Source organism: Podarcis bocagei, assembly GCF_964188305.1.
Source record: "Podarcis bocagei genome assembly, chromosome: 6".
NCBI lineage: Eukaryota > Metazoa > Chordata > Lepidosauria > Squamata > Lacertidae > Podarcis > Podarcis bocagei.
Window position 1 is genome coordinate 58,139,711 of NC_138130.1, and position 144,179 is coordinate 58,283,889.

A 144,179-nucleotide genomic window follows, 5' to 3' on the forward strand; every position below is an offset into this window, starting at 1 on the left:
ATTTAAATTTTTGTCTTCTCTTTGCTATAATCCCTGAAATTTTGAACAAGTTATAACTGGCTACCATTCCACACTTTTTAACTATTTCCTCACCTGATATCAGCTTACATTGTGTCACATTTTTGGATTTGTCCTGATGAGTGAAAGAAAGGCAGTCACATTAATCCCATTCTAATTCCACTTTTATTGGATTTCAACTGTTTCTTTTTTTCTTGCAGACTTGGGCCTTTGACAATACTGTGTGGTGAAGAGGAATGAAGAATTCACCATTGTTCCCCATCCATTTCTTATAACCTTTTATTTCTGATCATGAGAACTGGAAACATTATGATATGAAATGTAAAAATTGCATTTGAATAGTTTTCCAGGCTAAATAGCAGGAGCTTTAGATGTCCTGCAGATACATTCATTTCTGCTTAATGGAGATATTTTCCCCAAGCTAAATACCCAGCTTTAGCAACCTACCCAAAAATAGTGCCCTCCAGATGTTTAGGAATTGAACTTCCATAAGCATCATCTGGGTCAAAGTTCAGGGAAGATGAGAAATATAATCCGAAACAACAGGAGGGCACCAGGTTGATAAGGCAAAAAAATGACACAGCATCATGCCATGTATTCAGAATGTAGGGTTTTATTTATTTATTTAGAAAGAGAATAAGCACATGCCACCTTCCATAATTTTGTTTCAAATACTGTCTACAAGTGTAAATTTCCCCTTATTCTCCTAGAGTCAGATATTGCTGATTTTTTTTTAATGAGTTGACCATTTCTGTGCCAGTTTTGTCACAATATTCATTCTCCTACTTGTACATCAAACCTTAAGAGAGCTTAAGACATCGTGAATTATGATCATGATCATTAAGTTCATTTGAGCTTACTCCCAGGTAAGTGTGTAGGATTACATCCTCAATAAATATTTCAATTTAAATATTTCAGCTTGACTTAAATATCAGCTTGACTTCCACACCCATTTTTCAGGGGGATTAGATGAGTTGTAAAACACAATTCAGTGTGATATATCCTGTAAAGAAGACTGAGAGATCAGGATGAAAGTAGTTGTGTTTCTTGGAGCTCTTGGAAATCCATATCTAAATGCCTGTTTAACAATTGATTTTTGCCCCCCCAACACACTTAGAGAATAGATTTTCCTTCCTCCCTTGCCCTGACCTCTGCATCTCATCCACACCTTTGTTCAGCATTTGAGGCCTTGCTAGGACTGCAGTTATTTTTTTTTATAATAGTATAGTGATTATTTATTGTAATTGTTAAGAGTGAATTTCTGTTTAATTATTATTTGCTATGTTTTGAGAGTTAATTTTATTGTATACTATTATACAGTGGTTCCTCGGGTTACATACACTTCAGGTTAAAGACTCCACTAACCCAGAAATAGTGCTTCAGGTTAAGAACTTTGCTTCAGGGTGAGAACAGAAATTGTGCTCTGGCGGCGCGGCGGCAGCAGGAGGCCCCATTAGCTAAAGTGGTGCTTCATGTTAAGAACAGACCTCCGGAACGAATTAAATACTTAACCCGAGGTACCACTGTGTTCTAATAGATTATTGAATAGTACATTATTTGATATAAATTGTTCCAATTTAAAGTTAGGTTTTATTATGACTATATGTATTGAATCAGATTATTATAAGGTGTGTGTTCTTTGTTGTACATTTTGTTGCTGTAAGATGCCTTGTGTATAGTAATATAGAAAGGTGGTATGCAAATTAAAAGTGAAATGAATGTTTTAATGTTGTAACCCGCTATGGGAATAGGGTGAAGGACAGAAGTGTCATCATCACCATCTCTTATCCTATCTTGTTCTATTGAAACCAATTGTGTGTGTGTGTGTGTTCAAATTAATGTTATAAGAGACATTCAACAGATACCATGCTAAGCCTTTCTAACAATTTGCCCATATCAGCCTCCATTCTTGCATAGGAGGTTGACCCAGTCCTAATTCCATACTACAGAAAGAAACAGTAAGGATTCATCAGAGTACCCAGTACTCTTTATCACCACAAGCAGCTCCATGAACAGACATAACATAGAGATCCCACAGACCATCTCCCATGAACTGAGAAACGCAAGAAACTGCCCTTTAGTGACTCACACCATTGACTCATTTGGTTCAGTTTTGTCTACATTAGCTAGGAGGGGCTTTTCTGGGTTTTAGGCAAGAGTCTTTTCCAGGCCTACTTAGAGATGCCAGGACTTGAATCTGAGACCCTCTGCATACAAAACATATATTCTACCAGTGAACCACTGCTTGTCACCAATAGCACAATGATTTGCACAGTGTCTGTCATGTCCCTCAATCACCAGTCACATTGTCTATGCAGAAACTTACACAGTATTACACACCATTCCTTTTTCTGCATCCCCTTCTATACAAAAGTCAAGTGTAGTAATATGATAAAGAAGGCTATACAACACCAACAAATTTTTGCATGTATTCTTAGTCATCTGTGGCCATACTGTCCACTTCATGTGGCAGCTCAGCCTGAGCACAGCTCCTAATTTCCAAGATCTGCAGAAGCTACACATAAAAATGGTGCTGAAAGGGAAGCTGTCAAGTTGGATTTAGAATTCAGAAATTATGTGTATTTTCAAATCCCTATTCCATATAGCAGCCAGTACAGATTTTAATTTTCTTTTGAAAAGCATGAGGCATCATGGCAGATAAACATTCCAATATGTGTGTAAATATCAGTCTGCTCATAATCATAACTATGGCATATGGGACCACTCTTTCTGATCAAATATTTAGTGATTTGCCAAAACAGAAGTTAAGGAAATAAAGCTTTCTGAGCTAAAGCAAACTCCCAGTGTCCGTGCACAATGTGCCTGAAGTATGACCTACAGAGTCAGGCCAGCAGTTGCCAAAGGTGAGCACAAGAATGTCATTCTGGAACTTCCAGGTTTGACGAGAAGAGAAACCAAGGCTGCAATACTAACTCCGCTCAACCAAGAGTAAGTCTCAATGAATTAAATGGGATTTACTTCTGAGTAGACATGCTTAGGGCTGAAGTCTAAGTCTCTGAGCCACAATATATGTTGATTGTCCCAGCCCTTTAAGCCTTTTCAGTGGCATTTGTGCTTAAACATTGTTCTGAATATTTTAGCCCAAATCTCTGTGAGATTTGTGAGACTTTCTGTGACTATGGCCTTTCAGTACTTTATGATAGCTTCACTTTTTAATTGTAGAATTCATACATAGACCCTTGAAGTGGGACAGGTGTAATTTTTGTAAATTATATATTGTAATTTTTGCTTTATTTGTAATATGATTTTGTATATTTGTTTGTTGTGTTGCGACCTGCAGGGGAAACATTTTTATGATGAAGGGTGGGGTATACATTCACTAAATAAATAGGCAGGGTTTAATCAAGCCCAATACCATTTCTTTAGAGTCTGGTGATTTGGGAGGGCTTAATCAGAACTGCAATGGAAACTATTTTCAGATATTAATTTCCCTACAACTCAGATAGCACAATTTCATATTTGGAGGCAGTAAATCAGCACATTTTAAATCTGCCACAAAATGTCATTCATAAATAACCAACAATATTAGACAAGTCACATAGATAGATGGAACAGAAGTTTCAGTCTTAGGTACAAATTCTGTACCTATTGGTACACCAAACATATAATGATAGGTAGCTTATGTATTAAATATTTATGTATTAAATAGTGGGTGGCACTGCGGTCTAAACCACAGAGCCTAGGGCTTGCTGGTTAGAAGGTCGGCAGTTTGAATCCCCGTGGCAGGGTGAGCTCCCATTGCTCGGTCCCTGCTCCTGCCAACCTAGCAGTTCGAAAGCACATCAAAGTGCAAGTAGATAAATAGGTAAGGTAAATGGCGGGAAGGTAAACGACATTTCTGTGCACTGCTCTGGTTCGCCAGAACCAGTTTAGTCATGCTGGCCACATGACCCAGAAAATGTACACCAGCTCCCTTGGCCAATAAAGCGAGATGAGCGCCGCAACCCCAGAGTCGGTCACGATTGGACCTAATGGTCAGGGGTCCCTTTACCCTTTACCTTAGAGTCACTTTGGGTTGCCTTGGGCAAGATAAAACAACTAACACTTAATAAATAGTTGTAGTCATATTAATAATAACAACAACAATTGAAGTGTGTCAATATTAGAATCTTTGAATGCCATTGATTCTTGTCCACTGCCCTGCATTCTGAAGAAACTCCCCCAACCCTGAACATATCTTTTGGTATGACTCTTCCCCTGCATCAAGTCCCTAAAAGAGATGTAATAAAGTGTTTATAAATAATTGCACAGCAAAATAGAATATAAGCTATTCAATTTCCAACCGCAAACACTGCTAATCAAAGTAGGGGGAAATTATGAGCATGGCAAAACAATGTAGCTATTAAACCACGTACAGACCACAGTGATTGAGATGGTGGATGAATAGACTTTGTGCATGTGGCAAAACACAAGTATTGACCTCTGTATACATCCTGGAACTCTGTGGCTTTTGAAAGCCACCATTAAAGTTTGCCACCCAGACCTTCTTTCAAAGGTGTGAAAGACTAATGATATAATAAGCAATTCATTCACATTTTAGAGAGGTTGCAGAGCAATTAAGCCTCTACGCTGTAGCCCAAATTTGCGTAAATAAATGCATGGCTACATAAAAAGGGGGAAATCTCACATTGTGAACTCCTGTATCGTGAAGTCATTATGTACAAATTTTCCTTCAGAGAAAAGGAAATTGGGAATCTGGAAAGGGGACTAGCAACATTTCACTCAAAATCTCTTAATTTCTTTATGAGAAAAAGCAGAAGACAGACAAATTTGATTCGAACAGCCATGCTGTGCTGTGGTTTTTACAGAACTATTAGCAATGTAAGTAAACATTCCAGTTGAATTAGATTGCTGTGAGAACTGTGGTAGACCCAAATTTGGGGTCTATTTTTCCCTATTTCTGTAACACACCAAGCCTGTGTTATCTGGACATACAGTTGCATATGTATGCATTTGCTGTAAAGGTGTAACTCCATTGAGTAGATCAGAATCCTGCCACAGCATAGCCATGCTAGCAATTTAACTGTGCCCTGTGCTGTTCTACCAGTCATCTGAATGGTAGATTCCTCCTCCTTACACAGCCAGTCAGACTGATTACAGCTGAATTGGGAACATGGTAAGCATTAACAGAAGTTTCCCCTAAATGATCTCCTCTTCATTTGTCTCACTCTCCTAAGGCACACGGAGCTAATCATGTAGAAAGTGTACTTTCTTGTTTCTTATGTGATCTTTGGCCATGGCTTGGCGTAATTCTCTTCTCTAATAGGCAATGAAAAGGAGTTATAGTGCTGTTGGCAAAGAAACTAATGTTAGAATGTCACAAGCTAAATGGATCTGTCGTGGAACTTAAAAGGGATGGTGAACATCATTTTAACTAGAGAGGAGTTATTGCTAATCAGAATAGCTAGAAATAGCCCTGTATTGCAAATTACCGGTTCTGAAAAGAATCCATTGAGAGAATCCAAGCTCACATCAGGCTCTTTGAGAGGACAAACTGTTATTACAGAAACAACTCTAAATTTTAGAGCCTACAATACTATCGGTGAAATCCAACACAGAGTTAGGCACTGGAAATTTTAGATCCCAGATTACTATCAGCAAAGTTACATACACTTAAGACAATTGATTTCAGTGGCCTTAAGCACACCTAACAGTGTTGGGCCTATATAATGTATTTTGCCAGGTCTCTTCCCCTTCAAGTCTAGTCATTCAGAGCCTACAAATTAAACATACATTATGTATACATTGATTACCTGGCTTCCTCTTTAGCAGCGCGCAGCCTCTCCGGCCGGGAGAGGCTGTGCGTGGCTATGGCAGAAGCCAAGGCAGCCAGCGGGATGGATCCCGCTGGCTGTCTTGGCTTCTTTGCTCTTTGGGGCGGGGGGGGACCCGGGCTTCCCCCGGCAGCCCCGAGAAGCTCTGGGAGAAGTGGATGGGCTGTGCGTAGCCTGTCCGCTGCTCTTTGGGGCTGGGGGGGATAATATTTTTTTCTTGATTTCCCCCTCTAAAAACTAGTTGCGCCTTATGGTCAGGTGTGCCTTATGTAGCGAAAAATATGGTAAGTACCATGATAATTCCTTCTTTTGTAACATATCTATAAGTATCAGTGATCATAGCATAGCATAGCATAGCATTATGTTGTCAGACATACAGTATAGGAGTCCACATTTGTAATGTAGATAATATTCAGTTTATGAAAAAGAAAAATATTACAGGAGCAATTATTAAGGAAGGTACAGAAGGAAAGAACACGAAAGTAGCTGCTAAATGTATCAAGATGGAACAATGTTCAGTCTAGTGCTATGTATGCTGATTGACAACAGTGGTATTAGTAATCAATTTCCAGCCAAGCTGCTTAAGATCCCTTTACTTGAAAAAAACAAGTAACCTAGAACCATTCTCAGTAAGAAGTATCACTGGTGGATATGTCTTTGACCGGGGTGTAGGTTAAACACGGAATGACCAATATAACCTGCACTGGTTCAGCAAAACAGTGCTTTGAGTTCCATTGGGATATGAATCCAGTTTTTTCTCAAACTGAGCTTTAGCTCGGGCCTTTGTACCAGAGTCCACTCTGCCACCCAGAAGCTGATGCTAAACATTTGGTGACCCTCTGGAATGGCATTTTATGTGGCACAATCTGTCAGGAAACCAGCAACATTACACCTTGAACTTTCCTGGAAACACTTTGGATCCTGGGCATAATGCGATGTGACCAGACTTTGTGTTGGTAATTCCCCAGATATTTTGGCCATGTGTCACTCAATTAGTCTACTCCTTAGTACAATTTCAGGATGGTAAACAACCTAGCAAATGTTATTCCAATTTTTTAAAATTACCAGGCAGAACTAGAAATATTTCTTTTAAAGAGTCACCACAGTGACAACTGTACTAAACAAAACCCTTTTTGTGCTAGAAGGTAGTAATTAGAAAAAAATAGATCTAAGAATAAGCTTTATTTTATTTAATAAAAATTAACACATCTAGACAGCATGAAATATTTGCTGATTTGGGGCAGGTGGCAAAAATTATAGATTATGTGGAGAAAGTCACACATGCACAGAAAAACAACTGTTTTGATTGAAAAGAATCTGAGTTCCATGTTTATGTTAGATAATTCCTTGTCATTAAATTATAGGTTGCATTATATTCATTACGGGCAGTGAGAGGGCATTGAAGCATAGCTAATCAATGTGTTTCCAGAAATCAATGTGAACTAGACACCCTATAATTTAATTATAATTATTCTCTGAATCAAAGCATTGTTATTAACTATAGAAAATTGTCATATGCTTATAAATATTGATATTTACATTATTATTACTGTTGTACAATTATGATTATTGTAAGACAAAATCAGAGTAGAACTGTGTAAAATGGAAAAAAGAACCCTTTTAGTCCACATTAAATATAAAAAAGCAATAGAAATAAAAACGATGGAATCAGAAATAAAAAGATCTGGATTTGAAGAAGGAAATTAACTGAACATATGAATGAAGGGGATATATAGGGATGGCAATAGACATAGGTGGTCTTCAGCTTCAGTTGAGATTGGGAGTGGCATTGACAACCACACGTGGAACATGTTCAGAAAAGTTCTTTTCCAGGAATTCCCAATGTGCTTGTAATTGCAACTTTTTTACTCCCGCTAAGATTAACATCAGAGCTATAGAAGAAATGTAGAAGACCACAAAGCTTGTATCATTTTGAAAATGAGCAAATCTTTTCCTATACCTGACTCATTAAAAGTAAGTATAGCAGACACATTAATTGAGCAATAATTCTGAAGCAGACACATATGATCTGACCTTCAGGGATCAGTCCACAGATGCACTCTAGAATCAGCATACTGCTCGATCTCCACAGCCTTATGGATTTTGTCTGTGTCATTTTACATCATCAAGACTTCTCACTCCCAGGATGTCTTGCTGCATTGATTTCATTACATGTGATGCAAAGGTTCACACTAGTTAGCCACTGTTATGATGCTGAAATTATTTTTTAAAAAGAAAAACAAGAAAAGAAGGCAGGCAAACCTGAGACCACCCTCATATGCACTCACAACCCAGACCATCTAGTGTTTTTAAATGCACATTTAAAATGGGATGCACAGAAATGGAATGGTATGGACTTCAGTTCCATTCCCATGACAAACAAGCCTGGCCCATATATTTTCATTCGGACCATTTCTATGTACTTCTCTGTGCAACTGAGATGGTGCTGGCCATCTATCTGGTGTCCCCAGTATGCAAACATCATGTTTAGATAGGGGTCTATGCATGTAGAGCTGGATGTGCATGGACACATTGTCCACACTACTGCTGTTTACAGCACCCAACTCAACCTGATCTGGAGCCCTAGCACAGCCTTACATTTTATTATTATTTAAAACCCTAATGAAGCATGTGGTCTTTCCAACCACATGTTTAACCAGAGTTTAAAACCTTAGTTCACTGTGAGGTTAACAGCATGGTTTGTGTGTGTGTATGCGTGAGTGAGAGAAAGAGAGAGGGAATAAAATAACAGCTCACACAGGTAAATTGTACACTAAATCTGGATCTGGGCTACTGTTATTTCACCCCTAAAAATAAATTCCTGGGGGGCCTTTTTGTATCATCTGGAAATGCCATGAAAACATCCCTTTACCCATTCAGAGGATTCATGCCTCAGTGCTAAGGTACCGTGGGGGAAAAATAATAATTGGAAACTGTTCCATCCGTTAGGAAGCAATAAGGGTCCAAATGTGTAATTTTGATGGAGCATCCTGCTGTGTGTTACATCTGCTTAAAGTTGCAGGCTTAACAGCCCTGATTTTGTGAAATTTGACAATATTGAGGTCAGATCAATGATATCGTAACATATGGCCTTAAGGAATCTGTCTGAAAGAAAGGAAAAATTGCTGCACTTGTTTATACAAAAGCAGCTTCAGCCATTGTCAGCTCTTTAGCAGTTAATGATGCCAGAGATGCTTACACAGCACCATAGGCCAAAGAAACAGGGATGGAGGCTTTAAAAATGTAACTAGAACTACGCTAAAAATAACAGTATGACAACAATAACACTGTGTAAAATACAGCTGCGCTGGTCAAATACTAGCCATTTACTCACCCAAGGGAAGAAGGGGCGGGGGATGGGGAAGGAAGCATTTTCTTCTCTGCCTTGGCAACATGTTGGTCTGTAAGGAAAATTCAATACAGTGAGGGCTTGTTCCAAGCCAGTAAAGAAGAACAGGAATCAGAGCAGGAGGTAGGGAAGGAAAATAATCAAATGACAGCTCACACTGAAACTGCCTGCCTCTGCCAATTGCTGAAGGAAAGAAAGTCCAGCTGATAGGAAAACAGGCTGCTACTCCTGAGATTTTAGCAGACATGGTGGGGTGGGAAAGGGGGGGAAGAGAAAAATAACTCAAAGTTGTGTCATACACCTACAAAATATTGGCTAAAGAGGATAATAGTTACACCCATAGAAATGGCAAGGAAATGGTTAAAAACAAGGCACAAGTCGTCTTCACCTTTCCCTACCTATTTGTATTATGCCCTAATATTTCTCTGAAGAGCTTGCAATGGAAAATATGACTTCAGAAGATGCTTTCTGGGTGGGGCAGAGGTGGGATACTAGCTGCCTGGTAGTGAGTTGCCTACTAGGAAGAGAGAGGATGTTCCAGGGAGACTGGCATTGTCACTTGGGGGCGTGGCATGTGTCCTGGGGGCGTGATGCCCGGCATGGTGGGGGGGTGCACGGCATGTGTCCAGGGGGCGGCGGCCATGATGGAACCCCACTCCCCAATGGTGCCGGGGGTGGTGCACTCCCCCCCATTTCTCCACCAGTGTCCCCACCTCCTGCATTCCCCCAAAAACTATGTGGGTCAGGAGAACAGTGGGGGGGGGGCAGGAGAGGGGAGATAACTCCATCCAGCAAGCAGAAATGATTGCACTGGTGGAAACATTGCCTTAGTGTGATGTTACATTCCACCCACAGTATTCTCCAGAACTGTTATGCAAAGAAGGGGATTAGGGGGAGCTAATTAGTTTCTGTTTTTGCTTTTTCTTCTTCTTCCAAAGACTGGAAGAAATCTACAAAATCTTGAAGGATTGAAGCGTTGTTGAGTTTCCCACTATTTTCCAGTGATAAATACAGACATTCCAAAGGGATGATCCCATTTCCATTACAAACCTTTGTCTTGTATTAAATAAAAATATATCAAAATTTAGTATTAGGTGCTTTATGGCTTCAACCTTTTCAGTATTCCATACTTTGATTGCCCTGCCCTTCCACTCTACTTGCAGTTTACAACCTTACAGAAGAGCAGATACAGCACAATTGTCCAGCCAAAAACCTCCAAAATATAAAAGATCAAGCAGAAAAGGTCAAAAGTTTGCATGTCTATTTTCTTGCTAGGTATAATTAAACAGGCATCAAAATTTATAGACCTCATTTACTTTGATGAAGCATGTAAGGTGAGAAAGGGATAACCTAATTCCAATGGTCTTTATGAGTATGAGGAATTATACTAGAAGCCTACAAAATGGCCAATGGCCAGGGATGATGTGACTTGTAGCCCCACCCCTGTGAAGGAATGAGTTAATTCTCCATAAGTCAGTTGGAATGATTTATTTCTAAGGTACAGAGTGCACATGATGTCCTGATCTCTGTTGTAGTGCAGCCTTGGTAAGAAGCTCATGTTACAGCTTTCTGTGTAGGACCGATTGTGGAGACAGAACTGGAAACAAATTGAAAAAACTGAAGACCATAGACTCATAGAAATGTGGACTTTGTAGGACTCTGGCAACTTTGTACTACACACTTGCTGAGAACTTTGTTGAATGAAGGACTCTGAAAGCTCTCTCTGGGCTCAGAAAGACTTTCTGAAGCAACTGTGTATACTGTAGTTTGTATATAGTTTGTGTTTACTGAGTAAAACAAACTCTGCTACACTCACATTTGCTTTGGTAAGCTTATTTGCCTTGACTGAACTTCTGACTGCACACAAACACACCATCCCCGCCATGAAAACTTACAAAGTCAACTGTATCTTAACATTTTAATTCAAAACATAAGAATACCTAGAATGTAAATCATGTGAGGACCATCATTTGATCTTTTCTCATTCTGCCTTGAAGACATAATGCTGCCTGATCTCAAAACATTGACTAGAAAATCAGGAATACACTGTGATCTCTCATTCTTTCCTCTCATGTGCTCCTTTCCACCTTTTTTCATTTGTTTGATGCTAATTATGGCAAATGCTATTTCTGCACTATATGTCAATGTCTGTTCTTTTCATTTTCTCCTTTTACTCATCTTAAATTCATATCACTAAATTTCCATATTTGTATTTTTTTTTTTTTAAAAAACCCTCTTAATGACTATAAACTGATCTGTAGCAATGTTCTCAGTAGAATAAGAATTTTGGCATTCTCATTTTTGACCATTGGGGGGGGGGGAATAAAAGTTCAGAAAATTGGGGTTTTAAAACACACTGGGTTCCTCCATGGCTTCCAGAGCCTCAAAACTTCAGTTCCTTGACCTCCAACAAATGGAGCATCGTGAAAATGATAGTAATGGGAAGGTCAGAGCCTACACACTTGTCTCCACAGCCTACTCTTGAGTGTTTAGTTAGCACATCTACAGACTGTCTAAAGAAGACTAGAAATATTTTTATCATTTTGCTGGTTTGGGACATTTACCAACTTCAATATGGGATGTGTCCTTTATTGTTAAATTATGGAAATTATTATTGGTTATGTAACAAATGGTCATGAAATTTATGAGTAGATAGATCTTTCTGATATATTGACCTATGGACTTTTATAATATGGATGACAAATCTGTGGCCCTCCAGGTGTTTTAGGACTTTCATTGTCCCTGATCAATACCAATTCAGGTTGGAGTTGATGGGAGTTGGAGCTCAATGACATCTAGCGGACCACTGGTTCCTCATCCCTGTCTTATAATTGCTGATAACAGTCTACACTTAGGCCAGAACTACATGTGATGTGTACTAGGGGAGTGGTGCTAAAAGCAACATTCTTAGTGTTACTTTCCCTGCCCCACTTCACCTCACTGGTTGCTTCTGGCAAGGAAGAGATAGGTCAACATGGGGAGTGCCATTTAGGAAGCAGTTTACAGCAGTCCAGTCTTACTGAATGTCTGCCATTAACATAGAACAACTGGCAAAGAATATTAATTGGATTCACTATAATATCTCCTTTATGCTGAAATCTGGCAATTTTCTTTGAGATGTTTTGCAGTCTGAATGGAGTCACGAATACAGATATGATGGTCTGGCAGAATAGCAAATGCATAACAGCTGGATGTTCTGGAGCAGCTGCAGGTCTGCTGCAAATATTCATCTGCCGCCCCACCCCCGCTGGCCACCCTGCAAAATACTTGACCATAAGAAAATGAGAGAAATGATTAGTTCATCCTCGGTTAGAAGCAGTGCTTGACAAAACAAGGAGTATCTTAATGAAGCAATGCTTAATTTGAAGTGACATTTATGCACTTCGGTGTTTACCAAGTTCTCAGCTACTTTCTCATGTAATTACCTGTCTTAGCAGTGCAGCTTGACAAACTCTGTTATAAAGGAAGAAGCAAATGAGACTATAACAAGTGATTTGCCCTTTTTTGGGGGGGGGGTTAAATGGTTCCATCTTTAAAATCAGGCTAGATTCACATCCAGAAGAAGTGTTGTGCCAAACTCTGATCCCTGCCCCCCCCTCCAATCTATTCACTCTCTGGGAAAGACATTCACTCTGGATAATGTGCGTGGATTTTAAAGGGGTTGGGGTGTGCTTACCTAATGATTGCAATGAGGTGGCCAAGGGATTCCTTTCCACCACCACACCCACCCACAAAATAGGCTTTTAACACCCTGTTAGCACTTGTGCTTAGAGCCCCAAAACCCATCCTGAATGGAAATAAAGACACAGTGGAGACAGAATTTAGTTTAAATGTTAATGGGCAAATTTTGGCCACAACTTTATTAAAATACACAAATGTGACTGGTATTGGCTTAGGCATTGGTATCAAACTATATCTGGCTCCTGCCCCACCCTGTAGGAAGCCGGTAAGGGTAAACAACCAGCAGAGGGATCTCCGTCAGTGTATAGTTACTGGTGCTCACCCCTGGAGTTCCCAGGGGTCCTGGCATGGCCCTAGCCCCTCTTCGGGCTTCGGACGAGATCCAGACCCCCAGATTCCTTTAACAGAATACCCTATTCATTGGAGGGGCTGGTGATGGCCGCACCTCCCCTCCCCACATTTCCCTAAACCAATGCCTGACCACCAAACCTTACAAAGTTGTGATGATTGCTAAGAGGTAGGCAAAAACCAAGTGGCCACAGCCAATCTGCCACATTGGGAAAAATTCCTACCTGGCCCCCATTCCAAAAGAGGCGACCAACCGAAGTCCAAAGGAAGGCCAAACATGACCTAATTAACAGGTGGGTGGGTGGGTGTTTGGCAGTGCGAAGCAAAAGGAGGTCCCTATGTCGCGCTGCCAAATAGATACCCCCAACCCCCAATCTTGCCACGCTGCTGATTGGCTAAAGTCCATTGGCATAACTGTGCACCACCGGCTTGGAGCGGGGCAAGCCCCACCCACAAGCTGGTTAGGGAAGAGTTTCAGGGCCGAGCACAACATGGACCCTCTGTTAGGAGGATCCAACTTGTAGCAGCAGAGGGCTCTTTAAAGAAAGTATTTAGCTTGGCAGGCATTACATGGCATCATATCCAGAAGTGCTGCAAAGCTGGAAGCTTGTCTTCAAAGATCCGTATGCTGTTGTGAGCATGCAAATGGGAGTTTTAAAACCTGTTTTAAAGTGTCCGGGCGTAAAAATGTATACTTTTTAAAAAATGAGACTTTATACACCCCACAATCCTTTTGAAGCTTCTTCATTTCAACACAACCCTACTCCAATGTAACTTACTAGTGAAACACTTAAGTTGTAATTCTAGCTTTTAAGACCATCCTATTCCCCCTTTTAAAATGATAGCTTTTCATTTCAGTTTTTAGCCTCTATGGCTGCCTTTTGTAATGGATAATTTGTGGTGGGGTGGTGGTGATAATATGTGACTGTGTGGAATGTGTAGTTTGGTTCTTCTAACTGTGGGGCTTTGATATTTGTTTTCCTTACATAAAACTATGGCTTCATCAGATAGACCTGTTGACTTAAGAAGTTGAGTTTCGCAGAATGCTGTACAAAATGAAATTCTAAATATGGTTCTAGCTGACCTCTCTTGTGCTCCATACCTTCTGGAAATATTTTGTTATACTTACATGGCGAGAAACAAAAATGTGTAACATTCTATCTTGCAACACATTTTTCAGAAATTACCCAAATAGTAAAAGAAACAAAAGGCTTCATAAATATTGTTGAGCTGTGGAAGCAATTGTAGAACAAATTATACAAGAATGATATCAGTGTGGATGATTGCACCTTAGAACAAAAGAGAATGCCCAGTTTTGTCCTGATAATTCTTACAAACTATTGTAAACATTCCATTGTTATATAATGAAAGCAAGCACACACACTCATATTGACTTAATCTAAGAACAAGTAGGCATTAATTATTGGTCATTCAAGCACTGCAAAGCATGTATAGTGTTAAGTTGTGGGTGAACATATCAGACGACACAGCGATGCTTCAAACAGCTCTTGTTTATTCACAGGCCAGAACAGAACTGAACTGAAGGGTTCAGCCAGCCTGCTTATATAGAATTCCAGTACAATGCAACTGTAACAACGTTCTGTAACTATCCGATCACTGAACGTCACTTTCAATCCCTTATTTGCATATCTGGACCTGAGTGAAAACTATCAACAGTATCCCCTCCTAGCCCAGGGTGAGAACTTCAGTGCATAACATATAGGTTCCTTGGTCAATTTTCTCTCGTATAGTTAAGGTACATGATTTTTTGACATCAGAGTTTAGTTGCTTGTGTGTAAAACTCTAAAACCCACCATAAAAGGGTGAATCACTAATACTGATAACTATGCATGCCACTTTGCCATTTTGTAAGAACACATTTATGACTATATATAAAAATGGAAAGTGCTCCACTACATATCCATGTATAATATGCTTTAGGGTGTTAAAAACTCATCCAGATGTCATTTTTAAGAGTACTGAAAATGGCCTGAAAATAGCACAGAATCTAAATACACTTTAACTCTATATTGATTTTGTCACTCTCCTCTAGGATTTTTCCCATTGAGTTGCACTAATAATATACTACCAAAAATCAGGCAGGAGAAAGGCCAAAAACAACCTCCCTGGTTTGCATTCTTTTTGTAAAATAGGTTGCTTTTTAAAAAGTGTATTCGTATGACATGTGAGAGACAGATATTGAGATAACCAACTCATAGAGAGGGAACAGGGTTGTACTCAGTAGCCCATATCCAACCTTCATATGCTGAGTGAGTCTTCTGTACAGAGCTGGTGTCAGCCTTCTCAAACCTGGTGGCATCTAGATGTTCTGGACTACCTTTCTAGACTATCATTCCTTACCTTACCATTACCCATCTAGCTGGAGCTTATTAGAGTTGTAGTCCAAAACATCTGCAGAGCTACCCTATGGACTAACAAAATTTTATTGTATATGTCCCTTTGTAAGTAATCTGTACTTTGCCAAAAAGTTAAGTGCGGAAGCCTTGATCAACTCACAGAGACTGGTAAAACCCTCTTCATTTCCGTCATCTGCACAACACTGCCATGGTGCCAGGTTTTATATATAATTTCAGAAAACTCATCCAAAGACAGATTTGACAAATATTTATTAGCAAATTAATACATTAAGGAAGCTTTTTAATGACAGTTAACTACCCATTTCTATCAACCAGTCCTCACAATTATACTTACGCTACACATTGTAATTATAGTGCAAGAAAAAGGTCCCATACGCACAACTAACCACTTAGTAAATGATAGGCTACGTTGATAATTGCAAACAAGGTCGAGCTAACAGAATGAAAATACCTTTCTAGGTTCTATAATAATCTTCCCTGTGGGCTGCTCTCCTATTGTATATGCCTCAATTGCTTTAGAATTCAAAAGACAGATTAAAGTAATATTTGCTTGAATTGTTCCTGCTGCCAGCCGCAAACCCTATTTTGCACATTTTGAACTAATTATAACCTGTTTATCCCACTTTCAAAGAGAATGTGCTTATTTATTCTATACTATACTATATACGCTGAGCATTTCCATTACCTGCAGTTATAAACACTTACTTGAGAGTATGCCCCATTGAAGAACTCAATCAGGTTTAGAAGTACACAAGTATAGGATTGTACTGTTGGTTGTTGTTTAATCAGTTTGTTAGTTATTTGCTGTATAAGGTCTCTTGAAGCGACTTACAAAATTTTAAGAGCATAAAGATTGACATAAAATCAAAAGGAAGAAAATATGTTATATTAAAAGTGCTACAGTAACTCTTGGTACACTCTATGTTAACCTAAATAATATGTTCAGGTCCTAAATATGGAAATGGCTGAGCTGATATTGGGGGCAAAATGCTTCAGATTTCAGCAAATGTCTGTCACAACCACTTGCACCATACTTTGTCTTTTAAAAAATAACAACGTGTAAGTGAGCATAGAATTCCCACCCTTGAGGTGATAATTATGATAGATTTTGGGGAACTTTTTAAGGGTCTGGAGAACGAAATTTCATCTATAAAAGGAAATAAGTAAACAGCCCACCCATCTTATTTAGTCTGTTTGACCTGATTCACCATTCCATGGAGAATCTTAGGCACAATCCCCCCCTGCTTTATTTCCCTGTTCCTTTGAAACCATTTTACATGAGTTAATTAAAAGAAAATGGATGCTACAAAATGGGCCCCACTTATTTCCAGGAATCCATTTTGGGTGCCAAGCAATGCCAGCTGTTCCGTCTTTCATTTTGGAGTGAGTGAGTCATACTTTTGCCAAATAAGCAAATACATAACCAGTCATTAGCATTTGGTGAAATGAGATTAAAATCCTCTTTAAAAAGTAATTCCTTTGCACTTAGTATATTTCATTTATTTTACAATACTTCTTCCGGTTTGCCTTACACTTTGTTCCCAGCCATGCTTTCCGTGTTCAGACCTTTAAACCTCCCCCTTAAAAAAAATTCAGACAAGACCCAAATTTAGGTTTGGTTTTTGGCAGAATTTAGGCCACAACTTTATTGATTACAGCAAGTGAGTGGTTGCATAGGCTCTGGTTCGACTAGCTCCCTGCTATGCAGGTAGCGCTGACCCAGGGCACCAGCATAGGTCAGCCTAGGGTGAACACCTGGATAAGCGGAAAGCTGGAACAGGCTATCTCTGCCACCCAAATGTCCCCCTGGACTCAGGCACGGGCACAACCCCCTCTCAGGGGTTGACCAAACCATTGAGTCCCTGGGTTCCTTTAATGGAATACCCTTCACATAGGGATGGCGAGAGCGTTCTCCCATTCCTATCACCCGAACCAGAGCCTATCTGCAACCTTACAAGTTGTGATGATTTGCTACGCGGCAGGCGAAACCCAAACGGCAACAGCCAATCAGCCAAGTGGGAAAAATTCCTGCTGTGCCCCTGTCCCAATGACAGACGACACACAACGGCATAGCAAGGTCAAGTGCACAGCCCTAAACATAGGGAGAGGTGGGCGGGTGTTCCAATGCATGCACCGAAAGAGGAAGCTCTGTGTCACGTGCATAGATACATATTAGTCCCTTAATCCATTTAGCCTGCGTCCCATTGGCCTGATTAAATCCAGCATCAAGGGACCTACCAATCGGGTGTTGTGGCTAATCAATCAACCCACCCACAACACAGGGTTTGGTTGCCAGGTCTCACCGCAACACATGCCCTCTTTAAGGGAGGACCCGATTTCTCAGAAGGAAGCTCCTGTGAGTTCTGTAGTATTCAGCCTGAGGGACTCAGGTGGTGCTGTGGTCTAAACCACCAAGCCTCTTGGGTTTGCTGGTCGTAAGGTTGGCAGTTTTGAATCAATGTGATGGGGTAAGCTCCTGTTGCTTTGTTCCAGCTTCTGCCAACCTCACAGTTCATACCAGCATGAGTAGATGAATAGGTACCGCTGTGGCAGGGAGTTAAGGGGGGTTCCATGCACCAGAAGTAGTTTAGTCATGCTGGCCATATGACCCGAAAAGCTGTCCGTGGACAAACTCCAGCTGTCTTGGTCTGAAAGCAGAGATGAACACCACCATAGTCAAATTTAAATGTCCTTTACCTTTTAGCTTACCGTATTTTTCACTCTATAAGACGCACCAGACCACAAGACGCACCTAGTTTTTGGAGGAGGAAAACAAGAAAAAAAATATTCTGAATCCCAGAAGCCAGAACAGCAAGAGGGATCACCACGCAGTGAAATCAGCGGTCCCTCTTGCTGTTCTGGCTTCTGAGATAGCTGCGCAGCCTGCATTTGCTCCATAAGACGCACACACATTTCCCCTTACTTTTTAGGAGGGAAAAAGTCTTATAGAGCAAAAAGTATGGTACATTGGTGCAGAGTTGCAGCAATCTTCCCTTAGAATATGAAAGAAATCCAAGGAAAAAAGCCCAGTCTACTGGCACTGTCTGAGCTAATGCTAAAGGATGAACAGATGCTGCTTATCACACTGCTTTTAAAATAATATTATTTTTTTACGAATATTAAGATATATACGGAATGGTAACTTTAATAGAATACAAGAATAATAAAAATCTACAAATCAGACTGGACACCTTGCAAGGGATGTGTAGCATAGATGAAAACTAAGTGAAGTAATGCTAAGTTTCTAGATACCCTAAATGTCTAAGGCAGGCATAGACAAACTCGGCCCTCTAGATGTTTTTAGGACTACAACTCCCATCATCCCTAGCTAACAGGACCAATGGTCAGGGATGATGGGAATTGTAGTCCCCAAACATCTGGAGGGCCGAGTTTGCCTATGCCTGGACTAGCCTATGAGGGAATGTAGTAACAGGGCTGAAAAATATCTGAGATGGGCTTCCATTGCCCAGTAAGAAAAGTTGAAAGAAACACAACCCCTCTTGATTTATTTTTGGGTCAAGATATATCTATGTTGTAAGAATCATTACTTCAAGTGCTGTACTCCATCCTCTGTTTAAAGTGCCCCTTTCTGTGTTCAAAAGGGCACTTTTGCTTGGGAGTATGCATCAAAGAACTCAGCGAGGCTGACTTCCAAATAAACATACATATGATTGAACTGTAAATAAATGTATTAACTGTCTTTTGAACTCAATTGACCCAAATCAACTATTAATATTAGTATCCTTCTCGATGAATGATTTGTGATGACTTTCTTTTAAACAGAAAGGTACATGATACAGACAAGTGAAATATGAACACGTAATTTCTAATGAAGAAATTGATATCTATAATACAATGCATGTCTATAATGCATTATTCATGCTGGAATAATGGGCACTGTCATCAATGGCTATTCAACCAATACGTTACAGCAAAATACTATTATTATCATTTTTTATAGGAAAAGAAGGTCTGACCTCAAAAATGGAAAACTTTGTGAAATCACACACATCAAGTAACTTCTAATTTTGCTACACCATATACAAAAATATCCTCGTGTAGTACTAAATGTAGTAACCATATTTACCATGTAATCCTAAATCCTGTAATCTTCCTAGAACAAAACCCCATTGAGTTCAAATAGATTGACTCCCAGGAAGCATGTCTGGGGGGATCCCTAACATGCCACTCATGGTCACCATTATTTTCTTTGGTGCCTGCCAAGTCCTGCTCCTGCCCCCCTTTTCTTTGTAAAAAATAAATCGAATGTTGGGAGGGTTGTTCAGCTGGTTGTGTTTTGTGGTTCCCTTCCCCATACAGGGGAAGAGGAGACCCAGAAGGAGTGATTCTGGAGCATGTCCAGTTTTCTTTCTCTTTTTGGGGTACTTTAAGGTGCTCATTACAATTTGTAATGTCCCCCCCAGGCCCAGAATATTTTAGAGCAGTGATTACTAAAGTATGCATGATGGGTATGCATCAGCCATGGAAAGTGGAAAAAATATAGAATTTAAAGTTTGATAGTAATTATCATTTTCTACCCATACTCCATATATTATGAATGGTAACATGGCTCAGGTTAAGCGTTCTAGCCTAGTACTTCTGAAGTAGCTACTATAGCAGAAAGTGCAGGATACCATTTCATATGCTTCTGAGGCATCCTTTACCCTTTGTTGGACAAATGAAATGTGTTCTGCGTCTATCACGCTTTTGCTGCTGCAGCACAATCACAACTTACATTTTGGCCAACACAGGAAATTCTGCTGGTCCCTTTCTTCTTAGCTTCCCCTGTTTTTTTATTTACTTGTACTTTTTCAGTCAATGAAATGGAAGCATTAGTGCACATAAAAATGTTTTTCTTTCCTTTTTAAGAAATGTTCATTCCCTTAATTTCAACAGAAATAACATGTTGTTTTTAAAGTCCTTCTAATTTCATTAAATGGCACCACACAGTTCCTACAACATGAATTACTTGTGCGGAATAGCAATTTAAAAAGAGCATTTCAAAGAAATCTCTTTCCAAAAAGCTCTTAATAGAATATTTGTTCAGCTACTGCTACATGTCAAAAGTGCGCAGTCTTTAAAAATCGGAACACATTTGTAACGACTCCAGAACACTGAAGACATGTAGCACAGAACAAAACTCCAGAGAATTCATAATAGCTTTTCTGAGTGCAAAATGGGTCTATAGATAACAATTTAATGTCTTCCTTTCCATCCTATCTTGGATAAATTATTCATTTACCTCTTGTTAGTTAAATATGCATATCTGATGGTGCTTTAAAGAATTAGTAGTAATTTTTTGCAATCAGAAGTGTTTCATTCAGGATCTGAGGATTTCGTGAAATTATTATCTCACCCAACCCCAGAGTTCTGCAAAGTATATGCAGGCACATCTACTGTACATGAAGCTTTTGCTGTAGCTCAGATGTCTGATTTGGTAGCCTGGTTCAGAAGTAGCATTCAACTTATGGTTTAGTGTCATGTGAGCAAGTCTTGCTCTCATTAACCCGCCCCCCCCTCCACTCTCTTCTTTGGGTGCAGTCATAAGGTGGAGACTGGAATGTTTTGCTTCCAATTTTAGCTAGCTACAGTTGCTACATTGGTTTTCATGTGGATAAACAGTGGTTAATTTTAACTATAGTTGGAGGAACAAGTCAATGCTGTGGCAAATTTGCAAGGCACTTTGAGAGCAAAAATGCTTATCTCCATAATGAGCACTCACACTTTACACTGTGGGTGCCCTTTGCCAAATCGTGCAGGGAACTTACTGGTTGTATGGTCTGGCCTGCCTCTCAGTGTTATTCTTTGGAGGTTCATGCCCAGCCTCAGTTAGTCAATTTACACTGCTGGGAGGTGAGGCCAGTTGCATAAATAGGGGGTGGAACCTGCAGCAGCCAGGCAGTCTGCTCAGGAGCTTCACCCACCCCTCCTTTTGTGTAATGTTTCTTGTTTGCAGGTTAACCCTTTCCTTCCTGTTTAGTGGGCACTGCTACGATCTTTTGACTGGTTGCTATTGAAAAACCAGGAAGATCCTGCATTGGCAGGTTTTGTCCTCCCCATAGCAACTTGTCACAACTTTAGCGGTTTAAGGCCTTGGGTGGAATCCTTTATTCTTTTCTTCCCTATAATGTGTGTGTGTGTGTGTGTGTGAAATGCTGACTCACCCCCCACTGCGGCAGCGATTCCAGGTTGCCTCTTAAAGGGGCTGTAACATGGGTATCACTGGCCATACACTGAAAGATTGTCAGTGAACTACCCTGCGTGCGGGAATATAGGGTGGGCTGCCTGCGTACATGTGTGTCTTGCAGTGCACCCCCATATTCCATTAACCCTGAGGAGCCCCAGTTCCCCTGGCTGGGGGGCTGGGAGGGATACACGCCCAATGCCTAAGCCAAGGTCTTCCTACATTTGAAAGTTTAATAGAGTTGTGGCCAAATTTTAATTCCATAGCACATTATCACGAGTCATTATTCCTTTCTGGTGGCCCCTGGGGGCTGGGGTGGTTGCCGCCTGGTCACACAATGCATTGAGAAGCATTGTTATGACAGCGGCTGGAAAAGTGTCTGTCCTGATTCTCTGAAGGCTCTGTGCGTAAGGTGTCCCTGCAGGGGTTCAGGGGAGGAGATGTGTTATTGGTTTCAGAACTCACAGGGTTAAGGAGTTCTGTGGTGACGTCTCTTACCTGAGGCGTGGTTAGAATCTCTTTGGGAGTGGTTTGACTCCGAGAGTGTCAGTCTGGTTTCGCTTTTGCGGAGGGAGGACGCAAGATGGGTGAGCTTTCACCAGGTCCTGTTTTATGCTGTTAAACTTCATGATTAAAGGCAAGAGAAGATAAGAAAGCCTTTGTGTCTGGATTTATTACCCACATGCTGCAATTGCTTCACCGCTGTGTTTATCTCTGCTACCGGCAAGAGGCAGAGGCCGGAAGGATCTTTGGATCAGCACGGACAGGCTGCAAATGCGCAGGGAAGTGTGCTGGACTCCATGTTTGTTTTTCTTGGAACTCATGGCAACTCTGACCTCTCCGTTGCCATAGGTTATGGGCAGTTTGCCAAAGCTTTGAAGCATTGCAGGAACGTCCCACATGTGGGGGATGCCAGCAGGGAAGTTGCTGGGTCCAGCCGGAGCTGTCTTTGAGGCTGGAAGGAGCTTGCTGGGAGGAGAGCCGATCTGCCGGAGGCCGGAGGAAGCTGATGCCAGTCGTGAGTAAGCTTAACCCGGGGGAGGAGGAGATGGCTCAGTCCCAGGAACATGGCTTTGAGCTTAAGCTGCCATGTGAGAAGTTAACAATCCAAACGTGGCTGGAGTGGAGTTATTTAGCAGAGCTGTCCCTAGTTGGAGCCAATCTCTGGGAATTGGTCACACCGATGTCTACGTCAGCTGGGGCTGTTGCAAGCCAACGTGAAGCTGAGGAGCGTGTGATGGCGTTTTTGGCTGACAATGTAAGTGCTGATATAAGGCCTATAGTTCTGGATGCAAGGAAACCTGCGGTCGCTTGGCTAGCTCTACAGGAAGTGTGCAACGCTGGGGGCGGAAGCAAGGGCCGGGAGATGGCTGCATCAGAACAGGGGAGGCCAGAGGGCACTGACCACCTTCGTGGAAGCCGGTGCACAGCTGGGAAAGGCTGTGGGACCCCAGAGGGGGGCAAAGGGACTTTTGCTACTGCTGCTGTTGCTGCCAGTTTTGCAAGGTCTGAAAGCTGCGCAGGTGATGCAACGTGTCTGCGTGAGGAGCTTGGAGAGAGTCAAGCTGCTGGGAGCCCTTTACCGACCACTGGGGGTGCAGGAAAGCGTCCTGGGAGCCCTGGAAGCAGTGGGGGGGGGCGGTGAGCTGTAAAAGCACAGAGAAGCCTCTTTTTCCAAAGGCTGCCAAGAGTTGTTTGCGTCGTAAGTCGAAGCCTGGGAAACAGGACACTGCTAGATGCGTCAAGGTCAGCCATCTGCTGCAGAGGGAGATAACGGCTGCAGAGTTGTCTGGGAACTCTGAGATAAGTCCAGTCTTCAGAGCAACGCAGGATGTTGCGGTTTCGGACGCTGCCAAGGACAGAGGGGGCAGCGGGACGTTTGTTGGCATGGCAACGCTACAAAATAATGCCAGCAGGGACACAGCTGTGAAGTGGCTGTTGGATTCGGGAGCGAGTCATCACCTGATAACGCCATCTGCTGGGGAGCTGCGGAATTGCAGGGCTGTTTCAAGTGGAATGACTGTTACATTAGCTGATGGGACACAAAAATCAGTGTGTAATGTTGGAAATGTATATGTTTCTGTTTTGCAGGCGGAGCTGGAGTGTTTCATTGTACCAGGGATGAAGTGTTGCCTGTTATCGATACCTGCTTTGGCGAAGCAGGGGTACAAAATTTGTTTTGAAAATAACACCTGTTCTATTTCCAGAGGGGGGAAGCTGCTTGTCGACGTGGAGGGCAAGGACAATCTCTTTGTTCTGGAGACACCTCTGGAGGGTGGTGGGAATGCAGGAAAAGCAAATGCGAAGTGTGCTAGTGTTCCCAGCCATGATTCATGCAGCAAGGTTCAAAGGGGCAGGTTTCCCGGGGTAAAGAGGGTAGCCACAAAACCTTTTGAGTTGGTTCACACAGACCTTACAGGGCCAATGAAGTGTAAGAGTCTGGGTGGGGCCAGGTATCTGCTAACGATGGCAGATGATTTTTCTCAGAATTTATGGTGTTTTTCTCTCAGGTCGCAGAGAGAGGCGGCGCAACTGATCCAGGATTGGGTTGCGGAGGTGGAACTAAAGTTCTCCACCAAGGTGCAAGAGTTCAGGAGCGACCGTGGGTCACAGTTCACTGGGTCTGCTCTGAAGGAGTTCTTCAAGGAAAAGGGAATTCGTCACCAGGTGACGGGTGCAAAGTCTCCTCAAGAGAGAGGCTTGGCAGAGCACAGGAGTGAAGCACTGGCTGGAGTTGTCAGGGTTTTGCTGTGTGACTCTGGGCTGCCTCAGAGCTTTTGGAGTGAGGCTTGGAAATTTGCCAGCTTTGTTTTTAACAGGTCCTACAATCACGATGTAGGGGACACACCGTTTTTTCTGTTGCACAAGAGAAAGCCACAGGTGCATTTCTTCCGTTCTTTTGGTTCCAGGGCTTCAGTGCCAATACCAACAGCGCAACGGAAGGAGGGTGGTCCAAGGTGTCAGGACATGATCTTCTGTGGGTATGATCCTGCAACAAATGGGTGGAAGTTTGCATACCCAGAGGGTGATCAGACCAAGCTGCTGGTCAGCAAGCATGCTGAGTTCTTTGAGCAGGGTGGTTGGTCACAGCCTAGGTATGGTTCTGATTTTCTCTCAAAATGCTTGTCCGATTCTGAGGAGGAGGAAAGGGAGGAAGAAAGGGAGGAAGGAGAGTCAGAGGCGGAGCCTGTTGCTGAAGACCAGGTTGCTGATGATGGTCAGGCACAGGGGTGGGTTTCTCCACAGGTTAAGAGGGAACCCAAGAGCGAGCCTTCATCTCCTGTTAGCCAAGTGCAGGAGGTCCGAAGACGCAGCAAGTCAGAGGGGGAGTCCTCTGTGCTGGGAGACACACTTGCTGACCCCAGTGGGTCAGGAGGAGCGCCCGAGGTTGTGCTCCGGCGGTCAACTCGGACCACAAAGGGGGTTCCACCGGAAAGGTTTCAGGTCACCAGTGCGTGGGTTGGTTTCGCACAGTGTGATTCTGGGAGTGTGGAAGGGATTCAACAATTGCCTGGGATAAATGCCAGTGGGAGGCAAAAGGCAATGGGAGGTGAGTTGAACTCAAAGTGGTCTGTAAATAGGGGTTCACAGTTTCCCTCAGGGTTCGAGACGAGAGGGGGTGTTATTGGTTTCAGAACTCACAGGGTTAAGGAGTTCTGTGGTGACGTCTCTTACCTGAGGCGTGGTTAGAATCTCTTTGGGAGTGGTTTGACTCCGAGAGTGTCAGTCTGGTTTCACTTTTGCGGAGGGAGGACGCAAGAGGGGTGAGCTTTCACCAGGTCCTGTTTTATGCTGTTAAACTTCATGATTAAAGGCAAGAGAAGATAAGAAAGCCTTTGTGTCTGGATTTATTACCCACATGCTGCAATTGCTTCACCGCTGTGTTTATCTCTGCTACCGGCAAGAGGCAGAGGCCGGAAGGATCTTTGGATCAGCACGGACAGGCTGCAAATGCGCAGGGAAGTGTGCTGGACTCCATGTTTGTTTTTCTTGGAACTCATGGCAACTCTGACCTCTCCGTTGCCATAAGATGTGGGCCCTCCTGCCTGAAGTTCCACATGTGATGGACCAAGGAGTGGATTCATCCCCTCAAGACAGTCATCAGTAGAAGACAATCTCTCCAAGGGTTCCTGGTTTGGACCCAGGACACCCAAAGATCTAGAATGATTTTCCTTTTGCTGCAAAGGAAATGTTTATGGATACAAATCCAACTCCCAGATTGCACATGTAAAGGTGAATGACATTTTCTTCTAAAATGCAAAGAAAAAGCACCAGAATATATCTAAGAAGTAGGACACTAGAAGCTCCCATACTCCACCAATCAACATAAGAAATGCAGGAAAAATGGGTGGTTATAAACAATACCCCAAAGCTAAAAATTCCTCATTTTACACAGGCACTTATAAATACCAGATCGAAGCCAGCTGCACAATGGTGAAAATCTCTTCCCTCCCGCTTAATGATCCTAAAAGCAATTTTCAAAATATTTATTTTAGAAAATCATGCCCCACCTTTCTTGCTGCAGAAATTTGGTATCCTTGCAAAGGTTTATGTGCTGAGACACATATAAATCTTTTGCAAAGAAAAAAAGAGCGGGTGGTTGAGGAATAGTATAGTAACATGCGCTGACACCATCCCAACTGTGGTGTTGTAAATGGCTATCCTTTAACATTCTATTTTGCTCTTCATTTATTTAGAAAAATAGACTTGCTGCACTGGGTTTGGGGACTGTTGAAGCGTCTGGTTGCAGCTGGTCAGTGCACCCTCTCATCTCCATGTCATCACCTCCCAGTGCTCCAAGTCCTCTGCCATTTCTGACACACTCACACAAACTTTGCACTCTGTTGCTTCCATCACTGTTGGGAAAGCTCAGTTTCTAGAGCACGAGACTTGGAATCTTAGGGTTGTGTGTTTGACCCAAAGATTCCTGCATTACAGGCAGTTGGATTAGATGACCCTTGTGGTCCTTCTATGATTTTATTCTCATACTTGTAGTGAGGAGGCTACTGCTGGATAGCGCAAGCTCTACACACCTGGCCGCAAGGAGAGTAAGGAATTCTGTTAGGATGCATTGCACAGCAGTAGCCATACATTGAGCCAGATTGACTGGGGGCATCTCTCAGAAACTTCCTATTAACAGCCAGAAGCAATGTCATGATGGGCTCATGGGAAGCATCTGTCCATAGCCAAACTGATCATTCCTACCTGCTGGCTTGCTCATATACTCCCTCTCATATACTCTGTAGCCAACATATAGAAGATTAGGGGAAGGTCTGGGAGAAGACAGGAGTGTGCAGGAAGTTTGAGCAAGCGCAACTTCTGACTTGTACTTGGTTGGTAGAGAGGTTGGCAGAGAGAGCTTAAGCACAGTCTCACTTTGCCCTAATGAAAAGCTTCTTCTGGGTGAGATTTTTAAAGCAAGGCTCACTCCTTAAGAATCCTTAGAAAGCTTTTTAAATGTGAATTTCGCTTATTACAATTCCCACCGTGGTGCTTTTTGCTTTCCCCCCCTCCCCCCGCTATATATTCCACGCTTTCATACTGTATCTTGTCAAGTCGTAAATGCTGTTTGATTTCTTTTTTAAAGGAAACCAAGTTTTTATAAAGACCTTCTGCTCAAGCAGTTTGATTCAGATTTAATGTCCATGCAAGACCTGTCAGGACTCACAAAAAATTGCAGGCATATGTTCTTTATGGATAATCTCTCACAGTGTGGTTAGCACAAGCAACTCACAGTTTGTGTGAGAATTTATCTCTAAGAAGCATGCCTCAAACTTTTGTTTGTCAAGCAATAAATTGGAAAGTAGTTTTAAGAGTGTAAAGGATGGTCAGAATGTGGAGACTGTCTATATTTTATGGCTCCAGAGAGGCGAACAAAGATGACACACTGGCAGATTTCTTAAAGGCACTGCGTTGTATGCCCTCAAACAACCCGTTGGAACATCAAGAACATTTACTAGGTGACCCAAGAGGCCTTCTGCAGACTTATTACCTGCAGGGTTTCTCCCCCCCCCCAGCTTGACATGATTGCTGTTATTCAGACAGGAAAGTTACCTTTTTGTCCTGTAAACCTCATTTGTAATAGAACACTCTTACAGACACTTCAGTTCTAAAATGACATGGCAAGTGTGATAAGGAAAACAATGAGCAAATAAAACATTGGCGACTGAGAGCAAATATCTTTCAAACAAAAGGACAAATTGCTGCAGTAACCTGGCCTGACATTGAACAATACACTTTCTTTGTATTAGCGTGGGATATAATAGTTCAAACCCCACCCACTGCATCCATAATTAATCTATAATGGGTTGGCGTGGGATTTTTTCCACACAGGATTTGCTCCTTGTCCAGTTGAAATTTCTGGCCATTATTCTATTGGCACATATAGCTGGAAGCAAATAGATGTAAAGTATTCTCAAATAACTTATATTAACATTCCATATCCCTGTCACTTTAGTCTTTAAAAGATTAGCGTTTGATCTCCCTACATTTAGTATTTGATGTAAAGAAGCAGCTAAGTGTTCTTACTGTCAACATACGTGTTGTAGAGTTTAATCATATAACACCTAGATTTTCACACTTTCTAAAGTGAAAAATATGTAAGCAGGAGACATTTCTACAGACTTTGCTGCTGATGCTTGATTGCAAGGTTATTTGGCATCTTATGGTCTTAATATTAGCCCCCAAAACTGTTAAAGGATGCCATTGACAGATATAAATTCCACTCTTATACCTGAGGAATGTGTGCATACATTCATAGGAGCACTTCTAGAATACTATTGGATCATGAAAACTACAATCCTGAATCTGCTTATTGGGAACTGGGAGGGAGATATGAATCTGTCAATTTCAGTTTCTCATTTTTACAATCATCAGTCCTATTTCCCCTCATTTCTACATCAGATCGCATTTTTTAAAAAACAAAAAATCCTCATGAAAATTCACCATAAAAATCAACATATTTTAAATACAAATATAATGCCTTTCTCTGTGTTTTCTATAACATATGCACACTTATATACACTCCCCTATAACATTCATTCTTTTATTGGGGAACTGCACCACAAAATCCAGAGATGTGCAAATTTTGAAGGTAGTTGCATTTCACTGAACCTATTGTTTCAGGAGGTGCAAATTAGTAGATTCACATCAAAATGCAAACTCAGCTGAATTTACTCCAATCCCTACTTGTCAGTAGGGATTCAGTCAGTAGGCCCCACTGAACTCAGTGCAACTTACTTTTGAATAGATGTGTATATGATTGTGCTGTTAAGATGTCTTCCTCATCTAATGACCTGATTAATTTAGGAAGATTTTCACGTGGGTAGCTATCTGAGGACTCATTCTAATAACAAGGGTATTAAAATGGTAAGCACAAAACCTGCTTACCATATGAAACTTACTGACCAAGTTAAAGATGCTTCTGAATCATTCTCCTTCCAAAAAAAAAAAAAACCAACAAAAAACTTGCTGCAAATCTAAAGCACGTGGTCCCAATATTGAATCTGCACTGATGTTTGACTTTTGCACTATTCTTTTAGTTTGCATTGCCAGAATATTGAAGATCTCTGTCCACTCTTTCCCTTAGTATATAGCCATGTTGTTGCTGCATGTCCCTGTTCTCTGATTAGTAGCTGATCAGGAATGACACTTCGAATTATTCTCAGATATGGTGCTATTCCTCCTGTCCTTGATGTTTCATCCTTCTATGTTTGAATATCTTGATGTTTTGATTTATTTTATCATTTTATGGTTTGCTTTCAGCTACCTTGGAAAGATTTGTATTATTAAAGGTAGAAAAAACAATCCATCAATAAATATCATATAAGTTTTCAGTTCAACACTTCCATGATTTCTCAGTTCTGTGTAATACTGTCTACAGAAGTGCAGCTTCTCATATGGCCTTGATTTTTTTAAAGACCAGACCGATTTAAACAGGTGTGAATTCTAACTTGAACCTACATAGTCCTTTATTATTTGTGCAAGTTTTAGATCTTTCTTCATCGTAGAAAGTCTGAACGGCTAAAAAACCACAGCAGACTTATCATTCCTCAGTAGCTTCACAAAAGGGATTGGAAATGTTCCACATTTCCTTTATTCTCTCCAAGCCAAAATCTTTTGTAGAAATCATAAGAAAAAGAAATTATTCATCTATCGAGAGGCTTGATTAATAAAATGACTCTGTGGGATTAAGCAAGGAGACTGCAGCTTGCAAGAGAGTGTTTATCTAATGGAAAACATCCCTTTAGAAGGAATGGAGCAAAATTTGAAAGCAGTTCATGCAGGTATGCCTGGAGGGAAAAAATACTTTACAACCACTTATTTGATCAGTTAAATAACATGTTGGCTGATATTATTCTATTTTCTGTAACAGGATTAGTCAGGTGTTTGCATTCTCTAAGTAATGATAGAGAATGTGGTTACCACCCTATGTTCAGTTCATACAGTTGAATATATATAATGTGTCATGCTGCTCAAATTTCCTTATTCCTGTTGACATCTCCCCCTTTTATCCTATTTCTCAAGTTTAGTAAAAAAACACACCCCACAATGGATGTGAGTTACTATTATTCAATTGATTTCTATCTGCCCACATCTATTGGAAATCTTCAGGAGTTCACAGTCGCTGCGTTTCCAATAGCAATGCTCCCAAATGCACTGCTGCTTTTGAAATGGCATTGAAATTGTTTCTAATATCTTTTAACCAGATTGTTTGCAGAGATCTCTAATTATATATCTGTTTCATGCTTCTTTACCCTCTCAGAACCATTTGCATGGTAAATTTCATTTCTTCTATCTCTATGTTGTTCTTCTATTCTGCATTCATACTGGATAGAGAATGTTCACAGCAGAAATTTTTGTCCTCTGAATACAGGCAACAGAGGTTTCCATATCATGTTCATGCCAAATCTTTGAATCAGAACTATTGAGCAAATTCACAGCTGTCAGATTATTAAACTCTGATCATTTGAGCACTGGACTGGAAAAGCTCTAAAGTGAGAAAGAACTGAACATCATCACCATCATTATTATTAACATCACTATCATTATCAGATAATATATGTACCTATTTGCATAATAGTGTTTGTCTTTCAGGAGGGCATTATCCCACAGAACTTGTGGCAGTTCTCACAAGTTCAGTATTTCTTGGTGCTTTCCAAAGTGTTCTTCCATTTGATGACTTTGGCTGTGGTTTTCTGTACGGTTGTATTCAAAATTGTAGTGGTGAATTAAAGCCTGTTGAAATGTGGCCTGTGACTGAACTGCTAAAAAGTAGGGATGGGGGAAAACTTGCGTTTGGTTCACATTTTGATGTGAACATAGCAAATTTGCACTTTTTGTTAAATAACCCCCTGCAATCCAGTGTACATAGATTCAGGCAGAGGTTTTCAACGAGTGTGCTGTGGTACCCTGGGGTGCTTTGAATGATAGTGAGAGGTGCCACAGGCAATACTGGCCTCTGTCCCTCTTTCCTTCCTCTGATGCCCACTTGCATCTCTGACTCCCAAACGCTTGCACAGCTGTTTATTGCAGCAGCCCTGGTTATAAGCTCCCCAGGCGAATGGTGCCTCTGGGGCTGGCCAGGGGGTGCTTCCCAGGCCCCTGTGGGTCAGTGTGAGGAGACACCTCTCTTTGGAGCAGGGGACAGCTCAGAAACCAGGGGTGGCAGTGCAGCTGCCCAGAGGACTCCCAAGGAGAGGGGGAAAGAGAGGAGGCTAAGGAAACACTCCACAAGAGAGGGTGGCAGAAAAGGGGTTGCCAGCTCTGCATGCAAGGGGTGACATAACTGGGCTCCTGAACCCCACAGGGGTGCCGCAGAAAGATTGTAGTTGGTCAAGGGAGCCAACATAGGGAATATGTACTACTTAGTTCAGTGGGATTTACTTTTAAATAAGGAAGGTGTTAGTGAAGAAATGAAATTGTCCTAATTAAAATATTAAGAACAAAGGAACACAAGTGGGTAAAGGTGTAACAAAAGTTTATCATCTAAGAGCCTAGCAACCCTGTCTGCTATATCTGTGTATGTTGTATTCTATGTCTTAGGCTACAATCCTATACACATAGCTGGACATAAGCTCCAATGGAATGTACAAAAATATGTATCAATCTTCACACAGACATAGAAATGTCCTTAGATGTTAGGAACATTTCAGAAGCTTGATCATGGTGCCACAGTCCACTTTCCCCAATTTTTATATTCATATTGATTGTATAATCATCACATGTGTATGGGGAGACACATCAATGAGTTCTCCTAGCTTCCATACCGGATCTGCTTATATCTGAGTGATAGTCACACAAATAGCACTTCTGCTTTCCCAGATTTCTAATTTTCCAAATGTTCAGGCTGTCACTTAAAGCCTGCCTTTGGGTGTTACATCAACATGCAGTGAAATGACTTGTGCTTTTGCATTTCATCTGCCTTTCCTTGTTCATTTGCTTATGATTATTAAAATGCTGAAGGGGAAGCTTCTCCACAAAAAGATACATGGGTTTCAGAGGCATGTAGATGAGCTCCAGAAGGTTTCTTTTCAAGGTAGAGATTGGGAAACTGTGGCTCTCCACCTGTCTCCCATCAGCCCCTGCTCCCACCCAGCAAGGCCAACAGCCAGGGATGATGGGCATTGTAGTACAGCTTCTCCGTTCCTGGTTAAAGATGTTAAAGCGAGTTAAAGCAAGAACTCATTTTCAGCAAGATACCACTTACTCCCCTCGCCTGAAGAAAAGTGACATCAACAATAGGTCTGCTAGAGTGTGCTGTAGTTGAGTTTCAGTGACAAAATAGATTAAGGGAATTACTTCTTCAGGAAGGGGATATGGGCCTATTGTCAAGACAGTCCTGGAGGAAAACATATTTAGAAAATGGATTTACAGTATCTCTTTCAGCTGCATGTGCAGTAAATGAGCTTGCTGCAGGTTATTTTTCTTGAGGCCAATAATAAACTCATTTCCTATCAGTCAAACAATAATTTATCAGTTCTGGGAACAAGCTAAGAATCATATGCCGGGCTTCCCCCTCAATAGTGCTATTCATTACTGTCATCAGACAGACACTCCAGGGCAGTCTGCAGTGGAAAGCTAGACTCTTGCAGATGGTGAATTGTCCTTGAATTGGGACTTGAGGGAGGTTCACAAGGACCAGCTTCTTGCTGTTTAAAACCAGCACACATAGAGCAATTGGCTTGACCCCGGAAATTTTGTCACCATCTTTTCAAACGCGAACTTAGCAACTTTATTTTTGGAGACACTTCACAACAATTTTTAGCCTACTTTCCTGGTGATCTATCATATTCTAAAGTGAAGAGTGAAGGGTTATGCAGAGAGGGGCTGTCTTGATTTTCAGTCCCCTTTGCTGAATCCTGTAGGGCAGGGCTCTGCCTAATGAACAAGACTGGTAAGAGTGAGATGAGGGAAAGTAACTCTCCAATCTTCTTCCACTCTAAAACTTTCTGCAAGAGAATGAGGCACCTGTGGTGCCTTCACCTAATTCCATCTGTTTCCTTTATTCCTCCTACAGGACAGTGTCCTCTTTCCCCACCCCCATGGTCCCAGCCACCCTCCTATGGGAATCGAGGAGGAGGAGAGATTGGCAGGCATCAAAAAGGGGTTGGGATGTGTCTTCTTGAAGTGAAAGCAGGTGTCTTGTGTCATTCACACTTTCCCTCTCATTCATTCCCATAGGTGAATGGATGGCAGATGACTATGGGATGAGAGAGGAGATGACTGCCCTGAGGAAGAAAATTCTTTTGTTAAACACATACTAAATAATGATGAACTCACTGAAGTGTGGCATCACTGCAGCAACTGTAAATAACAGTGCAGTGCTCGTCATGTCTACTCTGAGGTAATCCCACTGAGTTGAATGGGGCTCACTCCCAGATAAGTATGTCTCCCAAGCACAGTTTTGGCAGTAAGCCCTGTTGAATATAGTGGGACTTACTTTTAAATAAGCCTAAGTAGGATCAGGCTCTTACAATCAAACACAGACATATTATATTTTTGTGATCCAAAAAGAGCAGGTGGGCACTTATCCATCAAGAAAAAAATCCATAGCTATTTACATATTTCATACATCTGCATTTTATTTGAGCTAAATGCAAGACATATTCCAAATTATTTGCATATAAATGAAAAGCAGCAAGATGTATTTTTGACAGCTCTGCTTATAAATAGAGTTTTCAAACTCCTTATTTTGGGGGGATCCTGCTGCTGTTCTGTGACTGGTGCTTAATCACACACACAAAAACCACTTTCAACTCAATTGCACCGAGGACTGAAATTCACTTCAGCTATGACTACTATGGCAAAAGTAGATGTATTAACTAAACTCCCATTTTTGTATGGCTTTGAAAAGTTGCACAGATAACAAGGTGAAATGTAGACACATCAATGGTTGGACAGTGTTCTCAAAGCTACAAACATGAGTCTGACCAAACTGCGGGAGGCAGTGGAAGACAGGAGTGCCTGGCATGCTCTGGTCCATGGGGTCACGAAGAGTCGGACACGACTAAACGACTAAACAACAACAAGACACATCAAAGAATCATTTCAGTTTAAAGTATTGTAAATTTAAACAGGGAAAACAGGTAGAGAAAAATGGGACTCCATGTCACCATCTGGTGGCACATACACCACCAGATAGCTCATCCTGAAGCAAAGTTCTTAACCCAAGGTACTACTTCCGGGTTAGTGGAGTCTGTAACCTGAAGCATCTGTAACCTGAAGCGTCTGTAACCCGAGGTACCGCTGTACAATTAAGTAAAAGCATTAGAACAAAACACTTTGTAGATATTAGAAAGTAATTATTCAACATTGTGTGTTGAAATAATATCTTTGTTCAACACAGTCGACACTAAGATTTGAAAAAAAATATCATTAAGTCTTTCTCAAGATACAAATTTATCTTCCATTACCAGATTTCAGGCTAGCTATTTGACATTTTAAGAGAAAAAGGTGAATAATATTACTGTAATAGTCTGTAATTTTCTGGATTAAAAAGCAGAACCTATATGCTCAGCAGGCTATGAATTTAAATCATCTTAAAGGGAAAAGGGCGTCATTAATTTTAAAAGGGAGAGGGAAAGGACATGAAATTTTAAAATCAAACCTTGATCTATAAATATAGGCATGTTCTGCTGCATCAAAACTATCAGGTCCAAAGGAACCATGCACAGGAAGGAGATTGCAAATAAAGTGCAGAAGCTCTCTTGTGCCTCCATTCATTTTCATGCTGAGTCTTGGGTTGTGCACTGGATCCGGCCCATTCCTGAGCTCAAACAGATATATTCAGAGGGACTCGGGTGTCAGGTGAGTTGGCTACAAAGAGCCACGTATCGCTACAGGTCAAGATGGCCCAGAGCTATCTGTTGTTGTCAGAGTGTGGGGCATAAGGCAGAGAGGCATCAGGTGGGTGGCTTTAATTTCCAAGAATTAGGTCTCTGGATAGGTGTACCTGGAACAGCATGTTTGTTCTGATCATGAGGTATGAACTAGAAGCCACTGCTTTAAATCTCAGCTCATGTCATAAACTTATTGGATGGTGTTGTGCAGCATAAAGTCCTTTAGCCTTAGCCCACCATGTATAATATAGATAATAAGACTGATCTACTTATAGGGTGCTTGTGAAATTACTAAGTAAGGGCCAATCTAAACGCTAGAAAAACACCCATGTGTGATTTAGCTTTCTTTGGGTTTACTACTTTAAATGCAAGTGGGTATTGCATGACTCTGCTTTACAAGTCAACAGAGAAATTGCTTTAAATATGGAAAATACAGGCATTTGTATAGAATCAGTCGTGCTGTTTGCTTTTTCTTGTTTACTCCATAAATTGTCCTTTTCTATTTTATGGCCCTGGGGAGAAGATCTACCACACTCATCTCCTCGGTGTTATCTATACTATGCATATGATGGATTAGGCCCATTCCTTCGTTGTGCTTATCAAAGTTGTTGTTCTTCTAATATGTTTTGACTTGGCATCCTTCAATGACATAGCATTTATCATAACGAACAGCCTTTCTATTGAGCATGATCTCTTTGATCCTAGGTTTTCATTCCTCTGTGAAGTCCTCATATAAAGCTCCTTTGAAATTTCTAAATTCAGCTACTCACGCTGTTCCTATTGCACCAAACTTCACTCTTGAGCAAGCATAGGGCAAGGCCAGCATAAAGCAAAGCTAGCATTGACTGTGTGCATAATGGAGCCTTTGCTTGGTGGCCAGGACTTCATTTTCCATGATTTACCCAGAATACAACAATGGGGTTAGAATATCCATGTGCGCGCACACACACATACTTCTGTGGTGTGGAAGCACACCACAGGGAAGCATCTGCCTCATCACCATGCATGTGTGTATATTAACGGAGTCTCGGCTGCTGGGATGTCCAATGGTAATCTTGCATGATATCACACACAGATAAACTTAAGCTTTTAAAAAAACCATTTATTTTTATTCAAAGGAACTTCACTGTTAAAACAAAGAAGGTACCATAGTGGATTGGAGATCCCAACTCACTGGGAAATATGCAGACCATATTAAAGTTGCAAAACATATATATTTAATAAGGCTTAAGGCTATAGCCTGCCAGATTTCATGGCATAATTGTCATTTTTTTCCTGAAAATGCCCACAGCAACTTTGTTTCAGCAGAGTTTCAAAAGGTCACCTTCTGTCAATTAATACACAGGAATAAAATGTTAATAATGTGGGAGAGAAAGACCTTTTTTTGTCCTTTTAGTATTTTTTCTCTAGCTATGCCCACTTTCCCATAAGTATTCCTTTGACCAGGCTCCAAGTCTCTGAGACCCCCCCCCCCAAAATTGAATGCTCATATGAGGAGCCCTTACACTGGGACTTGATGTCAGCATCTGGCATGGCTAGGCTAATGCCAAAGCCTGCACACCTTTGACAGAGCCACCAAGACACTTAACCTGCTGAGCCCTGAAACCACTTGGTGCCACCACCATCTGCTCCCTTCTTCATTGTCTAGAAGAGGCCCAAGCAGCAACCTTTTCCAGCTAGAGATAGGCAGTTGCCATTTTTATGCCTCACAATACAATGTTACTTCATTGGCATATGAGCTCCTTTAGATACACTGCTTTTTGTTAGAGAAGTAAAAGGCAGTCACTTTCCTTCCTCATCTCTTATGGGGGAAGAAACGAGGTGGTTTGTCTCCTGTTCTTTCTTACCTTACAGTGATTAAGTGGTGGTCAAGTGGTGTGTATTCCAACATAGAATTTTTAAAATGTTGTTCATATTGGGTTTTCTGTTGCTTGCTTGTGTCCTCCAATAGCCCTTACAGTCCTTTGATATGTCTTAAACATGATACTCTCCAGAACACTGCCTTATGGGTTCTGAAGAGCTCTGGGTTGGTTGGTTGGTTGGTTGGTTAAATAAGAGCAGTGTAGGGTTGTTGTTTTTAAATGGTGTTACAGTGGTACCTCGGGTTAGAACTTAATTCGTTCTGGAGGTCCGTTCTTAGCCTGGAACTGTTCTTAACCTGAGGTACCACTTTAGCTAATGGGGCCTCCTGCTGCCACCGTGCCGCTACTGCGCAATTTCTGTTTTCATCCTGAAGCAAAGTTCTTAACCTGAGGTATTATTTGTGAGTCTGTAAGCTGAAGCGTTTGTAACCTGAAGCATCTGCAACCCGAGGTACCACTGTACATTTAACACACACACAAAATCCAATCCTGAGCTCCTCAGTGCTGCACACACAACATATTGCAAAGCCCATGGAGCTAGAAAAAAACAAAGCTATAAAAAATTGAACTATAAAGGCAGAAAATGAGAAGCAAGAGAGTTACTGTGCAACATGAAGCTTTGTGGGGGCTCTAACGCAATCCGAGGGGGGTTTATTGACATTGCACTTTGACTTGGAAGGGAAAGACCCTGAAAAGACCTGGAGTTGCCTCATTATTTTGCTCCCGCACAGAACCAATGCATACCTCTAACCTGGGGGGGGGGGGAAGAGAGAATACTAGGGAATGAAGAGGAAATGGGGAACATTAGAACAGAAATCAGGGAGAAAGACCTTTTCTTTTATTTTTAGTACTTTTTCTCTAGCTATGCCCACTTTTCTATTAGTATTTGGTGAGCTCTATGATGCAGAAAGAGAGAGAAAATAAATTGTGCTATAGGGCACAGACAAAAAGTGGGAATTAACAGTAGACTGTTGAAAAACAAAATGTTTGATTAAAATGATAATTAAGATGCTTCTTATGGTGAATGTAGTGATGCACTGCATGTTCATAAAAATGGGGATGTGTTTCTCAGAGGGATTTACATTGTAAATTCTAGTACATTCAGACTCTTAGTAGTTGTACATCAGATCTTGCCAGTTTCTGTCTTTAGGAGGCATTTCTTGTAATCGATGCATTCAGCAAACCAGAACAATAAATAATAGTCTACAGAAAGACTCTCCATGGCTAAAAACATAAAATCAAACTTGAGGCAGCTTTATGCTGTGCTAGCAGCTGTTAGTTAGCCTTGGAAAACGGAAAGTGGCCTAGGTCAAACGTCTTAAGTTATTGTTTTTTATGTTTAAGGTATTCTGCTCTTTGGTATTCCTCTCACTTTTCAGCTTGCAAATTTCATCTGGCAGCCACAACAGTGTCATTATTTCCAAGGAACGCTTTCTGTATTCCTTAGCAAAGAAACCTAAGGTTTCCAGTTGGAATGCGGCAAGACCTTGCATTTGCAGTCATCGTTGAGCAGTGATTAGACTAATCAAAATTCTTTGATTAAAAAATGTTTCCCAAGTGTCTGTCCCTGATAATTACTATGCAGCCACAGTATTCTAGGATAACATAATTGAAGGTACTGATGCAAATCTCAGACTTTACACAGCAGTTTCCCAAACTATTTTCTAGCCATTAGTACAGACCCATATGTTTTATAGGAAGTGGTGCATGACTTACAAATGAACTACACATTCAGCAAATTCAAATGTCAAGTCATAGCTAAATTATAGCTAAATTATAAATCAGGCGAGGCATCATACTGTCAGATGTTCCCTCAAATAAGCAAAGTGTGCTCCAAACCACATGTACAATACTATCATATACGTAGTGGTAGCCAGTGAGGTGGATTGCTGGCATGTCCTGCCATTCAGGGTGATTGTGAAAGGAGAAGGAAAGTCTTCAATGGCTACAGCAACTTCCAAATTGGGAAGAGAGTTTTCCTTTGAGGCGGGTGAGTTTTCTTTCCTTCCACATTCTCTATGTACAGTTATATGCAAATATCAAAGATTTCCAGCAGAAGAAAAAGGTAATTAACACCCCAATCGTTAAGGCATGTGTGTGGAGACAGGTTTTTAGATTAAGTGGAATCTACCTCAAAGTTCTGGTATTTACAGTAAGAGCTTTTTGCTATCATCTTCTTTTGACTACTTTTCTGTAAATGTGGCCAAGCTCAGTCTTATTCAGCTGTTTGCTTGAGGAGCAGGTGGAGACTCACCCACAAGTTCCACTCTCAATGTCCCTTCACAGGTGGGTTCCTCCTCACAACTTCACTGTGGAATGCACTAAGAAGCCTCACCATTAGCAACATTCCCATTCACGTGGAGACGTATACAAGTGTTCATCTGAATGCGACAAGCTGCATACATGGTGATGGGGTAACACTTGTGGGAACTTTAAACAATGTTCAGGTGACTACCTGAATAGGGCTACGCATTTATGTTCCTTTGCTGGTGCTTACTTTAGATATCTGATCTATTTAATTCAGTTGTAGGGAACCTTTGCCCCTCCAGATGTTGCTGATCTAGAATCCACAACATCCCTGGCTATGCTTGCTTCATTATTTTTCCAGTCTTTCATTCAGTTCTCCGCATTTCTCTATCAGTTTCTTTTTATTTTTTTAAAAAATAGTTCTCATGAAGATTCCATAGGATTTTAGTTTGGCTTTATCCAAATACACACATTTTTGTATCCATTTTTCTGGAACATACATGTTATTGCAAACAATTGTCCATAATACAGTATTGCATATTATGGTATGTTTACTGATTTATCCATTTTTTGTACACTTACCATAGTATATGCACCTTTGCCTGCATTACTGGGCTAGAGGACTGCATTGCAAAATCTAGAGAGGTGTGAATTTAAAAGGATCGCTGTGTTTCATTTCACATATTGTTTTGGGAAGTGTGAAAGCTGGCTTGTTTTTCAGTTTGAACTGAATTGATTTTCTCCCCCATCCCTGTGGAATACACGGACAGCCTGCTATTACTACTCTTTCTAAATCAGTCCTTTGGTGTAGGAGTAGTGGTACTGGTTCCAGTAAGTCTATATTTGGAGTGCATTTCTGCACCACAGAAGCAGAAACAGGGAATATGGCCCTGAGATAAGATTTCGAATTAGAGTAACAATATTCTGTCAGTCATAAAAACAAAAGCAACACAAACATGTGGAAGAACAGCTTTCAAGTTCATGTCTCTGAAACAATGTTTGTCCGATAACAGGAATGTTGTTATGAAAGCCTTGGGCAATGCTTTAGTGCAGTCTTTTGACAGCTGTATTATTTGTACATTTCTCCTTCAGACCCACCCGTGCAGTTAAAGTGTATACACGATGCTATAAAATATGTCAGTAGGTACTAATTGCTTCCTGAAAAGGTTTTGGTGTAAGCTCAATGAAAGGTACAATTTAGCAAACAGATTTAGCAAGCAGCAGATAAAACAATTAGAGTAAAGATATTTTGGCGGGGGAGTGGCTGGCTGTGCACCCATTGTGACTTTGTAATTTAGCAAACAAATTTAGCAAGTGGCAGATACAACAATTAGCTGAAAACTCTTGTGAGAGTAATAGCGTGCTAGCTATGCGAAAGGCAGACCTATTTGAATAAAAACAATTAGCTTATATTTCAGATAAAGCCATTCTTTCCACATGCACAATCTATTTTGCTTTATATAAGTCTGTTGGGAACAAGTCCATGGCATATATTGCATTTACTGTAGGAAGGAAATTTGTGAAAAATGAATAGTGATGCATGAGCTATTCCTGGCACATGATAGGCTGGCATGAAAATTGTTCAAACCAACCTAAACTAACCCCTTTGAACTCCCAAGATCCCCTCTCTTATGTCCACCCTGTCCCTAAATGATCCTCCCAAGACTGTTTCTGCCTTCTTTCCCAAACTACATAGTCGGTTGAAGAGACTTTTTATCTCTGGCTACAGAAGAATACGAGGATCATATTTTTTGCCACATCCTTGAGATGAATATTATGCTATGTGTACATCTGAGTCTGCAAGTAAACATTCAGTGATATAACCTACTGGTGCTGACCCAACCATATGATTTCTGTGACAACATGAGCTTCTGTATACATATGAGCTTCTAGGGTAAAGGAAAGTACAATGATGGAAAAGGAAGACAAGATCCATGTCTATCAAAACTCAGATTCTACTACTTCTTCCACTGATCTTCCCTGAAGGTAAGGACTCATTTGGCAGCTGAGACACTGCTCTATATATGTCAGTGATATTATATTTCTAAGTATTCCAAACTTGGTCATGTGTGGAAAATTCTCCATCTATCATCTATTGGAACATCTGATGCAGACATATCAAATAAGTGGCATTAAAAGGCTGTCCTAAAAATAAAAATAAAAAACAGCCAAAATGATTGGGTGTAGTTAAAATATTTAATGTTGGCAGAGCTCTGGTAGAGAAATAGCCTTATCTACCATGACCAGGATTTGAACTCCTGCCTTTTAGCTCCTCCTAAATAGCTCCTACATAGTGAGCTTCAGCAGCAAAGCTGAAAAATAGAAAATACACAGAAGACAGCAATGTAGCTGTAATGTAAAGAATAATGTGAGTTCACAGGAGCTGCTGAGTGATAGTTCATCCTTTGAACGAGAGGCCTAGCTGGCAGACTAAGAAACTAGTTCTAGAAAAGAGGCCTCAAATCATAACATATCTCTGGGTGTGAGGCTATAAAACACACTGCAAAGCTTGCTATTACCGTGCTTCTGCCAGAAAGGGAACAAGTTGTATTGAAGTTCAAATCTAATGGTTTAAACACTTGTTTTTGTGGCTTCCTTGTGCTGTGCTTTGAAGTCCCAAGGCAGGACACCAATATTGATTTGAGTGAAGCCTCCAAGTTAGAAAGAGTCACTTCTCTTTTATTTGTTCTTGCAAGATCATTTAAGTTCACCAGATAAAGATATTTTTAATAGTTTTATTTGAACAAAAGCATTAAATCTTTGATGCTGCCCACTTTTTTTTTAAAAAAAGCAACTGCTGGACTAGATCAACATTTGGATTGATCCAGCAGGCTCTTGTCTTCTTAATCACTTGCACAGTTAAGCTGATTTTGATAATGCTACACAAGCTCTTGTATCCCATTTTCCTTTATTTAAATGGTCAGCATGAATGCAAGAAATATGTACAGCCTGAATTATCCAGCCGTGTGTGGATCTGTTGAAGCAATGCAACAATGTTGTCTATGATTAAACTTTTGTGCCATTTGGCTCAGTTTGTAATAACATTCTGTGAATGACTGGTTTGAATGTGCAATCCTAGTTGTGCCTATTCAACCGTCAGTCCTACTGAATTCAGTGAAAGTAAGTGGGGTCAGGATTGCTACTGGGCAGAATAATCTGAGGGGCTGCATGAGTCTCACTGCCCAGTTCTCCCGACTAAGACATCTTGCCACTGACTGCTGTTGATAGGGCAGTTCATCAGTGTGGCATTTCCCGATCCACACACCATTGGATGATCTAAATCTGATCTCTGTCCCTGTTTTGTGTGTGTCTCCAGGCACAGTCTTGAGCTACTCATTAAGCTGAACGTATGAAAGTAAAGTCTCAGGGGGAGGCCAATGACACATGGTTGTAGCTTCCAAATCACAATTCCCCTTTGCCTTTTTTAGAAAGTAACTTTGTGTTGACAAATGTAAGATACCATCCCTAATGCTCCTGCTTAACTGCTATGACTTGCAAAAGGCGGGAGTCAGTAATGTGCTAAGTAGCAGTAACTCTTCATGGCCTTATGGAATCTGCTGAGTTTAGCAGCAGAGGCAATTTGAAGGTTGAGGGGATATTGTAAATATGGCCATTAGCCCCACACAGCAGCTGTGTGTCTGGGGGAGAATTAGATATCAAACACTGTGCATGCCTCATCACCAAGCAGATAAGTTTCTAGGTCATCTCTAATTGATGAGCCTGTGAGGTGTGAAACAGCAAAAAAGAAAAGAAAAGAAAACTGCTTACTCTTCTGTGTTTATCCTTATTTAGAAGGACAAATATTTTTCCCCCATGGGATTAGTTTTCATACACAATATAAATAATTAAAATATGGAAATTATCAACATATGATTGCAGAAATATAGCCACCAGCTCAGATGGCTTAAATAAATAAATAAACAAATAAACAAACAACAATTAGTGGAGTTCCCATTAGCGCCTTGTTGATCACTGAGAGAACAGAGTTCAGGACTAGATCCAGTGCTATTTTTCTAGAAAAAGAGGTGCCATAACTCACAATGAACACCTCCCTTAATATCTTAGAATGGCAATGGTAGTCACTTGAGAGGTTCTGGAACTGAGTTCTGTCAAGTTCCTGCTGAAAAAAGCCCTGTTTTCATTTTATGCACTGTAATACCCCAATCACCCCATTAAGATTTGCCCTAGATACAGCTCCATCATGAACATCATTTCAGATAGAATCAAACATCTGCTCCTAGAAAGATTAAAGATCTTTTAAAAGTGCTTTTAGAAGCATTCTGCTGTGCTTTTTCATGTTTAAAAAAATCTCATAGTACTATATTAGCACAAATCACCCTATGGTTGTGGGGTTTGTGTTATCATTTTGAAGCAAAAGGGTTTCTGTTTTCGCCACACAGAGTTAACATACTTCCTATTCTAAGAATCACTCCCTGCATGGAGCTTGTGAGTTGATCCAAGATATAGGTGCTCTTGAATAATTCCCATGTGGTCTGAACCATGTGGAGGTAACTGCCCTCCCTTCCTAAATGGCACCCATGAGTTTCATTCAACCACCAGCAGAGAAAATTGAAATAAACACAAAATATATCACTATAAGGTGAATTCAGGCAATTTCTTTCTGTGTTATACATGTTCTGGGAATAAAGAAATCATTCTGCCCCCGCCCGCCCTCTGAACAACTACATATTTACCTCTATCTAATAAGCTGCAATAAATATGTAGGTGTAAGTAGTATACGTTCTCTACTCTTCAAACCTGGGGGGGGGGAGGAATCAGCATTTTGGCATAGAGCCATCTACCATTTAAATGGATACGCTACACACTTTAGCTTTCTTTTAAGTTAGTCTAAAATACGTTACAAATTCCCATGTGGATACCGTGCCTCAGAAAATATGAAAAATCTTCTGAATGTCTTTCCAAGCTGCAAAAAGGTTCACATTGTACTTTTAATAAAAAGTCATAAGATGGAAATGCCATGCTGAAAAGGAATGTGTGTTCCTGCAACTATTAAAGGAGTTCCACCCCGCCTTTACACTAATTAGAATGTCCAAGTAGGGATGTTCAAGGAATTCATTTCATTCTTATGCCAGCATGAATTCAGTTGATTGACACCTCCTGGACTCATGTACTGATCAGACATAGTTTTTTCTCTGGATACTGAACTTCTTTGCAACAAAAGTTCCCCTTGAAAACTTCTAGTTACAATATGGTCAAAGGCCTTAAGTGTGTACACCCTTTCTTTGTCTCCAGAGGGTGGCAAGAAATGCAGAAGGGTTTCACCAAATGATTTCAATGAAAGGTTATTTCCATGTGGATGGAGATTTCCTAGTTATCCTGGTATTAAGCTGCTTACAGAGCAATCCAAAAGATGGGAATAGGACCAAAGGAAGATAGCCACCTTTTATCAATGATCAACTGGGCTCATACTGGCAGCACAAATGGTGTGATGAGTTTTTCCCCAAATTAAATTGGAGGGAAATAAACTATGGCAACTCCAAAGCTGGTGCAGTTTGTGCTCCATTAGGGATCCAGCGTGTGTGCCAAAGATATCTTTTGTAGGAACATGTACATTCTATGTGGATAACGTGTACAAAATGTATACAATATGTATATATTTTAGGGGAAGTGCATACAATTGAAATACAAGTTTTTATACATTAGACTTTTTATATCTTGAACTTACATTTGACCATAAGAGAAACATACATAGAACTGAGAGAGTGAGGTTGCTGGCAATTCTGTAACTCCCCTTACCAAACTATAGCCCCCTTATGGTGAGGTAATGACTATCAATACATTTTAAGCTCATAATGTGGATTTGCTGACATTACTCAAGCAGTGCAGATATTAGTTTTCTTTTCAAAACTGACAAATTTGTTTGGCATTCATTTAGCTTGATTTAAGTAATAATGGTGTGGGGCTAGGATGTGTGTGTGTGTGTGTGTGTGTGTGTGTGTGTGTGTGTGTGTGTAGGGGGGGTGGATAGACACAAACAAACACCCTTATAAAAACACACTGATAAGAATTTTAAAAGGCTTTACTTAACAGTGAACATGGCTGACAGCTGGAAAAGTAATGATTTTAAATGAGGGTTGTAATACTGTGACATGTATGCACCTGAAGGTGTCTGTATAAAGATAATTGTACAGCCCAATCTTATTGTCTCTAATTCGCATCACATTACTGAACAAATGAGGGGTCAGCCTCCAAACTCAAACCAAAGCTTTCAAAACTAGCACAGATAGAACTTTTTGACCATACCCTGAAATTAAAACAGTCATTCTCCATAGTTGACAAGTGTTTGTTTCCTTCTGTAACTTAACTTTTTATAAGAAATGTCCTGGAGCTTAACAGCTGTACCAGGATGCTCTTTATCAGCCCCCAGCCAATAAAGGTAAAGGTAAAGGTACCCCTGCCCATCAGGGCCAGTCGTAACCGACTCTAGGGTTGTGCGCTCATCTCGCTCAAGAGGCCGGGAGCCGGCGCTGTCCAAAGACACTTCCGGGTCACGTGGCCAGTGTGACTAAGCTGCATCTGGTGAGCCAGCACCAGCGCCGCACACGGAAACGCCGTTCCCCAGCCAATACAGTGCTCATATTTGGGAAGGGTTAGGGCTCAGAGGTAGAGCACATGGTTTGCATGCAAATTTCCCATTTTTAATCCCCAGCATTTCCAATTAGGGCTGAGAGGGATCCCATCTGAAACTCTTCAGAGCTGCTGCCAGTCAGCATATCAAGCTAGCTATACTGGTGGTCTGTCTCATTATTTTTTTTATAATATATTTATTAAGATTTTTTCATACTCTGGTGGTCTGTCTCAGTATACGGCAGCATTCTGTCATGCCATGTACCTTTTTTCTCATTCCATTCAATTTAGCAGGATGTCTTACATCCCTCCACATTCCCCTTTCCAATATCTTGGATCACACTATGTGAATCTCATGGAATCAATCACAGTTAAAGGGAACTCTGAGCCCACAGTGGAGCAGTACACAGCAGAAGGTGGCAATTTAGTCTCCCGCCCACTCAGACAAAACCATTGGTAAGCCACAGTGACTGGCAAATGCCAGGTCCAATTGTGTAGGGACCCAGTGTATGAAATACATGTCAAATTTCCAATTGGTCCTTTCTTACGTCCCCTCAAAGAGCCCTTCCAGTAAAATAGCTCTCCACTGCCTAACAGCAGCAGAGAGATCTGTTGTACAAGTAAATGGTTACGTATAAGGTTAAGTTACTGCACCAAGGTTAATAGTAAATTACCATCTTATCTTCTGTTAATATTTCATATAATAGAAGAGTTTGGAAATACTTCTCATTGTGGTGACCTGTTGGCATAGTAACTAGTTCCTTGCTGCAGATTAAATACCTTTCTATTATGCGAAGGCTACTTTTTGCACATCATCCTTGGATGTTTTTGAAAACAGAAAAGTCTACTGTAGGTCTTCATTTCAGATGACAATGCAGTAAAACACCCTACTTCAACATAAGCTACGTGGAAACCTGAACCAGAGAGGTATGTTTTTATGCTTGCTAATAAAAACAAAATTACATTTGCTGCATGTGTAATGTGCTTTAAAAATTGACTTGTGCTGCCATCAGAGGCAGTACAGAAGATCTCTACATTTTGGTAATGTATTTCGAATGAAATTTCATAATGAAAATAAAAAGCAAATGTACCCCCAGTCCTGAAATTAGACATTGCTGCAATAGCACACAGAGTGGCTTCTGTCACCTTAAGCACCCAATAAGAAGCAAGATGGCTAATCAGTAGCATGGCAACCAATTATAACTGTACATCAGCTAGATGTCATTAAACCAGCAAAGAAGTTTCCATGGCCACATACATTCTTTTAGGAATGCAAATCTTTTAGGAAGGGCGTCATCATCATCATCTTTTACCTATGGTATAGTCATCTAGCGATTATGGGGTTCATGTCCCATATCCTCCCAGTAATATGCCAAGATTTTGGTGCACTGCTTTATGACAGCGGTACCTACTGTTGTCACAGCAGTGCCAAACCATTATATTGTCTCAGCATGAAAGCCAAGCTCAGTTCCCTAAGCTAGCACAACAAAACAGAATCATGGTGGTATGCTGACAATATTTGCTTTAGGACAACACCAACCCAATATTTTAAGAAAACAGAGCTGACTACCCCTGCCCACCCTATTTCCCCCTATCTTTGGTGACTATTATGGAAGTAGTCAGTTACTATCAGAGCTTTTGAACCAAGAAATGAAGTATATTAACCCTACAGGAACTCCTGCTGTAGTAAGGAGCAATCTACATGAAGAGAGGCTCTGGGGTTGATCGCTTCTTTTTACTAGGCTTGGAATGTGTTATTAAAGTAATCAAGGATGAATGGGAAGTTTTAAAGACATGAAATAAACATCAGATATCCAACAGAGATGATAGCTTGAACTGAGAAGGGAAATCCTAAACTAAACGGATGGTTTTTCTAAGGGAAAAAAATAGCACTGGTTGCTTTTCCTTTGCTTGACAGAGAACAGGAGGTTTCAGGACAGGGTTTCCTTTTGACATCCCAGTGTTTTCCTGCAGAATTAGGGCATCTCAGACTCTGAACGAAAACCACTCTGGTTTGTGGTTCTGATGCCCCACTCTTGGGCTCCAAAAGAGTGTATACGTAGCATAAGGTATGCAGATGGCATGCATACAGTATATATAGTTGTAGCTCTTTGTATACAAACAGTATTTACTGGAAAAGACATGAAGCTTCTTCCCCCCACTCAGTATTTCCATTCATATATTTCACACATTTTAAACTGCCCACTAGAAATGGAAGAACAACCCACAGGTTTTCCTTTTAAAGTTACAGCCCTTCAAGATAACAAATTATGATTCATTTGGAGAAATCACTCTGGTTTGGGGATAAAATGAAAGATATGTTCTGAGATAGCATGGGTGACATCACACGGTTTACAAAACCTCATCCAAACGTGAACTCCAATTCAGTCACTTTTTTCATGTTTTATTTCGGGCTATAGAGCAGCTGCATCTTCATTGCTTCAGTTCAATTTTAATTGAAAGTGCAGCTTGGAATATGTTAAAATGATCCAAATGATATTAAAAAGAGAGAGAATGATATACACAGACAGATGAAGATCCAGCATGATTTAAAACAGAATTTTTTTAAAAATCATAATTTACAATGTAAACAGTATGTGACATTGCAGGCCGTCTCCAGTGCTCGAGGACCAGAGGTGTGAATTTATTTGAACAAATGTGTCATGGTCTTAAATAAAATAGATCTTGAATGAAGTGACTGCAGACTATAGAGGTGATAAGATGTGCCAAAAATGTGTAAAGATGTAGTAATTCTGGGTTTTATTGTTCTCTCTGAATCTACAGTAATTCAGTCTGCTGCACAGATCAGAGAGGGCCTAAGTATTCAAATAGGAGGCCTTGTGCTTAGCCCTGACCTGGTGCCAGACATTGAGTTCTCAGAAGATAAACCAGACACTCCATGAGTCAAGGAGGGTTTCCTGGAACCAGTGTTAAAGATACTATTGAGGGTCGTTCTGGTGGAAGACCATGTGACCCTCACCTGCTCTCATCTTGCCCCAGCTGAGGAATCACATGCCTCTTTCCCCACCTAGTCAGCTAACGAACTGGGCTGCAAGCACTGACCTGTTTCTGCATCCTGGAGTGCATAGCCCACTGTTCCTTATGTCTCAGGACCCACCATGTTCATGGGCACGGGGGCCTCTCTGGCTCTGGCAAGGGGTCCCTCTGCTCAGCTTCCTGTGCGCTGTCCCCTCGTCATCCTCTGTCACCGTGTGAGTACTACCTATACCAACCTCTCCTTCCCTACCCCTAGCTTGCCCCCATGTGACTCAGTCCCAGCTGCACCTCTTGCTGGGATCCTCTTCCTCCTCCTCAAAGTCCTGCCAGTTCATGACACAAAATAGTGTAGTTTTTAAAGATTCAGCCTGCCATCTTGATCCAAAATTGTATCCAAATGGATCCAAACAAAAAATGCTGCTCTTTGATCTTGGAAATCATCATGCAAAATCTGGTATATTAAGAAGTATCCAAATGCGTAGAGAATAGACAGACAAACAACTATCTGAAGAAGTGTGCATGCACACGAAAGCTCATACCAATTAAAAACTTAGTTGGTCTCTAAGGTGCTACTGGAAGGAATTTTTTAATTTTGTTTCTACTTTCTGGAGTATATGAATGGAACAGACTAAAACAGATTTGTTAGTGAACATAGACTGGATACTAAGAGAGACTAAGAGATTTTATCTATTGATCTACAGGGAAGTTCGCCTGGCACCTTCATTATACACCTTTAGGCGTCAGGCAAAAACATTCCTTTTTAACAAGACCTTTGGTTGATCTTATTGACATTCAACATCCTTCTAGAATGTGGCTTTTGGGGGGGTATTGGGTTACTGCGTTTGGTTTGATTTTATATGTTGTGGTCTTGTTGTGAACCGCCCTGAGACCTCTGGGTATAGGGCAGTGTATATGTCTAATAATAATAATAATAATAATAATAATTTAATATAGATGTTTCAAAAGCAAAATTTATATAAAAATCTTACTACTGACTGAATAAAAGATATATTAAGGGAATCATTTATTTTGAAAGCGTAACTTAAAATAAACCACTCATTATTTTCTTTACATTTTGCTTGATGTAGAAGCTATGGTAGATGTTCCCTAATCAGGTAATTTGCTGTTTCCGCAGTAGCTTTATCACAATTATATTCTGCTTTCTTCAGTGAGCTCAAGGCAGTTTACATGATGCATTCTCACCACAACCCTGTGAGATAGGACAGACTGAGAGATAGTGATCGGGATTTTTTGTATTCACTTACTGTACTTACAATATTTATGTATTTCTTTTCCAACAGAAGGTTCTAAAAGAGTTATAACTAGATAACAATTAAAGTTATCATGTTGAACAACAATTATTCAGTGAACTCAATGGGGCTGTGCTGTGAGAACTCAACAGAGCCAAGGTGGCAGTTGTGGGGGGAAAATCTCTCAAAATAAACAAATGAAATGATGGAATGCATTCCTCTTTAATATGTGGTTAGCACCAGCCCTAATAAGTCTTAGAGAACAGATGAAGACCCGTCTTTACATTCAGGCATCAGCTGATCACTAGCACATGTGTCTCTTTGTTATTACTTTTAGTTTTCCACTCGTGGAGGAATATGGTATATTTATTTATGATGCTTTATTGCATATTCTGTATTAAAATTTTTAATGCAACTTGCTCTGGAATTGTTATTGCAATGAAGAGCAGGCAATAAATATTTCAATAAATAAATAATACAAATGAATATAGCCCCTATTTTTAAGAGCATCAGATACACAACTGCATGGTTGTGCCTATAATTAAGATTTTGTTATATTATTGATTGCCCGTAATATGTTGTTTATTATAATTCACTCAGTTATTTTCCCCCAGGGCCTGCATTATATAAACAGCAGAAGGAATGTATGTGCAGAGCTGACAATACAATGCATGAGATTTATAAAATGGAAGACGAAAAGGGAAGAATTCTCAGGTGTAGTTGGATGAGGTTGCAAAACAGGGCATACACTAGGGCACTAGATCAATACAGTCATTGATGCCAAACTCAAAAGGCAAATGTTTTCCTATGCTAGTCTTAAATTTAACATCAATATGAAAAGAAACGTTACAATACATTTATTTCCAGACTCTCAAATTGCTTTATTTCACTGAAAATGGTTGGTAACACCATTTCCCAAGTGTTTAGTTTTGATGGAAAAGTGTCAGATTAAAAAAAGGGTTCTTTCTCTCTCTCTAAAATGTTCTTATATCTGTCTACCTTTTCTCTCCATGGAAACAAAATGAGTACCGGGTATTTCCCTATTTCTATTAGTACAAGTATAAATATTGCCCTCAAAACATGATGAAGGGAGTATTCATAATCTGCATAGCCTGGCAAGTCCTGCATCCAGTCTACACATTTTTATACTTAACAAGTAGCATTTAGGGTTGTTGTTGTTGTTGTTACATATTTATCAGGTTCTCTCACCATTCGGAGGCAACAGGAAAGGAACATATAGAAATAAAATGCATTCACACAGATCATATATGCAGAAAATCCTCTGCAGAGTTTATGACACTACAAACAACTGTTGACTGAGGAAGCAGAACTGACTTGTCACCTCATTTGCAATGTAAAACTGCAAAATGGAAAGTGATGACTTGGACACTTAGATGTGTTAACTTCTGAGGCATCATACTCAGGACAAGTCACTGTTTCACATATAAAACAGGTAAGCTTTGAACAAGAGGAAGCACAAGTCAGTAACTCTTCTGCTGTGCTTGAGTATAATGTTCAAAATCACCATCAGAATCTACTGTTGTGAGTTTGTTATAGGTTGCATCCAATGGTGATTACTTTGCATTACATGAATCACACCTATATGATTGCTGTGAAGGAGCCTGGACTTTCAATAGAAGAGAATGAAAGGCACCAGACCTGTTGCTAAGTGTGTGTAAATCACATATTTTGTTAGGAAAATTACAGGAAAATAGCTCATGAAGACTGGGAAATAGATAATAATAATAATAATAATAATAATAATAATAATAATAATAATAATAATAATAATAATATTTATATCCCGCCCTCCCCAGCCAAAGCCGGGCTCAGGGTGGCTAACAACAATAAAATAATACAACATTCTAAAATCATTTCATTATAAAATTAATTCAAATCAAATTGATGGCAACCATTGGGCTAGAGTTCTGTGAAGATTGCCAAAGGAGGGAGTCAGGCTGTGCCCTGGCCAAAGGCTTGGTGGAACAGCTCTGTCTTGCAGGGCCCTAGTCTCTTGTGGCAGAGCGTTCTACCAGATCGGAGCCACAGCTGAAAAAGCCCTGGCTTTGGTTGAGGCCAACCTAACCTCTCTGTGGCCTGGGACCTCCAAGATGTTTTTGTTTGAAGATCATAAGTTCCTCTGTGGGACATATCAGGAGAGGCGGTCCCATAGGTACAAGGGTCCTAGGTCGTGTAGGGCTTTAAAGGTTAAAACCAGCACCTTAAACCTGATCCTGTACTCCTCCGGGAGCCAGTGCAGCTGGTATAGCACCGGGTGAATGTGACCTCGCAGCAAGGACCCCGTAAGGAGTCTCGCTGCAGCATTCTGCACCCGCTGGAATTTCTGGGTCAGTCTCAAGGGCAGCCCCACGTAGAGCTAGTAACAATAATCCAGTCTGGAGGTGACTGTCGCGTGAATCATAGTGGCTAGGTCAGGGCGAGAGAGGTAAGGAGCCAACCTCTTAGCTTGGTGGAGATGAAAAAATGCCGCCTTTGTTATAGCTGCAATCTGCACCTCCATGGAAAGGGAGGTGTCGAAGATTACACCCAAACTCTTAATGGATGGTGCTGGCACTAATTGCACCCTGCAAGAGATGGGAGTTGCCCCCCCCCCACAATCCCATATTGTCCTGACCCAGCCAAAGGACCACTGTCTTCAAAGGATTTAGCTTCAACCGGCTCCCACATAACCATCCAGCCACAGCTTCCAAACATCTGATCAGTGTGTCTGGGGCTGAGTCAGGATGGCCATCCATCAACAGATAGAGTTGGGTGTCATCGGCATACTGATGGCAGCCCAACCCAAAACTCTGGACAAGCTGGGTGAGGGGGCGCATAAAGATGTTGAACAGCATAGGGGAGAGTATCGCACCCTGAGGCACTCCACACACCAGGGAGTGGCGCGATAACAGTCCCCCCCCCAAGCGCCACCCTCTGTCCCCGACCAGAGAGAAACGAGCGCAGCCATTGAAGGACTGTGCCCGGGATGCCCACGTCGGCAAGGCGGTGGTGCAGGAGTTCATGATGAGGAAGGTGACCTAAGGAGGAGAAGGAGAAGGAGAAGGAGAAGCAGAAGGAGGAGGAGGAGGAGGAGGAGGAGGAGGAGGAGGAGGAGGAGAAGAAGAAGAAGAAGAAGAAGAAGAAGAAGAAGAAGAAGAAGAAGAAGAAGAAGAAGAAGAAGAAGAAGTTGTAGTAGTTGGGGAGAGAAGTGGGGGTAGTAGTATAGTTCCTTTCTTTTTTCCTTACAAGCTGTTTTTGGATTTTTTCTGCCACTGCAAGTAGCAACAATGGCAACTGCATTGGAAGCCTGGCCACCATTTTGTATTCTCTACAATACCGTGGCCTTGTGGAGAGAAGATGGTGGTCACCACAAACAAAATGTTGGGGGGTATTCAGAAATAATTCTGTAAAGTGGTATTTTTATAGAGGGCAATGAGAAAAAAAGGAAGAAATCAGAAATTTTCTCCAAATAAAATACTTCTGGAAAATTTCAACTTGGCCCTATGTCTAAAAAAGCAAGGTATGACTCCGCTATGTCACTAGAACACCCTTTCTCCAGTGGTCTGGAGAGTTTCAGAGACTCTAAGTGCTATCAGGGAAATCAGGACATCTGTATATAAGGGAGGGATGGGACATATGGTGGTGATGATTCATACAATTGGTGTCTCCACATAAGCCAAGCTGCACTGCCAGCTCAATGGCATCCCTGTGTGCTCACATGGGGACTGCCATATGTCTAAAATAATCCAAGTATAGTAAAATCTGCCTCAACTGTCAATATTTAAAATAGATGCAGTGTGCTAAACAAAATGAATACGCTGCAATTTAGATTTAAAGTGAGTGGATACAATGATTGTGTGTGGGGTATATATATATGTTTTAGTAAGTGGAGAATGTTTTCCATTTATTGGAAGAAGGTTTGCTTGAAGGATAGGCAATCTTTCAAGCCAAGATTTGATATAAAGTTATGTGAAGTATCATGAGTAAAGCAAATCAAAGCAGTAATGGATATGGAAGAATAGGACTTAATAACTTTTGAGCCTAAGGTTACTAGCTAAAAGTGGAGGTCTCCAAATAATTGTATAAAGAAGGGAGATTATACATTATATATGCAAGAAGGATAATATTACAACCTTGTACTGTGCTAAGCATAACAAGTTGCATTTTAAGATTATAAAATGAAGGCATATATTAAAAGGACCAGATTTTTAAGGGGAAATAATGCCCCCTCCCACAGCTTCTTTGTTTTCATTGACAGTGTGTGTATTTACATTTCTGGAGGTTTGTTTGCTTTTCACTTCAAGGGAGGTGGCCAAAAATAGCAGCCACAGGAGCATTAAAAAAACCACACACACAATAGTTATATGTTATGCCATAGAGATGTGCAGTGTACCTTCATATGGAATCTAATGAGCCAGCTCCACTGAATCATAAAATTATGAATTATTTCTATGGGGAGGAAATTGAACTCTGTTCTTTTTCATGAGAGGAATTAATTGAGAGGAATTAATTTAGTTGCCATGCTAAAGAGACAGGGCAATATTTTCTAGGTCAGTTAAAAAGGTTAGTTGTTTAAGTTTTGTTTTTGCTTTAACCCAAGCTGGTCTGATAATAAGTAAATACAATAGGGAAGACTCCCTTCACATAATTCTTCCATTTTAAAAGGTGTCACTTAACGTTGCATAAACTTCATGGCTCTGACTGTATACAACCTGATCCTGGCTGGCAGCAGCTGTTCAAGATTTCAGATAAATCCAATATGATTGTAATAATTACAAAAACAGTCACCATCACTGTGGGAAAACATCAAAGAAAAGCTCATCCCATTCTGCAAGGTGCATGTATGTATATGAAAGACCAGGGGGGTCCTCAATTTTGACTAAAAGAGATATAATAGATGTTGTATAGGTTTTCAAATGGCATAAAAACAGACCAGAAGATGGGTTTGATACCCTGCATCTCACCAAAAGGACAGATACATTTCACACATCATAGAACACCCTCAAAATCCACTTTATGTGAGTCATAGCTTCCTCGTTTCACCAAAATTGCAGTCACATATCATAAAATAAAAAAGCAGAAGGTTCCAGCGTTCTCTGCAAATGCTGTATTTTATTCAAGATAAAAAAAATATAGCTGTTAAATAGTCTAAGGTAAACATGCAAATGTCTGTGAATAACCACTGCATGTACACAAAATTGCACTAGGCTTCCATGAGAAGTAACAGCTCATTCACACATGCAAACACCTCACTGGAGTTTCTGTAATTGTGACAGCATTTTGAAGCCTGTGGGCTGTTTCCATGGACCATTTAGTTTAGACAAGTGTTTCATTGTATGATCCTAAAGGTCAAGGACAGGGAACTTGTGGCCTTCCAGGTATTATCGGTCATGCTGCCATAGTAGGGGAAGGTAAGAGCTGGAATCCAGCAATAATCACTTGTAATCTAAAATTGACATGGAGAAGCAACAAAGGAAGTTGCCATTTAGTTCAGTGCCGTGAACACCAACTGACAGTGGCTCACCAGGATTTCAGGCAGAGGACAATTTCTATTCCTACATGGAGAAGCCAGGAATTGAACATGGGACCTTCTAGATGTAAGGCGGATGGTCTTCCAATGGGTTCTTTCTCATCCCAATATTGTGTCCAGACAATTACAAATAGTTTGCAAGATGCTGTTTTGTAAGGGGTGGGTGTGTTTGAATAACACACAGGACACTGGAATTACAGCTATGTTGTTCAAATGGGTATATTCTGTTTATCTTCACAAAGTTAATACATTGATCTCTTCTGAAACCCTCAACAAGAAGTTGAACTCTATGAAACCAGGTAGCTTAACTACCTGACAACTGCACTAAGTCCTATAAGGATTTGGAAAGATCTATTATTCTTAGAATGGCAATGGTATGTTACCTTGACAACCAGATATGATGTATGACTACATTGCGCACCATACTCTGATGACATTCAGCTCCTCTCTGAGACTTTGATAGATTTTGTTTATTGAAACAGCACCTCAAACCATCAACTTCCAGGGGTTGGAATGAATATTAGTTCTCAGCCTATTTCTTGATGATGGTGCTGATCCAAAGCCATCCACTTAAGACAAAAATAAAAGGGTTCTTCCTGTTTCCATAGTGCACTGCACACATGAAGTCACTAAAGACTGGTTAAACCTTAACTTTGCCAACTTTCCATGTTTGGCGGGACAAAATCCAATCATTGCCTTGAACACCTTAGTTACTCACATGATCTTCTGGGTTTGCTAGACCCTTTTGTCCCCTTTTTGGATGTATCAGTTTCTCAGAGATTGCAGTAAATATGTCAGCTGACCATTGTTATGCTGGAAGGATGTGGCCAGCATACCAATGGGCAGCTGACATATTTACTGCAATCTCTGAGAAACCGACACATCCAAGAAGGGGACAAAAGGGTCTAGCAAACCCAGAAGATTTTGCTGAGGTCTGGTGGAATTTTTGTTATGCATATGGACAAACAGCCAAAATGTCTATACCAATTAAATATGACTTCATTTAGAAAAATTATAAGAGTGACCCCACCACTACCACCTGAAAACCACATGCATCTAGCAGGCTCCAAGGGTCGATGAGGACTCCCCAAGTTATCACCCTCTGGGAGCGACCATCCAAGTAGGACCAGAACCACTACAAAGCAGTGCCACCCACCCATAACTCAGCTGCAGCAGATGACCTATGGTATCAAAAGCCTCTGAGAACTCAAAGAGAATTAAGAAGGATACCTTTCCCCTCCAAGAGTGTCTGGATCTAGTAAGTGTGTTTAGAATAGCACCCTGGGTGTTATCCCCCCACCCTGTGATTTTGCAGTGTTTTCCCACAGGCAACCGCACACACTCTGAAATTTCTCTCTGAATGATTGCAACCAATCAGGATCAGGTACAAATGCTGCTTACATTACAGTGCTACATAGCAAATAATTTTAGGCTATGTGTTGATACCACTAAGGGCAGCTTAAGGGCATTTATAGTGAAAACATTGCTGGTCAGCAATCATGAACCACTGAGAATAAAGCATGTCTACAATCATGATACAGTGATCTTCCTTTTTGACACAAAGCTCCTTTTCAGATTAGCCCCAGTATTTAGGACCATTTTAATTATTTGGTCTTCAGACTCTGAGAGCAATGTTTAAAAACCAGGGATATTTCTGAAAAATGTTTGTAGTACAGTAATGAAGATAGCAGCTTTGAATGTATAGAATCTGCTTCTCTGGTGTAAGAATGGTTGAATCAGGAGTTAAAAAGCTGTTTGTTAATATCACTTCATAGCTGAAGTTACCAGGTCAATTGTGGTAGACCCAGAGGTGATGGTGTGTTTGTCTATTAAGTTATAAATGGGCCTGCCAGCAATGCTTATGTATGGCAAATCTTGTACAGCTTTCATTACCCATGTGCCATCTTGAAGTTGGTTAGGAAATGCCCTTGGCAAGGTCAATGTTGTATCAGTTTCAGAATTACATAATTCCCCTTGCAAAAGGAGCATTCTTATTATTTAATTATTTACTAAAATATTCCCATTCCATCATTCTGCTTTATTTCTAAAGTGCCCAAAGTGGCTTACATCATGCAAAATACAAAAAACAGTCATAAATAAAGTTTTTAAAAGTCAGGACAATAAAAGCATAGAGAACGCCTCAGCAAAAAGCAAACAAATAAGCCAAAGGGATAAAGCAGCATCAATCACCTAAGCCATATGCACCTGGAAACAGAATAATAAAATTGTAGAGTTTGAAGGGACCCCAAAGGTCATCTACTCCAACGCCTTGCAATATAGTAGTCAAAGCCAAAGAATCTCTGACAGACATTCTAGCTTGTCAATACCCTTCTCAAACTGTGGTATCCAGAGCTGGACACAGTACTCCAGACAGGATCTAACCAAGGAAAAATAGAGTGATACTATTGATCTAGAGTGATACATTGATTCTAGACACTATATGTCTATTGATGCAGCCTAGAATTGCATTAGCTGTTTTGCCACTGCACCACCCTGTTGAATCATGATAACCTTGTGGTCTGCTAAGACCCCTAGATCCTTTTCATGTGTATTGCTGCCAAGCCATGTGTCACCCATCCTATATGTCTGCATTTGATTATTCCTGCCTAAACGTGTGTGCATATTCATATTCTTCAGCTATACCGTGAGGCTCATTTTACTACTGAACAGAAAAACCTTCGTACAGGCCAGTCTAAAGCAATCCACCATGTGCCTCCCTGCCTTCCCATTCACTCTTTCTCTTCCTAGTCCTCTTCCTACCTTAACATCCTTCACCAGCCGGAGAAGATTAAGTTCCCTCCAGCTGGGAGCCTCAGACAAAAGTGGTGCAGCTTCTAACATTTGGACAATCAGCTGTTTGGGCACTATTTTGGGCATCATCGCCTGGGAAGAGGTGGTAGTAGCAAGCAAGATGCACATGGCTGATGGTTTGAGACAGTGTTCAGTTAGTTGTTGAGTCTATATATTTTGTCCATATATTCCCAGAACAGGGAAAGACCTGCAGTGAGCTCTTTCTTTTCCATCTGCCTTCACCCTGAGTTCCATGAAGGCTTCTAAATAACTAGCTTACGAAGCAGTATGTTCAGATAGCTATTAACACACTACATAAAAAATGTATGAACACATTCTACTTTATTGAAATGCAGTAGAACAAATGAATCAAATCAAAACTATTAAAAGACTGCAGTACAGTTCATAAAATGTAGAAGCAGCTTGGGGGGAAATAACCCACAAATCTTTGTTCAAGTGGAACAATGTCAGATGTCAACTCCCTGAGAAAAGTATGCCATTGGCTTTTCATTTTACATTAATAACTGTTTGTAAAAACAACTACACATACATAAACCCCCAAAAACTCCTCTGCTTCAGATTAAGGTGTTGAAGATCTCTCTCTGTGAACACACCCAAAGACGCAATGACTCTTTAATGCTGAGGAAGGAAGTCAAATTGTGTTTGGCTAATGATAAAAGTGTGAAGATGGAATACTCAGCAAATCAGAATCTACTGTTGGGGAGAGTCATTCATAAATCATATATTGTTGGCCAGTTGGTCAGCTGGCATAATATCCAAGTGATCTTTTAACAAATCACAATACAAGCATGGTCAAATTTAATCCCCTACAAAAGTTGTAAGGGAATCTTAACATCAGCAGGTGTTCAGATTTTAAATGAAGAATTGTAACTTTTCATTGCAAGTTTCACTGTGATCTCTCAATCTATACAGCAAACGTGTACAGCAAACTCTCAATCTATACAGCAAACGTGTGGTTTCTAGGTGATCATCCATCAAGGCACTGACCAGGCACTGCTTAGCTTCAGAGGTGGTGGGTTCATGTGACTTCTGCCCATGCACTGGGAACATAGGGAATGCACAGTGAGAAATTTTCTGTGAACATGGTGGAAACTCTCCTTTGCTCAGTCTTTCTAAGCTTTATCAGATAAGTTGCAGGGGGAGGGAATCAATTCTATGGGAAAGTTGATACTGTATATGATTGGCTGAGTCTGACAGGGGCACATTCATTGTAAAAAGAGTCCCCGAGATTGGATTGAACCAGACTTACCATTCCCATGTCGCAAACCATTTATGGAATGAAGACAGCCCCCTTCAGACCCAGCGGAGCATGAATCAGCTTGGTAACATTGCTGGCATGTGCGGCACCACTGAGGATACAGACCCCTTTGCAAGTACTGCAGTAAATAGGGATGCCAGACAATTCTGGTGCAAACTGAAAAGGAAGAATATATTGCTGCAGTTCACATGTTCATCTATGGTCAGGAACAGAACTCAGCCAAGCAAATACAATCATTGTTGTGGTTTTTGATTCCACAAATAATTGTTTCAACATTTCATTTACACTGAAATGAGTTAAACAAATAGCTATGTAAGTTATGCTAAATAGTGAACAAGATGAATAATGTAGTATTTGGTGAAAAGCGAGTTTCAGTGGAACAAAAACAGCACTGATTTTTATTTGAATGGATCTCCCAGCCTCGTTACATCCCTTGCAAACAATGCCTGAAAGGGGTTAACATGCACTGAATTTCTTTCTAATATGTCAGTGTTCAAGAGCATAATTACAGTGCAAACAAACCTGCAAAGAATTTGAGTGCCAATCAAAAGCCTCACTAAGTTTGGAGAACAATTTCTTAAAATGCTCAAAAGGAAGCAAGGTGGTGGGGGAGACATACATTAATCATACCATTTCTTGTTTTATCTGTAAAAACAGAAGTGAGGCCTCTGTTAGATCTCCCAGTTGCTATTATTGCAGCACTATTCACTCAACATTGTGCTGCTGTACGTCACTGGGACTCAGAGCAAATCCTGTGCAGTCAAGGAAAGCAAGTTGATAAGGCCCTTTGCGGTCACAATACTTGTAAAGAGCAGCACAGCAATCAGCAGTGACAAAGTGCTAATGAGGACTGGCATTGCAATTAGTGGCACAGAAGATTTCCTCCCACCCTGTCCCGGTTTGGCATTTGACTTTTCATAGGTCTGATCTGAATCAAGCTGGTGCTAGATTATTCCACAGAAGTAAGCATCTTTTGAACTTCTCTCTTCAAAGTCATTAGTACTGAAATCAACATAAATAGAATATGCTGCTTCAGACTTGACTACCAAGTGCTTCAAACCTGGACTGCCAAGCATGACTACCCAAAGGAGCCACACACTAGTACATGGCGTAAAATTAATCAGCAAGGTTTCCTGCTGCCTCTTCAATTCAGAGCGAGTAGCACCTCACCTAACCTGTGAAACATATGATGCCAATTCTAGTGATGTGATGCTACTGTTTCTGCCTTTGCCGCTAACAGATTTATTAAAGACTGAGCCGTAGAAATGGTTATTAGAATCAGTTATTTTTGTGATGTGCTTGTTAGGATTTTTCTTGCAGCTGACAAATCTTTTAACAGAAAGGCTCACAACTGAAAACAGGATTTATTTATGTATTTTTAAAAATACCATTTGCAACAGTATTTAGTTTTTTAAAAAAGCAAACAACATGTTTGGCCCTCAATCCGTTCCAGCAGTCCAAACACATTCTTAAAAGCCATGCACGTGTAGACAGAATTCTGAGGTGCTTTAATTCCATCCTCCTCGTGAAACTTTCCCGATAAAGCTAGGCACAGATAAAACTGAACCAAGCAGAGCTCACTGGTAGTACTCTGGTATCCTCTTCCCCCAAAAAATATCATTCCAAAGAAGGCTTCCAGAAACCTTGGGAAATTGAACTACCCCCCACCCTAGGAAAGGAAGACATGGGGCCAGATCTGGGGTAAAGAATCACAACTCTGTTAACTACTGAACTACTGTGATGAAGGACTGAAGAAAATGGGACTGATTAATTCCATCTAAGTGAGCAGCCTAGCTGGAGGAGGCTGATGGGAGCTTTTCTCCAGATTCTCCTGGGAGTGACACCACCCTGGCTCTGAGCACTGGAGCTTTAAGTTAACTGGTTCATTCCCTTCTTCTCCTGCTCAAACAGAGAACATCTGTTTGCTCCAACCCTCCCCTGCTGTCTGGAAGGAAGATGTATCCAGGGTCAAAAGGTTCAACCCCTTTAAACTGGCTGGCAACGTGAGGTAGGTTTGGCAGTGTTCCTTCACCATGTAGGTGCCTCAGGGGGCTCATCTGGACAGTCTCTTCACTCCTCTGCCCACACCACCTACTACAGAAGAAGCCAGCTCAAGCTCAGTAAACCTCAGTCCTTCTGCAGATCATTAGGTTGAACAGGTCTTCCCAGAGTTCCTTAATTAAAGTGCCCCACTCCTCCATGGAGAGATGCACATCATCGTCTCTATAAAGGTGCATGTCGCTACAGCCACAGCAGGTGCTGTAACCTTCCAACAGTTTGACTTCACCACCCAAAAGCACATTCCTCCATTGTCTACCGAGACAGAGGGATGCCAACAACAACAACATTATATATAATGGTGGCATGTGAGATATAATCACCTCCAATTTTCAGAAGCCTCTACTTAACATCCCTCCTAATTCTCTTTGTAGTTCTCTCAATCCTATTGAAATGGTGGTCCCCTACCACACCCTCTTCTCCAGCATCTCAAATCACATGGTAAGCAACTCAGGAGACCATGCTAAGGCATTAACTAAGTCCTCCCATACCTATACTCCCATACCTCCCATACTAAGTGACAACTAAGTCATCTGCACTGAATCGTCTTCTCCAAGTTGCAGCACCAAAATCTGAGGAACTAGTTCCAGGGATGCCTGATGAAATAACATGGGGAGGAGTTTCTATAATAACCATGGAAATATTATGACTGCAATCCTGTGGTCTCTGTGGCCATGTTCCACAGCTCAAATAACATTTAGATTTATCTTTCTGGATGGATGGAGAAAGTAAGATGTTCAGCCTCAGGGAGAAGTTGTGACATCATCAAGCACCTCCCAGCCACTGCACAAACCTCCACAGGCCTTACTTTACTGATGCCAGAGTTCTGACATCAGTAGAAACAAAAATGAGGTGTATGGGAGGCATTAAAGAAAGGGGGAGTGGATAAATTGTTCTTCCCTCCCCTCCACCCTACTGCCACTTGTCCAGCAGAGCTTCAGACATCTTCAAACCTCTGACAACATGGCATCTCTAATCCACCAGTAGCATTCAAATCTATCACTGAATTTCATTCCGGCCTCAATTTACAGAAGCAGCTACTATGGACAGCTGATGTTAAACTATTATTATTATTTACAGCAGGCTCTAATATAAAAATAAATCTCGCGCTTCTTTTCACTTATTTCATTTTTTTTCTTTATAAGAATCACGATGGACATTTATTATATTGACATATATGACACTGAATAATGGTTGTTTTTCATTTAGGGCTTGAACACCAATATCTTATCTATATTAGTTTATTTGCTGAGGAAATATTGGATAAACACACACTGTGTAGCCCGGTCTACAGCTGGAATTTATGGAGTGAGTAATCCACTACCACAGAAACTGCTAATGGTATTGCCTACTAATTATTTATACATAAATAGCTCACACCCTATTTCAAAATACTATTTTAAACAATGATGCCAGTGTTTATTGATTGATGCTATTCTGTTATTTTTCTGCTAATGTGCTATTCCTAAAAGCCCTCTTCCAGCATACCAATTCCATGTTAAGTAAACATGTGAGACCGTGGTAAGGAGTATGACAGTTCTTTCCCTCTTTCACTGCTCCAGATGGCCTCCATGAGTTAGCTGTTAGAGGATGAGCTTACTGAAAGTTGAGCCTCTTGTACTCATGGAGATTCCATGTACATGTTAGAAGCCCTGGAAAATCAGGGTTCTAAAATGCATAGGAAGCTCCACAAGTTCCCGCCTTTAGACATTTATCCTCATGACTGATGACAGGAACAACAATGGAGGGTGGAGCTAGCATACGTCTATTCACTTACCTGTTTACTTAACACCAAACAAGACTTCCTGAAAGAGCTATAGATTTGTATTACTGCAGCTAGAGTGTCTATTAATTACAGAGCATTTCAAACTCCCTTCAACTAGCACTCCATCCATTCCGCGAGCTAAACATGCCTCCCACCAGTTAACCCCTGCCTCAGCTACCACTAGAATGGAGCTTTCTCTTCCAGCCACTGAACATGCAGAGGGCATTCTGGAGGTAGGGAGGGATTGAGTAACCCTAAGGCCCATTGGCTCTTGAACCAGTCCCACTGGCATTGTATGGTGACATTGGGTCCAATGTGGACCAGACTGCAGCACCAACAGTCTGGATTGATGCAGCAATCAACCTGCCCCCATCTTCTATCCTGCCCACCATGTACAGCAGGGCTGTGGATGTGGCATTAACCCCACCAGTCTGTACAGCCCCGCCAGTTGGCAGTGGGAGGGGGGGCATGCTCTCCAGATCTTTTGGATGCAATTCCCATCAGCTCCAGGTGGCATAGCAAACAATGAAGGATTATGGGAGTTACAAGCCAAAATATTTGGGGTGTAAAAGGCTGGGGAAGGCTGCTATAATCACTTACCTAGAAGTATTATTCATTGAGATTTATGTGAGTAGATATGTATCGGATTTTGCTGTTATTTTAAAAGCATATTATTTTAATAGCTTCTTTCCATCGTCTTTGTTTGTAGAAACATCCACACTCTGTACTTTCTGAATCACATCATATGTCTCTATGACTGGGTACACACAACTTATTTAAAACACATACAAAACGCATTCTTTTCCTCAAAGAGTTCTGGGCACTGTAGTTTATCCCTCATAAGGCTGCAGTTCCCAGCAACCCTTAACCAACCACAGTGCCCAAAATTTATTGAGGGTAAGAATGTGCTTCTACTTTTGTGGAATTGAATAGGGTATAGTATAAAGTTTCCAGATCAAGGGAAGTAATAGTACCACTCTGTTCTGCCATGATCAGAGCATACCTGGAGTACTGTGTCCAGTTCTGGATACCACAATTTAAGAAGAATATTGACAAACAGGAACACATGCAGAGGAGGGCAACCAAGATGATCAAGGGTCTGGAAACTAAGCCTTATGCGGAACGATTGAGGGAGCTGGGTATGTTTAGCCTGGAAAAGAGGAGATTGAGAAGAGATATGATAGCCATCTTCAAATACCTCAAGGGTTGTCACATGGAAGATGGAGCAAGCTTGTTTTCTTCTGCTCCAGAGGGTAGGAACCAATACAGCAGATTCTGACTAGACATCAGGAAGAGCTTTCTGATGGTTTGAACTGTTCACCAGTGAAATGAACTCCCAGGAAGGGCGATGGACTCTCCTTCCTTGAAGGTTTTTAATAATAAGTTGGCTGTCCATCTGTCCTGGATGCTTTAGCTGAGATTTCTTCATTGCAGGAGGTTGGACTAGTTGAGTCATTGAGTTCCTTCCAACTCTCAATTCTATGGTTCTATTAATGTGCTTTAAAGGTATAATGCAGGCTTCCTCAACCTCGGCCCTCCAGATGTTTTGAGACTACAATTCCCATCATCCCTGACCACTGATCCTTCTAGCTAGGGATCATGGGAGTTGTAGGCCAAAAACATCTGGAGGGCCGAGGTTGAGGAAGCCCGGTATAGTGTGTATGTTGATACATTACTTTAATTTTTACACACATACGTTACTGAATTTGAATAAATCTGATAGCAAATTTACTCTGAAATAACATTTCTTGCACAGCATTTAAACTGTAAGTCCCACAGTGCTGTGCAACTGTGCATGCCCCCAGTTTTTGAAATTTATATGCAAGCTTTATAGGAAATATAGACAGTACATTGTGGCATGGATCCAGATGTGCCAATGGAAATCTAGTTATTCATTCCACTAAGAAAACAGAAGCATCAACAGAAAAGACTTAAAACGGATTTTGAGCTATTCCTATTATTACAGCATGACGTTTCCAGTTAAATTAATATGATTTCTTCTGTTGTTCAGCCAAGTGCTATGACAACAGAGAAGGCCAATAACTCTGAAACTGAATTCATTATTAATTGTTTCTAAAATGCAGGTCAGATGCACAAAGAAATAAATTACAATGAATTTTACTTGTTACTGTGTGCCTCTACCTGTACATTTGCATTTCCTTTTCCTTGAACTCTGGAATTTTTCTGAAGCAATCAGTTATCTCTTAATTGACTACTTTCAACTGGTGAATCCCTCATACTAGTACACTTTTCTATGGCTACTCCTTCTGAATATAGATGAACAAAGTTAGGCTGTGTGTTGTTATTTATGTTCTGTTGGTTTTTCCATTTAAATTTTTGAAGTACAATATCATTCTTGATGCCAAAATAACACTTTAAGAGTTAAGACAACCTCCCCTTGTGTTCAAGGAATGCATGGTGGTAGTGATGGAGGGTCATGCAAGTTGCACTTGCCCTTTCCCATTCCTATCCCTGGGGACCATGTCCCTCAAACCACACATTCAGTGCACTGGTCTATGCATGTAGGGATCATTGTAAGCCTATAAGGATCCCTATCATGGAAGAGCTCTATGTATATACCAGCATACCTACCCCTTCCCATATGCTGTGAACAGTGAAACATGTGAAGAGAAGAGGGACATGGCCGCTGAGTGCATTGGAAATGGGAGCAGGGGTAGACCAGAGAACCACAACTCCCATCACACTTTCCTTGGAAGGGTGACAAGATCATGTGAACTCTTTACTGCTTCTTCTTCTAACCTAACATTGTATCTATTATACATATATCAATGTAACTTCTAACATTTTCATAACCAAACGAGAACCTCTGCCCTTTATCCATGTCCAGCACTATCCTATTTATGTTCACTTGGACATGTCCTTACATTTGAAGTGGTTGACTGTAACAATAATTTTAGCCTTATAGTCCAATCCTATGTTTGCTAACTCAGAAGGAAGTCCCACTGAACTCAACATGGCTTACTCCCTAGTTAGTCATGTGTTTAGGATTTCAGCCTTATGTCTAGAAGAATAGGAGAAACTGTTCCTTTTAAATTCAGTCCACAAGCTGTCTGTCTGACAATCCTAGGTGAGCATTTCATGTTTGCTATATTGGCAAAGTACTTCTCTATCTATCATGAAGTGACTAGCGATGAAGCATTGGTGACAGGGAGCTGATCTCTATGGATTAGGTACTCTTGGTTGATTTATATTACCTAATGGGCAGGACATCCCTATTGGTTTTCTTGAAGATCAAGAAGAGGTGCATGGATGAGGAGAAAAAGTACAGGTAAGAGTATATCTGTCCTTACTTGGTATTCAATAATGGCTCTTAGAGCTTCTTTACAGAATCATTTATCTTGGAATAAAATTCCCTTGACAAGTGTAAAATCCTTGACTTATTTCCAAGAATATGAAGCCAGCGTGAGCTGTAACTTAAGAGAAGACTCGTTGCACAATAGCAGAACACATGCTTTGCATGTAAAAATTCCCAGATTCAATCCCTCTGTCATCTCCAGGTAGGACTATGAAAGACCCCTGTCTGAAACCCTAGAAGTTCCTGCTAGTGGACAATCCTGAGCTACATAGACCAATGATCTGCCTTGGTGTAACGTGGCTACTTGTGTGGGCTCCAAGCAGGGATGCAACAAATATCTACAATTTTCATTTTCTGGAGAAAAAATGCTTATCTGTAGTTGATAAATTTCCCATCATATAACAAAAGACTTCTGAATAGATATTGTAAATCCACAATAATCAAAGAAGTGACTTGCTGTGCAAGACTCCATTCCATTACACCAATGTCACAGAATGGGGAGGGATTAACAAAAGCCCACCAGCATGAACAACAGCAAGACAGCCACCTATTTAAATGGAAAACAATAATGAGAAATAGGTTGGCATTTTGCAAAATAAAAATCCATTTCTCAGTTCTTTTTGGAAGTCTAGAGCTATAAGTAATAGCAAGCTGATTGGCTGTTTGAACAGAGAGCTCTACTGCAATTGCAAACTGCTCAGCTTATTATTCACTGAACAAGTCACACAAAGACTGAAAGTGTTTCCCAGCACATCTGAATGGTAATAGCGCACATGGGCTAATGGGAGGGGACATAAATTATAGTTTTAGTTCAAATGTATTACAGATTTTAATTTAACTTTGTCCAGTTCACAGATTACCCAGTTCCTTTGCTCCCAAGGTTAGGGAACTGTTCACAGAGTTTAAGAAAATTATTCATAGAGTTTAAGAAAACTCAGTCGTCTAATCCTAATGCAGTAAATAATGCAGTAAATCCATTACTGCAAGATCACTGGTATGTGGCAACCCAGCCCCTGCTTAAAAACCTTTAACAAAGGAGTCTACCACATTCAAAATCATTATGTTCCACATTGAACTGCTCATACAGTATTGTCAGGAAGTTCTTCCTAATGTTTAACATGCTTTGAATCTTCCTTTAAACATCTCTCAGTGTGAGGAAGCCTGAAGTAGAACTGGTGCATGCAAAGATGTTGGGGCTTGCTTCCATATTCCCCCACTTCAGTTTTCAAGCTAACAAGTGTTTGTTTTGAATGCTTGAAGGTGGCTTAAGTCTTTATGATAATTTGTTATTTAGTTTGCCACCTGTAATTACATACTTGAGTGATTTGTATTCTGGTTGTATTCTGGGAACCTGTCTTAAAAAATGTTTGTATCCCCTCTCCATGTTTCTATAACTTGCTTTTTTTCTGGTAGTGCCTACCTCCATGAAAGAAGGGATGCTCTAGGAAGTAATTCTTGGTGCTATGTGCATCTCATCTCTGAGAATCTTACCTTCACTGGCACACACACCACTATGGTCACACTAGGACATTGAATTCCACATTGTGATGTAGTGACCCCTCCTCAAGGAGTGAGCAGTAGCCTGTGAGGTAGAACAAACTGGACAAGACAGCATTCTGGGTTTAAAAATTGTCCACAGCTTTATTGATATCAGGTGTAGGAAGGTTTCAGCTTATGCATTGGGTATCTATTCCTCTCAGCCCCCAGGCCTGATACATGACAGGGTTGAGCCTAGGATTAATGGGTCCTCCACAAGATGCAGGTCTACATGGATGGCCTTCCAAAACCACTGAAGAAGGCTCTATGGCCCATCTGCCACATGCCTTAGATTTGGGACAGATACTTTGAATGAGAGGGAAGGGTTTAGCAAAAAAGAGTGGAAATTGGAAGTATCAGAGACTGTGACCAGTATCAGAGACTGTGACTAGAAACAGAAATTAAAATCAGGCTTTGCAAGTGGCATGGAAAGAGAGAAAGCAGGCTAAATGGGACTTCCAACATCTGAAAATCTGGAGAAAGGGGGCAAGGAATCATAGAATCATAGAACTGGAAGGTTCATCCAGTCCAACCCCCTGAAATGTTTAGAAACTATTCAATTATTTTAAATTTATGTTGGTATTTTGAATCTTTTTATCTTCAGATCTTTATTTCTTTCTTGTCACATATTACATTTGAAGAAAGAAGGGCTGCTAGGGATGGCAGAGGTTGATTGATTAGCCCAAAGAAACATCACCGCTCTCTCCATGTCATTAGTGGGGATGAGTAAACCATGTGAGAAAATGCCTCAGTCTTTGCACGGAGCAGTCTATGTGATTTGAACCACCTGTGGCTCGCATACTCTACCAGCCAGCATGTCAGAAACTCATCTACAGCCATCAACTAAATTAGATCCTTCCATGCTGGGCTGCTGTACTCTTGGATTATTATTTTTTTATAAACAGAACCTGTTTCAAGGAAAACAAGATACATGATCTATTCTGAGCCCTTCTTTCCCTTTGTCTCTTGTATATAGTAGTTTCTGCTCCCAACACAGCCATTTTCTATAAAGTCACAGATTTTTGTTAGTATATCTGTATACCAGCAAGCTGTACATTGTGGACATTTGCTTGTCTTGCACTTTGCTCTGCATATACAAAAGAATTACAAAGAAATGTGAGTTCATATACCTATTTTTGCTTAACAGTGCGTGTATATGTGCTTTTTTTATTGCTGAGTTGCTCTGTACTGTGTCTGTTTCTGTCTCTGATTAAGGTTCTGATCAATTTTGTGTAAAATGAAGCTCTGAGTCCTCCATTCACCCTTACGCAAAATAAAAGTGGCTATGACTTTCTTTCCTTTTGGCAGAAGCAGGTGAAATTCGTAGGCACAGAGGCCCCTCCAGAGTGGATTAAGCCTGTCAAAATATAGACAAACAGGTATGGCTTTTGAGGATAAAGTAATAAGAAGTCACTTTTCTCCACAATCCATATCAGACAATACTGTACCTTTATTAGTTTAATTAAATCTCCAAAATCCATATTAATTATATTGGGGGGGGGCTTGTCTTTTGCTCTTTCTTACCTTAGAAGAATTAAGAACTGAATGAGAGACCCCAGACTGAAGATGAATCCTGCTAGGACAGTGACATTGTGGCTGAGTTGTTCCCAGAATCAACAAGTTTGGATTTGGATTCCCTTTTGAAGCAGCAGGTATGCAGTTTAGGAGTGCAATTTGCACCATCTTTGTCCATAGAGGCCCAGGTGACCTCTATGGCAAACAGCCCTTATCACCTACTTAAGCTAATACATCAACTGTGCCCTCACCTGGAGAAGGATTGATTTGCCACTGGGTCACATGTGCTGGTAACCTCATGTTTACACTACCATAAAGTTCTCCATGTTGAGCATCTCTTATGGACAATGCAGAATGCTGCAGGCCAGTGGTGAGTTTGGAGTGGTGCCAACACACTGGCAGAACTGACCCAGCACTCCTGCTGGCATGTATCCACGATACTGTTCCTTGACCCTCCATCTTTCTATTCCATTATGCAGTAGTGACATGGATAACTGGAAATTAGGTGTTTGCTGACACCCCACCTTCCCTGGCCATCTGCTACTGATTGGAGGTCTTGTGTATTTTTCTAGAGTGGACCAAGGAACCCTAGGGAAAATGTATTTAAACCCAAGTTGGAGAAGAACTGTAGAGTTGTATATCTGAGATATTTCTCATGGAATCCAAAGTGTTGTATTTCAAAAGTAATGGTTTCTAGCTAGATTAGATGCATGTAAATATATAGTTTAACATTATTGTAAGGGTATCAGGAGGTTGCAACTTTCTCTCGGTTGCTAGCAAACTACCCTTCTTGTAATTCCAACGCGTATTGTATCTCTGTCCGGAACGCGTTGTAATCTTGGGGCTTTCCTCCAAACTTATTCACTAGCCCTGGGACCTTCCTTCTGATCGGGGTGGCTCTGACCTGACCATCCTGTGCTCGCCTCTCCTTCACCTGGGCTGACAGCATAGCAACGTGTGCCTCGAGGTCTCGGTTCCTCTCAATTAGCCCTCGCACCATAGCTTCCTGCTCCGTCTCCACAGCTGGTCCGGTCAGGCTCATCGTGCTGCCTTCAGACGGCTACCCTCGAGCAAAGTCAGGGACTCTCAGATTGCTGTAAGGGTATCCGGGGGTTGCTCGAGAACAATCAGGCAAATGCCTCCCTGGTCTGTTGTAAAGCCTTGTTATTGGTGCCAAAAAAACCTTCATCATGCAGAGCGCCACTGTTCCGTGGCTTGCTCATTCACTGGCAGAATCTGAAAGTGGGCAGTCCTTAAACCTTCCCCAGCAGAGTAGTTTCTTAACACCCAGTCTGCGCTTCCCCTCTCTGCGCGGAAGCCTACTGCGCAAGGAGGGCGTGGGTAACGGAGGACCTCTCTCCTTCCCTCTTTGCTCAGGCAAGGTGTCCTGGCATTGCCTCGCTTCCTGCGAGCCCTGAAGTTCCTCTCCACTAGAGGTGTGGCTACTCTCCTCCACTGAGGAGGGGCTGCTTCCCATGATCTTTGGGGGCTCTCTGTAATCCATCCAGCTTTTCCCCTCTCGCCCCTGAGCCAATGGCAGTTCCCTGACAATTATTATAATTTCTGCTGTTTCCTGGACATTATTCAAGATATTGGTGGTGTCTGTAAGTCTGCACTTATTATTTAGAAGACCTGCTTAAGTAGGAAAAAATGTGACAGTTAATGCTGGGTAGTGAATAGTGCTTATCAACTTTCTGCCTCAAACTTTTGTTTTATAATTGGCCCACTGCAATTACGCCATGAGTGAAACACTATTGGTTGATTTATTATCATTGGTTTGAGGCAGATGGTGGTAAGTGTTGAACTGCACTCTGTATGGCATGGTACTAATGACAATTGCACCACAAATGGCATAGTGTGTAGTTTGATCAAGATAAGTTAATACTTTATCTTTCTGTAAATATAGAAGGCTTTGAAGGAAACAGGGCAATAACTTAGTTTTTTGAAATGTCTTATGTTTCCTTTCCTTAACTACTCACACTCCCTTTATAGATATTATTGGATAAGTAGATTACTAAAGCTGTCTTATCAGCTGATCTAACAGAAAGGGTCTGACCCCCTACTTCATAAAACAGTCTGACAGAAATCATCTTGCCACAGATGTCAGTTATTTTCCTCTGAGCTGTTGGGATCATAATACGTGTGATGTGGCACTGATATAAAGAGAATAACTAAGTTGTTTTATTTCACAGGGCTCAGTGAAAAGAAATTTGCTCAAAACCTTCATGTTTAACAGGTAAGTTTAGGTTTTGTGCTGCATTCCATTCATTTATCTTTCACTGAGCCAAATGAATGGGAGATATATAGATAGATAGATATTCTGCATGAGTTTGTGCCTTCCAGCCACTGGAGACAAAAAAATTGGATATTACCGGTGGCTTATGAGCTTGCAGATTCATACCTAAAGAACCGCCTGTCAAGAAACCAAGCAAACTACTAAAGTCATTCTATTCTGGTATCAATTAGCAACTTGTGATGCCTTCTCTGCTCATGCAGCAAACAAATCTTCATCTCCATTACTGCTTATATTACCATAATATTTTTGTTACAATGGTAATAATTTTTGTGTCACTGTGCTCGCTCACATATCTATCTCAGAAAATGGCATAAATAGAGATGGGTGGTAGATATTTGTATGAAAATAGATACTGTGAATCAAATACCACTGGTGCTTTGCTTATGGAAATACCCACTTGGGGCCCTTTCCCACAAAGATATATTAGTCTACAGGTTTTGCTATGAGAGTGAATGATACCTCTTTTGAGAGGAACCGTTATAATTTCTGGAATGGTGCCCTGGCTTCAATCTGCTGCTATTACTGTGGAATATGAATGTTGGCACTTTGAGGCATCATGTCCTATAAAATCCTTTCTTGCCCTAAGAAGAGCCAGTCATATCTATTTAATTTTGGCTAGCTAGCCATTTATTACAAAGAATCCCTTAGACAAAATACAGCCATTTTACAGCTTCTGCCTTTATAAATTCTTCCAGCTAGTTACATCACCACTAATTGAAAACAATAACAGCATTTTTCTGAGCACTAGAGTAATTAGCAATATGATTTTAATTATGGAGACTTGCACTTTTTTAAATAAAAAAATCATCCCAGTTTCACTCCACTATAAATGATATCTTAATCTTACCTGCACTGCAAAATGTTTTTTTTAAAAAGAAAAAAGAAAAAGAAGCAGCAGCAGGAATGTCCTGTTAAATTAGAGGAAAATATATTTTATTTACACATAAAATGAGAAGACATGAATAATTTTTTAAATCATGCATGCTATTCTTCATGTTTAATACACATTTGCAGCATTAACCATGGGTGCCCATTAAATTAAACTGGGAGTTCAAAGCAGGAATTTCAAACATTTGAGCAGGTACAGTGGGATTCTATACATGTCTACTCAGAAGTAAGTTCCAGTGGCTCCAGTTGGACTTATCTTAAAGTAAGATAGGTGTATACAGGATTGCAGCCACAGGGTTGTAGCCAAGTTCTACTTAGAGTAGGCCCATTTAAATTAATGAACCAAAGTATGACTAATGTTAGACATAACTCCTAATCATTCTTTATTTAATAATGTTTTCAAACTATGAGAATACTAGCCAATTGCATATCTGTTTACTTAACTTATTGCTTGGCAGCCATCTCCTTTCTTGTAAATTGAAGCTATTGCTATGAGACCTACCCTCCAGAGCAGGAGAACTCAAGCTTGCTCCATCTTCCCTTGAGATATGTGAAGATGGCTATCAAATCTCCTCTCAAACTCCTCTCAAACTTTAAGGCTAAACATACCCAGCTCCTTCAACCATTTTTCATAAGACCTGGCTTCTAGACCCTTGATCATCTTAGTTACCCTCCTCTGCACACATTCCAGCTTGTCAACAACCTTCCTAAATTGTGGTGCTCAGAACCAGACACAGTAGTCCAGGTGTGGTCTAACCAAGGCAGAATATAGTCCACAAAGTTCAGGTATTCTGGCAATGTTGATTTGACCACACTTTCTTGTTTGTGGTATTGGTCCTTTTGGCAGGAGATGGACCTTGCTTGCCAACAGGGAGTGATTTGCGTCACAGTCAGCATTGTGATAGCCATGTGACACAAACATAGTTCAGTGTCAATTGCATGGTGACAATCAAGCTCCTCTGGTGCCAGTGACCTGACTTTGGATGTCTCCAGGACACTTGCTGTTTCAACCTAGTAGAGAAAAACAGGTTCATGATGCAGCAGCTGTGATATGGACACATCTCAAGCAGCCTTTGTCCATTCTCATTCATGCTGCCAATACTCAAGTGCCCAATGCAGTTGTCCCATGCATTGTGATCACTCCCAACTCTGGCATTGAAATCTCTCATTAGAAGTAGGCTGGGAACATCTTGCTTAACCAAGCTTACTTAGTCAAGGTTGCCAAAATGTAGTCATCTTGGACATTAACATTATGCCAATCTGCTGTTTGACAGGAAAGGGAAAGCAGGGAATAAATCCTGTCTTCATGTCTTCTTGAAAAAGTAATTAAACCCACCTAAGGTTCGAATCCCTGCGGCGGAGTGAGCTCCCATTGCTCGGTCCCAGCTCCTGCCCACCTATCAGTTCGAAAGCACATCAAAGTGCAAGTAGATAAATAGGTACCGCTCCGGTGGGAAGGTAAACGGCATTCTGTGTGCTGCTCTGGTTTCGCCAGAAGCGTCTTAGTCATGCTGGCCACATGACCCAGAAACTGTATGCCAACTCCGTCGGCCAGTAAAGTGAGATGAGCGCTGTAACCCCAGAGTCGTCTGTGACTGGACCTAATGGTCAGGGGTCCCTTTACCTTTAAGAGTGTGTATCACTAGGTAAAGCTAGGAGCTCCAGCACACAATGAAATCAATGTAGCAAGTACTGTTAGGAGCAACAGGTTTTAAAGTGTGCCATTTTCTCTCAGGGGGAGTTCTGTGTATTGTTCATATTTTATGTACAGTCTGCATGCTTTATGTATTTTACCTATATATTTTTACATATGTTATGTTCAATCACCCCTAAGATGCTAAGAGGGAATTGAATGCAAACTGCATAAAATTCCCTGTGAGAGCAACAGCATGCTATCAAGAGTTGTTGCTCCCGGCAGGACTTTCTACATTGTTTTCAATGTACACAGTGGCAGAAGCCCTGCATTCCAAGTTGTCATTTTTAGGAGGGTGAAATTACTCTTTAGAAACTTAAAGCCTTTGCAGATGATCTTGTTATGACACTACAGGAGCCGATACCTAGTACTAAGAGGGCCTTAGAAGTAATCCAGGAATTTGGTCAAGTGGCAGGCTTTAAATTGAACAAATTGAAAACCAAGGTTTTGGAGAAAAACTTAACACAAATAGAAAGAGAGGGGTTTCAGAATGAGACAGATCTAACAATAGTAAAGAAGGTAAAATACTTGGGGGTGAACATGACATCTAAGAATGTAAATCTTTTTAAAGATAATTATGAAAAATGCTGGTCAGAGGTGAAAAAAGATTTGGAAATTTGGACGAACTTGAAGCTTTCCTTGCTGGGTCGAATCGCTGTTATTAAGATGAATGTATTGCCTAGAATGTTATTTTTATTCCAATCATTGCAAATCATTGATAAGATGGACTGTTTCAAGAAGTGGCAAAGAGATATATCTAGATTTGTCTGGCAGGGCAAAAAGCCCAGAATAAAATTTAAAATTCTTACTGATGCTAAAGACAGAGGGGGGGTTGCCCTGCCAGACTTAAAACTTTATTATGAGGCCGCAGCTTTCTGCTGGCTGAAAGAATGGCTACTTCCGGAAAATACAGATGTTTTGGATCTTGAAGGAAGTGATAATGTATTTGGGTGGCATGCATATCTTTGGTATGGCAAGGTTAAAGCTCATAAGGAATTTAGAAACCATATTGTCAGGAAATCACTGTTCAATGTCTGGATAAGGTACAAAGACTTTTTGGAGACCAAAACTCCAAGGTGGCTATCACCTATGGAGGCGAAAGCTTTGAAAAAAACTCAACATGGAAGACAAATGGCCAAAATATTGGGAAATTTTAGAACAGGAGGGTGACAAACTGAAATTGCAGAGTTATGACAAGCTTAAGGAGAAGGTGCGGGACTGGCTACATTATTTTCAGATAAGAGAGGTTTATAACTTGGATAAAAAAATTGGTTTCCAGGTGCAAAAATCAAAGTTGGAAACAGAACTGCTAGAACCCAATGTAAAGATACTTTCGAGAATGTATAACCTGCTGTTGAAATGGAATACTGAGGAAGAAACAGTAAATCGGCAATGATAAAATGGGCACAAGACATAGGTCATAACATCATGTTTGCTGACTGGGAGAAGTTGTGGACCACCGGGATTAAGTTTACGGCATGTAATGCCTTAAGAGAAAATATAATGAAAATGATGTATAGGTGGTACATGACCCCAGTCAAGCTTGCAAAAATATATCATTTGCCCGATAACAAATGTTGGAAATGTAAAGAGATTGAAGGTACATTCTTTCACCTTTGGTGGACGTGCCCAAGGATCAAGGCCTTCTGGGAAATGATATATAATGAACTGAAAAAGGTATTTAAATATACTTTCCCGAAGAAACCAGAGGCCTTCCTCCTGGGCATAGTGGACCAATCGGTGTTAAAGAAGGATAGAACTTTTTTTATGTATGCTACAGCAGCAGCAAGAATTCTCATCACAAAGCATTGGAAGACACAAGATCTACCCACCTTGGAAGATTGGCAGATGCAACTAATGGACTATATGGAGATGGCGGAAATGACTGGCAGAATCCGAGACCAGGGAGAGGAGACGGTGGAGGAAGATTGGAAGAAATTTAAAATTTATTTGCAGAAATACTGTAAAATTTATGAATGTTAAGGACATTGAAATGAATCGCAGGGGCTTTAGTAACAAAGTAAAATGTAAGATTGGACTAACAACAGATAAATTAATAGGATATGAATTTGCTGAATTAATTTTTTAAAAAGGGATACAAGAACGGGAGACGTGAGGAAGTCGGGAAAATAAGCTAATTGAAAATGAGAAATTAAGAAAGAGGGAATTTTTGTTTTTTGTTACTATATGTGTTTTTATCTTTTTTTCTTTTTCCTTGATGTGTTTGTATTTTTGTATTGTATTGTTTTTTGTGATTTTGTATTTCTTTATGTTTATGTATGCTTGCCTATTGTGAAAACTTAATAAAATATTTATTAAAAAAAAAGAAATTACTCTTTAGAAATAATAAAAGATGGCAGGCGAGAAGTCTTTGGACCACAAGCACTTTCAATTCAGACCACCACGTAAGTGTGTGTGCTTTTGTTAATGCATTCATTATACACACACACACACCTTTGTCTTTAAAAAGTCACATGGAATGTAAAGGATTTTTCTTTCCATTCTGTGACAAACCAGCCCAACAGCATTTTTGTTTTTTGTCCACCCCTACCCACCCTGCGTAGTGAACAACTATACAAAAACAATTCACTTTCTTCCATGTGTTAAGCATTTATTTGCACCAGCCTCTAATCTGCAAATCTTCTAATCAATATTGTTGTCATCGGGCAATATAATCCCCATGTGGGTAGCATCATTTGGGAGAGATGTCCTTGCAACAATGTCACTATCCACAGTTCCCACTATAATCATGGGTGACTCTAAATCACACAGGTTTTGAATAGGAATCAAACACTTCATTGTCATGGAGGGTGACAGTGACAGGGATAGAGCTTAATAGTGCTTGTTCCCCTAAGAGAGTTAATAGTGTGGCCAATTAAAATACTTGCAGAGAGTTTGTGTCATAAAAAAAAACTTGTTAAGATCCAGTACACAGCAGGTCACACCACACCTGGAATACTGTGTCCAATTCTGGGCACCACAATTTAAGAAGGATGTTGACAAGCAGAGGAGGGCAACCAAGATGATCAAGAGTCTGGAAACTAAGCCTTATGAGGAACGGTTGAAGGAGCTGAGTATGTTTAGCCTGGAAAAGAGAAGATATGATAGCCATCATCAAATATCTTAAGGGCTGTCACATGGGAAAGGAAGCATGCTTGTTTTCTCCTCCTCTGGAGGGTAGGACTCAAACCAATGGCTTCAAGTTGCAAGAGAACAGATTCTGACAAAACATTCGAAAAAAACTTTCTGACAGTAAGAGCTGTTTGGCAGTGGAACAGACTCCCATGAGAGGCGCTGGACTCTCCTTCCTTGGAGAGTCATGGATGCTTTAGCTGGGATTCCTGCATTGCAGGGTGTTGGACTAGATGACCCTTGGGATCCTTCCAGCTCTAAGATTCTATGATTCTAGTCCATTCACATCTAAGCCCGGATAAATGTATTCATAGTCCAGATGTCATGAGACCCTCTGTCGTGTTGCTGCAGCAAAGACACTGCAGTGTTGCTCTTGTTGCTTTAAAAAAACCTTATTTCTTACTTTTCTTATAATCATTGCTTTTGAGTATGTAGCCTTACATATCTAACTTTATATTTAGTAATTCTATGAATGTCAGGTGGAATATAAAAAATATGTGGCATGATAAGCAAGCAGTGAACAACACCTCCCCATATGTCAGATTAATGTTTAACTTTTAAATTATGTGAACAAGTTAAATAATCCATATCATATGACAGTTTTTAAGAGCTGAGCCCCTAGATCCTATAATACGTCTTAAGAAAATGCAGTTTAAGAATTTTTTTCTGTCACAACATAGGGTATAAGACTGCACTCAGATTTTATTTGTTAAAATATTTATCCATCCACCTTTTTGCTTTCAAAATGTATTTTTTTCCTGCAAGTGTCTCTCCTTTGTAGAAGCATCTATGTAAGGGAGGCTCATCGTTTAATATGTTAGCCTTCCTGAGCTTTACCTAGAAGCTTTATATAAACACGCATGTGCTGCTCTAATCTATATGCCATAATGGATGATCAGAGTGCAATCCTGGTGGCTGCGAGCGTCTGCTTTGTAAGGATGTTCCCTGCAAAGAATGTGTTGGTGAAGAAGCACCCAGCAGAATTAGACCATCTGCCCCTGCCCATCAGATGACTGATGTCAGCTGATGTACAAGAGGGTGTGGTTTTGTGGAAATGGCCCCAGAAGCCAACTTGAACCCTGTGATGGGCCAAGATTGGAATAGGTTGAACATCTGGTTCGCATGCAGGTCCAGGTTCAATCTCTGGCTTCTCCTGGTTCTCTGGGAGAGAACCATGCCTGAAATACTTCAGAGCCACTCCCAGTCAGTGTCATCTATACTGAGTTAAATGGGCCAATGGTTTGACTCAGTACAACACATCTTCCTGTGTTCCTAAAGTAACACTGAGAGTAGCAGCAGCAGAAATATAGATCAGCAGTTTAATTTGCAGTAGGTAACCCCCCCAAAGATGACATGATTTTTACCTGCCTGTATATCCAGAGTACACAATCACATTATGATTAATAAATTATCACAATATTTGCAGATTACTCTCCTTAACAGTATGTCCTAAACTGTATTACAGTTATATAAATACGGAGGAATATGTTCTGCATTCTTATAAAGAGCTTCTCTCATTTTTTTTGCCCACCACAGCATAAGTAAAATTCATTCCGTTGACAGGATCAAAAGATTAGCCATAGCGGTGAGGATTTTTTTGTTTTATTTTGTTATTTTTCTACAGGAAGATCAATCCGGTTGCATGTTTTTGGCATAAAATATTGCTTGGTGCTACTTAGAGGGAAACCATAAATCCACTGAGGTGCTACATTAATCAACCCATCCCTGGCAGCTTAAGTATATATCTGTTAAAATGAAACTCATTGCTTTTACAGGTACATAATTTGATCCCTCTGTCATCCTTTAAGTTCACCCTTAAAGCTCTGCGAAAAGATGTGGGTGTCATAACCTAACTTCACAATGAATATTCATTGTATACCTTGCAGGATTCTTTAAAAAAAAAAAGAATCATCACACTCTAGGAATTGCTGTGGAAAAATACACTGTTTTTATGTGTAAGCTAGCTTCTTCAAAAATAGTGTAAATAATAATTAGAGATTTAATTAGCTACTGCCTCCTCAAGGAGCAGGTGATGTGCTGGAGAAGTTGGAATTGATGGGATGCCATGCAGAAGGGGATACGCTGACCCTGCTCTCCTAAATGAAACCTAAAACCTAATTTTATTCAAATTAATCCCCAGCAAGTCAAGATCACTGACTTGCCAACAGAAGCTAGAAAATAAGCCAATAATGAATAAAACTCTGAGGAAACTGTTGTACTGATGTGGCAGGAAAACTCTCCTCCCTGACCTCTAAGCCTTATTCAAGTGGTGTTCTTAAAAATACATTGAGGGAGGTGTGGCAATGTGCATGCCCCAGCCTCCGACTTTTGCACATTGGGTGGAAGTGCTGAAGCTGAATTCTTCACATGAACATGCTTAGATCTGGAGCCTCAATGCATGGGGTTCCTGATTCTACATGCATGGGATTCTACATGTGTTCAGTCAAACACACTTGGAATCCCCCCTTTCAGCTCAATATAGTAGTCAGGGAAGCAACTGCCAGGCCTAGCATTGGAGGCTGTGTGGACATTGTGGGAAGGAGCTACACACATTCTCTCCTCCTTTCTTTTTTCTCTCCTAATATGTTTTTTTTTCTTTTTCCTATGAGGGAAAATGTTTGTGTGGAGGAGCATTTTATGAGGGTTTTTTTGGGGGGGAGGGGGAGTAGGCTGTATGCCGAGACCTTTCTAATCCCTGAATCCAGCAAATGTTAAAACATAAGTGAAGATTTAAATTCCTGGTTTGCTGATAGGCTAGATAATGGGCCATTAAGTGAACAGAGGAAACAGCTCAGCACCAGAGGGCAAATGTGCAGGACCCCTTCTTCAACTGGCTGGTAGTTAGAACTAGAAGCTAGAAGCAACAGGCTGGGAAGCCAGAGAGTTATAGCAATGTTTAAATCCAAGGCTGTGGCTTTTTGGGGAGCAAGACTATCTTGTGATATTAATGCTTGTGAACCCCTCCATCATAGACTCAGGTTGTATATATGCGTGTGTAAAAAAAACCATGTAGCATAAAGACACCACAGTCTCTGTTGTACCTCATTCCGAAGGAAACAAAAATCCTGAATGTGTGCCTGGATCCCCTGGAATCTTGAACTGCTCAGAGATTGGGGTGGCATGCTACAATATTCAATCCTATGAGTGTCCTCCATCTGCAATTTGGAGTGGTACAAGTTTATCACCTCAGTAGAACTTGCAGGCTCACTAAGAAAAACTAGTGAGTAAACCAAGCACAGTAGGCTATGAAGATATAAGAAAGCAAAGGGGAAAACAGAAGCTTTGATTTTGTTTTCCTCTGTGAGGGGCCTGCATTTTATAGCAACTCCCAGTCAATTTTCCTTTTAATTATCTGTCTCGGCTGCAGTTTTCTTACAGCAGTTCAGGACAGCTGGGCCTGCTGTAGAGGACAAGTTGTTTTCATGAATTATTTCTACTGCATTGACTTCCTTCTGATCTCCTTTGTTAATGACTGTTGTATTTGCTGCTACTAAATAACACCTATGCATTTTGCATTAGGGTCTTGTAATGAGCAATCCTAAAACTCAATGTGGGTGGCACCAAAAGGTTATTTCTATCATTGTCCTTGGAAAGCAAAAACTTTAAAATGCATTCCTTTCCTACATTGCCCTTAATTTCACACATAACGGAGTTGGCAAAGACACACAGAGAGATGCTCAGGCTAAGGATTAGCTCTTCATTTCCCCCTGAAAACTTGAGCCCAGCCCCTGCATATTGAAGTACATTTTTTTTCTTTCTAGTAGAGTTGCTATGTGGCTTTGTTCAAACAATGCCACCCACTGGCCTTATGCTGCCCTGGCTGCGCCCCCAGTTCTTATTTTATTACAAAAGCCAGCCTCTTGACCTGAAAGTGGCATAGATACAAGGCAAAAAGAGCACACAGTGTTTTACACAAATACTGAGGGGTTTTTTAAAAAATGAATCCACAGACACTTTCCATTGTTCTTCATCAAAGAGGGAACTAAATGCAATGAAACCTGAGATAGTCAGGAGAGCATGAGACTTGATCTCGGTCGTGGGTTTGAGCCCCACGTTGGGCAAAAGGTTCCTGCATTGCAGGGGATTGGATGACCCTCATGGTTGTTTCTAACTCTATAATTCTGTGACATTCAGAGAAGCAGTCATATTTAGAGAGGCAAAAGAAAGAAAGACCCATTGCCTAGAGAAGGGACTTCCTGGTTCATTCTGTAGCTCTTTCGTTGGTCTTCTCTGGGCCAGAAGTGAGAGCTGTACAGAAAGCAGCGTAAAAATCCAGGAGTCTGTCCTCTTTCTAACTCAAATCTTATTCCATAAGAAGAAGGTGGGGTGGGGTTGGAGGAGAAGCAAGTCCAAACTGTCCTGCCAATGGCAACAGAGATCATCACAGATTGTGTGTGTGTGTGTGTGTGTGTGTGTGTGCGCGCGCGCGCGCGCGCTGAAGGAGGCTGTGGCTCATCACAGCAGCTCATCAACCATATTGTTGGGGTTAGTGGCTGAGAAGGAGCAATATATACAAACCCTGCAGAATAGTCCAGGGTTGTTATCCAATCTTCTGATGTTTTAGGGTGGTTTTTTAAAGGGGAAATCCCAGGGGTGTGAAGTTGATTGGAGCATCAATGATTGAAGAGAGGGTGAGGTGATTAATCACTTTCCTACCCATTACTAGAAAAAGGGCTATTTTTGGCTGAGGGACACCATTTCATTTTTTAAAGAAAGCCAAAATGGAAAGTATTGTAATCTAAATGCAATCTAAAAGTCTCTACAATATTCACGTTTTCTAGGTTCTGAGGAATGTAATTGCCTCCTATGTTCTAGAGCTGCAGTCTTGCACACAGACCTCTCAAATCCCTTTGACTTCAATTGGTTTGTATCAGCCTCATTGAACAGGACTGAAGCTTCTGCTATACACTGATAATGTAATATTTGAGTAGGACCAGAGTTCTGAATATGCTTTGCCCAGTATGCTATAAGCTCATCCCTCTCACTCAGAGAACCACCACCTTTGAGAAGTCTCTCTGACAGAGGTCTTTCAGGCATTTCCTTTCTGACAACCACGTCTTCCGTCACAAAGGGAAAGAGGGCAGCCTCATTCTGAAACAGCTAGTCCCAATATGTTTTACATTGCTGCATGCATGAATGACTCCTGAAACATCTGTGTGTGAGTACTGAAAGCTGACAAGTACAAGACTGGTGGGGGCACAGAGGGAGGGAGGCTCCACTTTAACTTAACATCTCTGAAACAATTACATTTGCATGTAGGACAATCCTCAAGAGAGAATTTCTTTTTTGATCCTGTCAGTTCTCTTTATGGTTTCCGTCTTGAAGACAAGCTTTGTTTCAAGGTGTTCCATTGTTTGGTTTTATTTTTTTCAAAGATGAGGGGGCAATGGAGATCAAATGACCGCCTGTTAAGGAGGCAGGAGTGGGAAGAAAGAAGACAAGCAGGTCCTTTCACCTCAATGTAGAGTTGGAAAAGGTTCAGATAAAGTCAATCGTAACAATCAAGGGAACAGAGCAGCTTTCCTATCCTAAGAGGAATGCTGCAACAACTGTGGAGTAAAATCGTAAAAAAAGCTCAACAACTTCAATCCTAAAAAACAGTCAACTTTGGTCGGCCCTCACGCATGTTCACTTCATCAAATCTGGCCCTCTTTGAAAAAAAGTTTGGGCACGAGGTATATAAAGTTATTTATGGTGCAGGACAGAAAAAAGATTTTATCCCTCTTGTGCTATATTAGAACTTGGGAGTATCTAATGAAGCTGAATGTCTGAGGATTTGGGACAGACAAAATACAGTGCCAGTTTAAGCTATGGAGTTAACTCTTACAAGTAACAGATGGCTTTAAAAGAGGATTAGGGAAGTTCATCGAAGATAAAGCTATCAATGGTTCTAGGCCATGATGATTCCTCTTCATCCTGGAGAAGAGTGACTAGTGGGGTGCCACAGGGTTCTGTCTTGGGCCCGGTCTTATTCAACATCTTTATCAATGACTTGGATGATGGACTCAAGGGCATTGTCAGGGAACTGCCATCGGAAGGACAGGAGGTGGAAGGGCTCACAGAGGTTGGGAGAGACTCAGCAGCTGAAGAGGGAACCAGCAGGGGGAGAGGAGGAGCTCCGAGGGAAAGTGAGCAGCAGGGATGGCTCAGAGACACTTCCAGCGAAAACAGTGGGGAGGTTTCAGGACCTCCTATAGGGACACCCACTCCTCGCCGGAAACTGTCACGCCGAGAGTCCAGAAGACGCGTTTCCATTAAGGAGCTTTTATGTTGGAAGAGATTCCGGAAGCAACCACTGTTGGAATCTGCCAGCGACTGATGGAGCCATGATTAAGGGGCTCCGTTACAGACAGAGGTTTGCGGACTTAACCAAACTCTGAGGGACAGGGATTTTACGCACAAGCAGCTCATCATCCCATCACAGGCATCCTGATCAAATTTGCAGATGACACCAAACTGGGAGGGGTGGCTAACACCCCAGAGGACAGGATCACACTTCAAAATGACCTTGACAGATTAGTGAACTGGGCCAAAACAAACAAGATGAACTTTAACAGGGAGAAATGTAAAGTATTGCACTTGGGCAAAAAAAATGAGAGGCACAAATACAAGATGGGTGACACCTGGCTTGAGAGCAGTACATGTGAAAAGGATCTAGGAGTTTTGGTTGACCACAAACTTGACATGAGCCAACAGTGTGACACGGCAGCTAAAAAAGCCAATGCAATTCTGGGCTGCATCAATAGGAGTATAGCATCTAGATCAAGGGAAGTAATAGTGCCACTGTATTCTGCTCTGGTCAGACCTCACCTGGAATACTGTGTCCAGTTCTGGGCACCACAGTTCAAGAAGGACACTGACAAACTGGAAGGTGTCCAGAGGAGGGCAACCAAAATGGTCAAAGGCCTGGAAACAATGCCTTATGAGGACCGGCTAAGGGAGCTGGGCATGTTTAGCCTGGAGAAGAGGAGGTTAAGGGGTGATATGATAGCCATGTTCAAATATATAAAAGGATGTCACATAGAGGAGGGAGAAAGGTTGTTTTCTGCTGCTCCAGAGAAGCGGACACAGAGCAATGGATCCAAACTACAAGAAAGAAGATTCCACCTAAACATTCGGAAGAACTTCCTGACAGTAAGAGCTGTTCGACAGTGGAATTTGCTGCCAAGGAATGTGGTGGAGTCTCCTTTTTTGGAGGTCTTTAAGCAGAGGCTTGACAACCATATGTCAGGAGTGCTCTGATGGTGTTTCTTGCTTGGCAGGGGGTTGGACTCGATGGCCCTTGTGGTCTATTCCAACTCTATGATTCTATGATTCTATGGTTCTGCTTTGCCTGCACTGTCAAAGGCAATGAGCCTCTGAATACCAGTTGCCGGGACTCACAAGTGGGCAGAGTGCTGTTGCGCTCAGGTTCTGCTTGTGTGCTTCTCATAGACATCTGGTTGGCCACTGTGAGACGAGGATGCTGGACTAGATGGGCATTGGGCTGGCCCAGCAGGCTCTTCTTAGGTACCAAACGAAGTTCTGGGTTATTGTTGCCTCTTAAGTTAGTTGGATGATGGAGACAATCTGCTTAGAGGTGTTTCATCTTCTTCGGTGTAGTCAGAAGCTTAAATTCTGACAAATGCTTCACATCTGAAAAGTTTGCTCCATCCCCTTGATCAATTTGGATGTCCTTTTTCCAGTTCTATAATATCCTTTTGGAAGTGAGGCAACCAGAACTGCACATAGTAATCCAAACTGTGGCCACAACATAGACTTGATAACTCTGAATAGAAATGTGCATATCTTAGATGCTCTCTAGGAGCTATAAAGTGAGACTTCTGTCAAGAAGTGATGAATCTGGTCAGTTTCCCGACATGAACAGTTTGTAATCAGGAGAGGAATGGTATCACTTTTGTTTGTTTTTAAGTGTTGCTTTGCTTTGTTTCCTTATGTTTGAGCAAATTCAGCAATTATTTTGCTGCAATATTCAAAGGTATGGGAGAGCTTCTCCTATCACTCTTCATGTTTTTTAAAACGTGGCAAATTATTTTAGCACTTAATTTATCAGTTGTGTGTGTGTTGAGGGGGAAAACCAGCTACACTGAATGCATAACACATCACAAGTGACTTCACAAAGTATAGAAAGATTTTTTAAAGAAATGGAATTTGTATTCTGTGCTGGCAATATTCCTCTATTACAGTTGCACATATTCCATCTTTTATGATAGCTTAGAGTGCTTTGGGTAGCTGAGCAGCATTTGGATAAGTGACTATTACATCCACACTTAAAATATTGATAACGCAATTGAATATTATAAGAGGATTTTCTATGGAAGCCCTTATGCACAGCAATTTTTCATGTGTCCCTGAGAAATGCTTTCGAGACTGCACTGCCAAGATGAAGGGTTTCTTCCCTCTACCTCCCTGACACCCGATTGTCTTCATTTGTTATTCAGCGACCTTAAAAAAAGGACTTAATTCATTTACTGAAGGGGACTGTACTGGTCCTAATGACATGTTCTCTGTGTAATTCTAATTGGTTTTCTTTTTTGAAGCATAACTAACAAAATGAAAAGCATACAAAAATAAATTTAATAATTGTAACATTTTAAAAACTCATATTACATTAATTTCTGAAGTTTGGCTCATTCTCATTCTTTCTCCCTTGATTTCAGCAAAAAGTGGTTTGCATACATATAGACACACACAATTAAATTAATTTGTTAGCCTTCAATCTCCTGTACCCATGGGAGTAAGTCTCATTGAACTGAATGGGATTTACTTCTGAGTAGACATGTACAGACTCCTCTATTGTAACTTCAATCCATTAGTTCACACCCTAACCTCCAGAGCAGGAGAAAACAAGCCTGCTCCATCTTCACGTGACAGCCCTTTAGATATTTGAAGAGACCTCCCAGTCTCTTCTTATCTAGGCTAAGCACATCAAGTTCCTTCAACTGTTCCTCATAAGGCTTGGTCCTCCTGTCTTTGCTGAATCTCAATCCACCTAGACCCACCTTCATCCACCATCTAAAAGTCTGAAAAGGTGAGCTTCAGTGTATGTTGTCAGCCATACAAAAGACTTCCTGGATGTGGAAAACCATATACCCTAGACAGGATGTCTCTTTGGTTTACCATATATAGGAAGTCTTTTGTATAACCAACATCTTCATATTTTACAGAAACAGATTTAACACCAAATTCACTCTTTTTGACAAGTATATAATTGTGTTTGAATGACTATTTTTTACTCTCACACTGGAATGGCTATATATTGAAGCTTATATAAATAGTAGCTTAATTAGAATATGCAAATAAAAATGCAATTGGACATATTAAAAATTGGCATAATATATTTTTTGTATGACAGCCTAATGGCATATTCACATCACTGACATCTAAGGCTATAAATGATTGGGCTTTAAAAAAAGTATTCTCATATGAGCTTGATTTCATGTAAATTTTTCATCAAACACTTAATGAAACCATCTAGCAAAAAGACAACATCTGGTAAAGTTGTTTATTGCTACTACTAGATCCCATTTCATGTAATTTCCCCCCATATATCAAGAAAGGGGTTGTGAAAAATTAATCAGGGTAGTCTAAATATTTCAGTATAATGACTATTTTTGTTCACTTGTATGGCTAACTTTTGGGAAATTTCTTAGAATGATTAGTTGTTATAGAATGTCAAGCAAATCAGCAATTGTCAATTTTATTAAAACAGGAATATAATGGCAATGCTACAAATAATAGTATTCATATGATACATCTCAATTGTCTTGGCAATCTTTAAAATAGTCCTGTAAAGGAGCTCAGTTTTCTTCTCCTGGTGTTATGCTGAAAGAATGATAGATTGGCTAAAGTGCAGCATTTCCAGATCACACATGGCACCAACTCTGATGCTTCTTCGCCCTACGCCAGATTTAGGGGAGCACAACTGGTTTGGTTGCACTGAGCATGGAGCCTCAGGGACACTGAATGGAGTGCAAGAGGTGGCGGGCTCTGAATTCCGGCATTGCACAGGGTGCCACTGAAAGCTGAGACCCCAAGGTCTGCCACTGCCTACCCTAGCTTGGTTAACTGAATGCTGCCAGGAGAGTATCACAGCTGCTCCAAACCCCTCAATATCCCACTCACAAGTGCCAACTTGAATAAAATATGGGGTGGGGGAGGGCAGGTAAGCCCCACTCCACATAATTGGTCACATGATATGGTGCATGCACACTATATGAATGGCAATGTCCATCAACTCAATGGGGGGTTGGCTCCCTCAGATATTTTATTGGGGGGGGGGCTAAATGGAACTTGGCTCGTAGGAGTTGGCTCCTATGAGCTCCTGTTGGACACTGGTTGCTTACCTGTGAGAACAATTTCAGAAGAAGAACATAAACTCTATCTAAAATTTCAGAGCAGGACATGGCTGGTCCAAAACTGCTTCAAAGGGTAGTTGTTGCTTCTTGCTGATCTTTGTGCATAATTTTTTATTAGTGTCAGTTTCCTCTCATTTGGAACAAAGTGATTAATAATGACAGAGCAGCTTGGAAGCAAGAGTAGGAGTGTGTCATATTATTTCATAATTCATAATGCCTTTTGAAATTAACTTTTACCTGTCTTATAGCATAAACATGTATGTGTGTGGGGGGGGGGAGCCTTAAGATTCCATTTCTTAATATGGAATACCTATGAAAATGGATGCCTTGATCTCAGTAATGCAGAATAAACATTGTGCATTAAGTTTTTAAAAAGGCTAAGTTTGCTCAGCAGTTAGCTGCTACTTCCTAAGTGAAAAATTAATTCTCAAAAGATTCTTCTTGCTCAGGAACTAGGGTGAATTGAGAGATAGTTGCAGCAGTAAGGAGGAATGTTGCAGGATGGTCTCGTCCTCAAGGCCTCTCCACAACTGCTTTCCCACCTCATGGAACATGCAAGGAATGGCCTCAACATTTGTACCCTGAATGTACAAATCCCCACTTAGCCATGATACTCACTGGGTGGCCTTGAATCAGTCACTCTCTCTTTGCCCAACTGACCTCACAGGATAGCACACCCCCTTGAGCTCCTTGGAAGAAAAGCGGGGTATTAATGTAATAATAAGTCCCCATGTGTTCTTGAAAGCATGGAGACATAATGAATGATGCTGTAAAGCTACTTGGGTGTCTGTAACAATCATTCCACTCTACTGGTTTCCTTTGCTGCAAAAACAGTAATGATCAAAGCAGATGTCTGCCATCCAGAAGTGCCACCATTGAAAGGGACAGTTCTGTATGTTCAAAGAGTTCCAGGAACTGAGTTTTCTTCTCCACTGGGAAAACTCCAATGATGAGTTAAGGGCAGTATTCATAGTCTTTCCTCAAGTGGTTTTGAGATTTCCTCCCACCCTTCTTCCTTTAAAGCTATTGTTGCTACCTCTGCACTTCTGCCCAGACAAACTAAATTAATCAACAGAGCTGTGACACCTTCTTTCTACTCCTGGATAAGGAGGTTGCTATATAGTCAGGAATTCTCACCCCACCACCTCTCACAAATCTATGTAGCTGGAGATTTTACCCAATTAAATCTCATTTTCAGATAACTCACTATGGAACTCACTATGGCCCTGCAACTATTAAGGACATGACCTTTTCACCTTGAAGGGGAACATTATCGGGCTCTTCAGTGCCTCTATATTTCTGCTAGATTCATGTGGGGGCATCTTTCTTTTTATGAGAACTTGCATTTTGATTCTTTAGGTGAGATTTCTTGTGACTCAGTGCTCATTAATAATATTTTCCTTGTCTGAACTTCTCTTTTGTTGGTGAAGCACATGAAATTGCCTTTTTTATGCTTTTTGTTCTTTTTCTTGCTCTTCCATCTAGACACCCACCGTCTTTTCTTAAAAAAAATCCAATTATACTACTTTTTGAAGTGTGCCTTCACGCCTACCTTTTATCACTTATTTATGATAAAGTCATGACTTCTTTTGGACTGACTGACTCTTTCACTTTAATACATAAATCTTTGTATTTCATAAAATTTGAGGAATGACAAAATCATCAGTATTCTAATGGTATCTTGACTGAAGTGTTTTTGTCACCTATTAATTCTTAAACGGTTTGCCTTATTCCTCCTAATTTCAATGGGATGTTTATGACTTAATTATTTATGACCGTACTGCCTTTCCTTTCAGATTATACAGAGTATTTACATCTTGTAACTGTCACATACTAAATGCAAAGGAGGTCAGAATTGCTCGTTAGTAATTACAGTTTTTGAAAGATATGAACCTGTCACAAATTAGTTTGAGTTTTCCTTTCCCCCCCAAAAAAGAACATTCCAAGTTTATTGGGAAGCTGTAGGTCCTCATAACTCCTACCATATAACTCCTTAAAAAAGGTAAAGGGACCCCTGACCATTAGGTCCAGTCGTGGCCGACTCTGGGGTTGCGGCGCTCATCTCGCTTTATTGGCCAAGGGAGCGATACCTATTTATCTACTTGCACTTTGACGTGCTTTCGAACTGCTAGGTTGGCAGGAATATAACTCCTTACCTGCCCATTATTAAAAATGTAACTGAATTTTAACCTTTCTTTCACATTAAACAATATGGACGTATTCAGCTAAACCATCATGGAAATATTATTGTTAGTGCAATAGGATTTCTCCCAGTTCCCATGTGCCGGGTGCCCCTCCAAAATCTGCTCAGAGGGTTGAGGAAATCCCTAGGACAGGTTTAGGGGAAACATTATGTAGGAGTCGTAGGTTCCATTGTGGAACTACGTGCTTAGTGCTACAATGAATACAGCCCTAGGATCTTAAGGCTCAAAAAGGGATCCCCTTCTGCCCCTGCCTCTGCTTGATCAAACTATTTAATTTACAGAGCTTGAGTTGAGCAGTTGGAAGGGAAGCTTGATAGAAATGTGGAAGGCATGCACAGACTCCCATCACACTCCTGTATGGTTTTGTACATGTGCTCTGTGACAAGAGAGAAAACCTGGTTTTGTTGAGCCAAATAGGCATGCTACCAGTGATACTGAAAGAGATCAAACTATGAAATACCATCTTATCAGGAGGTCCAGCATAGTAATCAGGCCTTTAGAGTGGAAGCACCTACCTTTTGAAATTCCCTCCTGTTAAATATTAGAGAGGATCTGCCTCTATTTTCTTTTCTGAAACTATTGAAAACCTTCTTTCAGCAGGTTTTATATATTAGATTCTTGTAATTGTATTTCTTATTACTGGTCTTTAACGTCCCTTGAGGGACAGCCAAATTTAAATAACAATTTGACACACAGATGTGAGGCATTTGCGAGCTTTTTTGCGGAGAAGGTCTTGTCGCTCCGCCATGACCTCCCTGCCAATTTGGATACAATAAAGGAACTGGAGGCCCCTCGACTGTCCTCAAGTCCAGTATTGGACCACTTCAACCGGATATCCCCAGCCGATGTGGACAGACTCCTCTGTGCTGGAAAGCCCACCACCTGTCCTCTCGACCCGTGCCCGTCTTGGCTGATTAGAGCATGTCCAGACGAGGTGCGGGCCCTCCTGGGGGATATCATCAATTTGTCCCTTGGCACGGGGACATTCCCAGGGGAACTGAAGGAGGCAGTGGTGCGCCCGCTCTTAAAGAAAACATCATTAGATCCTTTGGATCTATCCAATTACCACCCGGTTTCGAATCTTCCGTTCATGGGTAAGGTGATTGAGAGAGCGGTTGCTGAACAGCTTGGTGGGTTTCTGGATGAAACATCGGCTCTGGATCCATTCCAGTCCAGCTTCCGCACTGGTCATGGGACCGAGACGACTCTGGTTGCCATAACAGATGATCTTCGTAGACAGCTGGATCGAGGTGGGTCGGGGCTGCTGATTCTTCTAGATCCGTCAGCAGCTTTCGACATGGTCGATCATGAACTTCTGGACCACTGCCTTGCTGACGTGGGGATCCAGGGCACAGTCCTTCAATGGCTGTGCTCATTTCTCTCTGGTCGGGGACAGAGGGTGGCGCTTGGGGGGGAATTGTCATCGCGCCACTCCTTGGTGTGTGGAGTACCTCAGGGTGCGATACTCTCCCCGATGCTTTGCAACATCTTTATGCACCCCCTCGCCCAGCTTGTTCGGAGTTTTGGGCTGGGTTGCCATCAGTATGCCGATGACACCCAACTCTATCTGTTGATGGATGGCCATCCTTACTCGGCCCCAGACACACTGACCTGATGTTTGGAAGCTGTGGCTGGATGGTTACGTGGGAGCCGGTTGAAGCTAAATCCTTCGAAGACAGAGGTCCTGTGGCTGGGACGGGGCGATATGGGATTGGGCGGGTATCTCCCATCTCTTGCGAGGGCGCAATTAGTGCCAGCACCATCTGTTAAGAGTTTGGGTGTAATCTTTGACACCTCCCTTTCTAGGGAGGTGCAGATTGCAGCTATAACAAAGGCGGCATTTTTCCATCTCCGCCAAGCTAAGCAGTTGGCTCCTTACCTCTCTCGCCCTGACCTAGCCACTGTAATCTACGCGACGGTCACCTCCAGACTGGATTATTGTAACTCGCTCTACGTGGGGCTGCCCTTGAGACTGACCCAGAAACTCCAGCGGGTGCAGAATGCTGCAGCGAGACTCCTTACGAGGTCTTCGCTGCGAGATCACATTCACCCGGTGCTATACCAGCTGCACTGGCTCCCGGTGGAGTACAGAATCAGGTTTAAGGTGCTGGTTTTAACCTTTAAAGCCCTATACGGCCTAGGACCCTCGTACCTACAGGACCACCTCTCCTGGTATGCCCCACAGAGAAACTTACGGTCTTCAAATAAAAACATCTTGAAGGTCCCAGGCCTCAGAGAAGTTAGGCTGCCTCAACTAGAGTCAGGGCTTTTTTGGCTGTGGCTCCGATCTGGTGGAACACTCTGTCAGAAGAGACCAGGGGCCGGCGGGACTTGACATCTTTCCGCAGGGCCTGCAAGACAGAGCTGTTCCACCATGCCTTTGGCCAGGGCACAGCCTGACTCCCTCCCTCGGCAATCTTCGCAGAGCTCTGGCCCAATGGTTGCCAGTGGCTTGAATTAATTAATTTTATAATGAATGATTTTAGAATGTTGTTTATGCTGTACTTTTGTACTGTTTTATTGTTGTTAGCCGCCCTGAGCCCGGCTTCGGCTGGGGAGGGCGGGATATAAATAAAAATTATTATTATTATTATTATATGCTTGCTCCCCTGGGATCCAGGAGGATGGGTGGGATATAAATTTAATAAAACAATAAATAATAAAAAGGTAATGAAATCATGGCACCTATGAGTATGAAGTGAACATTTCATTCCTATATTGCAATTAAAATACACTTGTCCCCTTGTATACTTGTATCCTGTAGATTTTATTGTTGTGAGCTGCTTTGAGACCTAGATGGTAAAAAGTGGGAAACATTTTTTAAAATTAGATATAAACAAATAAACTCCATAGGAATGGCTAAATCTGCTCCTACAGTGGCACTTGTGTGACTCATCTCTAGCCCAAGACTCTTGAGAATAAGGAACTAAGGAAGCAGCATAGGCTAGGAAGGAAAGTAGGGGTACTAGCCATGATGGCTAGTCACTGTCTCAACAGTCAGAGTTACAGGTAGGTAGCCGTGTTGGTCTGTCGTAGTCGAAACAAAATTTAAAAAATCCTTCCAGTAGCACCTTAGAGATCAACTAAGTTAGTTATTGGTATGAGCTTTCGTGTTCATGCACACTTCTTCAGATACACTGAAACAGAAGTCACCAGACCCTTACATATAGTGAGAGGGTGGGGAGGGGTATTACTCAGAAGGGTGGTGGGAATGGGTGATTGGCTGATAGGTGTGGTAAACCTGTTGACGACTGTTAATGACTGCAATTGGTCTTACAGGAAAAAGCAAGGGGTGAGATGGCTAAAAATAGCTTTATCATGTATAATGAGATAAGAATCCAATGTCTCTATTCAGATCAGGTCTCTCCATGGTTTTAAGTTTGGTAATAAGTTGCAATTCAGCAACTTCTCTTTCCAGTCTATTTCTGAAATTCTTTTGTAATAAGACAGGTGCTTTGAGATCTTGTATCGAATGTCCTGGGAGATTGAAATATTCTCCTACTGATTTCTCTGTCTTGTGATTCCTGATGTCAGATTTATGTCCATTTATTCTTTGGCGTAGGGTTTGGTCTTGGAGAAAGTGTTGCATAGTTTCCTCACATATTCAGTAGGATAAGTGGATTGTAGGGGATTCTTAATTCTAAGACCCTTAGATATAATGTCCAGGTTCTTGCATTTAGTCAGAAAGAAGATGTCAGTCTGCACCTGTGCAAGTTTCTTGGTGAGGTTGATGGACTTCCATTTCAACAGTCGGAAGCAGTCATGGTTTTGAATACCAGTTGCTTGAAACCACAGGAAAGGAAAGTGCTCATGCTGAGGTCGTGCTTAGGAGTTTACCACAGGAATCTGGTTGGCCACTCTGAGAGCAGGATGCTGGACTAGATGTGTCATTGGCACATAGTAGGATCTTCTTAGATTCTCTTCTTAGGGCCAGCAAGGGAAGCTGTGATCTCCTGAGAATTGAGTAAGGGAATGGCTGCAGAAAGTGGCGGTTAAAAGATAACAGAGAAAAGCGAGTTAGGGTCATCACAGCTAGTAGTATTTGTTGTGGAAAGTGAGATGACCAGAAATAACAGCACCATGACATATATCTGCTTTTAGGGGTTTTTGTTTTGTTTTTGAAAACCAGATGCGAAGTATTTATTGATGAAATCAGTAAAATACTTACCCAAGAGCAGCATTTTGTTATTCTTCAGTAACCAACAGGTAATTTGTTGCTTTTCTAGAGACCCTCATTTTATACTTTGAGGAGAAGGAAGTTTAATTTTTGTAGACTCTTCTTCTGCAACAAAGTCCACATGATTCTCTTGCAAATCTTACCCATTTTTGTAATCAGTGCATGAATGCAATCACAGCCCATTAGCACAGTCAGATATGTTAAAATTAATTAGCAGTTGTTGCTCTTCATACTGAAGATGCAACCTTTCCTGTTCTGACAACATTTTGAAAAAATTAAATCAGTTTTCACATCTGACAGAAATAAGCATGTCCATTTAGCCATAGTCATTTCTTAATCTTAAAATTTCAGTCTTAAAATTAAAGTAGAAATACTGATTGTAAAATGACTTAATAGTTCATTAATCTACGGTTTCAAGCTGTATGTTTTTATTAACCTTTTGCCAACTTTATTTACTTTGTTTGGCTTTATCATTAAATGAAGCTGATAGACTGTGAAAAGAGATGCATGGGTGCAGAAATGCTTACCCCTGGCCTTTCACAACATTGTCAGAGAGGAGGAGGAGGCGGAAAACACCAGCCTGCTCTTGGATAACATTAGTTAGCTTAGATCCAGAGTTTTGCCAAACTTCAGCCTTACAAGAAATCCACAGGGAGAAAAGGAGCACCAGGAGAAGCAGTCCAGCTGATAGGAAAAGGGTTTTCTCTTTCCTTCTGCATTCTCCAATTAAAATTCTCACCTCCTGAAACTGCTTTCTCCTAGTAGAAGCAGGATTAATCACTGGAATTTGACCCATGTTTGTGTGAAATTCAGGGGCAGACTTTGGTAGTATGGCATCCCACGTGAAGCCAAAGTTTGGTGTGCCTCCCAAGCAATTGCCAACCAGCTGCACTGGTGCAACAGGAAGCTAGCACTCTCTCCCCTCTCCTCCTATCCTACCCTACCCTCTCCCTTCTTCCTCTCCTTTGTTTCTAGCCTGCTTTCCCTCCCAGCCCAGAAGGGATCTCTTGGGATTTCCTCCCACCTTTGCCTTCTCCCTCTCTCCTTTCTAGCCCTCTTTCTCAAACATAAATACAGTGGTGCCTCACAAGACGAAATTAATCCGTTCCGCGAGTCTCTTTGTCTAGTGGTTTTTTCGTCTTGCGAAGCAACCCTATTAGCGGCTTAGCGGATTAGCGCTATTAGCTGTTTAGCGGCTATTAAAGACTTAGCGGCTTAGCGGCTAAAAGGCTATTAGCGGCTTAGCGGCTTAGAAAAAGGGGGGAAAGCAAAAAAAATCGCAAGACTTGCAAGACGTTTTCGTCTTGCGAAGCAAGCCCATAGGGAAAATCATCTTGCGAAGCGCATCGAAAAACTGAAAACCCTTTCGTCTAGTGGGTTTTTCGTCTTGCGAGGCATTCGTCTTGCGGGGCACCACTGTAATAATTCAGTGCTTCAGAAATCCCCCTCTCTTTTTTCCTCCCCACTTTTTCCCAAAGAAAGAGAAAAGCCATTGACTTTTTTTTTTAAAAAAATTAAAATTAGGCTTGTACCATTAAAGTGAATTAAAGTGCTCTGTTGCTGCAGCACAAAACATGCCTGACTTTAAAAAAAGAGAGAGACTTTTTGAAGTTAGAAAAATGTGCAAAAAAGTATGTAGAATAAATCATTGATTAATAAACTATGTGCCATCAAATTGGGACCAGTGCTCATTGTCATATAATACTCCCACACACAATCTGTATGCATACAAAACAAAATACAAAGCAAAATATTTTTATTGTGCATTTTGTTAGCAGGTATCTAGTCCCCTCCCTGGCACTAAACAGAACTAAATATGTTTTTGGTTTGAACCAATAATCTCCCCTGCCCTACCTTCCACTGCTGTCATCTGCCTCACTAGAACTGGGGATAAAAGGATCTATTTCAGATCTCTCATTTGTTCATTTTCTAATTCAGATCTCTATAGGTTGCAGCAATTTGCAGGGTTTTTTATTTTTAAAAAATCCTCATGAAAATTCATTGGCATGTTAATGCGAATTTCTCCTAATAAACCTATTTTTAGATATTTTAAACTAATGTACACATTTTGGCAAGCTATTCCACAAAATACAATGTTGTTTTTAAAATTATTTTCACATTTTAAAATATGCATCCCTGCAAACATTGGTTGGAGAATGGCATCACAAAATTTGGACAAGTGCAAATTTCATAGCTGTGTTTTGGTTTGCTGCAATCAGCTGATCATTCTAAAACCATCTCACTTCCTCTCTGAGATCTAAGGATAGAACAAACTATTAATCCAATTAAATAAACAAAAAGATAGAAACAAGCATTTTAGTAATTCATAGAATGATTTATGAAGGAGACCCTGTAGCTACATATGCATACATTGTCAGCATAAGGACCATAAGCATTATTAGCAATAACCTGAAAAAGTTATCTACTTATTATAGCAATATATCGGGGGAGGGTGATGAGCTAGTGAATGAAAGGCACTTGGAGCCTCTTTATTTATTCACTGTCAATACTAAAAAAGAAAAAAATAAAGTACTAATGCTGTGAGCATTGACAGATGCTACATTAAAAGTGATACCAACTGCACTTTGACTCTTGCTTAATGTAACACATTTGCTATCATATGGCGCACTATTTAAAAGTTCAGAAATATCACCTGCATTTGCCAACTTGCTAGTTGATTGAATATATTACAGAAAGCTCATCTCTCAAAATGGCATGTGACACAAACGGATGCAAACTATACAGTCCAGTATAACTCAAGGTTCAAAACTTTGGCTGCTATTGCATGATGTCCAGCAATTTGGCCTGTCAGTATTATCCAGAGGAACAACCTTTTATGTGAAAAAACAAATAGTTGCAAGTAGGAAATTTTACCTCTATTTTGGGGTAACGGTTGCTGCTACAGTGGTAGAACAGGAACGCTGGTCTATGCCGGGAGAAAGGCCAAAGGAAGCAATTAAAGACTGATGCAAACCTGAGGCCTATAGGTCATCTAAATGTTGGACACCCTGGACACTTCACCAACAGATGTTGCGGTTAGTAACAGCAATTAAACTTGCCTTGCCGTTGGTTTGTATTGAATCGTTTTGCAAAATGGTGCTGCTGTACAGGGGCAACCTAGCCCATTTTGCTGCCTAAGGTGAAATGGGAAGGTGCTGCCCCTGTGTGTGCACCACCTATTTTCATCTACCTTCTTTCTCCCACCATGACCCCGCTTACCATGGTCATGAAGCAGTGGTTTTCTGGTTCTGATGAAAGTCCTGTGAAATCTTGTGAGAGCCCCGAAAGATATTTGCAAGGCTTTTGGAGGCCTCCAAATAATTTTGTGGGGTCTCATGAGAACTTGCCAGAACCTGGAAGATGCCACATCCCCTTCTATTCACTTCTCTCATGTCAGGGTGGGAGGGCATTGGCTGTGGTGCCAACAGAAGTGTCCTTTGATTCTGCCACCTGAGACTGCCTCAAGGACAGACTGGCCTTTGTATCATTAAAGGACCACTTCCTGGTTTGGGGGCCCAACAAGGCAAATGTCTACCTGCTTTGCTCTCTTTGCTGTTCTTTGGTACTCTGTTATCCTTTTGGTCTCTAAAAAACATCAGTTGAGGCCTTATGCTATCTTTGATGTGGAGCCTATGCTTAACATGTGTGTTCAGCTATCGACAGCTACTAACAGGAGCTGGAGTCAGGTGTAGGTCAACAATAAGGCACCCAATGTCACATGGAAGATGGAGCAAATGTGTTTTCTCCTGCTCCAGAGGCAAGGACTCAAACCAAACCAATGGCTTCAAGTTGCAAGAAATGAGATTCTGATTAAACATCAGACAGAACTGTCTAATGATAAGAGTTGCCTGGAGATAATTAGCTCCCTCCGAAGGTGGTGGACTCTCCTTCCCTTGAGGTTTTTAAGCAGAAGTTGGATGGCCATCTGTCCTGGATGCTTTAGCTGAGACTCCTGCATTGCAGGGGGTTGGACTGAAAGACCCCCCAAGGTCCCTTCCAGCTCTACTGTTCCAGCTCTACAGTTCTTTGGTTCTATAAATACCCTGTTAGATTACAGTTCCTGTTTGAAATCTTGATACAGCAGCCAAATTTCAACAAGCGACACAGTGATTCCTTAACAGATTCCTTAACACTTTAGATCTCTTTGTTCTGATCACACAGAGTTTGTATATGCTCAGAAAAATATAAGATAAACTCCTGTGTCACATCATTATTTCCTAGCCAGTATATGAGCAACAGTGAATTTTCAGTCATAGAGGCAATGAAAAATTCCCAAGTGGATTTGTCCCCTTTGTAGCAGTGAGCAATTCAGACAAACACAGTGAAACCTTATTAATCTAGTTTCTTATTCATCATCAAAAAAGGTCCAGTTGGGCCACTTTAAAGTTTGGTTACACCATGAGACTAAAGTATTCCTCATTAAACTAAGTACTTCAATTACCACTTCCTATGCAGTGTACCAAATACATGGAATTAACGTTCTGTATATCTTAAATTTTATTTTCCACAAGGCAAAATTAAGATATCTAAATCACAGTAAAGCTGATCATTGTTCTTCATTCAATTAATTTCTTCTGCTTGAAATTATACAATATTTGCATTTTGGCTTGTTTGTGTTACATCATTTTAATGCTGAGCTCATCATAAAAGGAGTGTGCTATTAACCATGGGAATAAATATTATTTGGTAGTTGTGGTTTTTAAATTGCATTGGTAATATTATTCTACTTAGTAATAGCTTTTTCATTGTAATTTAAGAGGCAATTTATCTTGCCGTTAAAGTAATAAAATGTAACTGTGTATAATAAAAAATGCTTCTGCAAACCAGTGATTTAATTATGTTGTGAGTTTGTAGGAAGTTATTTTTCTAATTTTGTATTTTCATTGTACCTTCCTTTCATGTGCAAACATACAGAGATAAAATACAGATGCACCACAGTCTGTGGTCCGATGAACTCAATAGTAAATAACCAGTTTTGGTTTGAATTTTCCCATAGGTTAAAATTACAGTCACATATATTTACACACAGAGTCCTGTTCTGAAGGCATTGTATGGATATTCAAATTAGTATTTATAATATGCTTTATTTCAGAAGTTACAATTAGTTTAAAAGCACTTAGCATTTCCACTTTGTTACAGAAAAAGCTAATGTTAATATAATTTCTTTTTTAAAGTATGTCTAGTATTGGCTTTGTAAGGTGAATTATTCAATAAATGTTGAGGTTGAAGCAAATTATGCATGTCCAGCTTTTAAACTTCCATATATCAACTTTTGGAATATATTTTGCTTTTTAGTCATGCTTTTATCAGTCCTTGACAAATTCTCTTATACATAGTTTCTCACTCATTTCTTACTGTTGCTCTTTCATGTACAGGATGAAAGAAACTGCTGGTGGGATTCAAATATCTTCTTTGTGGGTGTGATCCAGCCCAAGTTAAGCACATTTTAGTCACATTGCTTTCAAACGAAGAGTTAGTTTAGTCCTTTATCCTGTTGAAAGGAACTGGATATAAAATACTTAAATTTTGTTTCAATTATATCCAATGGAATTCATAAATTGCATGATACTAATGAATTAAGTACATTTCATCCTGTACTATATCTTCCTTCATCTTTTTCTACAGTTGGAATCCAGTTTCTGAGAATGCTAAATAAATATCCTTTTAATTTTAGGCACTTACTATTTAGCTTGAATGGTCTAACTTCAAAAATATCTCAACCACTGATCCTGAAGGTGTCTATTGATATGTCTAATGATGAATTGCGTTGGAATTTAAACATATAAATTGACTTCTGCAAAAGAAGCAATACATGTATTTCTAACATGAGTTAACTGGAAATTTCAGCAGAGGAAGGCAAGTTATATATGGATCCAAATTTAACAGGTAAACATTGACTGTCCACAAATGTAAGCTGACCACATCACAGTATTGACCCTGACTAGGAGACACAAGAGTACAGTCTGGATAAGTCACTGCTGAACTGCGATCCTAACGCAATAGAGATTCCCTCCATAGTCCTTCCAAGTAAGAGGCCAAAGTCAGGGTTACTATACTGAGTCAGGGAGGAAGAGAGGCCTAGGGAACCAGTCTACAACAGAAGCGGGGCAGGAGTCTTAAGTAACCTGGCCAAGAGAACAGCCAATTCTAAATGATTACTGAGATGGCTTTGGGAACTGATCCTCATAGAACATACCTATTCCTACTTCCTCCTGAGGCGTCATTGACAAACGGGAAGAGCTCAAACCATTAATCATGCAGTCTTCATGCCGAGTGTCATTTCCCTTTAAGTTTATCGTCACCATCCTAAAAAGCAAAGGCAGACATTTTGGTCCTTGGGAAAATTATTACCAAGTACAGTTGGGCAATATCTTTATTATGACCAACCATAAACTTTGCAAAACAGTGAGCCAAGCCTTTGAATATTCAGGATGGATATTGTGCAACTAACACGGAGGGCTTGATGTTGCAGCCATGGAAACAGTCATCTGTTTTCTATGCGATGACAAAGCATAATAACACTGTGCCTTCTGAATGGCATTTGCAGCCCCACTTTCATAGTACACTGCTGCCAGTCTCTCAGTCTCTCTTTAAAGTCTTATCTTTAAGAAAGTTGTTTTTCTTTCTTTTTACAGATAGAAGCCAGCCCTCAAGCCACCTTGCAAAGGAATTACCACATCTCCCACCTGAACATCCCCCCTCCTCTCAATTTACAGAAAGGTTTGAGAAAGATCCTCAAAGGTATGCAAAAACATTGTAATACAAAAGTTTTACCATCTCACCTTCCTTGTTTAGGGCCAAACTTGGCATGATGTTTGTTATGTAGTTCAGCCTTGTATTACTTTTTTATAAAGTAGGGGTGGGGGGAGCCTGATCCAGATTGAGATGTAGCATGACGGAAGGGCATTCTGAGATTTTTTCCCCATTGCAAATAGAATGCATAGATCAGACCCTCCAAGGATCCCTATTTTCCAGGGATGTCCCTGATTTAGAGAAGCCATCCCGGTTTCTGATTTGATCCCAGAATGCCCCACTTTCGCTTAGGATGTCCCTATATTCACTGTAGAAATGTTGGAGAGTATGGTAGGATGTGCTTGTTTTTATTGGAGGGTATGGAGTTATCTGACCCCTGAGCTGTCTGAAGGCAATCCCGTATAGGGATTTTAAAAAAATGTTTAATGTTTTATTATGCTTTTATATACGTTGGAAGCCACCTAGAGTGGCTGGGGCAACCCAATAAGATGTGTGGAGTATAAATAGTAAAATTTTCATTATGGAATGGGATGTCCCTATTTTCATTGAAGGAATGTTGGAGGGTTTGATAGATTTGTATGTTTCTGATCAGGATTATGGTAGGATTCCATGCAATTCCAATCTGGGTGTCACACATGCAGAGCCCACTGGCAATTTCCTAAAAAATAATAATCAGCAATACAAAGTCATATGACAAACATAAAGTCCAACTTGGCCCTTCATTCTGACTCAACTTAAAACTTTAGCCTTAGCATATATCAGAAGGCACCAGCTGTTTCTAAGTCTAGCCTTGCAACTGTCTGTCTTTGGAAAATACTGTTTTGGCATGTTTTAAAAGTAGTAGAAAGTGAATTAAGAAGAGCTAAATCTCCATTCCATTACACTCAGAAAATTAAGAAACATTCAGCCTTATGCAATGAAGCTTTCATTATATGCTGCTGAGCAGCTGATTGTACGGATATTGGCAAAGCATATATTTTTGGATGGCCGATTGTGCTACTGGGCAATAATATGGCAGATAATGTTTCAAATGTACTGCAGTTTTCTTCTGCATTATAAGCCCCCACTCCCCACCCCGGGAGAGTATAAAATAATCAGTCTTGTGCTGCTACTTAGATTACGAAATAAACTGTTTGAGAAAAAGTTGGGGTTTTTTGTCTATTAAATTAGTCAAATGTGCAATAAACATAGCTTCCCTGCTTACACTAGGAAAATAACAGCAGCTGTTGAAATAAATGCTTGAAACATTTTAGAGTAAAAACAAGGATTATTTTCTATTTAGTGGGGATATCAGTCTGAAACACTGATTGAATAAAGGAAAGATGTTTTGATAACCAGTACAGATGCTTATTAATCATTAAGAATATTTACAAATATAAACGACTATGCCATTAAAAGAAAGTTAAAATTAACAGACCTACTAAACAGAAACCCTAAACTCTGGTTTTCAAACAAACAAACAAAACACCAACACCCTGTGTGAAGCTTTTGCACTACTTATGTCCCACTAACCCCGAGTTTTGTATCACCATCTTTTAATGTGTACTAGTTGGTAGTCCCACCCCACAGAAAAAACATTCCTGGATAGATAGCTTCATTTTCTTGACTAAGAATTCTAGTCTTCTCTGTTACCAGAATGAAATTGCCAAAAGTCCAGAGAAGCAAATCTTCAACCGAAGATTCCAGGAGCAGACTACGATAATATGCCGCCCTGTGCGAGGCCATTTGGAGCTCTCCCACCAGCCCTTGTGGTGCCAGCTTAAGCCAGACTTTGTTAAGAAGCTATGAGGCTCTGTCAGGGTCCTAGAGCCCTCATGCCTCCTTCCCAAAGCTGGGTGCTCACCAAGATTTGAGAAGGTGTACTCATTGGCTACACACCCAGTGCAACCGCACCATTCACACTAACTCATTGTTGTTGCTTAGATTTATATACTAAGTTAAAGGTAAAGGGACCCCTGATCATTAGGTCCAGTCGTGGTGGACTCTGGGGTTGCGGCGCTCATCTCGCTTTATTGGCCGAGGGAGCCGGCGGACAGCTTCCAGGTCATGTGGCCAGCATGACTAAGCTGCTTCTGGTGAACCAGAGCAGCGCACAGAAACGCCGTTTACCTTCCCGCCGGAGTGGTACCTATTTATCTACTTGCACTTTGATGTGCTTTCAAACTGCTAGATTGGCAGGAGCAGGGACCAAGCAACGGGAGCTCACCCCGTTGACCTTCTGATCAGTAAGTCCTAGGCTCTGTGGTTTAACCCACAGCGCCACTCGTGTCCCTAGATGTATATACTACCCTTCATCAAAAGATCTCAAGGTGGTTCACAAGATAAAAACGCTCTGCAAAGATACCTAATCTGTTCTGGACTGGCATGTCCCCAAATCTCCCCATCTGAAGCACTGATTACTTTATTTTTAAAATGGAATTGGGTCAAAGATTACTGGTGTTTTGTTTTTATTGGTAATTATAGGGTCCCCACCTCATTTTTATGCAGATGCTTTGCATTTGCAAACCATTGCAGAATAATTGAAGAGGAAAGGGTGCTATCAGAATCAGTACTGCAGTGTAATAAAAAATATCCCCAAAACAAATTCACAAGGCCCTAAACAGCCTCGGTCCAGTATATCTGAAGGAGCGTCTCCACCCACATCATTCTAGTCGGACACTGAGGTCCAGTGGCAAGGGCCTTCTGGAGGTTCCCACACTGCAAGAAGCCAAGTTACAGGGAACCAGGCAGAGGGCCTTCTTGGTAGTGGCGCCCACCCTGTGGAACACCCTCCCACCAGATGTCAAAGAGAACAACTACTACCAGACTTTTAGAAGACATCTGAAGGCAGCCCTGTTTAGGGAAGCTTTTAATGTTTGATGTATTACAGTAACTTAATATTTTGTTGGAAGCCTCCCAGAGTGGCTGGGGGGAAGCCCAGCCAGATGGGCGGGGTATAAATTAGGCTTCATTTACAGAATGTAGATTGTAGTTTGATTTCCTTCAGTTGTTTTCCTATTTTTACTTGTGCATTTAAATGCAGCAGCTAAACAAGCCCACTCCTGCAGTTCTAGGCAGGGAGCAAACTATAGATTTATCAAGTCCTGGATGGGCTGCCATGTGTGGTTGGTACACAGTAGAAAAAAGATGTGCCAGAGATGGAGTGTTTTTACTAGGCACAGCCTGCTTACATATTTACACTTTATTCACCCATAAATATATAGAATGCAGCAATTTTTAAATATTTTACACAACATTATTGGTAAATATGTGTAAACAATACAGAGCAGTGTTTATTATCTTTACCATTCATAAGGTGAAAAAATGCTTGTGCACAATCTCATATAGTAAGGCCATTAGGAAACCTCATGCACATTACATACTTCTTTCTTTGAAAGCCTGAATGAGTGACTTCCTGTTGTGAGATTGTCAGAACAAAGCAGGTCCTTTGACCTCTTGCTGATCTTGCTCATTCCCCATGGGCACCAATGAGACTGCAAAGTATGACACTGAGCAAATAAGAAGCGACTTTGGGGCTCCAGGGTGTCAGGTGAAGAAGCGCAGCTGCCATTCTCCTCAATCCATCGCATCTAGGCTTAATCAGGGATATCTTCAGGTGGTGCCATTGCAAAGAGTTCTGCTTCAATGGGTCATGATTGAGGGGGAAAGTGTTGTGCTTAGAATTGGGTACAATGTACAATGGTTCTAAAGGATATTTTTAATATCATCTTGGCAAGATAGGAAAAAACACATATAACATCTGCAAAAAATATGAAGTATGAATTACATATGCTAACTTGATTGCGTTGCGTTGGAACCATTGATGTAGTCAAAGGTTCAGAATATGAATTTGTTAACTTTGTAATGCTTTCCTACAAAAGTTGTTGTCTGGCTCGTAATGTAAAATGATGCTTCACAAAATTCTTCACTCATGGTCTGCACTCAAGAGTCCAAAGTCACATGTTCCTGGACTGCAGGGGGTTGGACTAGATTACCCCTGGGGTTCCTTCCAACTCTCCAATTCTTTTGCTCTGAAAGAAACTGTATTTGACTACTGTACCTGACCAGATCATCCAAACAGACAGTTTTATTTAGTGATCTTTTTCTCTATTTCAGTTGATTACCTTGATTTCCCCCCTCATGTATACTGTATATGACTGCTTTCCCCTTTGTTACCATGCTTGCTTGGAACATGTGTGACTAGTACATGTTTGAACCAACTTCCATGATGTCAGTCCAGAGCATTATTTGTGAACTATAGGACCTGAAAAAACAGGAATGGTTTAGGTTTCATTATGAACAAATACTGTCACCCAACATTTCAGATAAATGTCTTCTTATGGGCAGTTAAATTACTTAATTCTCCCTTCTACACACTGTAAGATAAGGCACCTTAGAGAGGTAGGGAGAGGATGTAGAAAAAAGAAACAGCTTACTTACATATATAACATAGTCCTGTCTGTTATATCTATAATTGTAGAATGAGCATGAAATGGTGGAGAAAAGGTCAGGTACTGGCAAATTAGTGGTGGAGGTACATCAGTAGTAGTACATCACAATTATTTCAGGCTTTGTTTTTTAAACAGTTGTCTTCATGTGTTCATTGAATATAGTGCAATCCTACACATGTCTACTCAAGAGCAGGTGTGGAGGAAAATTTCAGTTCAGTTTCACATTTAAAGGCAAGCTTACTTAATTTGCACTTTCCTAAATAATATGCAAACTGACACAGCCATCCTCAGAAATCATAAATCTTTGAATTTTGCAATGCAGTTTTTCAGCTACAGAATGTGTGCAAAAATGCATATGCCAGGGTAAAATATCATATAAATGCATATATTAGAGCACTCACATAAAAATGCATTATAGCAGGGGAAAATACCTTGCAAAAATGTGCCTATTGAGCAAAATAACATGCAAAAATGTGGATCTTGGGAGACATTAGCACTAAAAGGCTGGTGAATTTTCATGAAAACTTTTATTAAAATGCAAACTGATATGGAAATATGGAGAACTGGAAAAAAAGAAACTGAGAGAAACTGAAATTGTCAGATTTGCCCATCCCTACTCAGAAGTAAGTTCCATTGAGTTCAATGGAGATTACACCTTGGTGTGTCTGTATAGGATTGCAGTCTGTCTTGCAGTATTGCACTCTAGCACAAAGAGCTTTCCTGAGAACACCCTCTGGTATTATAAATTAAAGCTTTAATTGCAGTGTCATCATCTTCCCTTATTGTGTGTTGATGGATTTATAGTTCCCCCCATGAATTTGAAGCAAACCATGCAGAGCTAATACTACCAGGTGGAATAACATTCTGGTGCAGGACAAATGAAAGACACCTAAGTTAAGCAGTTTCCCTATGCTTCTTATCAACTAAGCAAGATGTACTTTAGAAATGAGAGTATAACATAAGGCACTGAACAGATAAACCAGATAAAATCATACGTTTATATAAAAAGATGGGGGGGGGAACCCTGCATACTCTGAAACAGTGTATATAAAGATCACAAAGCTAAAAATGAAAATATGTGAATTGACTTCAGGTAAGTAATTAGATTTATATTTGTTCATCTCAGTTACTTTCAAAGCGTGTATTAGTCTAAGATAGCAATCACACCACCTTAGTTTTCAAAATGATGATACACATTTATACCAAACCTTTCAGCACAATAGACTTCAAGTTGCTTTCCAGCCTAATTTACAAATTCCATGGAAATTACCACTGCAATGCTGCATCAAAACCTTTTTAACTACAGTTTTAAACTACAGAAATCTTAAGCAAGGGGAGGGATAATAATTTATTTTCTGCTGCTACCTGCTTGTTTAGATTGAGATAGAAGGGCTATTGATAGACAACTGAAAATGTTGATAGAAAAGGAGAAATCACATCAACCACTGAAGTCTATGAAATGTATGAGAGTACAAATATAAAACAGGGGATTCCTAAGAATGCAGCCCTGTGCCAAAGATTGTGCTGCAACTGAGACACCTGTTAGCCAGGACCAGACTAGATGAGGAACCAGCTGGCCTTAGCAGTTGCATGGATGACTTTTTCAAAGTAAATTTTTGGCACTGGGAATCCAATCTGGATCAGGTATGCAATGGGGGCAAGGGCTTAAAGGCTCCCTACACGCACACCAGAGACCTAATCCAAAGCACACGGTCCATGCCTGCAACTGCGAATGTATGAGTGACATTGTGTGGTTCAAATTCTACCTAAGCTATGTCCAGATTGCAGGGACACCCAGGTTATGCGTGCCCAGTATGCACACCATGACATCATGATGCCATGTGCCATGTGCTCTTGGAACCTGACTTCTGGTGGTACCAAAAGTCAGGTTCTGAGGTTTTGCAAGGCTTCGGACAGCATCTCTGAGGTCTCACAAGGCTCCGGCCGTGACTTTCCAGTGCTTTGCGTCTCTATAGTTGGCGCCCCTGTCAGATTGCATTGTGACGGATTGGAAGGTTGTGCATGCTATAAAAGCATTTATATACTGCTATATCTTAAAGTAGAAGGATGCTATAAACAATATAACACAAAACACTACTAAATACAGTACAAAATAATCATTAATCAAGGAAGTTCTATAAAGATGCCTAGGCCTGTTGACATAAAAAGACACCTGAAAACAAATAGTGAAGATGCCTGGTGAATCTTTGCTGGGAAAGTGTTTCCTAGCATGGGGCCAGTGATATGAAAGGCCCAGCTTCTAGCTGACACCAGTATGAGGGCGAGGGCAACTGACAGCCTTCCTCCAGATGATGTCAGTGATTGGGCTAGGATATAAGGGCTCGGGCAGTCTTTAAGATATCTGAAGGCAGCCCTGTTTGGGGAAGATTTTCATGTTTGATATTTTATTGCTTTTTTGTTTTGTCGGGAGCCACCCAGAGTGTCTGGGGAAACCCAGCCAGATGAGTGGGGTATAAATACAATAATAATAATAATAATAATAATAATAATAATAATAATAATAATACAGTCATACCTTGGGTTGAATACGCTTCAGATTGAGGGCTTTCAAGGTTGTGCTCCGCGGTGACCTGGGTTTTGCCGCTCGTGCATGCGCAGATGGTCAAAATGACGTCACGCATGCGCGGAAGCGGCAAATTGTGACCCGCGCACACGCAGACATGCAGTCGCGGGTTGCGTTCACTTCAGGATGCGAACGGGGGTCCAGAACCGATCCCGTTTGCATCCTGAGGTACCACTGTAATATATCCTGGATCAAAATCGTGCACCAATGGGCACTATTTTAACATTATTATTGTTGTTGTTTATTAAATTTATATACTACCCATCATCAGAGGATCACAGAGTTGTTTACAATATAAAACACAAAATCTCATACCATAGTAACAAACAAAAACAATACTCCCCTACAAACACACACACAGAGGCTATAGATTGTTTAATTAGCCAATGGACTGGGAGAAGAGGAATGCTTTTGCCTGCCTCCTAAAGATATGCAATGAAGGCACCAGGCAAGACTCCAGAGCATTCCACAAGCAGGGAGCCACCACAGAAAAGGCCCATTCTCGTGTTGCTGTCCTCTGGATCTCTCATGGATGAGGCACATAAAAAGGGGCTTCAGATGATTACTGCATGGTCTGGGTAATCATAGAATCCTAAAATTTGAAGGGACCATGATGATCATGCTAATCCAACCCCCTGCAATGCAGGAATCTTTTGCCCCAAGTGTGGCTTGAATCCATGACCCTGAAATTAAGAGACTCATATGGGAAGAGGTGGTCCTTGAGGTTTTGCAGATGAAGTTACCAGCATCCAGGACATTCATATGTAAAGCAGCTCTTTCCATCTAGAAATACCTTTCTGAATAATTTCAAGAACTATTTTTGTGTACACCTGGAAGAAGACCGGAAAGAGGTAACTTTTCATTTAAAGTTATATTTTGCAGCAGCCAGATATCCTGTCTGTAAAAGTGCAGGTGGAATCTGTGTAAGCAAAGTGAGGCAAACCCTTATTGTCATCTTTGGCAAACCACAATAGCTAAATTTCACTGCACTAGAGGGATGGGAGACATTTCCCCTCCCCAGACTGGAGGCGGTGCACCACACCTCTGCTGTCCAAAATTCAACAGATACAGCAGACACAGACTATGCCCAAAGAGCACCAACCCAAAGACCTGCTAAGTTGGTCATAAATGGAAAGTGGCTGGAGCTGTGCCTTCACCCAAGAATGGATGGAATTTACCATAGGTGTTCCTCAAAGTCCATTAAATGGGCCTGCACTAAATGCCAATCAAAGCAGCCCCAACCACAAAAGGCCAATCACAATTTAGGACAGTATGGAACAGGTGAAAAATGTGTCCAAAGGCTAACTGAGGAGACTGCATGCACCAAAAAAAATCCTACTCAGCAGCACAACCAGCAACATCCACATTAACACACTAGATACAAATTGTGAACAATTAAGTGGCAGGGGAGGTTCTAGATTCATAAGGCCAAGCACCAGTCCTGTCCTGATTGGCCCAATCAGGCTAATAAAAGATTGCTCTTCACCCAACCCTTTTTTCTTTGAGGGGTTGGGGGGAAATTCTCCCCTCATACATTCTTTCAAACCCCATTAGATGGGTGGTTTGTGTGTGTGTGTTTGCGTGTGTGTATTCCCATGTTGTTTCTATTTCATCCACGTAACTCACATGATGTGAGGAATTACTTATCACTTTGATATGAGCTCCTGTAAAGTAAATTGAGACTAATAAGTTGCTCTGACTGAACTCACATTTTCAACACAGCTTGTGGGAGGAAGCATGAATAAGTTTTCTGGCAAACTGGTTATAGTTCCTGTCTGATATTCTATGGCTGATAGAGTTCTTCCTGTACCTGACTGATCGTTTCTCCTCTCTTAATTTCCTGAATATTATTCCTTTTTGTTTCTCATCTCTTAATTTCCTGACTATTATTCATCTTTCTACTCCTGGAATCATTTCCTGAAAGTTTTTAGATTGCTAGATATGCAAATTGTTTATAACCATTGCACCATGTTATAAAGAGCAACATAATGAAGAAAATGAGTGTTCTAAATAAGTATGACAAATTAAATTAAAGCCATCTTAGACAGTACAGGAGACTGAAGCTGATCAGTTGGTCCATCCTCACCTTTCTATCCCCATCATCAATAAATTGCATGGCCCAGACATGAGCAAATTAAACCTGCAAAGTATTTTAAAGTCAGTAACAGAAGACAGATCTTGATTATTCCCTCTGTTAAGTCATATAATTGAACCATACAGACTAAAAAAATTTTTTTTATTTAAAAAAACACAGAACAGTGATGTATTGAAAATGTTTTAATGTAACTCCAACCACTGACCTTGCAACTATTTTGCTGCTGTTGCATTGAGTGCCTGGCTATGCTTTCCACTAAATAATCAGTTCTGCTGCTGGAAAATTAAAATATTTGGCTTAAATCATGGTGTCCTTTTGGGAAATGGTGCAGTGGTAATTGTAAGAAAAAGTCTGAGGGAGGTATCACAGTGGGCGATATCCAAATAAGGCTGCAATTCTAGTTATATATACTCGGAATGAAGTCCTTTTCAGTACAATAGGGCTTGGTACCACATAAGTGGGGATAGGTTTGAAACATAGGTCATACACAGAGTAGACTCACTGAAATCAATGGGTTATATCCAATCAAATCATTGTACATGCTGTATGACAAGGGCAATTAAATTTCCCCTGGGTACCCCAAATATCACTTTGGAGAGTTGGGAGAATCTTCAGAGCAGATCTGCAGTCTGTGTGAGGGGAAGAGCGGGAGGGAATGTTCAATTGCACTTATGGAAGTAATTCTGCGAATGCAATGATTTTGCATATAACCAAGAGAGTCCAGTGGAGGCATACTCAGCACTCTGTGTTTCAGCTGTAGTAAGGGTAAAGGTGCCCCTGACCAGTAGGTCCAGTCATGGACGACTCTGGGGTTGCGCGCTCATCTCACTCTATAGGCCGAGGGAGCTGGTGTTTGTCTGCAGACAGCTTCCAGGTCATGTGGCCAGCATGACTAAGCCGCTTCTGGTGAACCAGAGCAGCGCATGGAAACGCCGTTTATCTTCCCGCCAGAGCAGTACCTATTTATCTACTTGCACTTTGACGTGCTTTCAAACTGATAGGTTGGCAGGAGCTGGGACCGAAAAATGGGAGCTCACCCTGTTGCGGGGATTCAAACCGCCAACCTTCTGATCGGCAAGCCCTAGGCTCTGTGGTTTAGACCACAGCTCCACCTGCTGTACTGGACCAGTATTGACTATTACAGTCTGAGGATATGTACAAGTTGTTTGAAGTGCAGCTACCTACCTGCCCCCTTGATATTTACACATTCTGGTTTCTAAGAGCTAGCCATAGTGGGTTGGCTGGATGGGTCCGGGGGGTGATCAATGCTTCACTGAGGGAGAGGGAAGTACCAGTTCACTGGCTAGGGTCTCATTTACATCACATATAAGCCCAGTTTTAAAACAGCTGCATTGGGAGCCAGTTGGTTTCCAGCCTCAATTCAAGATGTTCATGTTAGTGTTTAGAACTGTAAACAACTTTGGTCCCAAATATTTGAAAGCCTGCCTCCTTCCCTACAGACCATCTTGGGTGCTGAAATGGGCAAAGGTGGCCCCCATAGTGGGTTCCACTGCCCCTAGAAACTCATGGTGGAGATTTCCTGGGAAAGAAGATTCTCCATGGTAGCCCCTAAATTATAGAACTTCTTCCCCACAGAGTGCATCTATACATGATACAGTTTTCAACTAATACATTTTCAGGACACGCCCTATTTTTTGTGATTGTTAGAGAAGATAAGGAGCTGTCTGTCTCTTGCTGAACCCAATAAATCAAACGCTGGCACGCAATTATTTCTGTCCATGTGAGATATCAAGTTTCTGAAATCCAGTAATGGGAACTGGACTATAGGATAATGCAGTTCTAATATTTTCTCTGCTGCACATCACAGAAGACTGAGCCATCTTTATAACACAAACAAATTGGAGCACATTTTACAGTATATTGCATAGGGAATCAACACCATTTTTGCACATAAATAACTGGAGTAGTTTACCTTGCTCCCTATGCACAATGCACTAAAGCATAAATCTTTAATTTGCTTTCTTGTCTCCATCAATAGGAATAATGCGGCACACACCAAAAATGGTGCTTCTCCTATGCGAGAGAAAACGAAGATATGTTCGTGCTTTCAGAGAGAGTTTCTAATGGATTCCTTGTTTGATAGAGAAAGCAAGAATAAGGATAAGGGGCCTGCTGCTAATGAAAAAGAATTTGCATTCAGTATATATTTTATTAGCACTCTGTGAAGGAAAATTCACTCTTTGTGTGGCTTCATAATCATTCTCTGTTCCAGTGGCTCTGCTCAGACTTCAGGCTGACACTGTGAAGCAGGGCAAGAAATCCTCTAATGAAATGAATCCCTTCATGAGGGAGAAAGCCATAAAGAAAGGGGGAAATAACAGTAGGAGTTTTCATTTTCTTGTGGGCTCAAGAGAAAAAGCTCCAGAAATTGCTGTTCACTGTGCACATGTTGTATAGAAACACAAGCAAGACTACATTCATGGATTCTGCATATGCATGAACACATTTAAAATTATGATCACATACAATTCTATAGACTTTGGCATCCTTTGATTAAACAAATGATTGCCTATTCTTTTTATTTTATTTATTAGTTCTACATTTGTAACCCACTATATATCCCCTTTGGCGCAGAGTGGTACGTATTTCTGAAGAACTTTTATACACACACACACACACACACACCACAGACTCTTCTTTCTCCATTTATGTTTTATAATGTTTGTATTGTGCAGCTTATAGCTGCTATGAAAACCATTTGGTGGAAATAAAGAATACAAATTTAAGAAATGAAAAAATTATGGACACCCATGCTTGCCTTTCACATCTGCTCCTAACATTTAAACCACTGATATATCACTTTAACAGTCACAGCTACCCTCAAAGAATCATGGGAACTGTAGTTTGTTAAGGATGCTGAGAGTTGTTAGGAGACCCCTATTCCCCTCACAGAGTTACAACTCTTAGAGAGGTTTAACAGTAATTCCATCTTCTCAGGGAACGCTGGGAGTCATAGGTGTGTGAGGAATTGATCTGTGTTAACAGGCTTTATGGCCAGTAATAATAATAAACTTTTGTGTGCCTACTCGAATGTAAACTATTAGGTTGAATAAGCAGAAAAAATGAATATATAATAAACCAGAAAGGGAAGTTGGGGAAAGTTGTTGTTGGGGGGGGGAGGAATTGAAAATGCAATATGTAATTTGTGTTTTTTATTTAGAAGGAGGATGTTAACATTTTGTTGGAAAATCTTAATAAAAATATTTTTTTTTTAAAAAAAGAAAGAATGTAAACAATTAGGTTGTATCCAATGTTACACCAACAGGGTTCTACTGGCACAATGGGACTTGTATTCTCTCTTCTCACCATCCCCCCATCTCCTCTGGAGGGTTCCCCAACCTTCCAAAGGCTTCAGGAAGCACACAGGGGGCTAAAGGAGCCAGAAGAAGAAGACATTATGTTGCATGCATGGAAGGCCCTTGTACCAATGGAACTGCAGTATTTGATGTGGCTCACTGAGTTCTATTGGATTTATTTGTACGTAAGCAGAGATGGGGAACCTATGACTCTGGAAAGTTGCTGAGCTACCTAAAATGCCCATGGTTCCTGATCGTTGGCTTATCATTTATTATCATACCCAGTGCTTTTTTTCTTAAAAAATGTTTAGGGGTACTCTTATTTTGGCTCAAGAAAACCACCATTTTATATTTCAAATCGGAGGAAAATAAATGCAGTAAATACAATAAAACTGATCAATCACCGTGTTGGATTCCAACTCCTACTTCACATCTTAAATGCTCGCTTCCATCTGAGACTCAGGAAACACCATGACAGGAAATGTGGCCGCCATCAGGGGTAGCAACGGAACTGGCGATTTACTGTGCTAGAGAATAAACTAAATTTTTTTTTTTTTTTTTTTAAAAATCTTTTGTGTGTTCAGACCCAGAAATCTCCCCGCTAAATAAATTCACACAAGACTCAAATTTTAGTTTTGGTTTTTGGCAGAATTTAGGCCACAACTTTATTGATTACAGAAAGTGAATGGTTGCATAGGCTCTGGTTCGACTAGCTCCCTGCCATGCAGGTAACGCTGTTCCAGCATAGGTCAGCCAAGGGTGAACACCTGGATAAGTGGGAAGCAGGGAACGGGCTAACTCCGCCACCCAAATGTCCCCCTGGACTCAGGCACGGGCACAACCCCCTCTCAGGGGTTGACAAAACCATCGAGTCCCTGGATTCCTTTAACGGAATACCCTTCACATAGGGATGGCGAGAGCGTTCTCCCATCCCTATCACCTGAATCAGAGCCTATCCGCAACCTTACAAGTCGTGACGATTTGCTATGCGGCAGGTGGAACCCAAATGGCACCAGCCAATCAGCCAAGTGGGGAAATTCCTGCCGTGCCCCTGTCCCAACGACAGACAGACGACAGCATAGCAAGGTCAAGTGCAAAGCCCTAAAAGTAGGGAGAGGTGGGCGGGTGTTAAAAATGCATGCGCCGAAAGAAGAAGCTCTGGATCAAGTGCATGGGTATAAATAGGTCCCTTGAACCATTTGGACTGTCCCATTGGCCAGATTGAGGGACCTACCAATCAGGTGTTGTGGCTGACCAATCGTACCCACCCACAACACAGGGTGTCGGTTTCCAGGTCTCACCACAATACATGCCCTCTTTAAAGGAGGACCCGATCTCCTGTTAGATTCACAAAATGTTTAGGGGTATGCGTACCCCTGCATATCCTCAGAAAAAAAGCACTAATCATACCTGATCACTTGCTGTGCTACCTGGGATTGAAGGGAGCTGGATTCTAAGAACATCCGTGGGGCCACAGGATTCCCACACTTAGTGTACAGGATCGCAGTCTAAATATATCAAGCTTCATAAATAACCAGGATACGAGCCCAGGCTTTTCTGATCCCAGAAAATCTGTAACCATCATTCCACATTGGCCCTCAGACTGTTTCTCATGGGGAATAGTAGCCTGACTGGCTTCTATGAGTATGATAGAGGGAACTCTACATTTTGCATCTCTATCTTTCTTTTTAATACAATCAACTGTTCTACTCCAGACTATATCGCTTAACTTGAAATTTTAAAGAAGTCATGCCTCTTCAAAATACCTGAAAGCCGTAAGCAAAAGGACTTATAGGAACAGGCCAACTCTCAGCATACCAATGTGCTTCGTGGCAGCATCCTCATAACAGATGCATGACTGGCAGCTCTGTACAGCAGAAGGAAAACAAAATCTACCCTATTCACGAGAGCATCATTCCCGTAGCAGGCTTCTCAAGATGTGCAGAAGTGCACTCTGCACACGTACACTGCAACGTACTCTGGAGGCTAGAATAGTCCTACCGTCTGTTTATACCTTAAATGCAACACTCACATACGGAGAGAATTTCAGAGTTGTCTATTTCACCTGTTCCATTATAACAAATAAGGGAAAAAAGAGAAAGCAGCAGCTTGTCAGCACTTGACGTACAGAGTGTCTTCGTGTTCACATTCTTGCAAAACCAGGCGTGAATTTGATGCATACGTTAAGTATAGCTTGTGCACCAACTGTTTCCCTGCACTCTACACCTTGAAAGTATGGCACAGAATAACTGTACAGATAGTATCAAAGGTGATAGACTGAGGCAGTGTTCTTTCATGTGCTTACGACTTCTGGAGCTAGTAGCTGACAGAATGAATCATTCCTGTCTGGATGAGTTAATGCTGTAAGTTGGTTTCTTTTTTGTAGCGACAGTGAGTTTGCCTGTTACTCTTAATAGTGATGAGCCAGAGTTATAGTTCCTGTTGAGCGGTTCACTTGCAAGCATTGCACTACAGCGGCCTAAGTGCTCTGTGAATTGCTCTGTATTTTTCAAGGTGTTATTAGGCAGGGGTACCTAAATATTGAACAGTGGGCACAAACTGCCACTGAAATTTTGCTTTTCTTCAAGAGAGCTCTTAGTTCAATCTATAGGGCATACATTTATTACATCAATCCTACCAATATCTAGGAGATCCGCTGAAAAGATTATGCCTCATTTGGGGATCAACAACTCTTTGGTAGCTAATCATTTAGGATGGGAGTCTCTCTGTCTCTCTCGTGTGTGTCTATGTGTGTGCCGTAATGGTTGGTTTGTGCCTGTTTTATTATTGTGCAATAATTTAATTGATTAGTAATTTATTAGAAGACTCAAAAACATAGAATGTAATCTTATAGCATTCATGCAGAACAAAGTGTTTTGGTTTCTACACATTGCAATATTGAGCAGGGAAAAGCAGTATCAGTTCATCCCATTACATTTGCTTTAATTTTTTTTTCCTTCAAAAAACACAACCTCAGACTTCTTAATGATGTATTTGTGATTGAGTTTAAAATGAGGATATAATCAATAACACAGGTAGGGATAATTTATGACATTGATGTGATTATCTGCAATAATCAAATTATTTGTCTCACAACGTGAGCTAGCTTTTCAACTGTCATCTTTTGTATAACTGTTCTGTATGGGTCTGAATTTATAGGTGAATGCCCATATTCCAAAACTCAGTGGTTCTGTATACCCCATCACACCCCATTGTACCCCACTCTTGCCCCAGCACAACTACATATACCTCTCCCCTCCAAAATAAGAACAATCTGTGTCTCTCAAAACTGATTTCATGTCCCTTCTCAGCAAAGTCTAGCATGGCATTTAGAAAGGAGAATGGGATCAACAGCCTGATAAACCCCAATGGGAAATTGTAGACATATATTTGCTCACTTGGGATCCTAATGTCTATTGACCAATGCAATTAATTTTACAGCTCACTCACTTCTGTGAGTCACTTCCAAGTTTAGGGAAATCATTGCCATGCAATGCATCTGCAATAACACACAAACCACAGACAGTGGATTAGTTTCTCTCTTTCATTTCTGCCTCTCACCGTAAACATCATTAATAAACATATTTCCTTATTGTCAGTGCCAGAAGTTATGCATGCCCTGTACAGCACCGTTTTTTTTTGTTTTTGTTTTTACCTTAGATGAAAAAGAACATGTTTATAGGTGATAGACAAATATGCATTCCTCTGAGGAATTAGAACTCCTTGAATATTCAGTAGTTTATCATGCAACTCAGATAGCAACTTATGAGGATAGGGAACTTGTAGCTTTCCAAACATTCCTGGACTACAAATCCAACCATCCCTGATTATTGACCAGGCTTGCTCAGATTAATGTGAGTTCTAGGCTAATAACATCTAGAGAGCCACAGCTTTCCTGCCCCTGGGCTATCCCAGGCTCCAGCCACCCATATTTATTTTAGGAAATATTCCCTTTCCTTGCAGCAGGGCCAAGGGGGCAGTCAACACCTGGCCACCTCCTTAAAAAGGCTAAGGCTGGGCTGGTTGCAGCCCTCAAGCCCCTTCCTCCAATTGGCTAAGGGGAAACTGCCTGCCCTTACCTGAGGGCCCAATGTGGTTGGAGGTGGGCAGTGCCAGCCAACACCTCCCCCAGCCATGCATGGAAGATGGAGGCCTCCCTTGCCTCACCACAGCTGTGCCATGCAGCAACAGCCACTCACCTGGAGTCCCAGGTGAGTGGATATTTTCCAGATGTTGCTAGACATCTTCCACCCTCATAACCCTTAGCCATTGGCCATACTGGCTGGGGCTGAAGAGACCTGGAGTCTAACACCGTATGGAGGGCTATACAGATTTCCCACCCCTGTCCTACAGAAGCCTTCCATGTGGAATACTCTGGTCACACCAGAAGTTATTAGCATTAGGAGAGCATTCTTGCCTCTGATCAAAGGGCCTTACCCACTGCCCCTCCCCCCATTCTTCAGGGTGGAGGCATTAGAAACTTATACAGCTAGAAACAAGATGTTGGGTACTTCTGAGTTGCACCCAATAGAACTTCCTTGGAATATTTTGACTGAAGAGTTCTGCTTGTGCACAGAACCATAGTGGTTTATTGCAAAGTTTTGGTACATGGGTATTGTATTCTCCTAAAGTGTGTGGCATGCCTTCCTTATATGAAGAAGCAAGCTTTGTAAACACAATATTGAAAATACCAACTAGAAGTAATTAGTAAATCTTCTCCATGGCATTTTAAGGATTTTCTTATGCAATCTGTTTTTCCTTCCTTTCTACCTTTCCATAGGATTATATGAAAAAGGATGCATCCTTTTCTTTGAAATGGTCTGGATGCAATTCCCTCTGAGGCAGCGCTCTGCAAATGCTATTCTGTCAAGTCAAACAAAGGGAGTCACCTAGAGTTTGAGAAGAAACCTGTGTCCCAGGAGAAGAGCCGCACAATATACTTAGTTCTGCTGCCTGGGGAGCACAGTGCATTTAGAGGAAGGTGTAAGATATTTTTATCACCAGTTCCAGTCACCTTAAAATGCAAATTACAGCTTGCATATTGAGCATTCCTCTGCAAGAAATTGCTTTGGCATATACTGGGGAAGGGTTCTTCATTGTTGTTGCATGTGTGTGTGTGTGTGTGTGTGTGTGTGTGTGTTTACTCTTTCCCTTATGCAAAGCTTCACAAGAATATATTTCCCCGGGGGTGAGGGGGACCTGTCACAGACCAAACACAGTATAGAAGGATGCCTGGATCAAAGAAAAACATTTGACAGATGGTTGCTTTTTAAAAATAAAATAAAAATAAAACCATATAGATTGTGCATTTCATTTCTGTAGCTCACCCTGGCGCCTATAGATGAAGGCATAATATACAAAAGCTATGACAATGGCTTCTTTCCAATGGTGTCTGCATGCAGTTGGATGGAAGGGGGGTAAATCCACAAGAAAACTCAGAAAGCATGAAGGAACAGGCAAACCTAGGAGGCACCTGATTCATGAAGCAACTCTTTGCTTCTCTTCCACCACTGGAATGATGGCACAATGCAGTAAGGACAAAGGTGCTCTTTAAATTGTTTGCAGCAAGGCAATAGCAAACCAGGATAAAGTGTAGCCACTTTATCCTGGGTACTGGAGTACTGGAGACTTTGAAAAGTGTTCCTTTTTGTTTCCATTTGGGTCACACCACCTTGGCTCAAGGCAGAGCTGGTCAGCACCTATCAGAGGCAGCTTTAAGTTGGTGTGATCGGTATGGCTGCACTGGGAACCATGCTGTAGGGTGTGCCACAACAATGATGTAGGATGACGCACTAGAGATGGGAAGGTGCCAAATTTTAGCGTTGCACAGGGCGTCACTGAAATTTGAGAGCCCCAAATCCACCACCAGCACCTATCATAGTCAACTTACCTAAATTTAGGGAGATGGCCTGTGATTACCTCCTTTATCATCTCTGGTCAGCATCTGGAGGCCCAACCAGACCACAGAGCCTCAAGCCAAAGGTAGATTGGGTTAGCATTGTTTCATTTTCTAGGTGCTTTAAGATCTCCACCAAATTATCCACATCTACTTATCAGCTACCCCCCTGCCTTAAAGTGGTCAGTAAAGGCAGGCAGTCAAAAGCAGCATCCCCTCTTCAAAGGAAACAGCAACAGTGAAGAGTAGATGACAATGATGGGCCCAGCTTCTAATTCAGGATGCACCAAAAAGATCCAGCTTGACCTCAATGGACAGCAAGCATTAACTCAGTATTGACCATGGAAGGCTGAATGGGCAGCTTTCCCAAGGGAACGAATACAGGGAAAGGACAGGGAAACCTTGGCAGAAGAAGACCCCATCCCTGATCCAGCACCAGCACCTTACACATGTCTCCAAACAGAAGACATGCGGAGGGGCAAATTCACCCCCAGTAAATGCCTGGGGAATAACATTTTTGCAACTCTATAAAGCTAAAATACTGTGTTTGCAAGATGTTACCAAACATGGATGCGCTCTCTCTCTCTCTCTCTCTCTCTTTAGGATCAACCCAGCTGAACAGCCACACCTTAGAGATGAAAGCCCTGTCTCTAACCCTCGACATGTGTGTAGGAGAGGGGGTAAAGCAAGTAGCTGTATTATTCAGAGTGGTGAGAAAAGCACCCTGCACATACTCTGGAACTTTCTTCCATTTTGTGTCTTCATAGTGTTCTTGTTTGCTATTTGATTACTGTGAATAGGCCTGTCACTATGGATTTGCCCTTAAGCAAATTCCTTGATCGGCACCTGGGATTTGACAAAATAATTCTGCCTTTACAAAAAGCATGACCAGAAAGGGCTATATCTTTATGGGAGCTAGTCATTAGAAGATAGTTTCTTGATACAGAAAAAAGCCATCAGAGCTTGAGAAGGGCTCACAGCTAATATAAGGTGTGCTGGGCATGCTGAGAGCTTGGACAAGGTGCATTTAAAGGAACAAAAGAAGCAACAGCAGAGAGATGGAGTGATTAATTGGTCAACAAACTGTGAATGGAGGAAGGGGAAAGCATAAAGGTTCCACTCCAAATGACAGAGGGTTTCAAATTTGTGAGAATGCAAGAATAATCTCTCTCTCTCTCTCTCTCTCTTGCAATACAGTTACATATTGCAAAAAAGAAAGCCATTACACAATCAGAAAATAATAATACAGATAAATAAGCTACAAAAAACTCCACCACATTCCTTACACAGATAAGCAGGATCCCCACACTACAATTCAAGGTGCCATATCAATTATGACAATGCAATTGATATAAACTTAATAGGCTATCAAAAGCAGTATTTGAATATTATTCGGGTTGTATTCCCCTTACGTTGCCTTTTTACAAAGTTGAGAATTTCCGACTGGTTAAACATGGGAAAACACATTAAAATTAAAGATTTCTCCATAGAATTCAGGAAATCCACATCTATTTATGCAATGATGGGACCATCCTAGCATGCTCATGTTTATTCCCTAAAGGAAAACAAAATGGCCACAAATTGTAGTCTTTTCCATTGTCACCACCTGTAGTTTGAGGGAAATACCTCATGTAATTGGAAGCTCTCCTTTAACAGAATCTCCAGTTATGCAGGGTGTCCCACTAATGTTCAATAGACTGCAAGTAGACGCCATACTCAGTCCTTCCCTCTGCAACACAAAGAAGGTTAGGAGCTGAGCTGTGGGGGAACATGAACATTCAAATGAATGCTTGAAGACTTCTAAAAAAGAATTGCTGCAGAAAGCTGGAAGCAGAGAGCTTGGTAGCCAATACCTGATATCTCCCTTTGGTGTGATCTGATGTGAGGTAGCACATGCTGCTTGCTTATGCTCTATTTGCACATTAGTATATAATACTAAAAGCACCATAAGCCCCAACTCCTCTCGCTTCCAAAAGATGCCCAAACTGGGTAGCTCTACCGCAGATCCACTTAGGAAAGCATCAGGTATTTCATTTACTGACTTGGAAATAAGCCCTGCTGAACACGTGTACGGTTGCTATTGCTGTAGGTTTTTGTTATGTAAATTGCTAAAGCACCTATTCCAATTAAACAAAAAAAAATCCATTCATATAATATCTTTGCACTAAACATTTGTAGTGACTATTTCAGGCTTTATCATGCAGATTAATCCAGAGTGTCTCCTGTGATGCCAAAGGTCTTCTTTTTTTTTTTTTACCTCTTTGCTTTATTGCTTATCACAGAAAATGAGTTTAAAACTTCCTTTACCCAAAAGTAGGGAGAGAAGCCAGAGCACAATTTACTGTTCCTGATTTAAGAGCAGATCTGTATTCCAGTCAACTCCATTTGCCTAGAAGGGATATATAGCTGATATAAAAACAGTCAGTAGAGTTCTCTGTGGATTAGCTGTGTATTGTGATGAAGAGATTAGTATGTGCTTTGCATGCCTAATGTGAAAAGGTAAGAGAGACAATCATGACTTGAAAAGCAATGGGTTTTATAGAATGCCTGAAGCATCTGTCCTGGGAAGTGTACTAGATAAGGTCAGCTAATGATAAAGGGTCCAGGAATCCTATGATATAGGACTTTTCAGTCTTATGCAACCCAATTAGATTCCCCCCATCGGTCCATTGGCTGTTTAAGCAATCATGCTTCTCTTCCTTCCTTTCTTGGGGGAGGATAGGGCTGTTATTTTAAAACTTGTCAAAAATCCTGTCTGTTTTAAATGACTACTTTGGCACCAGCTAAAGGCATTTCTCTTCCACCTGGCATTTCAATGATAATTTTTATTGGGCCAATGCTGAGACAGATGGTTAGACATACTGTACTGTATTATAGCTTTATTATTTTAATTTGATGTTGTCTTCCCTTGCTTTCATTGTATTCTGACTTGTTGCACCCTGCCCTAAGATCATTTATGGTGAAGGGTGAGATAGAAAGTTTGAGTGATATCAAACATTAGTCGCATTCACAGTAGGCCTATGGAAATCCTAATCCTTACATTCATTAATTTCAATAGGTCTACCCTGAATATGACTTAGATAAATTCAATAAATAAAATTTGATATTGAATTATAAATCCAAAGCAACACACCATTCCCTGCCTTCATCCCATAAGTTTTTGGGCGTCTTGCAATTGACACACCTGACATTTATTTTGACTTTATTTAACAGACCTAAAAACAATTGTTTTAGAATGAACAATTGGGGGAAATATAAAAGTTGAGGAGAAGCCAGCACACCAGCTACCTAGAAGACTACTGTGTGACTTGGGGAAGGAGGAACATAACTGTGAGCATCTCACTGATGCAGCTATGCAGATGAGATACTTCTGAGTAGGAGTGAAGAGGATGGAGGAAGATGGCTATAGGAAGAAGGTGCAGATTAAGGCAGGGCGCAGAAGAAGGGAAAGGTCCAAAGATGCAAAATGGGAAGAAAAGGGGATCAAGTGAAATGAAAGTGAGGCTGTGTCTTCTGAGAAGCAAAGACAGAGCTGGCACTACCTTCCTACAGTCTTCATTTTTATCCTATGGTGGACACCTCACTAAAAATGATGACAATAAGCCACAGTCTTCAGTTGCGACTGGTTTAACACTCCATCTTGTAGTATCCCAATTTTCTAAGACTGTGATTCTTCGGGAGATATTTCCCATAATGAAAGTTTGTGAACATTCCTCACCACTTTACAAGAATATTTGACTCATGAAATAAAATAAAAACTCAAGTATTAAAATGCTATATATGTTAGTACTACCTGGTCATGGTGCACAGAGTAAGCAATGCATCATTATAACTCTATTTCTGTGTGATACATTACCTTTTGCCATTACTGTGACAGAAATACATTAAAGATGCTTCATCTTAAATTGGAAAAAAGGAGAATCTCCATTATACTTTAAAAACCAGAATGAACTGATCTGAATAGACCTGGGAGGCAGGAAGTTAAAATGGGTTTCATACAAGTATCTTCAAGCTATGTGGGATGATCAATGTTATTGAAATTCATGGTGATCTGAATCTGTGAAACATCATGTAGCCCGCAGGAAAGGGAAAATGCAGTATTTGTTATGTATCATTGGCTAGTATAAACAGTACTCAGAAGCACTTATTTGTGTGCTGTCCCTTATAACACAGTTTATTTCATTGATTTTGTTACTAGCAATTTTATTTATTTATTTATTTAGATTTCTAACCCATAGGTTTGTGCTTCTCCCCTAGTTGCTGCCCTGGATTCAGAAGGACGCCCACCATCATGTTCTTTGTATCTCTTCAGCCATCATGTTCTCTGTCTCTCTCCAACATCTACATTCAATCACTCCTAACTCTGCACTAGGCAGCTGCCTATATTGCTTCTCCATTGCATTGCTGCTTACAGACTCAAACAGCCCTCTGCATCTGGCAAAAAAATCTGGCTTTGTTTGTTTGTTTGCTTAACAATTCAGCCAATATCAGGCAGGCATGGACTTGGGAAGCTCAGTCCAGTTATTAATAGTGTGCCTCCCAATTTAACTCTCTAAATTTTAGATTACATTCTAAAACTTACTAAATCTAGAAATTATGGGTTTCTGGCACCCACAAACTATGGCACTTCAAACTTATAACAATATTATTGATGGATGTTCTATGTTATTTTATTAATACTACTGCCTCACACAAGTTTGTCATGACCTGTGGCTAAAACAATAAACTTATGAACTGAAACTGAAATGAAGCATCTCATATAATTGCTACATTATTTAATCTTTTCATTACTCACCTTGTACGTGTGTGTCAATCTCTACTGCAGAATACAGTGAATTGTTGGGTATATAAGGCATTAAGCAATCTCTATACCTACCTTGACTTGACGTGTAAAGGGCCTTACATGTTAGGACCAAAACCTTGAACTTGGTCTGGTCACAGATTGGCACCTAGTGGAAATCACACAAAAAAGTGTTATATGCTGGTGGTAGTTTCCTTCCCACAAGCAATCTAACCACAACATTTTGCCCTAACTGTAGCAACTGGCTCAATCTCAAGGGTAGCCCCACATAGGACACATAGCAGTAATTCAAATTCACAAAGAAGAAAAGTTTTCTAATGTATTTTTTAAGAAGCTTCTTTATAATTTTCAGAAAAAAGTTATATCACAGCAGCAGAGAAGGAAAGTAGCTATTTATAGCATATTTCCTCATTTCTTTCAGACTTTGTTTTCCTTATTCTTCAAATATAACAACTGTAGAGCTATTTGGGAAATTGAGATTTCAGGCATAAATCAATTCCACCCAAACTTATTTCCTATCCATCAACATGTGACTACAACCCACATAACAATTTATTAGAAAGAGAAACTCAATGCCTTCTGCAATAAAATGTCAGCTCCATATTCCTTAAAATAAAGAAGGTAAAAGAAAACAAAGAACTCCTATTGCTCACTTACTTCTAAGGAGTTCTTGTTTCTTTTCCTCAGAGTTTTCAAGTGTAGTAAAATCTCAGTGTCAAAGGGTGTTCAATAACATACATAAACATATCTTCAATTCAAAAGAGGGGGAAAGTAGAATCCAATTACTGCAGTGGACAAATGCATCAACAATTCCTTTTGATTTTATTGGAACAGCAAGTGCACCATATCTCAACATATTATTCATTTTGAATCCTTTCAAATACTTTCTGTGTTTCCATAGTTGATATATAGAAGCATTAACTATATGTCAGAAGAAGGAGTTTTTTTCAAGGAGTTCTTAGAGTTTTTATTAAGGAATGTGCTTTTTAACAGTATCTTTCTTAAATTAAAAGTATCTATAAGCAACAAAATATTTTTAAAAATCACTATGCAATGTATGAAATGAAAATTATATCATTAAAATAAAAAATACAACATAAAACCAGCAAAACAGTAGCATAGAAACAAAGAAAAACAGGAATTTGGGGTATTCAAACAATTAAAAAGAGGATTGGATCTTATGGGTCAGGGAAAGCCTGGGCAAAAAAATAGTTATGTACAAGTTGTCTGAGTCAATGGGTATTTGCTGCTTTGCATCTTTTCACATCTTCAACTCTGCTGTTGAACTTAATCCTAAATTTAACAATTTATAGGAAAACGAGATGGTTAAATATGGTTTATGAAGTGAAATGCCGAACTGGTAGTCTAGGTAAAATATTTATGTCAGCTCTTCAGAAAAGATGAAAGGTGCAACTGTATAGTCCCATGAATGGCACCCCAAGGCCCATAGGATAATATGGGTCTGCATGTCTGCTGACCAAGCAGGAGGTTCACTATGGAGATCCTTCATTGATCAGTGGAAAGAAAGCTGGCTATATAATCTATGTGAATCTTAAAGCATATAGTTATTTCCTCTAGTGGGTGGATGGAGAGAGCAGGGAGGTATGGTTAAAAAAGCTATGTCTGCCTTTGATCCTGGCTGATGTTGCCCCAGCAAGGCTTAGAAAGTGGCAGGTTCTCTAGAACTGAGTTCTTTCGGATTGCCCTGTAAGGCTTCAACAGTATGCCAGATTACGTAGGAATGAATTGCATTAAAATCAACGGGCTTCCTTCTGCCGAGACATAACTAGAATTACTGGTACGCTGCAAATAGGCATGCTTGAATAATTTGTTCTTTGAAGCTTCTGATAGGAACTGACCTGATCTGTACCGCCCAGGCTTATGTGCATAATGTAGTTAACCATTATGTTATTCTGCCGTTTGCCATCTAGATGATGATGTACTATCCCAGGTAATCTTCGGAGTGCTTTGTGTTGCATAGATGCCACATTAGCAGTGCACACACTAGGTTTGCTTGCCTCACTTCAGTACGTTTAATTACTGACATGCCAGATTTTCAGTGTTACTGCTAAGCCTGGTTTTCCAGCATGAACATTTTATCCTAATAAAAGAAGCGGTGCTGAAGATAGATGTTGCAATCTATCTCATATTGACACATTAAAGCTATCCCAATTAGCCATCAAATTTATCCTACCAGAAATTAAATGTTCCACCAACTCTACAGAAAAGTAGCTACAAGGTTATTTATGGCCCAAATAGGATGTAAGTTTCCCTCAATATTTTCAAATGATACAAGCAATTCATCACTGATATTAAACAAGACAGGTTACATTCCAAATACTTATAAAGGCTAGTACAATGCCCACATTGTTAAACTGTTCACAACTGACTGCGTAGTATGGCTTGGGTGTTAACTGTACTATCTCTTTATATGCAGTGGGTTGATTTACTAGGGAATCTAAATGAAAACGCTGTCTTTTGCTATACATGCACACCTTCAATGGAGATGTGCCAGAGGTGGCCAGATGTTAAACACTCTCCTTCACTGGAAAAGCCAGGGTGAAGTACAGATAATTGGGAGGCCTGTAGTTTCATATATAATCCTGAGGCAGATATCCCATGATTGCTATCAACCCAGAGTTGTCCAACATTTATCATGGAGGAAACATTACAAAACAACTTTTTAGAGGGTATGTTTCCCTCACCAGCAAATTGAATTTTAGCTTTTTCCATTCAAAATAATGTATTGATTGTGGTACTGTGAAGTTTGTATGTGATATAGCTGGGTAAATACACGTGACCTGACAATGGAATACAGTGGTACCTCTAGTTGTGGACACGATCCGTTCCGGGGTGCCGTTCGCACCCTAAAAAGTCCGCAACTAGAATGATGCTTCTGCGCAAGTGTGGAGCATGATAGGGTGCTTCTGCGCTTGTGTGAAGCACGCAGAACGCTTCTGCATGTGTGTACGTGGCGAAACCCCAAAGTATACACTTCCGGGTTTGCCGCGTTCGCAAGCCGAAAAGGTGCAACATGAACCTAACGCAACACGAGGTATGACTATATTGTAAATCATATTATTGTTGGCCACCTGGCTCCTCAACTACAATTGGCATTTTAAAATGTGGTAGCTGATCAAATAGTACTTTGATGTAAACATTTTTTTTTTAATCATGATCCAACTGCATGTTACTTTAATGTTACGATTAACAATCAAATTGTGGGGTTTTAAAATTTAAATCCCAGGAATGAGGGCTCAATGGTCCTCAGGAAACCTGCATGCAGAAAATGTCCCTCATCAGCCATAATATTGCTGAAAATCCACCGCCCCCACCCCCCAAAATGTGGCAATTAGGGGGAATTGCCTCTTATTGGCACCATTGGACTTTTTGCTAATGCTAATTCTTGCACAGCAGTAGGCTGATTTTTATTGATATTGCAACTGGGGAGGTACGTATGAAACAATCCCTTCCTCTGCATTTCATTCCTGAGGACAGCCATCCATCTTTCCATGCCCAGGGTGGTTTTACTCCACTGAATTTGGCCCCTGTCAGGATAGCAAACCTTTGCTCAGAGATTTACAGTTGATGGTTACGCAATTAGAGTCATGCAATTAGATCCTTAGGCATTTTTTTCATAGCTTTTTATGAAACACACCCAGCACAGGCATCCTTGAATCAGTGTGGATAGTTTGTCCAGTTGGTCCCTGCGGTGATGCTGAGAGATATTTAGTACAGAGTTCTCCAGCAACCAAATCCTCCGCATGGTTCTTCAGAAGAAGTTCCCACTATATTTGATTAGCCTTGCAATCTAGTAAATGTGCATAGGATTGCAGCCTAAACATTTTACCGAGCTCTTACTTTTGTTTTTCCATCCCCACTCCACGTAAGCAGTATTGCAAAGCAAAATCTCAGTTTGTCAATTGACCTTCAGTTGTTTCCCCACAATTTTACACCTGATCACAATTCAGAAGAAATTCAGAGCTCTCTGGATGAGGTAGAACTGCTGGGAGATCATCTCTCAGGCTATTGAATTATCAATGATTTGAGAGCAATAAACAGTTCCCTTCATCAGATTTTATTAGCTTGCAAACTTTTCTTGGCTAAAACCAGTAACTATATTGCTGCTGTTGAGATAAAAATACATATGGATAACACTAGTCAATATTAAATTGTTCTTCACCTGTACATATTATTTAATAATACCCTGTTTTATTTATATGTTGTGCATATTTCCCCTCTCTTTTATTACTCTATAGATTTCCTTGCTTGAGGCTAACCATTGGAAAGTTCCGGGATATAAAATGTGCAGTTTCTCACACAATACAATACAATACAATACAATACAATACAATACAATACAATACAATACAATACAATACATAATGTTGAGTGGGATCAACATTATGCTGAGTGGGAAAAACATAGTTTTCTGATAATTCTATCCCTTTCTTATACCTTTATTTCCATATAAATCCAAACATTGTTTTTTCTTTTCACAAATATAAGTGTTGTTGTTGTTGTGCTACCCAACTGACTAGGTTCCCCCAGCCACTCTGGGCAGCTTCCAACAAATTAAAACAAAATACTGTAATACTGTACAACATCCAACATTAAAAACTTTCTTTAACACCCAAAAGGTGAATCCATAGCATAGTTTCTGTAAAGATAAATATATTCTGAACTGGCTATATCTGTAAACTGAGCACAGAATTAATTTAATGACAGAAAATTACTGTTTTTAACAAGTTATACAAGGCATGGAAGCATATAATTGGTCTGTACTTGAAATATGCTCTCTTTCAAATAAAAGTAATGAAGTTGGGTGAAGATGCTATACATGACAAAGAAGAAAATTGCTCATGTCTTATCTGTTCAATGACTTGTTCTTTACAGGTGGCTGGCTGGGAAACTAGCAGCTATTATTTTCAATGGTAATAAATCCTAATATTTGAAGAATGCAAGAACAGATGGATTGCCAGATCATTGCTATTTGCCACAATACAATTAATATTAATATTAATGATGAGCCATTCAGTCTTTATGCAACTACTCCTATGGCAATTTAATGTTGTTTCATCATTTTATTTTCTAGGTGGATTGTATGTAGGTTTGAAGCAAAATGCAAACACAATTCACAGATAGCTCTCCATTAACATTTCATTTTAAAAAAATAAAGCTGGCATCATAAGTATTAATTTCATTAAGTTTGCATAGTTCATTAAGTAAATTAGTTATATCTTTTCAAGTTCAAGGATCCAGTTTCTTAAAATTTGGTTATGTAATCAATAATATCCAGTGTCTGTGGTTTACTACAATACCTTGTTAATTAATTACAAATATTGAATGTCAAATCAATAAAAAGTGTCAGCAGTCACATCAGTCGATGCATTTATGTATTTACTTTAAATATATGTGTGCTGTTTTCTTCAATATGTGTTCAAAGTGGCTTACAATAACAAAGAGAAACAGATGAAAATAAAATAACAAGATGGAGGAGAATTAAAATGTGAAACTATGATTGCTTATTCATTACATTTGACCCCTTTTTTGTTACTTCTGGGTTTTATGAAAACAGATTTACAGATTTACAGCCATTTCAGTATGGAATTTGTTAATACTCGCAAAAATGTCATTAGCTGCAAAATGGTGTGCATCTTCAATTTCTAGAGTACAAGAATAACTCAGTAAATAATGGAGTGTTACAATAATAAATAACATAAATTGTATAAGGGGAGGGGGAGGGGGAGGGGGAAAAGGATCAGTGAAAAATCCTGGTCCCTTTTTACAAATTTAGGAAACAAAAAAAATAAATTACACAATTTGCTTCTTTCTCACTGTTGAAGTGATGAGGAAAGTTACAATGTTTTGGGAGGTGGTACAGGGAAATAGCAGTAAATAATGAAATCAAATATTAAAAATTATTATGGAATCTTACATTGTGTACGGCGGTGAAGGACCTGTGTGAGTGTCTGGAGGTGGTTGGAGGATGGATAGCGGCTAACAGATTGAGGTTGAATCCTGGCAAGACAGAAGTACTGTTTTGTGGGGAAAGAACTCCCTGGTCCTGAATTGGGTAACTCTGCCTTTGAAGGACCAGGTGTGCAGCCTGGGAGTCATTTTGGACTCACAGCTGTCCATGGAGGTGCAGGTCAATTCTGTGTCCAGGGCAGCTGTTTACCAGCTCCATCTGGTATGCAGGCTGAGACCCTATCTGCCAGCAGACTGTCTCACCAGAGTGGTGTATGCTCTGGTGATCTCTCACTTGGACTACTGCAATGCGCTCTATGTGGGGCTACCTTTGAAGGTGACCCGGAAACTACAACTTATTCAGAATGCGGCAGCTAGACTGGTGACTGGGAGCAGCTGCCGAGACCACATAACACCGGTCTTGAAAGACCTACATTGTCTCCCAGTACGTTTCTGGGCACAATTCAAAGTGTTGGTGATGACCTTTAAACGGCCTCGGTCCAGTATACCTGAAGGAGCATCTCCACCCCCCATCTTTCTGCCTGGAAACTGAGGTCCAACATCGAGGGCCTTCTGGCGGTTCCCTCACTGTGAGAATCCAAGTTATAGGGAACCAGGCAGAGGGCCTTCTCAGTAGTGGCACCCACCCTGTGGAACGCCCTCACATCAGATGTCAAAGAGAACAACAACTACCAGACTTTTAGAAGACATCTGAAGGCAGCCCTGTTTAGGGAAGCTTTTAATGTTTGACAGACTACTGTATTTTAATATCTTGTTGGAAGCTGCTCAGAGTGACTGAGGAAACCCAGCCAGATGGGTGGAGTATAAATAATAAATTATTATTATTATTATTATTATTAGTAGTAGTAGTAGTAGTAGTAGTAGTAGTAGTACTAGGATGTGTCCAGTGCTAATCCTCATTGGAGTAGACCTATTACAATTAATTGACCTAAATTAGTCATTTTCATTCATTTCAGTAGGTTTCCTTTGAGAAGGATTAGCACTGGACACAATACATTAGTCCTGTATACATCTGTATTATAAGGTGTTTTGCGTGTTTGATAAATTGATTTTTTAATTAATGTTCTATCAGAGGTGTTTGCAAGTCCCCTGTCATGAAACAATATCATTCAGATGTGATATCAACCAGTAGCTACCGACCTAACTCAATCTACACTACAGCATTGTCAATCAGATATCAGACAACTACTGTTCTTCAAATCTTTGAACACACTCCCTGCCAACTGGGGAAATGTAAACACTCCCATTTGCTTTGGATCTGCTGGTATGGGAATCGATACCTCTCTTGTATCTATCCTATAGTTTATTATGGGATTCTGCATTTTGATGCATCCCCCCCCCCCAAAAAAAAAACCCTAACTCAGCTAAGATTTGAATTGAGAAAAAGAATGACCTAGCTATATTTCGAACTGGTAATGTGTACACAGCCTGAGACAGCCTGGTCTTGTGAAACAAGCTGGAAAGCAATAGGGAATGAAAGCTCCTAAAGGCTTCAGTGAGATCAGCCTCTGCAATGACTCATCTTTTGTTTTTATTTCCCATCACAGGCGTCCTCCTGGTGGAAATTTCTTGACATTCAGGGTATGATATTAAAAAATGGTTTGAAGTTCTCTTGGGTCCACTCTACCAGCTTTCTAATTTCAGTATGCATGAGAATACAAGCAGTTCCTAGGACAAGGCAGATGAAAGAAAGTGGAAAACAAAAAGATTAAAAATCAGATTAATCTGGAAAAGTCAGATCAAAGCAGTGTTAACAAAATACTTCGCCGAAAGAAACTCATCAATTTTAAGCACCTCAAGCAAACTAATTTTAACATGGAGAGGGTGGGATGCAAGCTTTTCTTTTATTTGAAAACTGGGATTCTTAGTATAGAAGAAAGCATTTACTGAATTGAGTGAAAACAATAAGGGGAGGCGGAGGACAACAAAACCAACAACATTAATGGAATTAATGGAGCTACTGTTTGAATATAAAACATTTTTAAAATTACATTCTGAGGAATTCTCAATGCATGCAATCTTACTGCACTGCTACCCTGATCCAAATATTTGTTCTAGGCTTGCAGAGAAATCCCCTCCTGTACTAGAGATAGGCTAGCATGCATACATTCCATTACACAGAGAGAAAACCTGAAATTCTGTTAAAGAGAAGAGGTTTGCTGTAGCCACGTACCTCTGTTTATCTAATCCAAGATGCTTCTGCAGGCTGTGATGATAGGAATGTTAGTTTCAGGCCATTCATGCATAAATCTGAGATTGCCACTCAAGTCCAAGCAACAAGAGGAGTGTGCTTGTATGATAAGCATGTTTCAGAACTAGCTTACATTTTTATAAATCAGATTATTTAAAAAAGTGTATAGCTAAAGAAAAATAGCCTGGTTCACATGACACGGTAAGCCAAACTATGAGAATCTGGGAACACACAAACATGTGGTTTTCTGGAGAGGAGCTTACAGATGCTTTGCTCCTCCACAGTCTGGTGTTGTTCTCCTCTTCCCCTGCCAACTAAGAGTAGTGTGGGATTTATTGCAAGTTAAAAATTACAGGCCGATCTCATTGTTGAACATAGATTACAAAATTTTTACAGGAATTCTAGCTAGCAGAATGAAAAATATATTGTTAGATTATGTTCATGGAGACCAAACGGGCTTTCTACCGGGGAGGCAGATGAAGGATAATATAAGAAACATAATAAATATCATAGAATATCTGTCGGCCAAGAGTGACAAACAAGCTATACTGATGTTCGTGGATGCAGAGAAAGCATTCAATAACACGAATTGAGATTTTTTGTTAAAAAATCTAGAATACATGGAGGTTGGTGCAGAGTTTTTTAATGGAATAAAAGCAATCTATACGGAGCAGAAAGCGAAATTGATCATAAACAACGTAGTGTCAGAAGAAATAAAGATAGGGAAGGGTACAAGGCAGGGCTGTCCGCTTTCCCCATTGCTGTTCATAACTGTATTGGAAGTGTTACTTAACTCAATAAGACAAAACAAGAAGATAAAAGGAATAACAATTGGACAAAATGAATACAAGGTAAAGGCATTTGCAGACGATTTGCTAATAACAATAGAAGATCCGACGAATTCAATAAAAGAGATATTGGAAGAACTAGAGCAATTCGGCAAAGTGGCTGGTTTTAAGTTAAATAAAAGTAAGACTAAATTAATGACAAAGAATATAGATCTAAGTACAATTGAAGAAATACAACAACAAACAGAGATAGAGGTGGCCAGAAAGGTGAAATATTTAGGAATATGGATAACTCCAAAAAATATAGAACTATTTAAAAATAATTATGAAGTGGTATGGAAAGAGATTAAAAAGGATTTGGTGATGTGGGGGAAGCTAAAACTGTCTTTCTGGGGCAGGATAGCCATAATTAAGATGAATGTACTTCCAAGAATGTTGTTTCTATTCCAGAATATTCCGATAATCAAAGGCACTAAGATATTCAAAGAATGGCAAAGAGAGTTCTCAAAGTACTTATGGCAGGGTAAAAGACCGAGGATACAGTTTAAATTACTGACAGAGGCAAAAGAAAGGGGGGGATTCGCACTTCCAGATCTGAAACTATATTATGAGGCATCGTGCCTATGTTGGATAAAACCGTGGATAAAATTAGATAATAAAGAACTTTTAGATCTGGAAGGTCACGACAATAGATTTGGGTGGCACGCGTATCTATGTTATGAAAAGAAGAAGGTACAATAGGGATTTGAAAGCCACATCTTTAAAGGTCCTTTGATAGAGGTATGGGAGAGGTACAGATATTTATTGGAACCCAGAGTCCCACACTGGATGTCCCCACTAGAAGCCACGAGTGTTAAAAAGACCAACATGAGGGATAAATGGGTTACCTATGAACAGCTGCTAATTAAAGATGGGGGGAAGTGGAAGCTAAAACCATATGACCAGGTTAAGGAAAAGGTGTTTGATTGGTTCAATTACTTTCAAATAAACGAAATGGCTAAGAAGGATATTAAAGATAGAGGATATGCAGAAAAAGATTCTAAATTTCAGATTGAGATAATAAATAATGATTACAAAATCCTATCAAAAATGTACAACCAGCTGCTAGAGTGGAATTTAATAGACGAGGAAGTGAAGTCGGTAATGATACATTGGGCAAAGCGTGTTCTCCTTCATGGAGAGCACGTGTTGCGGTGGGGGCTGCCAGGACACTCCAAAGTTGGGGGGCGGGCTAATTGATTGTTGGCCACTGATACGATTGGGGCTTCCCTTGTTGTTGGGAAGAAGTTAATGTTGCCATTTTTTGATTGACAGCCAGAAATAGTAAAACTCCTTGCACGAGGCTAGAGCTTCCTCTTTTCGCCCGTGCATCAGATTGCCCATCCCTCCCTCCCTAGAATAGGGTTGTTCGCTTTGACCTTGCTATGCCTGTCATGGGGTCGTCTGCTTTGGAGCGGGGGCCTGGTAGGAATTTTGTCCATCTGGCTGATTGGATGGGGCCATTTGGTTTTTGCCTACTGCGTAGCAAATCGTCACAACTTGTAAGGTTCGCGGTTAGGCATTGGTTTATGGTTTGGTTGGTTGAGGGGCATGGATTGGCTGTGCCTGCCCCTCTAATGCTGCTGCTGCAAGGGATTCCGTTAAAGGAATTGGGGGCTAACTATTGCTTGTCCACTCTATCAAGGGGGCTCGGGCCATAGCAATGAGCTCCTGGTTGCACTTGGGGTGAGGGTAGGTTCCCTGCTCCGCGTAACCCCCAAGTGTATTCCCCCATTCTGACTTTCGCATCGTGCGGAATGTCAGTCTGCCCCCCATGGTGGGGGCAGATAGTCGCAACCAATGCCTACGCAACCACTCACAAATTTGTATTTTAATAAAGTTGTGGCCAAAATTATGCCAAAAATCTTAAACAAAAACTTCTGTGTGATGTGTGAGTTATTGGGGTGGGCCTGGGGACCTCGACACGCAAAAGACCTCGGTTATAATATCTATTTTGAAGAGTGGGAGAAATTATGGAAAAAAATCTTAAATTCACGGCATGTGTAACGTTGAAGGAAAACTTAATGAAGATGTTATACCGTTGGTACATTACCCCTGCGAAACTAGCAAAAATGTATAAGACATGCAGTAAATGTTGGAAATGCAGGGGAAATGAAGGGACCTTCTACCACATGTGCTGGGATTGTAAAAAGGTTAAAGGTTTCTGGGAAAAGGTATATATAGAAATGGAAAAAAATTAAAATATACTTTTGAAAAAAAACCAGAGGCCTTTCTGTTAGGTTTATCAGGAAAAGAGATTAAGAACAAAGACGGCAAATTTTTCCAATATGCAACAACGGCAGCAAGAGTCCTATTAGCCCCAAACTGGAAACAACAGAAAATACCGACAATAGAGGAGTGGAGAGAGAAACTATTAGATTATGCGGAACTAGATAGACTGACGGGAAAAATTAGATATTTGAGAGATCAAAGATTTATGGAGGAATGGGGAAAATTCGTGGAATATCTGGATAATTTAAGTGAGGGACAAATAACGCTAGTAGGGTTTAAAAGAGCTCTGTGATATTTGTAAGAATATTGTCTAAAGAAAAAGGTGGAAAGGATTTTAATAATGTCAATAGATAGTAGGAGATGCGAAAGTATGTGTTGATAGACAATGGAGATTTGCGGAGACGCTGAAGGAAGTCTTAAAGAATGAATCGGTTGAATACAAGATGTGGTTTATTTGATTTTTATTTGTTTTGCTGTAAACCAATAAAAATTATGCTGGAAAAAAAAGAAAGAGTAGTGTGGGATAGAAGGGCTTTCAGAAGGAAGCGAGGCATGAAGTGATGTGTGGATATGTCGCCAGAAAGGGTTAGGATGGTGTCACTTCAATGAGCAACATTTCACCCCACTCCTTGAATGGGGACCCCTTGAGGGGCACGCCTATCTGATGTAAGTAATAGGGCACTCTCCCCAGTTGGGTTTACACTCAGACCCACCTCCAGCAGATGGGCCAGAGTGGATTAGAGGTGGCTTCACTCAGTGGCAATTGCCAAACCTTCACATCTATAACCAATAAAATTGTGGCCTTAATTTATCCCATAAAAGAATATACTGTTATTTGTCTAGGGAACAGGGTGGTCATAAGGAAGACTTGAGATGGTGCCAACCAGACACTGGCCTCTTCAATGAGCAACATTTCACCCACCATCCAATTCTCCAAATGTCAGTACAGGTAATATTGCTTCTACGCTAAGTATTTCCCCCCCCCCCTTTTGCTTTTTTTCCAGGATGCCCATGGAAAGTGATCCATTTTTTGGCTATACTGCACCTGGAGAATTATTGGCTGAGGTGGTATCATATAGAAAGAATTGGCCATGTCTGTAGGACACAGCATGCTGAAAATTCACAGTAGTGGATCTTTATGGAGAAATGGTTTCCTATACTGGCTCTGTAGATCTGTCAGCCCCAGGGACAAAGAAGAAACCGTCTCTGAAGCTTAATCAGCTCAAACCCTCATGACTGTGGGACTGGGTGAGTAGGTAGTAAACTGAAAGGACCTTCCTCCACACCTAAATTTCATAGGATGATTGCAGGTAAATTCCTGTCCACAATCCAAATCAGTTGACCCACCAATTGAAATTGACAAAGGAAAGACAACAGCTCTCGCCACAGGATTGCTAGACCTTCCAGTGTTGACCAATGGAAGGAGGACAGAAGTTTGCAGCAGGCACTGAACCATATGTTGCACGCTAACATCTCTGGAATAGGATCTCATAGAAATAAAAAAGGAAGCATAATGGCCTTTGGGTTTGTGCTGTCGGCTGGCATGGCAGGAACTGAAACACTTAAAATTCAGTCTTATTATAATGGTGAATATGCATACTCTCTGACATAAAGGAGTGAAGTTTTGCAAACACCAGCAACATCACAGGAAAGATTTAGAAAGGCTGCTCAGTAATGTGAATTTTCAGCAGCACTATGCAGCCTTCTTTCTCATCTGAAAGTCATTTCATATCATAGAATCTACACACACACATGAGAGAATGAAATTCCAATGCTTCTCTGCAGCATGCCAGGCAACGCTTATCAACAATTGTAAATCTAGCATAAAATATATAGTTCAAAAATGTAGGATTAAAAAAAAGGCTCAACATGTGAAACTTCAAATTGTGTAGTTAAAATTTGACAGCATTTGACAGCATTTGAGGAACACTAGCGTGGAGACAGAAAGAAAGAAAAATTCTATTAACTCAATATACTTTCACTGAGCTGTTTTGAAAGTCCAAGTCTCAACATAAAAATATGTATAATTCCTAGTGGAATATTATATATAGCCTAAAGCTTTATTTTATTTTATTTTATATTTTATTTTATTTATTTATTTATTTATCCAAGTGCCATTGGATTCAATGGGACCTGCACCCAGGTAAGCAACCCCCTATCCCCCACAGAGCTACAATTTTCAGAGTGGTTTAAAAGCCAAACACCCTTCACAGGGAATTCTGTGAACTGTGGCTCTTTGAGGGGAACTGGGGTATCCTTGCAAAGCTCAGCACCATTAACAAACTACAGCTCCCAGAATTATTTGGGGGAAACCATTAGCATTTAAAGCGCTATCATAAATGTTTGGTGTGAATGGGACCCTAGATAGCAACAGCAATACAGGGTCTAACTAACTCTGTGATGAGCCTACCACGTTAGCAAATTATCACTTAGGATTTTACACACTGACCTTCATGCCAGAATAACAATGCTAGGCTGGCAGTGTAAATCAGGCCTTGATGCCTGTAGGACAATGTGAGCTACGGCTACTACCCTGCTACAAAAAGCAACAATAGACAGAAATGTCACTGCCTGTTGCTCAGAGCTGTTATGAAGCCCATAAATAATAGTCAAGAATGAGGTATGGTGAATGCAAGATTAGTGCAGGATAGTGGACAAATCACCTACATACCATCCTAAGGGCATTAGAGTCATGAGGGAGCCATCTATGTCAGCACAACCCTATTTGTGTGATATATGATAGTAAGCCATTTCAATGTAGTACCAATATATTTCCGAGTGTATTCTGTGAAGCAACATTTTGTCACCTGTGATATGCATGACCTATTATTTGGTTTTGTAGAAGATTATGGAAGAAGACGTACATTTTAATTTACTCACAGGTGTGACTAAATGTTACATGGACCAGATTACAGATTTTTGCATGACCTTGCAAAGGTTCATTTGTTATTTTAAACTTTTAAACTTTCCTTGTTGTGGTGTTTTGGCACATAGGCGGATCATTCCTTCTCTTTCCTAACTCTTTCTTGGGAAAGAGTTTAAGCAGAAATAAAGTTTTAATCTATACTCTATAACAGCAGGTGCAAAGAAATACACTTTACATACAGCAATTTTAATTATCATTTTTCCTCCTCTGGAATGATGCAGCTAGGAATCTGGGTATGGCCCCTGGATATGGTCTGAACGTACACAAGGGGAAGGATGCATTCAGCAGCTAATTCTATCCCATTTCATTTCCACTGTCTCCCTATCATTGGTCTGGGGTATTTTGGGGGAGGTTTTTTGGGGAGTGTTATGTAGTGTAGTTTCACCCTGGGCCAACAGGGGGATAATGTATATAGTTTTCACTCAGGTCTGTAGATAGTTTTCACTCAGGTCCGCGGCAGTTAGTTTAGGCGGGAACTCTGAGCTGTTGTGGTTACAATGTTGACAGCCGGCTGCCTATAAATACAGGCCGGCTGAGCTGTTCACAGTCAGTTCTATTCCAGCTTGTCTTAATAAAGAGCTACTTGAAGAAATCGCTGTGCCGGCTGCTATGTCAACCCACTACTTAATACTGGCGACGAAGGTGGGATGGATGGACATCAGAGCACAGCCAGATGCGGCCAGCCTCTGAACTGAGCTGAATCACAGAGCGAAATCACTGAGCGAAATCACTGAGCGAAATCACTGGGCAGAACCAATTCAGAGCTGACTGTTCTGCCTAGAGCACTGTGTTCCATCCATCGCCCTTCACGCCGGCATCGGAATCATGGCTTCACTTGTGCCTCTACCGCCGTTTGCGCCAGCCTCTGAGTCATGGGACTCCTACCTCGCTCGGTTCGACTGCTACCTCCAAGCCAACGAGCTGACAGCAGTATCAGCGGATCGGAAGCGGGGCCTATTTCTCAGCCTCTGTGGGCCTGAGGTGTTTGAGACGGCCCGAGCATTGGTTGTGCCTGAAGCAGTCCAGGCAACACCATGGGACACGATCCAAGAGAAGCTCCGCAACCACTACGCACCAAAGCCGTCCAAGATTTCTGCCCGCCATGCATTCTACCACCGGAACCAGGCAGAGGGGGAGTCAATCAACAACTACGCCACCGCCCTGCGACAGGCTGCAATGCACTGTGAGTTCCGAGATTTAGACGATGCCCTGATGGATCGAATCGTCTGCGGAGTCCGGGACATCCATCTGCAACGGCGTCTCCTAGCCAAGCCAGACCTCACGCTACAGAAAGCCATTGAGGAGGCTGTGGCCTCAGAAGCTGCTGAACGCTCCGCCCAGGAGATCCGCAAGTCCAGCAGCCCGCGTCTTGCTAGGGGGCCAGTTCCGGTGCATCATGAAGAGGCATCCGGTGCATCATGATGAGGCATCCTCCAGTGAAGACGATGACGTGCACCAGACAAAGCGGGAGTGCCGGAAGCTCCAACAGAAGTCCAAGGGCCAACCGGAATGTGCTGGCTGCAGAGGCGACCATTCCCGTGCCAAGTGTCGATTCAGAGACGCCATCTGTAGGAGGTGTTCCAGAAGGGGCCACATCGCTAAGGTCTGCCGATCGGTCTGCCGATCGGCTCCGTCTGACACCCCCCCTTCATCGACTCGCAAGTTCAAGTCTTCACTCCAGTCTGCCAAGGAAAGTTGTTTCGCTCTCACCAACTGCCACTGCCCGTCTGGAACCACGATTGGCCAAACCGACTCGTCTACGCGACGCAAGCTGAACGTCACGGTGCTCATTGAAGGAGCTCCATGTGACATGGAGATCGACACCGGGTCTGCCCTGTCCGTCGTGTCATGGAGCACCATCAAAAGACTGGTACCCAGAGTATCCAAAAGGCAACTCGACTCTCACCGCGTACACCTGAGAGACTACCAGGGAAACGACATTCCCGTGGTAGGCGTTGGCCGGTTCCGGATCGCCTTCAAGGATTTTTCGGGCCTGCTCCGGTTGGTGGTGGTCGAAGGTCAGCGGCCAAGCCTCCTAGGGCTAGACTGGTTTGATGCCCTCGGCCTGGAAGTCACCGGCATCAACTGCATCTCTAACGCAGAGACTGAGGGTCTGGTCAAAGACTTTGCCGAGGTTTTTGACGGCACCTTGGGACAATATACTGGTACGCCCATCTCCTTTAGTCTTGATCCACAAGTCGCCCCCATCAAGCTTAAGCCACGCCGGGTTCCCTTTGCTCTCAAGGCTAAGGTGGACGAACAACTGGACAAACTGATCGCCCAAGGAGTTTTGGAGCCCGTTGACCACGCAAAGTGGGAAACCCCCATCGTCACGCCTGTCAAGCCAGATGGGTCGGTGAGAATCTGCGCTGACTACAAGTGCACAATCAACAAGGCACTTCAGCAGCACGCTTATCCGGTTCCTGTTGTCCAACACCTGCTGCATTCCCTGGGTGAGGGTAAGGTCTTCGCTAAGCTGGACCTTGCCCAAGCCTATCAACAACTGCCAGTCGATGATGCCACTGCTGAAGCACAGACGATCGTCACCCACCGGGGGGCATTCCGTTGCCGCCGGTTGCAGTTCGGGGTGAGTGTGGCTCCTGGCATCTTCCAAAGCCTTATGGAGCGTCTCCTGCAAGGCCTTCCGGGCGTGGTACCATATTTTGATGACGTCTTGGTGTCTGCAGAATCACACCAGCAGCTGTTCGAGCGCCTCCGTGCCGTGCTGACCAGGTTCCAGGAGGCCGGGCTCAAGGTAAAGAGGGAGAAGTGCCTGATTGCCGTTCCACAGGTAGAGTTCCTGGGCTATCTTATCGATGCCTCCGGCCTTCATCCAACCACATCCAAGATCCGCGCTATCCAGCAGGCCCCCACCCCGAAGGACAAAACGGAGTTGCAGGCATTCCTGGGGCTGCTGAACTTTTATAACATGTTCCTGCCCCACAAAGCCACAGTGGCTGAGCCTCTTCACCGACTCCTTAGCACTAAGACGCCTTGGGCCTGGGGTCATCGAGAGACGGCGGCTTTCAACGCGGTCAAGGCTCTCCTTTCTTCAGACAGTGTGCTGGTACAGTACAGTGAATCCAGACCGCTGGTCCTTGCCTGCGACGCATCACCTTTTGGCATTGGTGCTGTCCTTAGTCACCGTTTTCCAGATGGAAGAGAAGCACCGCTCGCCTACTTTTCCAGGACACTGTCTCCGGCGGAACGGAATTACAGCCAGCTCGACAAGGAGGCATTGGCACTTGTGGCTGGAGTGAAGAGGTTCCATGAATACCTCTATGGCAGGACTTTTGACCTCATCACTGACCACAAGCCACTCCTGGGCCTCCTCGCCGGTGATCGTCCAACTCCACCGGTCCTCTCACCACGCATGCTGCGATGGACTGTTTTCCTGACTGCCTACCACTACCAGCTCATCCATCGCCTGGGGAAATCGATGGGCCATGCCGACGCCCTCAGCCGTTGCCCTCTTCCAGCATTGGTGGAAGACCCGGCTCCAGCTTCATCGCTCCTTCTGATTGAGGATCTTCCGGCAGCGCCTGTATCGGCTGCCACTGTGGCCTCCGCGTCTGCCCAGGATCGCACCATCAGCCGGGTGCTCAACTGGGTGTGGAGGGGGTGGCCACAAGGGCCTTTTGCATCGGAGCTCCAGCCCTTCGCAACCAGACAACATGAACTCTCAGCTCATCGCGGCTGTCTGCTGTGGGGAGACCGCGTCGTGATTCCCCAGGGACTCCGTCAGCGCGTCCTGGAGGCTCTGCACGTTGGCCACCCGGGAATTGTCAAAATGAAGGCGTTGGCTCGATGTTACGTCTGGTGGCCTAATATGGACGATGCCATCACTGCCTGGGTATCCGCCTGTCAAGCGTGCCAAGAGTCGAGGCCTGCACCACCGGCAGCTAAGGGACACACCTGGGAGACGCCAAAGACACCCTGGTCGAGGGTGCACATCGATTTGGCTGGCCCCTTTCACGGCCGGACCTTTATGGTAGTGGTGGACACCTATTCCAAATGGCTGGAGGTCGCCCTGATGCCCTCCACCACTACCGAAGCTGTCATCCGGGTGCTGCGAGGCCTGTTTGCAACGCATGGGTGTCCTGATGTCCTTGTCTCTGACAACGGACCACAGTTCACGTCAGGCACGTTTGAGCGGTACCTTTTGGGACTGGGCATCCGCCATGCCCTAACGGCACCTTTTCATCCATCCAGCAACGGGCAAGCGGAAAGAATGGTGCGCTCGACAAAAGAGGCACTGGCGCGCCTGGACCGGGGAGACTGGCATGAGCGGGTCGCCGAATACTTGTTCGTGCAGCACATCACTCCTCATGCGGCCACAGGGAGGAGTCCTGCTGAACTGCTTATGGGCCGCCGCCTCAGGTCACCGCTCGACCGGCTACACCCAGACTTTGCCGTGGCTGAACCTCCAGGCTGTGCCAACGCACCACGGTCATTTGTCCCAGGAAACCAGGTCTTTGCCCGGAACTATGTGGGGGACATTCCTTGGGTGCCAGCCACAGTAGTGGGAGTCACTGGACCTCGCTCGTACCAGGTGGCACTCGAAGACGGACGTTTGTGGCGACGGCACATAGACCAGCTTAGGCGCAGGGTTGGCGACTTAGACACTACCGAGGTGCCCCCAACTGCGCTTGCGGCTCCAGAAGAGACATGTACAGATGGCGAGGCCCCACCTACACCTCCCTCGCAAACTGCCAGCGTGGAGCCAAACCAAGCCGTCTCAGAACAGACTCAGACCACTCCACTTGCGGAGGCTCCACCCACAGCAGCGGATCCAGGGGAGTTGGTTCCAACGCCACCTAGGGTCGCACCACAGCCTCAGCGAGAACTGTGTGGCCCTCCGGACTTGGCTACCAGTCCCCGGCGGTCTGGCAGAGTTTCCAAGCGCCCAACTCATTTAAAGGACTACGTTGTTGGACAGGTATCACTGTTGGTCTAAGTATGGGAAATGTAACCGATATGCTTTTGTGCCTAATTGAACCATTACGCGTAGTGCTGTATATAAGGAAACCATTACGATTGTAACTAACGCCTTATCTCGGTGGGGAGGGGTGTTATGTAGTGTAGTTTCACCCTGGGCCAACAGGGGGATAATGTATATAGTTTTCACTCAGGTCTGTAGATAGTTTTCACTCAGGTCCGCGGCAGTTAGTTTAGGCGGGAACTCTGAGCTGTTGTGGTTACAATGTTGACAGCCGGCTGCCTATAAATACAGGCCGGCTGAGCTGTTCACAGTCAGTTCTATTCCAGCTTGTCTTAATAAAGAGCTACTTGAAGAAATCGCTGTGCCGGCTGCTATGTCAACCCACTACTTAATAGGGAGCTTTTGCTATTGTTACTGATATTAACTGATATTAACTTTTTGTACTGTATCTTTATTTTTAGGTGGAAATTGTTCAGTTTGGTTATGTGATTTTAAATGTGTTTTATTTATTTTTATGACCACTTTGCTATGTTTGATATTATGTAAATCTTTTCATATTGTAAGCTGCCTTCAGCATTGTTTTAACTGATGATAATGATGATGATGATGATGGTCTGCTC

The 144,179-nt window shown here is 41.2% G+C and overlaps 3 long non-coding RNA genes across 3 annotated transcripts; 2 read left to right on the forward strand and 1 right to left on the reverse strand.

The window, feature by feature from the left end:
- Positions 1 to 4,133: 4,133 nt before the first annotated feature.
- Positions 4,134 to 63,515, reverse strand: LOC308590076. The gene is made up of 4 exons (XR_014009681.1): positions 63,472 to 63,515; positions 59,628 to 59,792; positions 9,148 to 9,214; positions 4,134 to 4,249 (listed from the first exon to the last, which is right to left on the reverse strand). It is a non-coding gene; the product is annotated as an uncharacterized lncRNA (long non-coding RNA).
- On the forward strand, positions 56,466 to 60,908 carry LOC308590063. Its single transcript, XR_014009664.1, has 2 exons — positions 56,466 to 56,825; positions 60,294 to 60,908. It is a non-coding gene; the product is annotated as an uncharacterized lncRNA (long non-coding RNA).
- Positions 63,516 to 69,835: 6,320 nt separating the features above from the next.
- On the forward strand, positions 69,836 to 83,639 carry LOC308590082. The gene is made up of 3 exons (XR_014009687.1): positions 69,836 to 69,963; positions 72,019 to 72,072; positions 83,211 to 83,639. It is a non-coding gene; the product is annotated as an uncharacterized lncRNA (long non-coding RNA).
- The last annotated feature ends 60,540 nt before the right edge of the window (positions 83,640 to 144,179 follow it).